Here is a 129063-nt window from a genome sequence, read left to right on the forward strand (position 1 = left end):
GTCAAGCTCTCGAATTTTTCTTTCATCGATCCAGCAATCAAAAGTTAACTTCGCTATGATTTGCAGAAGTTACACATGTGCTATGATTCGAGCTACAAATGATTTAATCACGTCGTAGGTATATCATAGGTAACCTGTTACTTCTCCAATATTTTCAAAACAAGTACCTACAACTCTTATTTTCCACATTCATCTGAGTACCGACACTGAATGTTTCACTTTGTACCTAGTATTGAAACTTTTCGTGAAGTATTCTTTTGTGTCCCCCATTGAGAAAACGTGTCCGTTACCTTCCTGTTAGTATAAAACTACTGTCTGTCTGTATTTTGTCACCCGCGTTCTTTGAGACTATGAAAAGCTTTGCCGTGTAAACACTTTTACTGTCTACAACATCTTCTAAGTTAGTTTTGGATGCAGCATCGTTATTATCATTTCACATTTACCTTGAAAGTACCTACTGCTGAAAATATATGTTGTTCAGGAAATAACAGTCAACAGATAATTTAGTGGTTAAGCGATGGGAATGAATCCCGAAACGCGACATGTCAAAATGGCGACAAGCGATTGTCGCAAAGTGAACTAAATTCAATACAGTAACACAAGCGAGATCGGGAGCATTATCATAATACCTCGCGCTCCTGCACTCCATACCGTACAGCACTCGCAGCAAATATTGAAATTGTACGTAATGGGAATATTTGCCACAAATAGTGCCAACCCGTTCAGAGATGTATAACTTTTACATTTAAAAGTTTCGCTCCAACTGGTATCGCTCGACCAGAGGATTGTCATGTATCTCCATTCAAGGGACAATACGGGAAGTGCAGGGGCGCGGTACTATTATCCAAGTATTATCCAGACATTAACCGACGCGTATCGTCATCATTAAATAATTAATAATTAAAGAAGCTTTCCTACTTTGTTATTTACGTCTAAATCTAAAACCTCCGACGTTGTACGTACGAAAACATAATGAAGCCTTACATTTATTAACACGAATCAACAAACTTGGCTTCTTTATTATGGACTTAATTAACATCTTCTCTCAAGGCAAGCCAGTCTTTATTCCAAGATTTTGTCTACAGCGTCCTTCCGATGCCGCAGTAAGCCCGTGGACAAACACACGGTCCCGAGGGTGGCACCGCCCGCGCGCTCACCCCCTGGCCGCTCCTCTTTATTGGCAAAGTTTGGGAATATTACCATACTTGCCACGACATTGACACACATGCCAACGATATTGAGCGCTGCTAAAAACTGAATTAACTGAACGTATCGAGCGGGAAAATGTTCAGGCAATATGTCGAGATTGATGAACAAACTTTGCTTTACGTTAAGGGCGACACTTGTCTATTCATCGCTAGACGGGGAGGGTATCGTAGGGGCAGCTCGCACTTGCGTACGCGGTAAACGCTTCACTCGAAAAGGATTTGTGTTTTACGAGTGCATGCGAACGAGTTCACTCGGGATGTACAGTGTAGAGCAGCACGAGGCACACTCACACACACGCACGGCTACACGTGAACATAGCACTGCTACAGGAGTTACTCGCGACCACACTGCACGTACATAATATTTTAGTTAGATTATGCTTTCTTATGTACTTTCATCAATTTTCATAAGAAACAAATCCATTTATAAATGTCGAAGATTAGTTGAGCTAGATTACTTGCAACAGCTCAGAACAGTTCAACAGTAACATCGAACGCTGCTATATTCAACTATATTATGCATATTATTAAGAGTAAGATGTAGAAGCTGATGCGGCCGGGTTGACTGCCGCGCGACTGTACACTACGGTGACGTCACGAGCGCTGGCACACACACGCGTGTAATCGGTCGACAACCCCGCGACCCTTCAGGGGACACACTTTCACTGGGGTTTGTTTCAACTTTCAAAGTTATTTGAATTCTGAGTTGCATTTTTATTAGTCTCAAGTTAGACTTTTAAGTTGTTTCATTAAATGTTGTGTTATCAGTGTTATTAGCTATATCTATCTCGCTAATGTACGTTTTCCTTAAATCTGTGAGTTCACAATGTGTGGCTATACCACAAATAGGTGCAGTCCACGCTCGCCGCCGCACGCGCGCCTGTAAACATACACTAAATCAACCGCTATTTATTTTACATTACACTGAATTTAGCTTAGATTGTTATTGTAAGGGTTAGCACACATTACATCGTATCAATATCTGCCTGTAAGCGGGCTGTACTACGACGAGGCAACAGACAGTAATTTCTCGGCAAAAGTGTGGAAGAAATAAATGAAAATGAAGTTGGATTGTGTAGGGCTTGTTAAGTATGTTACACTTTTATTCTTTTCAGTTTCTTTTTCAGGTAAATATAAGTACATAGAAACTTTGTTGATTGAAATTCAAAAGAAGAATCCCATGACACGTCAGAGTAGGAGCGACACAAATACAGAGCACATAATGAATGGTAAAATATTCTCTTTGCGCAAGGTTTCACTATAAGTACCGCCACATTGTCGAGGATTCTTTCAACTTTGTACTTTCTTTCACTTCACACACATACTCTTAGAGCGGCGTTTTTCTCGTTTGTACTTTTACTTAAACTGTATGACAGAAGTTGGTGAGCACTTCTTGCTTAGGATAAACCCTGCGTAAGTTTTTTTTTCTGTAATGCACACCGTAAGTTGTCGTCCGTCGTGATTATTTCTTATATTAGCCCTGGTCATCAAGCATCATAAAATGCACTGAATGTATCGTACTATCTCTGTAATTTTTGTATTCCTGTAATTACACCGCAGTGCACTGCAGCCTTTAAAATAAATGGACCTACATGAACACTAACGCACATCTGGCTACGTATATGTACGTGTGCTGGAGTGCATGTGTGTGTGTTTGCATGACTCTAACATTGGAACAATGTTTTTATAGTCAATAGTTTTGTCAAACAAACAAGTGAACGCATTTGCACAACATAACGCGATCACATTCCAGCGCAAGCATTGGCGCCCAATGAACCCCATGAGCACACTAGTCAACTAGTGCTTATGAAGCGAGCAGTAAGTAGTGCACCCGCGCATGTCAGGTGTGCGGTGTGACGCGGCGCCCGCGTCGAGGAGCCGCGTGCCGGCGGATGTTGTGTCTGCAGCGCCACTATTTGTGTGACGGATGTGGCCGCAGCTTGCTTACCTAGGCTCTCGCACTACTACTAAATTAGTCATAATTACACGGCAAGAATAATTTCACGTTATGCTATCCGGCGAATATTTTTACTAGTTATTTTCACAATTTTTCCTTTGCTGTAAAACAGAAACATAAGCAAAAGATGTGGCGCGCCTACTCTGTTTAGTACCATCATGTTCATTGCGTATGTTGTCACATTTACTACAAGCTTATTCTTTATTATAGACGCCAGTCATCGACAGAACGATGTTAAAACAATCATTTTTATCTCTCCACTGGAGAAATTACCTACTACAGTTTGATATCGTTTCATTTGTTGTGACTGTCGCTGTAACGGGCTAGAGTGAATCGATCCAAGTTTTATTTGAGAAGCGTTTGTTCGGCATATGTTCAGGACGTGACGGCGGGTAAGCATGCTTATTGTCCCAACTCCCAGACTTTCGCCCCACTAATTTATAATGAGGCCGGACTTGCGCACTTCCGCCTAAATTCCCAAAACTATCACTATCTTTATTTTGAATTTGGACCGAAAAAGTATTTTAATTTAACTCCAGAGTAGATTGCTTTTTTCTAGCTATTTTTGATTTAGTCTCGTTTTCTAGTAAATACAAAGCCAGACGCTCTATTTGATTGTAGATCACCTGTCGTGTGCTGCAAGAACATCAATAGCTCATCAATCAGTCTGCGCCGTTATAAGCTGAGATTTATCCGTAAGTAGTTTCAGAAGATGCTATCATAAAGCAATGTTTCACGTCAGACAGAGACGAGCAGCGCTCGTAACGAGAGCACTCCGCCCGCCCGCCGGGCCGCGCCGACACCCGCGCGTGTCCTCCGCCGCCGGCTCACTAATAACACACAACCCGCCGGATTACCGACACAAAACTTTTAAGCGTTCCACAAAACAGATTAAAACTTATATTCTGTTGTCATAAAATTTAAATAAGGTTTGTTTTTACCGGGCTCGGAATTAGTCTAGAAACTTAGCCCGTCTGTCTCCATAAATTGTAGGACCCACTGCGCTCTATATTTAGCCAATATTAATAAAGTTTAGCGAATGCTCGATTTGAGGCGTCGTTTCAGTGCACGCGACGCAGAGGAGACACGCGACTTATAACATCGCGACGTCAGAACTTTGCTCGTAGCACTACCTGCTGACTGGGGTCACTTTCTATATGTCACGGTATACGTGTGTCTATAGCAATAGGTACTGGTGTAAGTCCTGCCGCGAGCAGGTTGCATGCGGCGCCGCTGTCGCACGCGAACTGCTGCTTACAGCTAATATTCTTTTAATGTGCCCCTTCAGAGCCACACCGCGCACCCACGCTGCGGCACCACAGGACGTTTTATCCATACATTTGACCACAGGGAATTTTATTTAGTGTTATCCTTGCTGGAAGATTTACAGTATTATACCTACAACTGATTTCTTTGATGCCTGACAAAATAACTAACTTGTTTCAACAAGATGACTACGCTGTTGGGCCTGTAGGTTGTCGCTTGCAACTCGTACTGAGTGACGTGTCAATGTGTCATTACGGGCGCCTCGAGCTCGTCATTAACATTAGAATGTCCAGTGGTTATGTTTGTTTTTTTTATAATTCGTTTGATTTCCTCTGGAGACACATTTATCCACAGTTCAATGTGACAATTTGAACAGTGGTTTTTGTGATAATATACATTTCGTGTGAGTAGTACTCGTGCCGGCTCTCGAGTGAGGCGTGAGCGCGGGCGGCTCGTGGCGCTCCACACGCAATATTTATTGTTTCCTATAATTATCCTGACCGATTTAGTTCGTTCTCGGAAGGCGGAGCTACAAATCAACTCGTAGGAAATAACTAGCATTAAGTGACCTGCACTACGTTATGTGTTGACAATTCATTCCTTAACCGTTTCGTTAGCAAGAGTAGCTCAGTATAAAGTGGGGATAGGTACATTTTCTTTAACGAGGTCATTGTAATAGGGGTACCTATAGCTCAACAAGATCAGCTGCTCATCAAATATAATGGAGTTTGAAACAGTATATAATTTTAATGACGAGGCTGTTGGGACAATGTCACCGCGTGATTGTAGCGACGGCAGCAGCTGTGCGGCGCGTGCGCTCGTCCGTCGCGATCAAAGCTCAGTGACGTCATAAAGCGCGTTGTTTACGAGCGCTGTCATTCATAACTGCTGCAGCTCACAGCCGCCGTGGAATTAGACCGCCCGGCAGACGGACGGGTCGTCGCCCCGCGGCATCTCCCCACGTGCCTCTCACAATATTGACACATGCGTGCACAGCCCATAGCGTTCCACTGCCTTGGACAACTAAAGTAACGATTAGTCCAACTAGCGCACACACCATTTAGCAGCAGACTAGGAAAGGCAAAGAGAAATCGAAGGGATGCGGATGTGTTTAGTTACGAAGATGTTAGAATCACTTCTTGCTACATTGACCTACTTTATCTTTCATTTGAGCTAGTATTTTGGGCAATAACTCGCTGCTTCGGGAAGTGCGTGTGCTGTTCAAGTCACGCGTTTGTCTAAAAGATCACACGTTCCGCATGTCTAGAGACTAACGATGTGTCTACTCAGACAAGCCGCAGCTGGTTTTAATGACTGCTCATTTCAGGAAGTATGTATATCTCTAGGTACAATGAAAATTATGTAATTTTTGTTGAGCCATTTCACGTTCTGCTAGTGCTTCAATTTTTTGAAATTATGAAAACTCACGAATTTCGTAAGAACATCCCATAGTGTTTGTATGAAACCCATTTTTGGATATGATCTTTTTGATATACAGATCTGAGATATACAGATTGCCTAGGGATGAGATGTGGCAAACTGGCAATGTTAGTGCATTACTTGAGTAGCACGTGAGTAAGAATGTGTTTCAGCATCAGTTCAGTTTATGCTTGGTGTGTGATCGCTCGGAAGGTGTGATGGAGTGGCATAGTATGTGCGTCGGTGTCGGCGGCTGCAGTGCGCGCGGCGCACGCTGTTGTGTGGTGAGCCCATGTCTCGTGCGATAGCGGACTGTCATATTACTGTTCATTGTTGCGTACGTGGCAAGGTGGCGCCATTACTAAAATGATTAAATAAACATAGACGACACACCCTGTCGCCGTAAGCATACAATTTTGGCTCATCTTTTTATTTGCTTGTACATAGTTGCTATGATTATCCAGTAACTTTATTGCTCGATAACTACCCATATTGACATTACCTAAATAAGGAACTTCAACCGAGAGTCAATTATTTTATATGTTATCGCAAGGAAGTTCAAACACGATGTGTCCGATAGCGGTGTTTGCGCGAGCGCTAATCTATCGACGGAGCTCACCGGCGCGTATCAATGACCTAAACTACTTCTTAATTCTGTTTAATTTCTCCACACTTGTGTAATGCAAACAGACAATATTTGCTCCCTGATAAAGCACTGGCTGTGTGCATTAAAGTGGTACACTACATGGCTTATCTAACTGCCATACTTTATTATTAAACATAGTTCCGGAGAATTATCTACTGGTGAGCACGTAGGCACAGTACCTATGTAGATAGTGCATGCTTAATAGTTATGCATAATATACTTAGTCGTTTATGTGTTATTGTTTGTTAACTGTAGAACAAGGCGAGTTGTTTCCAATGACTCATACCTACGGTAAAGTAAGAGAAGTGGTTGCAAGTCAGCCGAGGCTATTGCCTCGCAGCCGCCGGCCACTGCCAGATCGTCACCACGATACAAAGTTTCCACATCTCGCCTCGCTAGACCTCATAATAAAGGTTTAAATAAAAATAAATAAGCCTGTAGACACCCGATTAATCTATTGAGAACTATTGTGTCTTATGAACTTGCTTTTTAACAGCGGTCGACCAGTAGACCTTAAAAAAGCTTGTGGGCAGTGTGTGTGCAAATGGAAGTAACAGAATTTATATGAAATTTCTTACGTAAGTGCATAGGTGTAGGTATTTAGGGCAAGCATAGCACCTAGGAGTGATGACTTGCGCACGGCTGGCAGTAGCTGGATGCGAGCAGCCGAAAATCGATCTCAATGGCGTGCACTTGGAGAGGCCTATGTACAGCAGTGGACTGCTATAGGCTGATGATGATGATAGCACCTATAATAATGTTCACATAAGACACATACACATAAGAGATTTGATAAGAGAGAATAAGTATAGGACAATAGTTAAGGAAGTAAGTAGGAAGGGTACATGTGAGTTGTACTGTTGTACATATATGAGGGACTGATAAGGGAAGTAGGTACATAAGGTACAAACGTACATTAGGTACATAAGGAAATGAGGAGTGTGACCATGCCACCAGCGCCCACAGCAGTAGCTTCACCACTGCAGCTGCTACTAGACGCCTGCTTAGTTTTGTTTTCTCATCATACCCATTAACCAGTGGTGTTTACACAAGACTGATTAAAATAGCCATATTTCGAACTAAATCCGAATCAGGATGAAACAAACAAGTTGGTCGGTGGCTCCCCCCGAATCTGTCTTATTTCAATCCCGTATCAATATTAATAAAGTACATTGTATTACCGGCCGCCATCAGCCGCGTCCCCCTCTCCTATCGGATATCGTGAATCATTCAATACACTCACTTACATACATCGTCACATTACAATTTACAGTTCATACGAAACTGAAAGTAGTATAAATACTGAGCTCGTGATTCATTCATATTGTTGGTATGCAAATAAAGGCTGGTGAGGGCGTCGACCACTTTATTCTGGAGCGAACTATCGTTTGGTTGAATCAATCATACTGTAATTGCCGGCTTGGAATATGATCGCTTTTAGACGACAGAAGCCATTAACTAGCGTCGCGTGGAAAGCGTGCTGGTTGACTCGCCGTGGCCTCCATCAGGCTTGTCTCCTGGCGGCGCGGTGAACACGACTGCGTGACATAGTTAACACTATCGATATAGAGAAATCCGAAATAAAATATTTGAATTTGAATTTGAATATGAAGTCGTGTCGTACCTCGCGCACATACACATCGCCGACTCTAACACACTACACCTACACACACTGGCGTAGTGTAAACAGATCGTTCACGTGACTAACTTTTAAGTCATTGGAATCACATAATAGCTACAAACAGTTATTTTCTTTAAGTATTGTAATGGTGCTGGTACAACGATATCCAAACAGGGACTACACAATTGCTCACATGAATGTTATGAACATTCAGTGGAATAGCACAAGTACGCGCAATCATAGGCTGTAATAACTATTCTATGTTACTACAACATTTGTAAAATAAAGCTTAGCATTGAAGTAAACACGTTGTAGCTCCTAAACTAAAAGATAAGATAAAGTATAAGAGAGCGGAGTTATAAGTTATCAGATAACAGCGTAAGTTTCCGTAGTGTTTCCAAGTGAAATGATGACGCATGTGTATCGCCGGCGTTTGTTCAGCCCGCTCTCTGGTAACAAGTTCTTTACTGATAAGCATCTTACAATTTATCTTCATAATGTCTTCATATCCGGTGGCAAGCTTTTGCCAACTAGAACCTCACTCCAATTCCCATTAGCTAAGCCAAGAATACCCGCACACAACAAACTTTTAATCGGCCGATACTTTGTTTGGGCGCATAAAAAGTATCAGACTAACTGAAACTGTATTATTGGAATCAAGATTTTCTTATAAAAAAAACCTTACCGTCAGGTCAACTGTCAGCCAAATGTTTAGTCTGCAGTGTGCGGGTAGTCCTCGTCTTCAATCGTGATGGTATGAATTATTGTAACATTCAGGTTTTGGGTATCGAAGAAGCTGCACATGTACGACCGATGTTATTGAGCTAAAAATGTAAGTTTTTTTTTTTAACTATACAAACCTTGTGATTGTTCTTCTCATCGAGCGTCGGGGCGGCCGGATCGACGGCTGATTGAGTAGCTCGCGAGCTGGCTGTTACCCGCGGCCGCGACTGTGCGCGCGCTTCCATTGTCCGTTAACATCAGCTTGAAACAAAAGCCCTGATTGTGCCCTCTCGCCTGCTCGAACTCATGCGAGAAATACATCGCTTCATGGTCTTCGATGAGTTAGATGAGTTCGATGATTTCGATTTCGACTGGTATCAATTCTATTATTTTCTTTTACATCAATAGCACATTTTCTAAAACCGTCCGGTTCGTTGATTGATGTAATAACAAAACATGCAACGGTTGCTGGTCTGACTTCACACAAGGCGCCTGCCTTTACAACGCTTTCCCGAGTAATACAAACACAATTAGTAAACATCGAGTGTGTCAGTACCCCCGCACCCGCAAGTACACATCGACGGACAAGCGCCGTGTGATGTTCCTGCAGTACAGCACTTACCACGCCATGTGTACTGCACATAATGACGTCATGAAGGCACGATATAAATGAACACTCTGATATTTTGTTTGACTTCCAGTTTAATGAACATACGTTTCATTAAACTCGGAGGAACATAAACACACTACACTGAAGTTAATTATTTCATAGCTGTATAATACGTATTTTATTATGGTAGGTTACTGTTACACACAGGTTCAGTCTGTCAGGTTTATTTAGCCTATATTTACTAAGTGAAAGATAAATGTATGTAGATGTTAAAGGAAACTGTTGTATTTTTTAAAATATCGATTACCTACTGTTGAGTGTACTGACAAATATAGGTATCAATGGATGTTTTCAAGGTGGTTAATGTGGTATGCCAGAAGTAGGTACATTTCAGTCCGTTGCCTGAAATAAACTCGATTTAGTAGTTTCGGAGCCTACAAACAGATCTCTTTTACTTTATTACCTACTAGCCGTTTTCCCGCGGTTTCACCCGCGTCCCGTGGTAACTACTGCCCGTATCGGGATAAATATAGCCTATGTTACTCGTGGATAATGCAGCTTTCGAATGATGAAAGAATTTTTAAAAACTGTCCAGTAGTTTTTGAGCCTATTCATTACAACCAAACCAACAAACAAACAAACAAAGTTTTCCTCTTTATAATATTAGTATAGATACATATTCGTGTACTGTACTTACAATAGATTAAATACAAAGTAATGCGTACAGCAAATAGGCTGAAATCTGATTTCTAATAATGTGTTCATAGATAAGGAAATCGGATAAGTAGATCTAGTCATAAGTAATAAAATATGTATGTAGACTGATATGGAGGAGAAGACATCGTTACTGAGCGACACAAAGTGGCGACACGGCGCCCGCTCCCGCCCAGTGTGCGAGCGATGCCTCTCCACGCAGGTAGCGTCACCCGCCCCTATGACCACGTGTGTAAGGGCCAGTTTCCGGAAACTGCTGTCTATTGTCATGTTGTTTGAAAGCTATTTAACACATTAGTGCGTTGTCGGTAATTCTAAATGAGTGAACGTATGGCGTATTGTTGCTGTTGGCGTAACGTCTGATACGATTCTAATGTGACCCGCGACGTGAGGGATAACTGCGCCCAACATCACCCGCCACATGTTTACCACTTAAACTAAGGTTTAATGACTGAATACTACACTAACTGCGGCGAACATAAACCGGGACAGCATTCATGTTGTTACAAATGACGCGAACTTTGACCTTCTAATACTCGAAGGTATCATTATATTAGTACCAGGAGTCCCTGTATTCGTGTTCCGTGTTTTCGTTCCTGATGATGTAGATAGTAAGTAACCCAGCTGTGACTATCATCGTGGAGGTACCAGTATGCGATGGCAGGCGCATTGCTCGGCTAAGCCTCACAGATCGATGGATATGACCTACCTACATTACGGTGAATACATAAATATGAAAAGGACAATCCGCACTGAGACTTACCCCAGATCTGTGCTTATTGTAGCTAAGCCATCGAATCGAACTGAAAGGCTCCATTGTAACGAGATCTCTAACAAAGGCTCTCAAAGACATCTCTCTTGGAGTTGATCATTACTTTCCGTTCAATATGAGTGTGCGGCTAAGCCGGAAAGCCACAGATTACTATAATAGTGACTTGCGTAAAGCCTTGTGAGGCTACACGGCGCTATGCGAGCACGCATCACGCGCTCACTCACCGCGCACGCTGCACCTACTGCTCAACTGACCAAGTCAAAAGTCACTTATATTCTAGAGCAAACAAAGTGTTTAACCTTTTGTTTAAACTGTGTTACTTAAGTCTGACATAGGAAACGGAAAGCAATCTAAGCTAAATGCTAATTTATTTATTCGTCTGAAATATCTTGTTTTAAGGAACAGGAGACCAAATCATGATTAAGATGTGGCTACTTAACACCCATTTTCAGCAGCCAGCAATTCCTAATTTTGAACGAATTTACTTTAAAGGAATTTTGTGTGTATCGCGTGACACTTTAGGTTGATAGTCTGATCATTAATCAGTGAGTGTAGAGCAGCCCTCTCCGCGAGTACTCCGACAGAGCTCACCCTGTCGCCGCCGCGGCCCTATGATCAAATAGTTATATGTAGGTACGACAAGTGCTGGCCGCCATTCCACACTAGGCTGGTCTCGCCTCCTACCATCATCAGTTCCTATATATTGAAATTATTTGCACATTAATGCGACGCCTATTCAATATTAATTTAAGTTACAGCACCGTAGACAAGCCACAACACTAACAATGCTTCCGAATATATGTATAAAGCATATATGTATACATGCATACAGCAATTAACATGACACATTCTACTGGTATGTAGTCAAGTTCCAATTTAATAGCTACCACGTACAACGCGTTGTTTCTTAGCATAATCGCGTTAACGGTGAGGCGAGGCGAGCTTTGACATGTAAATCGCGCCGCGCCGCATCGCACTGGTGCCGAGCCGCATGGAGCCGCTCGGGGTCGCTCGGGGTCGCTCGGGAGCCGCTCGGGAGCCGCTCGGTGTCGCTCGGGAGCCGCTAATACTCACATTATTGCATTATGCATTGAGCGCGCGTGACCGCCACGATCGCCATACTTCGTTCAATATCACACGTAATGGCCGAGATCGCTCAACGTGCCACTGTGACACCGCTCTCCTGTACCAAACGCCGCTCGGTATGCCTTACCATCTATCTAATTGTTATTACTTACCTTACCTTCTTTTGCATAAGGAGAACAACACGCTGAATATTTTGTCATAACTAAATTAAAACAATAATCAAAGCAATCCACACAGAAGCTCATTTGACGTAGCCTGTGACGTGACGAGTCAGAGTGTAATACACGTCACGAGCGGGGCGGAGGTAACCGCACGCGGATCTGATTCGTTTGTTATTGTGCGCTGTTCAACAAAGTATTTCATTAAACTTTGACAAAGTTTGGAAGCACGGCTATGTGGGTCTGAGCAAGCGGTCCCATTGTGTGTGCGCGCGATGAGCCGCCCGCGCCCGGCCCGCAGCCTGACGCACGCAGCTGCCGCTTCTCACTCAAAACTAATTAAATCGGGAAACGTGTCAGTCTATTTAGTCACTTAGTTGCTGTTTTCGCGGTTCTGAAGAAATGCATAATTTAAAACAACACATCTACCTAAAATACAGTAGTGTCCTCGGCATCTGTAGGTGCACCCGAGGGTCTTGGTGTGAAGAGACACGAATTTGTTACACGTCAATAGGAATTCAAAATTTCAAAAGTTGACCAGTCTGACAGAAAATGTTCAAGCAATTTCACACCGAGTAAGTTTCCAAAGGTCTCTCCCAGATGAGGCAAAGCGATAATGTTAATCTTTGTGCTTGTAAATCACTTTGACGGATTTCGTTATAGATAACTATGAAAAAGCTAAGTATCGCTGCATTTGCTTAGCAAAGCTTCAGAGTAACGTGAATTTATATAGGTACGGGAAATCAGAGCTTTACTGAAATAATAAATTATTATTAATGTGCTATTATGGTTCAACATAACTGACAACATACGTTAGTGAGACGAATATAAGTGATTTCAACTAATTTATGACTACTGGCTGAGTTATCGCCAAATCTATTCCCGTACCTACTACACAAGTTGTAATATACAGCCGCGGGCGCGTAGGTGAAGCACAACTTTACCCAAACATCGGGGAACTTGGACGAAATCCGCGCACTCAAACATCGGGCACTCGGTGCATTCGCTCAGCGACTGTAAGCCGTGACTTCATAGCAAAAGGTTCACTATCCTGTAGCAAGCTGTTCTAAGGCTTCATATTTCTAGCGCAGTAATAACAGTTGTAATTACTGATACCGTGATTACACTTATGTATGCAGATAGGGCCGAGCCGCTAAACGTTCCTCTACATAGTAGACGCAGCGCGGCTCGCCTCCTAACTACAAACCTGTTTGCTTTTACTCGCCGGTGTCACACGGCGGCCATTTTGTCTTAATTATGTCCCTTCAGAGCGATGGCTTCCGCACACTCGCTCTCCACATTAGCTTCATATTATTGAACATTGCCCGACATAAGAATAAATTACCTACAAGCGTTAACAAAACTTTCTTGATTCGCTATTAAGAAAGCCTTCTTCTTAAATGGCACTCAAAGTTTTCCAGTTCGTAAAATACGCCAGATTGTGGGAAATGATTGAATGAATGCAGTTTTCTAAATAAAGAACCATTTACCATTACCTTTTAAATCATTGTTTGTTGTTATGCCCTAAAATAAACTTTTAAAAAGTGTTACATTTAATAGATATCAGTCGTAGTAGTGATGCATTCATTTTGCAGGTCTAGTGGCAAAGCTGAGGATGTCATTCTACAGCAGAGTAGTCCTGAATATCAGGTAAAATGTTGTCCTCTGTTTTTCATAACGTCCATGTAAAACGAGGGATGAAAGACTTTTGGTACTTTAATTTCATATAGGTCAAGTTTTTAATTTTGTTACTTTTATGTTTGTGGTATCCAGGCCCGCCGTAAGCGGGCGTGCAGCGCGTGCACAGCACGCGGGCGGCACCTTCTAGGGGGCGGCAAATCTAGCGAGTTATCACGTAATATTTAAAAATACAATATCTTTTTACTAATGATTTGATTTTAATATATCCAAACACAGCAATAGCGCTAAGAATATTACTTACACTGCCGGTTTCAGTTAGGTACATCTGTTGAAAGGACATTTTCAAAATTAAAGATTCTTAAAAACGATTGATCAACCAGTGGCGTAGCGTGGGGCAAATGCTATTTAGGGGGCGGCAAAATTAAACCAATAAAATTTCGGAAAAAGCCGCCCTAGCTTTGGTCGTCTCCCATTTTTGACTGTTTCACCCTTCGCATCCCCAAAAAAATTTCGCGCTCGCTGCGCTCGCGGCTCCATGTCAGGTATCGCATTTTATCTTTGTTTAATTGTTGAGGCATTCAAATCCGAAAAAACATTTTTCGCGCACGTCCGTTATGGCTTTTTATGATATGTTTACTTCATGAAAACTCTAAGGAAAAAATCGCGCTCGCTTCGCTCGCGGCTTTTGCACTTCACATCTGTGCATATCTTACTTTTTGACTTTGCTTTGTTAATTTACGGTGGTTTTTATTTGTTTTGTGTCCTTAGACTAAAAAATTTTCGCGCTCGCTCCGCTCGCGCTCCCTTACATATGCAGTGTGTCTTATAAGTCGACTTTTCAACGGGAAACCCACTAACATATTTTACTGACTTTAAACATTGTTATAGATATTTAAGTGCGTTAAGTAGTTTAAGTTAATCACAATCTTTCAATACATAGGGGCCACTTGGGTAATGATTGCACTGCATTGATGCTCTAAGCCCTAAGCAATTGCTTAGTTTGCTTATGTCCTAACCCAGGACTGCTTAGGTTACTCTGAACATTTCAAGTAAATAAAAAGTTGTGTAATGTATGTTATGTATTGCAATAGTTATTTATCCAAAAGTAGGTGGGTTTTCTGCAATCAGAGCGGTGCATGTACATATTTTTTTTCTGTTGGACAAGTAAGATGGATATGAATTTCTGGACCCCCTGGATCCCCCCCCCTTATATATTTTTTGACAAAACGTATGTAGTCGTAGGGCGGCATTATCAGTTTTGCACGCGGGCGAACAAACAACTAGCGGCGGGGCGTATTTACAGTATATACATGGCTAGTACGCAAGCGTGTGAAACTAGTCGCGAATAGATTGGAATTCACTTTTTATACAAAGTCTTCCGATGTATACAGCAGCAGTACGCAAATACTCGCATATATTTTGTAGTGGCCAAAGTAACTTGCTTTGTTCCATACTATACAGTGCTAGTCCGCATGCAAACTAATCGTGTATACACTGGAATAGGCGCGAAAAACTTTACGATTCCAATCTATTCGCGAGCAGTTGCATGCTGCCATTTTGATTAAAACACGACCTAGCATTTAATGTTAATTTAAATATTAATAATGCTCGTAAATTCAATTTCTTTTTGTATATTTTTTAAACAAGTTGATTTTTTATGGGAAATATAAGTGCAGCCACAAAATTATTTATTGAACACATGATTAAGCTTCTAATTTTACAACATTATTTATACATTGTCATCTAATTTACTAACTTTGCCATTTATAACCTTCAATTAAAAAACATTGTATTAAAAATTGAAGTTAGTGACGAAAACGAATCGCTGCAAAACCGACTCCACGTAGTCTTGTCTGCCCTACCCCTAGAGTGCAATTCAAAACAGCGTAGGCGCGGAGGGGCGAGGCGGCCTGCGAGCTGAGCCGCAGGTAGTTTTAACGCTCGCCGCCGCGGCTGAGGCTGGCCGGCTGAGCCGGCCAGCAAGCCGAAGCTGCGGTGGTGAGCGTGAAAACCATCTGCGACGATAAGCTCGCATGGGACCGCCGGAGCCCCGCAGCACCGGAGCCGTGACAGAAGCGATGCTTGCTGCATGTTGCTTGCTTACATTTTAAACGTACTGAGTTAAAAAATTAGAAGCTAATTAAATATATTTTATGGTGTCATTTAATAGTATTTTAGAAGTTTACTGTTAGAATGCATGCTACAAATTTAGAAAATATGCTAAAAAAAAATACAGCCGAATTGAGAACCTCCTCCTTTTTTTGAAGTCGGTTGAAAATAACCATCATGCTGAGTTGTATTTAGAGTGGTTTACTTAGAAGATACTAGTGGCTAAGATAGTATTATTTAGATGCTCGTTAATTGTGGCTGACTTAGTAATTTAGAAGGCAACATACATTTTTGGGGGCGAATAATGATATTAAAAAGAAGCCTGTTTAATTAGCACCCTAATAAACAAACCCAGATTTAAAAGTCTTTTTTATTTAATGCTTTACCTAATATAAATTTTGTATAGTTAAATTTGACCGTGTATAAATTGGAATGATGCATGTGCACGTCTAAGCTACGAATTATACTCGAGCAGTACGCAAAATTCGTGTATACTTTGAAATCACAAATTAAAAAACAGCATTACAAAATATCAGCGAGCAGTTTCCTATGGATGCGTTTTGGCTATGTACACTCTGTAAATACGCAGCGGCGGGCCTGGTGGTATCTGTATCTAGTGTATGTTATGGGTGACCTGAAAATAAAGAATATTTAATTTAATTCATAGACAAATAGCCTGATGAGAACACTGCTTCATCATTATCTTGGTAGATAAATAATAAATAAATAATAAATCTTTATTGAATCATAAAAAATATTTGTTTACAATATCATATGACACTGGATCTCACACTAGGATTCCCTGTGTCGCAAGATCCAGTCTCTTCCGACAAGCAGGTTATCACAATACAAAAATAAAAATACAAATACAAGAAAAGTTAAGGAACAGAACAATTTTAGCCATTGCATGTAAGTGTATGTGTATGTACTTGAATGTGTGTAACGAGTGTGTATGCGTGTGTGTAAGTGTGTGTGTGTGTGTGTGTAGGTGTAGGTGTATGAGGATGTTTGTGTGTGCAAGTGAGTAATTTGCATAAACATGTGCTGCCAAGTTGCAGAGTGAGTTTTATTGAAGTCCTATTAGTGTAGAGACCCACGCAAAAGGTCTTCGGTTTGTGCATAGTCAAGAGTAACCAGCCATTCGCATACACATTTTTTACAGCGGGATCTAGTCAAATCTACAATTTTAGTTTCTTGTTGATCTTTTAGTACAGGTGTGTGTGGCCCTTGATTCATGAAAGCTTTATTCCCAAATTTAAGTTTACTGGTGCTACGATTCCATATCCGATGTCTGCGTGTGCGGTGATCTGTCCTCTCAGTGGCTTTCGCCGTTTTATGACATTTGGCGGCTGCACCCCAACATAATATGCAGTAGCAGAGTATCGAGTTTTAGAGTCAGCGATTGTTCGTAGTTTTTTAAATATATAGTTTCCTAACTCGGTTATTTACTGATGCTACCTGATTGCACCATGTCAAGTGTTGATCGATGATTACTCCAAGGTACTTTATATGATCAACCTGCTTAAAGACAGCGCATTGGCAGCTGCCTCTTATGTTATCTTTGCAAGTGTGTAATTTTACTGCGTACTGTGTAGGTGCAGTCGTCTTTTTAGTAACAGAGAAATTTACCGTTTTCGTTTTGGTGACATTCAAGGTGAGTAGATTTTGTTGCAACCAATTAAAAACTTCAGCCATTCCAACGTCAGCCGCATCGTAAGCCTCTTTCCAGGACTTACCATGGAAGATGGTACAGGTGTCATCAGCGTACGCAAATATTTGCGCATTTTCTAGTTGGAGGGAGCAGAGATCATTAACATACATAATGAATAACGTGAGTCCCAACACACTGCCTTGGGGTACGCCATAAGATACGCAAGCTGGATCACTTTCATACTCCCCCAAGCAGACCTTTTGATAACGTTCAGAGAGATAGGATATAAACCATTCCAAGGCAATGCCCCTTATACCCAGACGTTCCATTTTCTTCAGAAGTATTGGCCTTGAAACGGTATCGAAATCGAAGAAGGCTTTGGCAAGGTCAAGAAAGACGCCAACACACCTTTTCCCGTTATCTAGCTCGCTGATAATGTGGTCCACAACGTTTGAGACAGCATCCTCCGTAGATCTGCCATTACGAAACCCATACTGATTCGTAGACAGTAATTGATGTTTCTCCAGGTATGATAGTAACCTCTTGTTGACCAATTTTTCTAATATTTTAGATAGTGACGAAAGCAGGGATATCGGTCTATAATTAGATGGCATCGTCGCATCACCAGCCTTGTAAATTGGGCAAATATTTGCACTCTTTAATTGCGCTGAAACTATCCCTGATGACAGACTTAAATTGCACAAATGTGTGATGGGACCAGTTAAACATTGTACAGAAAGTTTCAGAACCCGGTTTGTAATTCCGTCCCACCGTTTATAATGTAGTTCATCTCTTTTACGTACACATTTGAGTAGATTTTCAGTCATCCAGGGTTTTCTGATAGTTTTTGAATTACGCAACAGGTCTTTTTTACAGTGCTGATTAATGATGTCTTGTGTTTTACGGCAGTAATAACATCACAAGAATTAAATATTGGTCCCCAATCTGTATTTTCAATATCTTTATGTATGCTGTCGTAATCCAGTCTTATTTTATATTTGTGTTGTACTGAAATAGGTACAGGACTAATGTTTTTATTAATACCAACCAGAAGGTTATCATGGTCAGTCAATGCTGACTGACAGATGACAATTTTAGTAGCTTTTTTGGTCCTTATTAGCGCGTGGTCAAGGCAAGATTGCTCACGTGTCGGGAGTTGGTGACCAGGGTAAAAGCCATGGTACCCTATGGAGATTGGTGCAGCTGCTTCACAGTGCAAGCATACAGCAACGTGACACACCTGTGCGGTGACACTTGCTGCGGGAACATTCTTACTAAATTGCACTGAGCATGTTAAGTTTTAACATCGTAGGTCCCCGCGACAGGTAGTGTTACTCGCAATCAGGTAATGTACCTTGTAGTAAGTATGTAGCAGCACCAGCGAATAATACAGTAAAGTGTTATGTAGGAGCGCACTATATTTACAGACGTGACACCCCCTGTAGCTAGTAGGTCCTCTCAAGCGCCACATTATAGTTTCATCGTCCAGTCTGCGCGGACGGAGGCGCCGCTCGCCCCGGCTGGATGCAGCACGACAGCTAAGATGTAGCACGTACAAACACAACTGCAAATGATGTCATCATAACGCACAATGAGTCCGCATGACTGGACATTGACCTGTAGCAATTTGTACGAACGACACGTTTTGCTTTTCTGCATGCTCGATACCTATCTCCTACAAATATGACAAATGAACATAATGAACTACTTGGCAGTTATTATCACATACTAATACATCATTTCAAATAACCAACTCAACTTTGTGTAAAAAAAGAAAAGCTGAGTAACTAGCCATTAGTAATCTGTGCTAGTAGAGCTAGTTGACTTGTTTGTCGTGACAGTGTGTTTGAGATTTTCATTACGCTCAGGTATATGTCAAGCTAGCATTAATAAATAATTAGCTTATAATACATAGTATCAGCTACGAATGTAAGTAAGCAGTAATGTGACGCGAGCGAGTGTACAGCTTGCGTCGCTTTACCTGACGCCGCACATTCTCTAGCGACGTGCTTGTGACGGTCATGTGACGGAAGTCGTGGTGGCCTAGTGGCCAAAGAACCAACCTCTCGAGTATAAGGGCGTAGGTTTGATTCCAGGTCAGGCAAGCACAAATGCAACTTTTCTAAGTGTTTGTATGTACTTTCTAAGTATATCTTAGACACCAATGACTGAGTTTCAGATGACACGTTAAACTGTAGGTCCCGGCATTCATTGAACATCCTTGGCAGTCATTACGGGTAGTTAGAAGCCAGTAAGTCTGCCACCAGTCTAACCAAGGGGTACTGGGTTGCCCGGGTAACTGGGTTGAGGGGGTCAGACAGAGCCGTCGCTCCTTGTAAAGCACTGGTACTCAGCTACACCCGGTGAGATTGGAAGCCGACCCCAACATAGTTGGGAAAAAGTCTTGGAGGATGATCTGCTTGTGATGGTTATGTGGCGCGCATATATCAACCACTCCCTTCTGTAGCAGGTGTGACGTCACGCGACACTCGCGACTCCAGCACGCCTCGTCTGCTTCGAGCTGTTGAGTGACAAACTGTTACTACTTCCGTGGATACGACACTACCCTTACGCAGACAGTGAGCTGAGGACTTCAGCATCATGTAAATCCTCTCTACAGTAAGTAGCTACCGGTAACAGCTACATAGCGGATAAGTATTCATTTAGGCTAATGTGCTCGGTTGAAATCCACACATTTGCTAAAAGCCTCGAGTCGGAAGTGCGAGTGAAACGCGCGGCTGACTGATTGTGGCGAACAATTTGTTGTGAGGAGTGACGGCGGCCTTGAACCCGCGACCCACACGTAATGGCGCCACGCTCCACTTCACGCACGTGTCAATGAGATCACAGCCCTGAACGAACTCGCTGTTTTACTTTTTTGATACATTTCATTATCGGGCTATATATACATAAGTAAGACTAATACCGTTTCACTCAAATATAAATCTGCGTAGGTACGTACTGGTGTACTGGAATCAGGTGTCGGTGGTGAGACAAGGCCGTGGCACCGGCACTACGTGTCGCAGGATGTATCAGTCGCGACGTGTCAACACATGACGCGCATTAGCTCCGACCTCGACCCCACCCCTCCCCTCGTCCCCCCCCCCTCGCCCCGCTCGCTGGGAACATCCAGGAGCTCAGGGTATGCTCTCATGTCAAACTACTCACGTAATAATCGCACTAATTCGTAGTGTCATTAGAAAGTATACTATGATTAGCAGACTAGGATGTCAAGTGACACGCTTGCTGGCGGCTGTACACTGCCCGTGTTGAACTCTTGTACAACACAATGTTGCTTAGTTTGAATAAGAAAGCGCGCAGACGCAGTGCAGTACCCTTGTATTGTAAGTGATGTGCAACGTTTACTAAGTCCGACTTCAGCTCGTCTTCCAAGGTGACTCGACTTTAGCAGTTAACTCGCAAGAACAATTAGATTAATTTTACAAATTGGTGTACTTAAGTGCATTGCTGTGTTCTTTAAATTCGTCACGTTTATGCAGGCAATGTACTCATGCTACTCAGGGGACTGTAAGTTAAGTACTTTAATTACAAGAAAAAATACAAAAGTTCCTACACTAAGTGGTTTTATCGAGTTGTGTTTCAATTTAAGTTGTGTTATCGACTTGTTCACTACAAGTCTTCGAGAACTGTTATGACTCGCATCGGGCTTGGCAGCTGGTGAGCATCATGGCGTCATTATCCAGTCCGGCCGGGTTAAGTACACATCGGGCGGAGAGCGCACCGCCTGACAAATATAAATAGTCCTCGTGTCCTACTTGACCTTGTGCTCAACCCGAGAGATACTGAGCCTGTTGCCGCTGCACCGATACGCGACGATGATGTCACTCTACACTTCGCACTTCTTTACATGAGGTAAAGGACTCTCGTTAAAAAAATATATTTCTTGGGTGACATTCCAATCGCGTCCTTCATCTCAAGCTCATAGTGTGAATAAGGTTCGGTCCCGGGTCCGAACCTTACACACACACGCTGACGAAATGTTTGAGGAAGAATACCCCTTGGCGTCAGACTTAGACTTCTGACTACCAGTAACGACTGCCAAGGGTGCTCAATAACAGCCGGGACCTACAGTTTAACGTGCCATCCGAAACAGTCATTGGTATCCAAGATGTACTTAGAAAGTACTTATTTACCAATCGACATTTTTAACTTAACATACTAAGTCATGTGTTGTACGAGATACTTAATGGTTATTAACGAACAGACTCTAATATTTTCTCTAAACAGCTAATAAGTTTGAAAATAATTTATGAATCTCAGTCATTATTCGACAAAGGGACAAAAACAAGGATTTTCATTTCCGGGAAATTAACATAGTAAGTTGTCGATACAGTGAGAACAGTGACGACATGGTTCGGCGAGTGCTGCGGGATTTATTATCTCCGTGCACATGGAACCACCGCCAGGAAATTGATCAATTATTGTGCACTATTATCCCACCCAAAACAAAAATGTGAAAGACTGCCAAGTTCGATGAAATGGGAATACTTCGCCTATAAAAGAAGTGAGATCTGAATAAGTACCTAGTTCCATACACATACCTTAGTTAAAATAGTTACTTTTTAATGATGTTACTTGGCAAGTTTTCACACACCTTGTTATAAACCTACTAAACGCAATGAATCAAGTATTGAATTTTCTATTAAAACTTGCCAAGTAACATCATTAAAAAGTAACTATTTTAACTAAGGTATGTGTATGGAACTTGGTACTTATTCAGATCTCACTTCTTTTATAGGCGAAGTATTCTCATTTCATCGAACTTGGCAGTCTTTCACATTTTTGTTTTGGGTGGGATTTCATTTATTTTTGTAAGGTTGTTTATTTTATTGTTTTTACCCGACTGCCAAAGAAGGAGGGTAATGTTTTTCGAGTGTATGTAAGTATGTAAGTATGTATGTATGTCTGCTCCTTTGTGACCTCCTGTAGCCTAAACGGCTTGATGGATTTTGAAGTATGAGGTATCGTTAGATTTGTCTTGATTACGGGAGTGTCATAGGATACATTTTATCCTAAAAGTCCCACGGGATATTTTTTCTAAATTTCCCTTTAAAAAAATATGTATGCGGTATCATTAGATTCATTTCAATCACGGGAGTAATTAATATAGGATACGTTTTTTCTCAAAATTCCCACGGGAACATGTTAATTCTGCGTCAACGCAAAGCAACTCATGCGTTAGCAAGCAAAAAGCGATTCTTTTGGCGATACAATCACGTCGTCTTGATCAAATGCATGAACGTCGTCTTGATCGTCTTGAACGTCGCATTGGCGGTAAATTTATGTTGCGGAGTAACATCACTCGTAATCTAAAGCCAAATGTCGTCGAAATAATTTAAAATGGTACTTACATATACATAGTCTTCTACATCTACAACATTTTCGTTAAATAAAACAGCTAAAAGTTATAAATAAAAAATTATTATTAAAAACAAAATACCCGACTGCACACTAAAAAAAGTAAAACAAGCCCCACAATAATATTGATCAATACAACTTTACTGAATATAATTTATAAATATTGATGGAAAGCATCGCAGGCGGGGACCACCTTGACCGCCACCAACGAAAATTCTGCTAAATGGTGCACAACCCAAATGACTATAAATGAGCCTCTGTTGGTCCCCGCCTGCGATGCTTTCCATCAATATTTATAAATTATATTCAGTAAAGTTGTATTGATCAATATTATTGTGGGGCTTGTTTTACTCTTTTTTTTTTAGTGTGCAGTCGGGTATTTTGTTTTTTTAATAATAATTCTTCTTATTATTAAGTCTTGAATATGCACTATGCTTCTTACAAAGAAATAAACTAGATTAACTAAATGGCCTAGATTTACCAACTGACTGACATGACATGTTATCATATATTATGTTCGTGGATCAAAGTTACACATTCGTTATTTTCGAAAGTGACTCACACTTGGCCGTTTTCAGATTTTTACTTTACTTTGACTAAATACAAACCTTTGTAACGAATTTCAGATCGGTACGACCATTCGAAGATATATTATATAAATATAGATAAATTTAGTTCGTTTTAGTTCCTTAGGGGTATAAATACCTTCATTATTTTGAAACCGACTCACACTTGGCCATTTTCAGAATTTTTCCTGTACCTTGACATAAAGACCTACCTCCATGCCAAATTTCAAGTCAATACGACCATTGGAAGTGGTCTAGGTTTTTGATGAGTGAGTCAGTCAGTGAGTGTATAGTAAAAATAGCGATTTTCTGACGTCAATATCTCAAGACCTATATTAGGTATATTAATGAAATTTTGTATTTTAGGTAAGTGAGGGGGTCTCAACAGATACTAGAAATTTGATATGCGTAAATAAAATAGATTTTGAGTTATAGGGGGGTCGAATTTGGCCCGAAATGGTTCGTGTAATATAACCCACGGCCGGTGTGTCGCTTTTTTTGCTCGAACTTGGCGGACACACTGCCGTGTGTCTAGATAAGCTTATAGGAATTTCTTTTACAGAGTAGTAAAACATATACATTAAAGACTCGGCTAAATCCAGTCGCCTCATCTCAATCGGTTAAGCAACCATGAAAGCGTACTGAACATTTTTAATACTCAGTGTATCATCTTGTTTGTTGCATAACGGGATAAGGTTGTTATGGTCTCTGTAGTAGTGTTATAGTGTACTTGACGGATATAAAACATAGAACTGTTGAATAAAAAGAAAACAATGTGAGCCCATGTCAGCGGCTTGTCTCCGCAACTCATCTGTTGTTGAAACTGTGCCAGAACCGTGTGAGCTCTGTCAGCGAGCTCCATTACCGTCGCATATCGTACACGTGAAATGTGCCAGGATACTGTTACATAATGTTCCACTTATCTGCATGGAAAGTTGTTGGGTGATAGTCGTCATTTGTTTATAGTACGACATAGGTCGAGCAGTGAATCGGCACAGTAGCACCGGCGCGAAGCAATACGATGTGATGACGTCGTCGAATAAACAACAGTTAACGACACAATTGTGCGCGAGTGTGACACCAGTATTGACGAGGCGACGCGCCGCCGGCAATGACAATCACTTACACTACGTAATTGGTTGTGTGAGAGCAACCCGCAGCGGCGCGCTACGCCACCACCGCGTAGCGCGCCGCTACGCCACCACCCCGTAGCGCGCCGCTACGCCGCTACAGCAGCCAGTCAACAACCAGCAAGCCGTCAACTGCTACGGCAAGCTCTTCAGCACGCGTCTACAAATACTACGCCGCTCGCCGTGTAGTATAACTACTCATAGCACTGACAGGCTCCATTATAATGTATACAATGATAACGTATTTTTGAGAAAACCAATTACTTTTTAGGATATTTTAGTGTTCAAAAAATAGTTTATTAAGAACATCTTGACATGAATTCACCTGAACTAAAACCAGCCAAGCGCGTGCCGGGCCACGCTCAGTGTAGGGTTCCATAGTTACCCGATGACAGCTCAAAGCAATCCCGACCCTTTATGTTCAAAAAAATCTCAACAGCGTGAACTGGCCTAAAGTACAGCAAAATTACAGTACTTTACAGTATTTTGGGTTTACGGTGGTAATCCATGGTGGTAATTTTCGATTACTTGAACCGATTTTAATAATTGATTTTTATTTGAAAGAAGAAACCTCTACTACACTCAGGATTATAAAATATGGGTTCTTAGTTGACTACGGAATCCTTAAAAAGGTTGAACAAAGTCATATTATGGCGTGAATTACCTTACAAGTATTGAGTATGTATGAGTATGTACCGTCATACATCTAGAGCAATTATTAATCAGAGTATTTCCACGAGGCGTCAGGCGACAAGCACGCGTCCTACAGTTGACCTCTGTATTGGTCTATTTGTTTGAGTTAATGAACACATTTCATCAATTCAGCGGTATTTATATCGACCATATAACAATGTATGTAGGTAGGTGCACTTCGAGATAAATCATTAATTATATTGTGTCCATATCTGTGTAATGAGAGCATTGTTCTTGTTTACTTGTTGCGGCTCTACAATGATATAGTGACAATGCTATAGGCACTCCATGATGAATGGCTGATTGACGCCCGGCGTCGATAACACCTACGAGTCGATATGTTGTTATATCGATATTCGCAAACATAATACTGCCTAATTTAAACTGTCGAGTGCCGACTCTGTGCGTAACTGAGCAAGCCCACGCTGGTGAACTGTAAGTGTAGCTGTACAAAGCCAGTAATCATCAAACTATTGACGGAAATCAGCATATCAAAGTGTTAACATTACATATTAATTGCCTTGTTTGTTACTAACCGTTGTTCCGCGGTTTCAAAGAAAGCTATCTTCGTATCTTTAAACAGTGTCCGTAGCGTTTCTTGCTGGCTCCTCCAACTCCTCGAAACGTGCTCCTCCTGGACACACGCATGTAAAACTCAGCAATGCCATTGGAGTGTAAATTCGTTGAAGGACATTGCCAGCTGGCAGAACGTTTACGACTGACAATTAGTTAGAATTGTAGCAATTAATTGATCAATTCGTTGGAGACATCAGTTGCCGTGGCGCCATGCACTCCGGTACTGCGCGAGCGCACGCTTTAGGTACACATTGACTTACAAGATCTACGGGTATATATATATGTATAGATAGGTATTTAATTCAAAATTCACATTCGTATTTGCAACTAGCTGTTGCCCGCGACTTCGTCTGCGTGGGCAATTTGAAATTGTCAAAATACTACTTATGCCGTAGCGTAGGTGTATTCTTTTACATAACAATATAATTAGGATTACCACTTAGCAGCAGCACGGGTTGATCAATCAAGGTGGTGTCGACGATGTGTGACTATTTATCTAAACAAAAGAAGTAAAGTTTGTGACGTTGAGGAAATCTCTGGATCTAGTCAACCGAAATTATTACGTAATTCTCACATAAAACAAAGGTCTGACAAAGTTGTCATTTGTACATTTTCTGCACCAGCAGCGAAAAATCAGGAGCCAGAAAGTCTGTCAAACAGTTTTCACTGGGTTGAAGAGATCAGATAGGCACTCCAAGTAAACATTGGTACTCAAAAAGATTCGGTTTGACTGGAAGCCAACACCCACATAATTGAGGAATAGCTGGGTGGATGATGACTGAGTCATCAGGCAAGCGCATAGGTTCACTACTTGTATTTCGGGGATTTTCTGTGCACTCACTCACTATGTTATGTTGGAATTCCACCGAAATGTTTGCATTAGTTCACGATGACGCAAAGTGTACGTCCGAGAGTGTGAGTTCTTGTGTTGGCACTTGAAGCCTGCAGTTCTTCCAAGATTTTCAAAATGTACGCTCGCAATTTGTCATTTCTTGGTGGAGCCAGCAGATCAGAAGAAACATAAGTGCTGTGTATACTGTGCGTCACTACTGCACAACGGTAAAATTTCGTCTTTATAAATAGCGCAAACGTTCGCTCTCTTGCGGAGGACGTCTAAATACCATATTATGTGTCACACGTAGGTAAACAGGACAACAGTATATTATCATCGAACCGCTTTTAAAGATCTGATGAGCGAACAGACCAGAACTGACTTGATCGCCTCGAGAAAATCAGAGCTCTATGAAGCGATCATTCGCTTTGGTTCCTACTGTTATTGTGGTTTCTGAAAATGTATTCAATTAACCAACGATGAATATCATTCTTAGCCGGCCGACTCTTTTGACTTCTCGAAAATCATAACGTTGGTTTTTGTGCAATGCACAAACGGAAATTCGATATATTACACATTCGATATTCACACTTCTACAGAATTGATATTAAAAGGTTTGACAACGGGCTATAGTAGCGTAGTTAAACTAACTGAAACAATTTTAGTGATCCTTCAATAAAGTTAGAGAAGCGGGTGTGCATGATGAACATTAAGAGTTGGTAAATACGTGATGAAGATGACCTAATTCATTACTATTCTAATTTGTTCATGTACCACAAAACTCAAGTTAAGGTGGAGAAAAGGATTACGAAGCTCCCAAAGGCCTGGGCATTTGCAACACGTTGCATGGCATCCTGGAAAGTTACGTAATTCTCAGCCATCAGTTTGAGCAGCGTGAGGGAGTGTCAGGCTTTGGCCCTAATGGGCCTCACAGGGGTTTGCTGGATCTCCTTGAGGGGCGCGTGAAATAACGGGTCTCCCAGAAGCCGGAAGGTCGATGACCCACTTAAAAATAATCGCTCACGCCTACGGTGGCCGGGAGTCGTCTCTCGACATCCGGCTTTCGTGGTGTCTTACCGCAGTGGCTGGGATGAGAGTTGGGAATTTTCAGTCGCTCCGCCGCCGCCTCATTCTTTGTCATCCCATTTCTTCTTGCTCCAGATCATGGTTTAAACCGGGGCCGGGTGCGATAGGTCGCACAGTCCGCACAGTGGTGACCGGGCGCCACCTCCATGAGATCAGAGTTGGGAATGTATGTTTGCAAAAACTTATAGAACATTTAGCGAAAACACGTTTGATAGTAATTCTGTCTTTGTATCTTAGACTCAGTCCGTGGGTCTGACTGTGACTGTTCGTAATTGTAAACGGTGTATTTGTGATATAATTCTTAGCTCGATGATTTGTGATCAGAAGTTGAAAGCAAGTATGTCTCTAGCCTGCGACGCGTAATTTGTACGTTTTCAGAACGAACGAACTCTTGTCTTCTGTTGACATCTTGTTGACGTATTGTGACAGGTAGTTATTCCCATTGATGTTAATTTTAGAAGTGACACAATGTTTTCGGTCGTATTTTGCCTACATTCTTCATTACTCAAAAAGTATATTAATGTAGTAATACATTCTATTTATATGTAAGTGAATTCAAAATAATGTAATATATTAAAACCAGGAACTTATTTTTAAGGATGTTTGAATATTAATTACAATTTTTTTTTATAATAATAAAATCTTAGACTCGCAATGCACTTTCAGTGTGATGCATGTTTGTTATTGCATGAAATGAATGGATATTCATGTTTATGAGAGGTATAGCTTATATTATGTCAGAACAACATATGTAGAGTTTTTAAGAATGTGGGGAAGTTCATAATTTCTTCGGGACGTAGGTGCCGTTTCCCATGGGAACTACTGCCCGCACCAGGATAAAATATACCCTATGTTACTCGCAGATAATGTAGCTTTCTAATGGTGAAAGAATTATAAAAATGTCCCTGATGATGCGCTGATATTTCTTGTAGTGTTTTTATAGTAGCGAAATACTCACGTTGTCACATAATTTTTTCTTGAAAGTAAGAACATACCATGACAAAGTGAAGTCTGTTTTTATTGATATTTTACCTACTACCAGTTTTATGGCACATCTGTTTCTGCATGATTTTCTTCATCTATAATTTTAGGATATCATTTCTTTAAATTCAGTTTTTTGCTCAAGTTACTTATAAAAGCGTTATTTTCTATGTAAAGATTGATAATAGGCCGATAAACTTACAAAGTTCAACATTCAAATATGTGTCATTATTGCACCCGCTATTGCAGAAACGTTAACAGAAATTATCGTTCATTGCTCATCCCCCGTAGGTGATAGCGTGATAATATATATCCTATATGTTGAACCGGCCCCCAGGTAATATTCATGCAAAATTTGATTTAAATCTATGCAGTACTTTTCGAGTTCAGTGAGACCAAACATACAGACAAACAGACATACATACAAAAATTCTAAAAACTATATATTTGGGTTCAGAATCGATAATAGATCACCCCCCAAGTATTCTTTTAAAAAAATATTCAATGTACAGTTTTGACTTTCCTATCATTTTATTATATGTATAGATAAAGCTGTAGATACGAAATAAACATTTACAAATCTAGACTTGTGACGGCTGTGAAACTAATTAGTACAAAACTTGAGAAAGTTATACAAATATGTAAGCAGTGAGGAGAGCAGCGCTCAGATCTGAACTCAAGCGTTGTCGGTGAACTTGGCGCGAACTGCAGATACCTACTGCTCCTTTACAGTCATATAACTTCGCTCTAAACGACTTTTTTCACAAGAAAAATTGAGATTAGTAGTGTGTTTTGTAGCTTTGTTTCAAACACAATCATCAATTTCCATTTGAATAATTTCGTGTATTTCCCGTAAGAGCTTGTTTGATGTCGCTAGCTGCTCAGTGCGCCAGCAGAGCGCAGCCGTCTCACCTGCGACAAACCTCCTTTGTAAACTTTAGATTAACCTTGTTCCGAACCCTTTCTAACTTACTAAATTAGCAGTAATCTCTTACATACGCCAAAGACTAAATAATTCAAAGCCTACTCCCCTCTCCCCCCACTCCAGCCGCTATCTTTGAACTTTTTGCGGAAGAGAGCGAGCGCCGGCCGCTTGCGGGCCAATTTAAATTCAATTTCACTGTAACTAGCTGAGTTTCACAAGTTTTTATTAAAGATTTACAGGTAATTCAACGACTTTTGAGTTGCGCGCGATAGCAGTCCCCCCCCCCTCGCCCCGTGCCTCCGCTCCGCCCCGCACGCGGCTCACCTTCGCGCCACGCGCGTTCTCATTTCTTTCCCGCTTTGTTGTTCGGATTAGAATAGGCTAGTTTCCTAAAAAATAATAATTAGTTCCGTCTTGTAGATTGTCCAAAATTAAGCGATACGTATTTTTTCTTTTTTAAATTGGATCAGAACTTGTTAAGATATAGCGTGTTAAAGTTGAGTGTGACGTCACAAGTTGCTACAATTTTCAGGACACTGTGACGTAAAAGGCCCCCACTCCTAATTTTTGAAGTGTATTATCTTTGTCATTTTATGTTTAATTAAAAAAAGAAAAAATACGTATCCAATATTTTTTGATTATCTAAAAAGCGGACTAAATATTATTTCATTATTTCGACCCTGGACACTACCCTATTATTAATTTCGCATCCTCACAAACTTTGACTTTTTATGCGATATTCAGCCTGCAAGAATAAAATATGTTTGGGATAACACGTGAAAGGCTGTACTATTTCTTAATTAGGTATGTATTGCAATGATTGTACAGTAAAATCAATCGAAAGTTGTACCAACATCTGGTCCGCCCGCGACTTCACCGCGCCCCGACATACTTGCTCCCGTGGCCGGATGTTCACAAAAACATCCTTCTTCCAGGTCTAAGCTACCCCCCTCAAATTTTCAGTTTAATCGGTCCAGCTGTTCACACGTGATGGCCAACCAAGGGATACAGAGATTAATTTTTATATATAGAGAACATATGATGAAATAATCAGTGGAAACTTGTAATTGGCCTTATTTCTACTAATATCTATATTTAAAATTTGTACTAGCTGTAAGTTTTCCTAATAAATAAAAATAAAAATAAAATAAATAAATAAAATAACACATAACATCGCGCCACACCACTTCCCTGTACTTAAGAGGTGCTTAATGGTGGCACACACAGACTACACATTGTACCGCTACAATACGACTACGACAGATTCCCTTATCAAGTCTGTTTTCTGATATTCAATGCAGCTGTGACTGTGTTTCACGATCTTTGCATTATTTGAAAACATTCCGCTTTCGTACACATTACATATACTCCGTTTATTTAGATACTTAATTCCGTTTATTTAGGTTTACTATTCGGCGACATGCGAGCCGCCAAGCATGCGCGGCGGCAGTCTCCGCGCCTGCCGTGTGTCGCACGCGCACAGTCTGAGCAGCTGCGAGCTGCTGCGACAACGTCACGGACGACGATCAAACACACATCATCGAAAACTTGCATCTGAACAAGAGGTGTCGAAGTAAGCGTGCATCTTAGAAGCTCGAACACTTGCACGGAGCGAGCCGTCATGTGCTCGTCCCTAACGCCGAGCGACAACTTCGGACCAACTTAGTCAAACGATCATTGTAATGCAGCAGACGAGAGCTGTAGAATTCACTTTTTTATTTGTCGAGGAGTTGGTCCGGTGAGTTCGGGACCGATGTAAGGCGGATAGAAAGTTATACGCGAGTACGTGCGCTAACTACGTCGTGGGGAAGAACTTGGCTCTAGTGGTTTAATAATGGTGCAGCGAGCACGAGGCCAGAAGCCGGCGCTAAGCCTTACGTATGCAGTCATGCAGTATGTTATGCATCATCACCATCATACGGCAATACAGCCACTCTGGAGCTTTGAGAGTGAAAACTCTAGTGCTGGGTCTACTGCCAAATTACTATTGTTTACCTATGGACGCAAAAAAGTGAGACTCTCCTAAGAACGTCACGTGTTGCTCGGTCATTTCCACACAACTACCGCTGTATTTTTATTCTCTCTTATGTATGTCATTATTTTCTCCCTCGTGTTCTCAACTAGTGTACAGTCTAAAGTTGATATACTTAATACTTCAATGAGTGTTTTTGTATCTAAGAGTCACGCCACCTGGGATCCTAGTGTTGGCTGTAAGAAAGACACTTCGGACAATATAAATAGCTACTGCCAGTAATGACTCTTGGCCCTCGCTTTAAGTGGTCTGCTGGGCGTGTTGTAAGCAAGATGACACTATCGGAGCGCCGCCGCGCCGTGAGCAGTCGGCCGCGGTGGTAGTGGGTGGTGCACCTATGTGAGCTCGCGTGCTGCTGGCGACTGAGAGCCGGTTCCACGGCGATTGGTTACGCAAACCGGTCACGATACCTTTCATACAATCGTGCAATATTGTCGTTTTCAATGAATTTCGGTTTACATGCGCATAATTATTATTATATATTATAGACTTTTGTTATAGCTCTGTTATACAGCAAAATTGCACTCAGGACATTTTAATGATCTTGTGAATGTGTAGTGTGTTGTACGACGCGACGATCATAATCATTATCTAATCTATCATTTTCAAAAATGACTCTAATAAAAACCTTACTGACCTGTTGATATGCTCGACAAGTCAACTTCAGTTATAGGACACAGAAAACTCAAACTGGCAAATAATCAGTATGAAGTGGATCAAATTGTTCGATCGAATCAATAATGTAAATGACACAGCGCTTGCGACCGGAGACGGCCTTGCAGTGATTGCTGAGTGTGGCAACTTCATACTGCCAATGTTGATACTCACTTACCTACTATAAAACAGATTAGTGTATCTGCACTGGATCTGGAATTCGCTTTAACACTACTAAGTACCGATACCGATTCTTCATCCATTTGTGTACCTACCACCTGTATCAAGTATTTGTCAAGTTAGGTGGGTAAATTATAAATTCCTTTTCCGTGTAGCTGCTTGCATGCGTGTGATGCTCTCAGCATCGCTGCCACTGTGGTGGAGTAGTCGGTAGCCGCGAAACACTGCGGCTTGTGCAATCAAACAAGCCAAAGCATCCTGCTGACACTTCAAGTCACCCAAGGGCTGTTTTTGTTTTGATCAAAAGTTAAGCAATACCATGCTACGTGGCAATGCCAACCTCTTGGATACACTCCCGGTAAATGGCGATGAGGAGGAATTTTATGATGCGATGCGATATTAATATTTTTAGATACAGGTACCTACATATGTTCCTGTAAATATATTTATTTGATTAAAGTATGTAAATAAATAAGCATATTTTGGGTGCGTATTGTCGAACAGGAGCAGTGCTAGGGCCGGGGCAGCTCGTAGTGTTCCGAGCGGCTCGAGGGGCGCGCACCCTCCGCCGGGGTCAAGGTCACGCGCCCCTATTTTTGGACGATCTCGCTGTACTGCAGGGGCGAGACACGAGTCGCGTCGACAACTCAATGTACGATAAGGGCCGACGAATTCTTCGTTGTAAATAGTACTTATGATGAAGCGGAGTGTGCTATTTTCTATATTTTAATACCAATTCATAAAACAATATTTCGTGTACCTACCTAATAGGTGCACGAGATATAAAAGCGAGAGTCAAGTCAGTTTCCAATAGATACAGTGATTAGTGACGTATGTTTAAGTGTGTGTGTAAAACAAACTTGCAACTAACCCTTCTTTGCAGTTACGTTAGAAGGTAGCTTTTCTGTCCTATTAAGCTTCATGCAGGTAGATATGTGAGAATTATTATGGAGTGTCGTGACCCAGTGGCGCAATGTGGTCCTCGCCTACATGCGGACAAGTGCACCCCTCGCCTGCAGCAACTCTATCCCGATCCCGACACATGCAGCCATCTGTGCGGACTGCGCGCATTGTCCGTCTGACCTTGTGCCACGAGGCCGGGAGTCGAGGGGAAGCCCGCGCCGCTCCTCAGAAACACTTTCCATATCGCGCACAAGAGGCAATGACAGCTCGGGCAACCCCGCGCTCATATTACAAACGACAAGCACGCTTAATTTATCTCTTTTGCTAAATATTTAAACAGGCAGTTGGGCTGTCGTGAGAAAGTGAATTTTTCTCATTCAACTACTGTTAAAAAAGAATTGATTGTTTTTTTTTTATTTGTAGCGGCATGCGGCACCTATTACGAGACACAAAATGGCAACAAGTACACTCTCTCACATGTCGACATCATCAGTAGACACTCCCGTCGGCCGTCACCCGTACATCCTGCATCGGGGCCATCCCTCCATAGCGACAACATTTAAAGTAGAAAAAATTATAAATATTTACTAAGTGATCTAGAGTCTGTCGCTCGGCAACAGATCAATTTAAATATGCATAACTCTGTGAAGTGACGCCGAACATAGGAATGTTCGGTAATTCATTTAAATTCATGAAGATGGCATAAAAGCAATTAGAGTCGGGGTGAGTGCGCGGCCGGCCATGATACACCACCACTTGTAGTACTTTTGTTATGTATTACTTATTATTAGGTAGGTAGGTATTTATTACTTATATTAGGTGTTTAAAAATAAAACTAGTATTGAAGAATGAGGTGAAAACAAACACTGCGCAGCCCCGGCCGGCTTGGGTGATCAGGGCAAATGTAAGGCTTCACTTGGTGCGCGCGGCGGCGGCCTCAACCTCGTGTGCACACTCCTGTGCGAGGACACGTACACACAACTTGTTGTTGTGCTGTTTTATCCATATTTTAAAGTTGCTACTTAGGTAATTCAAAGTACAAAGTAGAACATTCTGTCTCATGTCTGTAATGTACTAAGCAGCGTCTTTGTTTCATGTTCAAACAGCGGCATCGGTAACTTTACTCAGTCATGCGTTTACGATATTTAGGGCATTAAAATTGCCTACCGAACTAAAGGAGCTTATAACAGAACTCATCATTTGAGACCGTCTTCTCTTGTAGACATGGAAGAATATCTATCATCCGTACTTTATTAGGTGACGTTATTTTTAATTTAATGGATTTCTGCCTATTGTGATCGGTGTAATAAGAATACCTGTAAAAAAATACTAAGGACAGACTTGTCAGGTTTCATAGCACGTGTGTTACTACAGCAAGAGAGACTTATGCCTAGAAGAGTTAGCGCAGAGACATAAAGAGTTGTTTTGTGCGCTGCATAAGAATCCTGTCACTTATCAAGTCCTGAAATTGCAATAAGCCCATGTTGTGCGGATAGCTTGTGCTAGGCTGGTGCACGCTATTCACGCGTCGCCATTTTTTCAGCTTTGTTTCAATTAGCTTTTGTGCTCATTTAATTGAACGAATTCTAATAGCGAGTATACATACTTCTACTTCTTGCGTCAGATTTATTTGTAGCGCGGTCGGGTACCGGGATCCTTGGGAATTTACAAAAAAATAATCTTTTTGGACTTAAACTTGTGTTTTTATTGGGCTCATTGGCAATTGATAATCTCATGTAAAAAACCTAATCTTTCTTATCTTCTAAGAATATCATTTAAATTTAGATAAAGTTTTAAACTTTCTTCCAGAGATCAGAGATCAAACTCACGAATATTTAAATTTAATGTCAAATACCTGCATGGGAACATCACTGTTATTATGTTACCACTGCTAGATCAATCTATAGCCGCACTAGTCGTGCAAGAGATCTTCTTACCGCCGAGCTGTTGATCAAACTGAACTCAATGTAATGCAGTTGTAGGCATTACAAGAGAGATACTCCAGTTTGTTGTTACTCTGGTCTGAGTCTGGAGATAAGGTACGGTACCAACGGCGCAGCGTAGTCGTAACGTAACGTTGGCATCCTATTTATCGATAAATGTTAATTGAATTTGATGACACATTACGTTTGGCGAATTTTTGAAGAATAGCAAATTGGCCATGAGCATTGCGCGCCGGCGCCAGCGCTTAATGAACTTGCGGTATAAGAGAGCACATTCCGCGCCACAGTGCACACAAGTAACGCGAACAGTCCTCTTTTGAAACCTGTCACGTAAGGAAATGTCACTTTCCCTTTGACGTGCTGCCGTGCTGCCGTGGTAGCCTATTGCGTAAAAAAACAACCTCTCAAATATGAGTAAACATTAGATCCCACGTCAGACAAGTACCAATGCAACTTTTCTAAGTATATCTTGGACACCAATGACGGTGTTTCGGATGGCACGTTAAACTGTAGGTCCCGGCTGTCATTGAATATCATTGGTAACAGATAGTCAAGAAGCCAGTAAGTCTGACAACCAGTCTTAACGAGGGGTACTGAGTTGTCCGGGTAACTGAGTTGAGGAGTTCAAAGTTGTAAAGGTCCTCGTAAAGCACTCGTACTCAGCTGTATCCGGTTAGACTGGAAGCCGACTCCAACATACTTAGGAGAGGTTCGGGAGATGATGACATGTGCGCGGTCGGTCGCAGACAAAGCGAATAAGTAGATTGGTCAACGGACGAGGTTGGCCATCTGTAACGCGAATAACATTATCCAAATGTATTGTTAAGATGTCGCCGTTTGGCACCGACCGAATCCATACATCCGAAGCGAATACACACAGTGCAGCGCGTTGAGAAGGGCAACACACTACATGCAGTGTAATACATACATAGGTATATGACCATATATTACGCAAATTTTCATTATAATATGCTTCAGCCATATATACGCTTCAAGATTCAGAACTCTGCAATTTAATAAACTATTCTAAAATTCAGTAAAATCCCCCGCTACGGTCTAGGTACTACGGTAAGAAAAAGACTCCTTGATGACCTCAAAAACTGCTGAACGGGATTTTCTTGGATAGCGTATTTCTCAGAAGTTCATGCAGGGGTTTGTGCCGTAGCGTAGCTGGGTCATCGCTAGTGTGTAATATTATAATGGGCGAAATGTTTGTGGAGCTTGTGTGTGTGGCGGTGCCGAGCTGTGCTTCTGCAGTGGCGGCAGCGTGGCGCGGCCGCAGCCCCGCGCGCTGCGTGCCAAATGAACCGGCATTAACTTCAATACACCATCCCCCCTCCCCTGCCCTCTCCACCATCCCTAGCGAACGAGTGTTATATGCTAACTATTATGCCTAACACTGCATCATAAACGCTTCATCTAAATTAGCCAGCGAGAAATTGCATGATTCCCGATAGAATACCTAGTCAGGCTCGCTGGAATATCTATTAATAATTATCGAAGTCAGTGGCTGCACTACATTATATGGTATAAAATTCTTGACACTTATATATATATATGTTTCATTTGCCTTCTTAAAAGGGCCTTTCGTGCTTCAATTACTTTGAAAAACAACCTTCCGAAGGTCGATGATCGTAGCCGGTATAGTGAATACGTGATATAGTTGTTAGCGTTCGAGAAGATTAAAGTTATACTCGTACGTAAAATTACTGTCCAGTGCAGTCTGCGGTGCCAAATGGGCGCGGGGAGCCGCCACGCGCTCCGTCCCACAAAACCATTCAGCCTCGTAGCAGTAACACAGTTGACCACAGCTGAATATCGAATCAAGTTACCTTAGTAGAACATACTTACCCAAATTGACACACCATTTACCTTAGCAGTCGCACAGGATTTTGAACATTTCAAAGTTGTAAGAGCTGTGTACCTGCGATCTCAGGCACACCTCGGAGTAAACCTTCTGCCGTTGGCCTGTGTGCCATTCTCTAGTTTAATTGCAAAATTGAATCGTAATCTGTTGTCGTCGGAGAGGCGTGTGATGGACGTAGCTGCGGCCGCGTCACACGCCGCCACTGCAACTTTAACCTTGAGCTCTTGCAATAAGTGCGACTCGCGACAGCAATTATCTGTGCCAAACGAGCGGGCAATAAGTAGCTTTTGTACGCGTTGACGAAGCACGAGAGCTCACGTCACCCACCATGATCAACCATCAACTTAATCATAACTACCCCAAATGTGATAACATACATAGTTATAATAGGTACTTATGTACCAAAGTAAAAAGTCGGAGTATCCTAGCGGGCAAAGAACCAACCTCTCAAATATGAGTGTACGTTCGATTCCAGGTTAGACAAGTACCTATGCGTCTTTTAAAGTTAGTTAGTACTTTCTAAGTACATCTGTATATCTGTATATCATGAACGTGTTTCGAAGGGCACAATAAACTGTTACATCTCTATCAGTCGTTGCGGGTAATTAGAAGCCAGTAAGTCTGACAACCAGTCTTACCAAGGGGTGTTGGGTTGCCTGGGTAACTGAGTTGAGGAGGTCAGATAAGCAGACGCTCCTAGTAAAACATTGGTACTCAGCTCCATCCGGTTTTACTGGAAACTGACCCCAACATAGTTGGGAAAATGTTGGTCAAATGATGATGTATGAGAGTCTCTTGCCATTATTGTTTTAATCATTTCATGTATCATTATCATCTAGACACACGGCAGTGTGTCCGCCAAGTTCGAGCAAAAAAGGCGACACACCGGCCGTGGGTTATATTACACGAACCATTTCGGGCCAAATTCGACCCCCCTGTAACTCAAAATCTATTTTATTTACGCATATCAAATTTCTAGTATCTGTTGAGACCCCCTCACTTATCTAAAATACAACATTTCATTAATATACCTATTGTAGGTCTTGAGATATTGACGTCAGAAAATCGCTATTTTTACTATACACTTATTCACTTATTCACTGATTCACTGATTCACTGATTCACTGATTCACTGACTCACTCATCAAAAACCTAGACCACTTCCAATGGTCGTATTGACTTGAAATTCGGCATGGAGGTAGGTCTTTATGTCAAGGTAAAGGGAAAAATCTGAAAATGGCCAAGTGTGAGTCGGTTTCAAAATAATGAAGGTGTTTTATACCCGGTGTAAATTTATACCCCTAAGGAACTAAAACGAACTAAATTTATCTATATTTATATAATATATCTTAGAATGGTACAAAGGTTTGTATTTAGTCAAAGTAAAGTAAAAATCTGAAAACAGCCAAGTGTGAATCACTTTCGAAAATAACGAATGTGTAACTTTGATCCACGAACATAATATATGATAACATGTCATGTCAGTCAGTTGGTAAATCTAGTCATAGTTAATCTAGTTAATTTCTTTGTAAGAAACATAGTGCATATTAAAAAATCTAAAAGATAGTATAAATGAGACATTTCTTTAACTAACTTCATCATAAGAAAAAAAATAAAATAAACAACCTTACAAAAATAAATGAAATCCCACCCAAAACAAAAATGTGAAAGACTGCCAAGTTCGATAATATGGGAATGCTTCGCCTATAAAAGAAGTGAGATCTGAATAAGTACCAAGTTCCATACACATACCTCAGTTAAAATAGTTACTTTTTAATGATGATTACTTGGCAAGTTTTAATAGCAAATTAAATACTTGATTCATTGCGTTTAGTAGGTTTATAACAAGGTGTATGAAAACTTGCCAAGTAACGTCATTAAAAAGTAACTATTTTTAACTGAGGTATGTGTATGGAACTTGGTACTTATTCAGATCTCACTTCTTTTATAGGCGAAGCATTCCCATATTATCGAACTTGGCAGTCTTTCACATTTTTGTTTTGGGTGGGTTAAGTATTACGTTTTCACATTCTGTTTACAATGATCTCGTGACCACGTGACGGTATAGAGTGGCGTGGTACGGGACAGCGGCGGCGGCGGGGGGAGGGGGCGCCCCCGAGGAAATCACCGCGACGACAATCTGCCGCTTCCGCACCATCCGCGTGCTGCGACTCACTGCCGCTCACTGAACCAAGGCTGGTGACATGAAATAAGGCCGGAACCAGAACCATTTTTGATAGGTAACTTTGATGCTTACCTATAATTATGTTGGTAAGTATATTCAACTAACATAAAGGAACGTATTCTGTTAATTAATCATAAGGTTAAGCAACGCTCGGTCCGGCATGGGTGATAGGACGAGATCTTCCACGTTTCGAGAGAACATATTTAAAGTCCATACCGGCAGAAGCTAGAAAGTCTGACAACCAGTCTTACAAAGGGGTTTCGGGTTGCCCACGTAAATTAACCCCGGGTTACAGATTTGCTGTTGCGGAGGCAGTCGCTCCATGTAAAAACCCCGGTACTCAAATACCAGCTAAGGTGAAAATAGTTGGGAAAAGGCTAATAGAGTCAATTTCAAATAAGTAAGTCATATACAGTATACTTAGTATACTTCCAAACAGATGTAAGTTTGTGCTGGTAATAAGGAGTTTTTACCGACGGACGATGAAGCTCGAATAACGCGGTCTCTGAATTTAATCAAATTGTTTTTACGAAGGTTCCCATTTACGAGCTTGAAAACCCTTAAAATGTCTGAAGTTAGTTTATAAGTTTGGCAATTTGGCAGAGCTGGGGGGACATGAAAGACTTTGAGAAGCCTTATAAGGATCTGCCTAGGTTAGTAAATTGCTTGATAAAATACTTCACAAAAATATCACAAACCTTGGGCTAGTTCTAGTATAATTATGTTCAATGTATTTGGGCTATTTCTAAATAGAATTTGTTCAGCTACTCAGCTAGTGCAGTTTACGCAACCAAATGTAGAGTCGCTTGCGTACAGCCAACTACTTATTCCGAGTTTGACGTTATGTATTTTGTGCATTTTAGAGTAAATAAAATGATCCCGTTTGACTTCCCCATTAGTTCAAAAATAATTCAAAATTGTATATTTGAAAGACAAGCAAAGATACGAAGCAGATCAAATAAATGCAACGTGCCGCATCGACAGTCATCGCAGCACGTGCGTTGTACCGATGCTTGCGGGAAGTCTGCTTCTACTTGATTTATTCAAATCCTAATGATATTAGGTATTGTCACTGACACGAAGATATGCGACGGGAATCGCAATTTGAAGGTTTTCGTTCAAACATTCATTTGTGGGCCATTTGCGGCCTCCATTTCGTCAGCAGCCAGCAAGCACCGCACCAGTGCGCCGACGCAGCACAAACAGCTAAGAGACGAATATGTAGGTATGTTATGAAACTGGACTGGAGTAACATTATCATATGATGATGTGCTTAATTGTATGTGGAAATGTATTCGAGTTAGACGAGTCACTACTATGTATCACATGATCACATAAGTAGTTTCAGAAGACTTTGACTACAATCGAATGCTATGTAGTTGATAGCTGACTCGACACTATGCATTATTTCGTGTAATTTATACATACATAGTTTACAATAAAATGTAACTACACAATGTAGGTACATATTAGGCAGACATGTAGATGTATGCAGTAGTAAGAGCACAGGTGCGCGGCGCACGGGTGCAGTGAGCGCGGCCGGCGCGCGGCGCGGCACTCGTGCGGCTCCCAGTGGCCGCGGCTCGCGAGCCAACCTCTACATACTCGTGCCTACCAATTACGTTCTTTACTGGCTAGTACTTCTCATGCAGTGCTAACCAATACATAATCATTATTCGCTTTACAGGGCTTTCGCTCTCGCGAGTTTTCCGCTTGAAAAGCCGAGCAGAAAATGTGCCAGAGAACAACCCCAACAGATAGACATTATCAAGAAAAAATAAATAAGTAGGGCAAGGCAAATATGTTTATCGATTTAGCAATAATACCGAAAAATAACCTATAAATGTACGGCTGTTCAGTTGGTACGGTGATGTGCGTTAGGCAGCTCGGACGCATCTCCGGCGCGACGCGGCCCGCACCGCGCCAATATCGCGCGTACAACTTCTCAAATCGGTTCAATGGTCTCGGAGCTTCTAGGTAGGTACAAAAAAAAATATTCCTTTTCTGTCTTCCCGCGGTTTCACTCGGGGCCCATGGGAACTACCGACCGTATCCGAACAAAATATGGCTTATTATGCTACTCTGGGAATGGTATGGCGACCCAACAGTAAAATAATTTATACCAAAGCCTTGGTATTACACATTTATTCTACATATTAACTAAGTTACAATAATAACAGTAGTCTACAAAACTGAATACATAATTATAAAAGGTAAAGGACGCCCTAAAACGTTACCGGCTTGACAAGAAACGGCTCGAGCAAGTCAACGCTCGCAGCGGCGCTATATATAGCGGCCGCAGGTCCCGCCAGCTCCCGGAACGTCAACAAGGATATCGGTCACGTGGGACACTCGAGTGCAGTCACACCCTCGCGATAAGTCACACATACTTAATAACAATCATATTGGTATTCAACAAACATCTTACAAATCGAGAATCTCCTCCGTTTTTTGGAAGACGGTTAATTTATTAAAGTTAATATTGTTTCAGATTACCTACTTAGTAGGTCCTACTACCTGCTCACCTGCCTAGTGCATCTAAATAGCGATTAAAAATGCCAAGCATGCTATGCATCACTTGGTAGGTAGGTAATGGTAACGCTTGTCTGTTAATGCTGAACAGAGATCAATCAACGCAGCTCGTTATGTTAAGGTAAGCACTTATATTCACAGAAACCATCATTCGACTGCTTACTTGGTGCCGATAGCTCTATGAATAAAAACTTACCTGTTCCTATTTTCTTTCATATTTAAGTAACAAAATATGTCAAAGAAGAGATAAGGTAACGATTACATTTGCGTAATCAGTCGTTGTTTACTTGTGAAAGTAGGTATGATATCAGTGTTTCGTTGGTTTAGAATGATATGGAATAGTTAGCAGTGACACCGGGCCGCGCTATCGGCGATCTCATGCGATACAATATCAATCGTACGCCGAGTGACTGCGACACCTCGCCGCGACGCGACGAGCCTGCTCAAACGACAATATTCTAATAACGTGTCAGTCGCAACACGTTATTTACAAACACGTTATTTGTGCTAATGGATGGAGTTAAGGCACAGTAACAGCTCAGCTCCTTCTATCTACAACATGTTGTGGCCGATGAGTCTGGCTGAAGTTTGTCTAAGTACTAACGTACTCCTCGAAAATTGTGTTAGTATTTGTATATCAGATAAATCTAATAGTTTCAGTTAGTCAAAGTCCAGTCTAAAACAGGTACTTAGGTAGGTACACATATTTATAGGTACATAAATAGTGTCACGTCTTTGTGTACACGTATTGATCCGCGTACTAAGTCAGACCGTACGTGTTAGTCTGTACGCAAATTGAAATTACTTGCTAACCCTTGAAAACAATTCCTACATAGGAAGATGTTTCGTACCCAGTAAGTTAAATCTATCTAATCAATGAATATGTGGCAGTAACGGCCACTTCGACAAACTTCTTAATTGATGCTAGAGATACCGTTCACGTCTGACAATACGAGGGCAGCTCCAACTCTGAAAAGTGGTTGCCTTTTGTAAATTATTTGCAGTGTTTACTGTCATGTCTTTGTTGAACCCTCGTCTCGGCTGCGGGTTGTTGTTACACCATTTCCGTCCGTAATGACAGTTCCCCGAACGTCGCGTTCCACTACGCCGGGTGAACGGGGCCGGACCGACGAGCCCATTGTCATGCGCTGTGACATGATTTCGACACGTTTCGGGTGAAAGTTAAGATGTAAGCGCTTGTCGCCGACCCTGGACTCAAGCGCAGCACCGCTGATGAACCTGATTATGATTATCGCCACACAAAGCAGACACACTCCCTTCATGTGCAATGCGCATTTGATAGTCAGCAATGCCGGTTTAAGGAAACGATGGGCCTGTAGCGAAATTATCGCGGCCCTCTTATACAGTCTTAACCTCTTACTATTATAATATATATTGGCTATATTTTATCACGGTACGTGTAGTAGTTCACACCGGACGAGGGTAAAATAAAAATATAAGTAAATAGTGCATGTATTCGATTGGTGCTGGCACGGTCAATCATCGTTGTCGTGACCGGCGTCGACGTCGAGTCATCTTTTTACTCTGTCGGATGATTCCAACCAAAGACTGTCCTCTACGCTTCCTTGCCAGAACATCGGGTTACACCTGATCACAACACTCGAAGAGTTTATTGCTTTCGTTGAAGAAAGTTAAACAAATGTCGGTAAGTAGATATCTACTAGTAAGCATTCCCTAAATTTTTGTTGGGGATTACAAAAAAATACATGTTTCTTCTTTCTGTTGCAGGTTGATTCTAAGAGGCCGTCTCGTGTCGCGTCGCCGGCTTGCGTAGCAGTGTGCCATAAAACGTTTACACCGGAAACGTTATCAACAAGCTTGAGTAATTGTAATCGTCTGAGTCTATAACTAACTACTTTAAGTTATAGAGTTCCTTGTTATAATATTCCTTTACACGGGTGCAAAATAGGTATAGGTTAGCCATACGTAGGTGTTTCTGCTAAACGACGCGACGTGACTTTTGTGACGTAAGAGATGAAAATCTAAGTCCTTCTAAGTCCTAATTTGAGAAGTCCAGCAAACTGATATTTTGGCGCCGCATGCCGCAGCTGCAATACAGCATTCATTTGCTGTTAGAGCACGGGAAGTGGCCGGTGCAGGCCGCTCGGAGTAGACTCACCGTGAGCGCTGCACTTGGCGCCGAGTCCCGTGACGTCACACAGAAGCGCACGCAGTCTCGCGCGACACTTTATTTCTGATCACAGATTGTATGTACTTCCTAAATATATCCTCCCCCTCCACGCCGCTGGTTGCCCCTTGCTTCCACATCGTACGCGGCGCACGTGTCACCAGCTATATCAAAAGTGCGTCTCTTGCCGCATACGTCTTGCGTACCTACTTAAACAATTCAATGCTTTCAATATCACTGTAGATTGTGTTAGGAACACATAATTACAGAATTAGTAGGTAATAGAGGTGTAACATACATACCTACCTTTTCTTCATACGAAAAGTTCTGGGGCTGGCGAACGGCTAGCAAACAACCTAAATTAACTTGAGTGCTGTATCTAATAGGAACTCTGTCTGACAGCCGCGAGTGGATTTTAAATAAATAGATTAAGTCGCTTCCTGGAAGGCAGAGCGCGCGGCGCACAACACTCGATACTGTGTGGTGTGCGGGAGTGACGTCACCACGTCACACACATACTCACTACTTAGTTTATATACCTCTGTTCATAAGTGTTCACCACTGTTCTACACTTCTTCTACATGCTCAGATAAGGGTAGACTTTGTTCTTCTTCGAGTTGACATTTCAATTTATGTTTCAATTTTGATCCATAGTCACATAGCTAGCTACTTAGCTATGAATATTACTACTATTACTACTACTCAACATTGATGTAGGTAGTAGGTACATAACACAACCTTTAAAGGTGACCAATGACTGCAATAGTCTCAGCAATGCCTTACTGGCCCACACAGAACTTCTTCAATTTTCACGAGCTGCCTAACGTGGTGTTGGGTGAGTCAAAAAGATTAGCACTAAATTGATAAAGCGAACATGACACATGTCTCCGGCATCGGCAGTAGGTACCCCCCGTGCGACGGCTCGGTAACGCTGCTACAACGCGCTGCCAACTCATCTTCTAATCTGCACTGCATTTAGCCGCGCAATGCTGTCGCAGTAAAGCAATACATTACGTGTAGCGAATTAGCAGAAAGTGGTGACGCATCTCCGTCCACACTCGCTGGAGTCGGTTCCTCGCGGTGGCGGCAGCGCGCTCTCGGACCGTTGTCCAATTAAAGTAAAGCTTGATGCTCCACTCGAGTCGTGACTCACTTGTCGCTCACGGGCATTCCAACTTTATTGAATTTGCTTCAATATTCACTGCTTTCGTAATCAATATAAGTACTTAGCTGTACAGCCATACTTCGAGACAAAACTACTGGACAGATTTTAAAAATTGTTCCACTGTTGAAAAGCTACATTTTTCGCGAGTAAGGTAACCTATATTTTATCCCGCTAAGGGCAGCACTTCCTACGGGACGCGGGCGAAACCTCGGGATAATGGCTAGTGCTTCATATTATTGCACTATAGAATATTATGTCTGCTGACCGATATCTTTTGAGAACAGCCGCCGTTAGCGAAAGAAAACATGCAACCTCTTTTGTCCCCCTACTTATGGTTTATAGTGCAGAAGCAGACCGTAGATCTTTACAGTTTTGAAAGGAGACACTAACTGAGGCGACACTAATGAGTCAAGTGTTGCGGCATGAAGGCTGTCTGTGACGCCCCCGCGCCTCCGCGCTTGTGCAACCTGCACCCACACAACCACTTTATTGTATTTATGCATCCAATATTCATTTATCCATTTAATATGCCTACATAACTAAGGCTTATTTAACTGCCTCGTTGGTCTAGATGTTGCAGCGCGGCTGCTGAGCACCAAGTCTCGGGATTGATCCCGGGTCGGGCCGAAATCTGGAAGTTGGTGATTGCTACACCCGTGCATCGGAGAGCACGTTGGTGTCAGTCCTGTGCCTGATCTCTTTTCGGTCGAGTCGGATTGCCGTCCCATCGGGCTATGAGAACGAAGGAATAGAAAGTACACCTGTAAAGCTAAATTCTACAATTTGATTCCACTAACGCAGCGTCGTTCTCTTTTTAAGATTGTAACCTTTTTGAGATTAGTAGAAAATGTAAATAGGTTTATAACTGACTAGCTTCTGCCAGCGGTTTCACCCGCATCCCGTGGGAACTACTTCCCGTACCGGGATAAAAAGTAGCCTTCCTCGATAAATGGGCTATCTAACACTGAAAGAAATTTTCAAATCGGACCAGTAGTTCCTGAGATTAGCGCGTTCAAACAAACAAACAATCAAACAAACAAACTCTTCAGCTTTATAATATTAGTATAGATGATCTTAAATCAATGGATTCTTAAATTAATAGGTAGTCCTGCTACGTAGGTAAAGTTATAAACCTATTTAGGTACTTATTATATTATCCGGTCCTTACTTGCTTAGAACTTATTTCGAAAGGCCTGGGTTATTTAGGTATTCCCATAACCTGTAAGTACATGGTACTACCTTCCTTCTTTCACAGCATGGTACACGTGCCTGCTTCGTTGGTCTAGCGGTCGCAAGCGGCGGCCGTTGTACCCGAGGTCTCGGGTTCGATTCCCGGGTCGGACCGAAATCGCTTTGTGGGTTTTCTAATGAACTTTCACAAAGCAGCCCGTAGTCTTTATTATGGGGCCCCGGTATAGGCACGTTCAGTACGGCCGCGGGCCGTACACTACCTTAACGTGCCCCAAAGGGTGATAGTCATTAGGCTAATCCGGGTGTACCGCACGATCTCCCGCGAAGTAGCTGGCCTACTAGCCGGACTGCCACCGTGGGAGGCGAGAGTCTTCTTGCGCCTGTACGACTGGCGCGAGGAGGCTCAGCGCCGGGGGCAAACCCCGTTGCCGCGGCAAGTTGTCGCGCAGCGGGCAGAGCTCCGGCGCGATCTCATGGTGGCCTGGAGGGAGCGACTATCGCAACCCAGTGCACCATAGTGGCGGTAAGTCCCCTCTTTGAGGAGTGGCTCGGGAGGAGTCACGGCGCCCTCACGTACCGCATGACGCAGGTCCTCACCTGACACGGTTGTTTCGGGAGGTACCTGCATCGGATCGGTCGTGAGGAGGCGCCCGGGTATCACCACTGTGCGGACAGGCCTGAGGACACGGTGGACCACACAGTCTAGGAGTGCCATGCGTGGGAAGGGCACCGCCGGGTCCTCGTCGAGGCTTAAGGCGGCGGCGACCTCTAGCGTCCGGCCCTGGTTCAGGCCATGGTCCGGGGCGCCGGAGGCGGGGATGCCGTCGCCTCCTTTTGCGAAGCAGTCATGCTTGAGAAGGAGGCGGTGAAACGTCAGAAAGTACGCACCTTCGCCGGGTGTCGCGAGACGACTCCCAACAACAGTTTTTAGTCACACACACGACGGTTTTTAGTCAGTAAGAGTCTGACACTCCCTTGCCGCTGCTAACCCACAGTCCTGCGCCTGATCTCTCTCCCGTCGTGTCGGATTGCCGTCCCATCGTGCCATGAGAGCGAAGGAATAGTGAGTGCACATGTGTCTGCGCAAATGCTTGTGCACTATAATATGTTATTGCATGCACTATAATATTTGATGATAAAAATAGCCTAAACTTGATTTACTAAAGTGTGTCATTAAAGGGGCAATGAGCTTCGAAGAGGTTGACAGTCGGTGCAGCGAGCGCTGCTGCGCGCCCGCCTACAGCTTCACGGACAGAGGGAATACTACAACCTGGAAGGTAAATTCATCTGTAACTAAGTAGATACTATTTTTTTTTAGCGACGTTAAAAATCATCAAATGACCCCTCCCGCTTTGGGTTAGCAGCGGTGAGGGAGTGTCAGACTCTTACTGACTAAAAACCGTCGTGTTCCGTCGTAGGCCTTTTATGTACCAGGGCCGCGGTATCTCTTTCGAACAACCCGCAAACTAAGTAGGTACTTATGTAAGTATTATACCTATCCTACATAAAGTAGGTACCTATCTCATGCACTACACTGGTAGTGAGGTTAATAAGTATTTTTTTAAGAACCTATTTGTTTAAAAATAGGGCATGGATAACGACTACTCTTACCGTGGTGATGTTGAGTATTGTAAATAGAGCTAGTTCGGCAAGCCAATCGACATGATTCGTAGGCGGGCTATAGTAGTATGGCCCGCCATGCAGTGGCGGATTTACAAATTTGCCGCTAGTAGGCCATTCAATTTTTGCCGCCCCTAATGATTGTGAACTTAATGATATTTCTGTCAGTTACTAGATTATTTTTGCAACCCGCTATGTAACGAAGAGTTTAATGTTGACCTAACAAGTTTATCTGACAGCGACTTTAAACGTAAAACCTCTGTAACTTTTAAACGGCTCTAAACTAAATTGAAATCGGTTCATTCGTTCGGGTACTATGATGAGTGGCGTACGATGCGGCCATCGGGTGGCACCCGGGACGGACTACCTATTGAGCACCCCCCAAAAGAAAACGACACAATATAATCACGGACTAAAATTGTAATTGAGGTACTTAAAAATCGTGTAGAAATCATTCATGGTGCTTTTTGCTAGGTTTAACATAAAGAAACCGGAGTCATACCACTTCAAAGTTATAAAGCGCTAGCTAGTTTTATAAAAACCAGTGTCAAGAAAAAAAGCCGCGAGCGCAGCGAGCGCAAAATTTTTAAGTTTTAGAACAGTAAAGTACCAAAACGAGTTTATAAAACCGGCCTAAAGTGAAAAAGTCACGAGCGTAGCGAGCGCGAAATTTTTTAGTTTTGGGACACAAACATACCCAATAGAATAGAATAGAATATTTTTATTTTGCAAATATGGGTATACAAAAGTTCTTTTAATTATAAAGTTCAGCCATATTTTACCATTCGGCATGCAAACATTATTATCTACTATTATAAACATTATTACCTACTATTAATCTATTATCTATAATCACAATATTATATGAGATCAATTAACTTATTACTAATTTTACAATTAAACATTTATACATACAAATTATAATTTTTCTGCTAAGAAATCTGATATAGTATAATAAATTTTATCATTTAAAAATTGGCGTAACTTTCTCTTAAACATTGGTGTGCTTAAGTCTTTCCAGGCATTTGGTAACTTATTATATATTATTGGGGCCATGCAATAGATACTGTTGCGCTTCAGACTCGTTTGACACGACACACTGCATAATTTGCTATTGTCTCGTCTATTCCTCGGACATACATCAGCTAGACGTTGGAAACGAGACGGATTTTGTTTAACAAACATAGCTACTTCGAAAATATAGATACATGGAAGTGTCAGGATTTTGTATTGCTTAAAATAGGGCACACAACTGTCTGTACTTTTGAGCTTAAACATGGATCTAAGGCACCTTTTCTGAGCCTTAAAAGCTATGTCTCGATCAGTCGAGTTCCCCCAGAAAATGACTCCGTACCGTAAATGGGACTCAACTATTCCATAGTAAGCCGTAAGTAGCGCTTTATCATTCACTATGGAGGACAATCTATACAAAACAAAGGCGGAAGAGCTCAGTTTTTTACACAACATATCTATATGTGCCTTCCAATTCAAACTAAAATCTATTTGCAGTCCTAAAAATTTTGTATCACCCGCTTCCTCAATATTATTGTTTTTGTAATGTATGTGTAAAGTACTTCCTCCAGGAGTTCGCTGTCTAAAGTGCATTACCTTTGTCTTACTTAAATTTATATTTAAATTATTTTTGTCTAACCATCTAATTATTGAGTCAAGTGTGTTGTTAATATCATTTTCGTATGTGCTTATGCTTTTACAAGGGATCGTTACTGTGCTATCATCTGCAAACATTGTTATAGGTTGTTCAAGGGCAACGGCATGTCATTCACATATAGTATGAACAAAAATGGTCCCATAACGCTTCCCTGTGGTACGTCGAATGAAATTTTACGTTCACTTGATCTGAGTATCTCTTCATGCTTATTGACGACATTAATGCGGCTAACTTCAGTAATTTGTGTTCTGTTTTCTAAATATGACTTAATAAGTTTGAGCACATTACCTCTAATACCATAATTTTCTAATTTATTGAGTAGCGTATTATAATGGACATAATCGAAAGCCTGAGTCATGTCGCAGAATAAAGCACAAATAGGGTTTCGTCGTTACTAATAATATTATTCAAAAAGTCAAAGATTGCCATGTTAATGGTTCGGTGATGTCTGAATCCTTTTTGTTCAAATCAATCAAATCAATCCAAACAAGTGTGAAAAAAAAACCACTGCAAAGAGAAGAAGCCGCGAGCGTAGCGAGCGCGAAATTTGTGATTTTTGGGATGCAATGATATCTAAAGAAATTAGAAAAAAGTAACTGTCAAGTGAAAGGCGAAATTTTTGAGTCTTGGAACACAAAAATACTCAAACAAGTTTGAAAAAAAACCAACGTAAAGTGAAAAAGTTGCGAGCGCAGCGAGCGCGAAATTTTTTGAGTTTTGGGACACAAAAGCGAAATTATTTGGCACACAAAAGTCCTCCATCTCCTGAACAGCTTAGCAATCGTCAGCGTAGAGCGTCAGTTGTGTTTGCTACTTCAGGGCTATAACTTTTTGTTAGATTTGACTCAAAGAGCGCAGAAATGATGAAGGAACCGCGAGCGAAGCGAGCGGATCTTTCAATTTATTTTTATTGAAACGCTATTGGAATATTTTAAAATTCATGATCACATAAACCTAAGCATATATTACAGCGCGTTTATTAATCGTTTATTTATATGGATTGTGTACTCGTATAATTATAAAAAAAAAACTGTAAAAAAAATTAGCAAAATTTGCCGCCCCTCTAAATCTGCCGCCATAGGCACTGGCCTACTTGGCCTATTGGTAAATCCGCCACTGCCGCCATGCCGTAGTCTACAGATAGGTATTATAAGTGTAGGTATCGAAATGCAACCTCGGCGATGCAAATAATTTGCCTTTCACAAAAGTGCACGAGAAGCCAGTCAGCCAGCCTACTCACGATATGAGAGCAGGCAGAAAGCAAGTTTATAGGGCAAGCTGCGTGCGGAGAGAGCGCCTGTCGCCCCCGCGCCCCGCGCCGCGCCGCCCCCCGCGCCCTACGCGCCCGGCCGCCAACCGGTCTTTCCGACAGCTCGCGATGCAGGCCGGCCAGTCAGCCGACGACGGCGCCGCACTGAGCACGTGTCGCCCGCTCCGCGCCCCTCCCCCGCACACCTCTACGTACAGTCGCGTGACTCGCCCCGACCATTTACTTGTGAAACTTGAAACAAATCATCAGTGGCTGAGTGTTGGTGAAGAGCATGTGTGCGATCTGAGTGTTACCAGTGTGCAGTGCATAGTGCAGGAGCCGGTTCACCTCGTGTGCGGGCCAGTGTGAGTGCCGACAGTGTCTGTGAGGCTTAGTGCTTTCTAAACGAGTCCCGACACACCGACACGGTGTGCATTCCGTGCGATACACGGATTTCACATAAAACTACTTAAAAGGTGAGCAGTGACTAGTGAATATAGTGGGACTCCACCACAGAATACGAATAATAAATGTGTGAAACATCTAATCGATGACGAATATACTAACGTGCAAAGCCCATTAACATTGCTTCTAGTTAGCCTTCTCGCGACTAGGCAATAGGCAACATTTGCGTTTAGTGTTCGGTTGGTCGTAGATCAGCCGCCACTAAACATTAACATCGTCTGTGTCGTGTGTTTCACTGACCACTCAATAACAAACCGTTACACTGTTACAATTCAGCAGCTCCTGTTCACCGGGATTACTGTGTTGCCCTTGACTTATACACATATTATACTGTGAAATCCTACCTAAATTTCAACCTTCGTAAGTCCTAACTTTGTAGAATTGAATTCAGATCGAAAAAGTTGTTATCTGAAGATGTGAACGCAATTGAATGTCAAGTGGACACATTGGTCCAGTCCAACCACAAGTGGCTCCCACACACATCCGACCGTCGGACTACAACAAGACGCCACCAAAACGCAAACGTAAAGGTGGAATGTGCTTCTCAGTACCTCCACAAATGTAAACATCAATCAAAGAGTTATTGAAAAGATGAATTTCATTACAAGAAAGTATACAGCCAAGATTAAACAATATAAAACTTAGGTTATACCAAATTGCTTAGTAATCCCAAGATCAAGAAATTGTTGTGCTTAAATAGAGCTCCACTCGTATTTAGTGGTACATACGTACCGATGTACCTCCATCCTCCGATAACTTCGATAGAAAACTGAGGAGCCACCTATTCACATGATGACGTGATTAACCTCTCGAGTACGAGTGTGCGGGTTTTATTTTAGGTCAGACAAGTACAAAAAAATAACTTTTTAAGTTATGTGTATAAGTTTATCTTGGACACCAATGAAGGAAAAGGCGAAAGAAAACATCTTGAGTCTGCAATTGAGCTCTGAGCTATTATGCTGATTACTACTCAATGTATGCGAACAGGCTTGTACCCTGAACTGGAAAGATAATGTGCCTAAAAGTGAACATGACGACTAGAAAAAGTATACAGTGCCATGTGTTTATTACATTTCGTTCGTGGCTAAATATCGCCCTATGTGTTGATCATAACGTTAAGCAACTTAACGTTCCATGGTTGGGCGACTCTTTAATACACAACGACTTCCTCCGAATTTCGAAAGGGCTTCATTCGTAGATTCGTGTGTGGCAGTCGTTACGGGTAGTCAGAAGCAGTGGACGTCCTATGGCTGACATGATGATGATGATGATTATTTAGTGTTTTAGTCTGGTCACATTAATTACTGGCCTCGAATACGATAGGTATTTTATTACAAACCTGTTTGCACCACGTCTTTTTCAAACTCTGAAACTGAGCACACTAATAATTATACATATTTGAGTATAGTTACATTTAGTCGCCAGTGCTCATTAACTACTAGAACATAAGCCATCATCATCATCTCCTGAGCCTTTTCCCAACTATGTTGGGGTGGGCTTCCAATCTAACCTGATGCGGCTGAGTACCAGTGTTTTTACAAGGAGCGCCTGCCTATCTGACCTCAACCTAGTTACCCCGACAACCCGGTACCCCCGAGTTAGACTGGTGTCAGACTTACTGGCTTCTGACTGCCCGTAACCAGGATATTCAATGACAGCCGGGACCTACAGTTTATCGTGCCATCCGAAACACAGTCATTGGTGTCCAAGATATACTTAGAAAGTACATACAAACTTAGAAAACTCTCACCCACACACTACTCAAAATAATCCTAATAATAACTGAGTTCTAAGAAGCAGTCAAACTAATAACAATTCTTCATCATCATCGTGACGAGATGCCGAGCCGTCGAGGGTCTACCTTGACTCAAAAGTCAAGTCAACGATAGTCAATTAAATGAAGTTTCGATTATGACTAGAATTTTTGGACCTTCAAAAGATGTACAGATAATGAGAGATCAAACAATTTGTTTACTGTCGCAATATCGCAAGGAGGTATCGTTTGCTAAATTGCAATAACTCAGTAAATGATGCTATTCGTGGGCGGAGTAGACCTCCAAGTATGTTAGAGACAGTGGTGATCTCATCAAAGTTATCGTATTTAATTTCTTTATCAGTCTGATGCCCTGTCGTTCATTTGTTTTCCTTGGATCGCTCTTGGCGGAGCAGGTGATCCTTCCGATGAGAGTAATTTTTCAGAGCGAAAAAATAAATTTACAGTAAGAAAACATTATCGAAATACACAAATGGCCCAGTAATGTTAATTGTGAAGAATTAGAATGACAAACAAACATGCACCTGTGTTCAGGATAAGTGTCTTGTCGTGTACGTGCTTAGTGCTTGATGAGTCTTCGAGGAATGCTACATAATAGATGGCAATTTGATCCTTACAAGAATTAAACTTCTTATACAAATATGTTCTTATTTCACACCCGTTGCCCCTTTCAGTCCTTAATCAGCGGTGAGGTATATCTTTACCAGTGGTAAATTTTTACGCATTTTACATCGTAGTGGGGACACGATTCAGAAAATTTTGATTGTTGACAGTTTGTAGAAGCACATGTATGCACTTCAAGAGACGTCTGCAAATTATTACGAGTATTAAGTACCAATATCTCATAATATATATGTTTATTCTGATGTCGCGTTTTTGAAAATGTCACAAAATTTTAATAAACATGTCGTCCACGTAGACCATGCTAACCAAATATACCGGTCAGATCTTGATCAAACAATGGATAGGAACCCAATGAATGAAAGTGTTTTGAAAGTTAAAAGCATGTATATTTTAATTTCATCACTGACATTTCTTAATAATCTGATAATGGTTAACTTGAACATTAAAAGCACGCGTACACTACCTATAAACTTTTACTTGATTTACTTGGACGATAGTTGGTTAAGGCTCATAAATCGGTATGGATGAATGGAAGTGTACATGCAACCACAGTCCGGTATGGAAGTGACTAAAAATCATCATCCTCCTGCCCTTATCCCAATTTTATTTGGGGTCGCCGCAGCATGTTTTCTCCTTCCATACTCTTCTATCTGTCATCATCTCACAAGTAACATTCTTGCTTACCATATCTACTTTCACACAATTCATCTTCCACTATATCCGTCCACAATCAAACTCATCGTCTTCCTCACAACATGATTCCTCCGCATCACATGCTCATACCATGACAGCCGGTTTCCACGCAGTTTTTCTGATACCGGCGCCACTTTCAAACTTGCTCTTAATCGTTCCTTACTCTATCCATTCGCGTAACGCCACAAATATCTCTTAACATGGTAGTGACTAAAACTTTTATTAAATTAACGATTTTGTATTAACAATAATTTTTTTCCAACCACTGGGCCAACAGTCGCTTAGTCTGCAGGCTCGTAGACTTAATTTGAAAGTTAAGTACTGCCTCAGATAATTAATTAAATAACTACTTTATTTTTATTTTTGTTTCTGCTTCGATGGTTACCTATTTTAGCCCTCAAGGCCCTGTAGAAACTTGGAACATACAGTCAGCAAAGAACATTCCATAGACATTCACAGTTACGGCATTCGAGCAATGAGTCTTATGAAGACAGTGATTAGAGAAAAATCGAATACGCCATGTATTCAATGTTCAATTAGAAGGCCATAGAGGTAGAATAGGGTCGGAAGCCCAAAGGACATGAAGGTATCGGCTAGTGGGCGGCGGAGACAGCAGAGCGGCGCCGCGCGCGCGGAGCGTCGCGTCGCCGCGCGCCGACTGCCGGAGCGCCCCCTGACAACCACTTGACCTCTCACCTAATTCTACTAAATGTCGTCCATCATTACTGAATGCGTTCTTTACATAATCGAAGAGTATTACACGATGTACGTCCAGTCTAAGCTTCTACTGTGTGAATGTTTTTTTTTCTTAATAATCATATCTGTGAACATGCATGATATTCTCCGTAATGAAACACACTAACTGCCTGACTTGTTGCCAGATTTACATCACGACAAAATTTACTTGTGTATAGGAATTCAGTTTTTTACCACTTCTGACTCCTGCTGCTGTGGGACCAGCGTACATTTACAGACTAGAACTAAAACTTCAAACAATAACTCTTTGAAACACTTCCGCAGCCTTCGAGATTTTCTTAACCTGCATTTTGTGGATGAGTAGGTGGTCATTCTGAATAGGGATGATTACATTCAGTAACCAATTTTCTATTTAAAACTAATTTTGATATTACCTATGTAGACCGTTTAAAATTCGAATTTGAGTTTTAAGTTACAACTGAAAAGGAATGAAATGAATCCCCAGTGGTTGTCCGGGGATGGCTCATGTCATGCACATTTAAACTGATGTCGCAGCGCAGGTGATCACAGGCTCGCACACAAAGCAAGCAATGCACGCGCCTTGCTTGTTACTTTGTTAGCCACGCTTGTATCTAAGATTTTAGACTTTCATATTATTAGCTCTTCCTTTAGTAGTAACTAGCTGCTTTCCGACGGTTTCACTGTGGGAACTTTTGCTCGTACCCGTATAAAAATAGCCTATGTTACTCGGGAATATTGTAGGTTTCCAACAGTGAGACTTTTTCAAAACGGTTTAGTAGTTTAGCGTACAAACAAATATGTTTTCCCTTTAAAACGTCTGAACGTCTGCATTCATTCATATCTAGGAGATTGTTATAAGACGAAGATGCCGCCGCTAACTTCTGCTACCATGTTTTTAAGTTTACCTATGTGATCTGACTTAACACTTTTAGCACTTGATTTTAGAAATAAGCGGAAAAAATACAAATATTAAGTCATTTATTGCATCTATTTATTCCTCTGGCTAGTAGTTAATCGCCGCGCCATTTCCGATTGCGGTGGCTTTGGTACCCTGTCCAACTCTGTGTTGATTATAGTACCATTGATGATGATGTCCTCCCAGACGTGTCCGTCGACGGCGACACACTGTCAATTCCCGACAGTCTGTCTTCGCTCATGGGCCCGGTAGTGACTTGCGAACCCGAATTTGTTTTTAAAAACTCGGTCACATGATGCTATGTGCATCATAGTACCATTGCATAGGTCTTGGCAAGGCAAAAAAAGGTACTATGACGACTAGTCCCAAATCCTTGTCCATTTCGCTTGATAACGACCAATAGAATGTGGAATGTTCATAAATCATCAACGTAGATGTAGTTCTTAAATCCAACTGTGTCAACAAAAACTGGTAGAGAAACTTGTCGTGTGTTGTATTATTAACATCCACCATTTTAGCATCCAGCATCAGTGTTATCATTGAGGTTGATAAGTCAGGAGACAAAACGACCTTGGAACAGAATGGGTAACTGAAGATTCGCAAAAAAATTAAATTATAAATTTAAAAAAACCCCCGACCCAAAAAAGTACGCAATAATTATGACAAAAGGTTAAAAACGCTAAACCCTATAAAAAGCAAAGAATAACTTTTAACACTACGTAAACTAAATTTTTTCGTGTCGGGGGACCGCTCTAATTCATTACTTTAGATACGTGTTTTTTTTTTAACAAATGTTGTAATTAGGTAGGTATCATTTGATTTATGTAAGTATTTATGAAGGTAAAAAGCGGTCCCCCGACACGTCAAAATTTAGTTTACGTAGTGTTAAAAGTTATTCTTTGCTTTTTATAGGGTTTAGCGTTTTTAACCTTTTGTCATAATTATTGCGTACTTTTTTGGGTCGGGGGTTTTTTTAAATTTATAATTTAATTTTATTTCATGCTTTTTAAAGGAGCTCCTTAATTTTTCCTTCTTTCATTTAATTTATTTTATCTTAAGATGGGGTCGCTATATGCGATCTCGGCCAAAGGAAGCTGTTTAACAATCCTCATGACAAACTGGCTCTGGGAGAATTGCACAGATTGAGAAACATTTGGACATTCTAGATTTTCAGCAAAAATATAAATCGGTTTATCCATTTCATTCCGGCATTTCAGGGTTTCATCCGCCACATCCCATTTCCAGCATCAGGTTCTCGTCAATCAGAAACATGAAGAGAACTTGTCAAGACAAATTCACCGAGCCCAAACTCGATGGGTTTACTAAAAGGCAGTTCAGGGTTACGTCTCCTACCTTCGTGCCCTAACAGCAGACCAGCTCAGTGGTTCCAAAAGACATTAATGTTTCAAATTCCAGATCCCACATATACTTGCAAGTAAACTGAGCGTGTAACATTCCTCTATCACATCTAGCAAACGAGCTGATGACCTTGAAGACCTGAACCGATTTCCACCAAACATAGCTAAGAACACTCCCGACTGACATACCTTTTAAACAAAAAAAACCGCATTACAATCGGATCATCCGTTTGGGAGCTACGATGCCACATACACACACACACACACACACACACACACACACACAGACACGTCAAACTTATAACACCCCGTCGTTTTTGCGTCGGGGGTTAATGATTGTTAACATAGTACATTTATTACGACTCGAACACCTCTCCTGAAGAGGTGCTGAGAGATGTTGAAGAATTTCTCTTTAAAAAAGACGAATAAAAAGTTTTTTCAAATCAAATCATATGATGGTTGTATTGCCTTAGTATGACTCCATAGAATAGACTATTATAACCTTTGCTAATTGAGGCAAGCCCCAAGCTCCATCGTTTTTATTATTCTACACGTAAATACCTTTCTAATGATATATCGTACTTTACTGTTGGAGTGGGTACCAAACAAATCCCATACAACTTGCCAGTTTCCCTATAATTTTAATGCTCCTAGGAAGTCTAGAAGGTTTAATCCACCTTTGCGTGTGCCATTATCTTCAACAAATTATAGACAGAAGTCATACATTGTGCGTGCAACAGAAATTTTAACAGATTGTGTAAACAGCATGGTATAGATCCATTTCTTACTACAGTGTCCTCGGTCAGAATGCCGAAACGTTTTCATTTAGCTTTCAACTTATATGGTTGATTATTTAGCAAGTATTCCTTTCTCTGTACTTAAGTGTCCATAGAATTTAGTATTGTCCTGTACCCCATCAGTGAGGACTTGTTATTCGCTCTCAGATTAACTTACTATACCCTGTCTGTGTTTTTTAGTTGTTAGTCCTCCATATTATTTAAATAATCTCAATCGAATGTTATCGTAGACCCCACCAGACCTGAGCTCGGTTTCCATCCGAGCATTTTCTGTTGACTTGGTATAGACGGGTGGTCTCTGTGTGGGACACAAGAATATATCCGTGTGCCACGCGCAGTGTCCAGCTTTCGAAGCAGACAAGTGATACGGAGTCGGTTGCGTAAGATGCAGCTTATCGCATCGCGCGGCTGTGTGTGTGCGTGTACGCGGAGGAGACGATTTATGTTAAGTTCATCGGCCGCCTGTTAATAAACAAACGCGGACAGCGGCCGAGCGCCCCGCCCCCGGCCCCCGCCGTCTGCTGCCCCGGCCCCTCACCGCACTCCACGGTGCCACACTGCGAACTTTGTATTAAGATGTAGTGCCGGCATAGAGGTTAAACTTTAACTGCTACATTAGCTATCATGCCACAATCAGTAGCGTAGGAACAGCAAGCATAAGTAAGCAAGGCTACTAAGCCAACCAGTTGCATCCATCTATATTTAGTCACTGAATTTGAATGAGACATTCTGTTCTCCAAACCAGGATTCCAAGAGATTGTCCTGCACTACATTGCAATCGTATAGGCTTGTAGAGTGGCCATTCAAAACTTTGTTTTGTGGAAATATTACTCGTTAAGAATTTGAAGTGCGACGCATAGAGGCAGGTTTGTGGCACGATAAGGCGTGGTGGCGGGGCCCGCACGCACACACGTGCTCGCGTGTTAGTAAACACGCGGTGTGCGTGCGCGCAGCTGCCGGCGCCGTCCCCCGTCCCCGCGCCCCGCCCCGCCCGCCGTGCCCGCTCGTATTGTTCGCCACTGCCTGCGGGATGTTGCCGTACCTGAGTTGGCTCGGAACCAAATTCGCCCTTCCGAAGCTGCTTGCTCACGGTTGCTTGCTTTACCTGGTCGAGACGTTTCTTCAAAAATGTAGCTACCTGGCGGCCTTTGTACCTTCTTTGTTAAGGTAGAAATATTAGTTCAAGTTTCAACTTGAACTAATTTTTTTAGAGGAATTATATATTATTAAGTAGATAAGTTGGTATTGCACTTAAACTTAACTGCAGTTTAATCTAGTTGTTCATATTAACTGGATTTTCAACTTATTTTTTCTCGATGCACCATAATTTTATCACACTAACAATCTTTCGTCTTTAGAGGCGAAAGTTTGCGGCTGTGTACGTAAAGCTACTTCTTTACGATTAAACAGCTAAACGGATTTTGATCAAACTAGGCATACACCTAGTAACATATTCCATTCATTAAACCCTTTTAAAATAGACACACAAAGTCCAGAACACCAAGATTCTCATAGGTATCCGTTTATTTGTAAAAAAAAAATATTTGTTTTGGATAGTTTCTTATCTACACACTGTAAGTTATTTTTAAATCAATTAAAATCCCATTATGAATCCATCAAGCGGCATGATGATGATCTTGAAAGGAAACCAGATTACATACTTAGGTAAGCAAAGGTAAGCAGAAAACAGTAGGACATTTATTTCTATTCATGACAGATTATAGACACTGTTGAGGTTAGGCCAATGACCTGAAATTACTTACCTCTGACATCATCACAGCTTCCAACATTTTGTTCATATATCCCACGTCCAAATCTATACTAATATTATAAAGCTGAAGAGTTTGTTTGTTTGTTTGAACGCGCTAATCTCACAAACTACTGGTCCGATTTGAAAATTTCTTTCAGTGTTAGATAGCCCATTTCTCGAGGAAGGCTATAGGTTACTTTTTATCCCGGTACGGGAAGTAGTTCCCACGGGATGCGGATGAAACCGCTGGCAGAAGCTAGTAATTAATATATATAATACGTCCGATTAGGAGACACCACATCGGTCAATGGGTCGTCTTAGGGGCGGCATTTAATAAACAACGAGATAAGTAGAACAAAAAGTTAGTTATAATTATAACTGTAATGATAGAAGTATGTTTTGGATTTAGTTTGAATGTGTTAGCAGCCGCGTAACGTGCACAAAGGAAGGCCCTGGCAGCTGAGCGCCGGCGGCGCCAGGCGGCGTGACTCAGCGCTGACGTGACACACGGCGACCGTGACGCCGCACCCGACCCGCGACACTCGCCGATGCCACTTTATTCTGATTACGACTTGCCACCTCCGATTACTTCAGTGTTGCGCGCACTACACTAGAAATATCTAACTTGTTAGTGCAGTCGGTTCTATTGCGAAACTACTGGCCATGCAGTGCAGAGAATAACGCACACGTACAGGTGATGCTAGCTCAGTACCTAAGTACTTGTCGCAGTTGTCGCATTGGGAATATCCAAAAGGAATAGATCGATGTAAACAGCCGGCACTTATTGCTATCTATCGGGCGACGCAAGAAGTAGGGCAGCACGCGCGTGCGCTCACACGCCGACAATAGCGTTGTCGGTAATGCAAGATTAGAGTAACGCATTACAAAACCGAGGGTTACGTGATTGTAGACCAGGGAGGCGTAAGCTTCCGTCGGTTATTTAACGAATACCTTGTACCGACGGGTTGTTTAAAAATTACCTGGATTGAGTACCTACTTCCTGCAAATTGACCAGGTGTGAAAATGTCTAAAATCCCATTAATATATATCTAGGTCAGAGATTTTAATGACTAGGAATTAATTTAAGTAATATCAGAAATCCAAAGTGACTACGTTGTAAAAAGTCCCAACAGCTTTGACTTTCGTTGGTGCTGTAAAGTTCATATTGTTTGACAAAGCAAGTGATATCTTATTAAGTCTATTGATTATACTTTACCCGAAACACTTGATTTAAGAACTTAAGCTGACCGATTTTATACTTCATTCGGATCCATTTCATCAAAGTATGGTGTTAAGATTGAGAAATTGTGGTAAGTGAACATTAGGTAAGCCTGAAAGCCTCGAAAGGGCAGTTTTAAACTACCACTTTTGCATGGGTTTTACCCCCGCGTACCCCAGGGGAGTTTCACGTTGCCGGACAAAACATTATGTTACTCGGGGATAGTCTAGCTGCCACCCAATACTGAAAGTTTTTTTAAACCGGTTCAGTAGTTTTGGAACCTTACTATACATTCAGTCGTAGATAGATCAACACAAGTTAAAACTGCTGAATTACACCTCTATCCCTGAGTGACTATGCCCTAGATCCCTAGAAGAAGATCTTTGGTAATGTCTAAGCACACGGAAACAACTCGCTAACGAAGCAGAAGTACTTTTAGGGGATGGTGCACATATTCCGATAAAATCGTCCACACAAAATAATGTCTGCCATGCCATGCACACGGAACTACATAGGAGTCCCGGACTAGTGGAAGACGAACGTGCGTACGTAGCCAACAGCCAACACGCTGAACACTCTTTTGAGACCACTTCAATTAAAGTATGTGATGATAAATTTATTATTTGGGAGGGGTCTCCTAAATAAATGGTTCGGAACCCTTTGTGCGACTCCGACTAGCATTTGCCCGTTTTTTTTCATTCGCCGAATAGATTTAAGTAGATACATTTTACTGTGACGTTATAAATAGTATTTTGTTTTCACGATTTACGATAAGCAGTAGGTACCTACCTAAGTTTTTTTTATCACAGCAGGCTATGAGCTAAACAGTTGCTTTATCTTAACACAAGGCGCATTGGCGGCGCCGGGTCACTGCCTACCTATAATATAATTAATCAGTACGATTAGATCAAACTAAATGTAGGTACCTACCTACTAATTGTTAAAACTATAACGTCGCTCGCTAAAATCGTCGGTTTCAAAATCTGGCGATGTGAATATAATTAATCTATTGAGTTATTGGATAAACCAGAGTTGCTGTCTGTAGGAACCTGCACAAAACATTCGGTACCCCTTTAAGTGAATTTATGACTCAAAGAGGACAGGTAAAGTTATCGGCACGGATATCGAGCCATGACCTTCACCTGCGCAGAAGCGATTTATTGGTTTATTGCCTTATGTGTACAGTGCGCAAAGCGATCCCCACTCTTCCGCCGAGAGCTCAATATCCGTGCCGGTAACTATACCTATACAGAGTTAGAGTGTGGAACTTATCACCCAGAAGATCTAGTGCACGTAGAAAAGCCCAAAATGAGAACCAATTTAAAACTCAACAAATACCTACTTCTTAAAATCGACATATTACAAAAAACTGAAAAAATTATTAGTAAAAACTAGACTGGTTATGTATGAATTTCGGTGGTAATTTTGGTTTGTACGAACTTATTTCAATACTTAATCCTTTTTTTATTTGAAAGAAGACACGAGGATTTCGGCCCGACCCGGGAATCGAACCCGAGACCTCGTGCTCAGCAGCCGCGCTTGCGACAGCTAGACCAACGAGGCAGTTATAATTCTAACTAGGTACCTAATATACCTATTATAAATGCGAAAGTAACTCTGTCTGTCTGTCTCTTCTCCACGCCTAACCTACTGAACCGATTTGTAGGAAATTTTGGTACAGACATGGTTTGGAACTTGAGAAAAGACATGTAATAATTTTTATTACAAAAAAAATAAAATTTATTCCGGACATATAGCGCCATCTATTGGTCAAACCAAGAATCTGCTGGAAGTCACTATTCCACGCGAACAAAGTCGCGGGTAAAGTTTTCAATTGAAATTATGTACCATAACCACGTACTGCTAAATGTTTCTGGTGTATTGATTTCACCGTACTGATTTTAATAAAATTTGGTACATAGATGGAGTTGACCTTGAGAAAGAACATAGGATAGTGTTTATCCCGGATTTTAGAAGAATTCTCTTGGAAACGCGATATAACCGAACTCTACGCGGGCGAAGACTTACCATACGGGACTTACCATAGACACTCATATTAACTGGAAGACGCACATACAAAATATTAAATCCAAGATCTCCAAATTTGTTTACGCTTTCCGCGAAGTAAAGGTAACCACGGACCTACCAACTGCTCTAAGCACTTACTACGCGTATGCGCACTCCTGGTTCAGCTACGGCATCATCATGTGGGGAAACAGCACCGACGCACCATCACTCTTCACTCTACAAAAGAAACTAATCCGCATACTAACAAACATAGAACAAACAGACAGCTGCAAACCTTATTTCCAAAAACACAAAATACTCACATTACCATGCATCTACATATTAGAAATATGGAAATTCGTTAGGAGATACTCAATAGTTATGATGATGACCGAGCAAGCGAAGGATTCTAAAATTGAAACACGAGCGCAGCGAGTGTTTCAATAATTAGAATCCTGAGCGATAGCGAGGGAATCAAAAGAGCACAAGGTGAAAAATCTTTGCACTCGAGTGCAACACGTAACTTTTCATCCCACCTCATCGAGGAAATTTAAAAACAAAATGGCGCGCACATATGAGTATCAAATTAAAAAGTAGTACCTATTAAAGCTCATTTATTTGAAAACTCAGTTTTAAATTATATAAATTAAACGAGGTCAAAAATCTACGTAAAAACAATAATAAAAATTACTTAATTAATTGAATAATTATTTTAAGCAGTATTTTATTTGTTGAATATATATTTGTTTGAAAAGTCTTATCAAGATTGTCACAAATGGAGTACTTATTGCACACGATGTTCTAAATTCAAATCACTTTGCCGCTCTAGAGGATAAAAACGGCTTTTGCGCTCAGATATCAAAGGGTAAAACTACTCTTTCCGAGATGGTGGGATGAAAAGTTCTTTACCAAACGCGGAGACAAACACACCAATAGATCACTGAGACACAAAAATATGCTGATGCTACCTACCTCCAACATGACACTACACTCCAACAGCCCCTACGTGATGTGCATCAAAATGAGTTATTCCCAATTTGTCATTAGTACCGATTGGTCACCAACTATTTTTTCCATACACCAAGTCCCAATTGGTCATTCGAGCAAAATAAATAATTTAATATTTAAATTTTGAGTTCCGATTCGTCACCCGCATAAAATTTCACGTATCAGAGTACCGTCAGAAATAAAAGTGTTAGAAGAAATTTTAAATGAAAAACTTCGATGTAGGTAAAGGTATAGCTCTCATATAAATATAACATTAAAACACAGGTGAAGACAACTTGGGCATTTTATAAACCCGAAAAATAATGTGACTCGATACTTTTTGTGCCGGTAACAAAAGTACCAGGGGCCCATAACTAGCAAAGAGATTGTATACATAAAAATGATGAATGATGGTGTAAATTGGTATGTTTATCTACAATTAGGAAAATAACGTAAAATCCTGACACTCTTGACTGCTATACTACTGTAAGTTATGCGGTCCTAGTACACGGTGGGCAGTTCCATGGACACTCGTTGATTGGTATATTACTCATCTGATTTATGCGATCCTGGTATTTTGGTTTTGGCCGTGCGGTGTGTGACGCCGTTGAAATTGCGATTTTATTAATAGTCTTGCCATATTCGGAAAAAACATAACCAAAATAAATAAATAAAAACATACTACAATATTGTAAAGCTTATCTTGTTGACAGTACTTTTTACAAAATAAAGTACGGATGACCAATTGGGACTAAGCAAAATAAAATATTTTATTGAATGACCAACTGGGACACGTTTTTTATGGATGCCAAATCACTAAAATGACGAATCGGGCATAACTCATCAAAATATATGTATGTATAATAAATTGCCCAACAAAATTAAGGACGAAACAAGTGACACAAAGTTCCTGAATATCCTAAAACTTTTAATAAAAAAAGCAAACTATACAATCAACGAGTATATTACCGATAAAGAAATAACTTAAAATTAATAAAAGCAACATATAAAGAAAAATAACTATAAAACGAAGCTATGCTATACAAAGATATACCTACGCAATATTATAATATAAATAAATACTTAAATAATATACTACATACTACCTACTATATCACATTAAACGCCTTCCTCTCTTATAACTATTTGCTGTGCCCATCAGGGTCCATAATTGTGACTACCACTATTATTTTATATTTTTCACCAAATGTACATTATGGAATGCAATAAATGATATGATTATGATATGAAGCCGCGGGCGGAAGCTAGTAATTATAGAAGGCTCTTATTTTACTACGGCATCAGTCGCATCAATGTCAGCGATAGGAATCTAGAGAAAATCAAGTTTAAACATCAAATATTTCAATGGTGAATTTTAACGACCAAATGGGACAGATTTGACCTACTTTCGACTCGGCAAATTTTACTGTTTAGGCCATATTAGTTTATCCTAAGTTTATATCAGGATCAACTAGTTTGGTCTATCCTAATCTGGTTAATCCTATCGCGTATAGGAAGAACTAGTTTAGCCTAGGCAAAACAAGTTTGTTCTGAAATCTGGTTTGGCCGGTAACGATATATGTTTTGGAGATAAATATAATGACCACCATAAAATGCTTTGATACCCTTAGTTTTGTAACCAAAAATATCTAATTAACACCAGAAAAATAAAGTCTAAAAATATAATAGTACCAGCTATTTTAGTCACGACTCCATTTTAAATGGTACTCGACCACCAAATAAATGATCACCAAATCTTGACGACCAAATTAATCTATTATTTTTGCCTAAATAAATCACTGTGATTGCCATTAAATGTAGGCATATCTATACCTACTAATATTATAAAGAGGAAAATGTTTGTTTGTTTGGTTGTAATGAATAGGTGTAACATAGTGTACATAACATGTACACTATTGCTTTGTTAACTTAATAAGAAATAAAAAAAAATAAAAGAACAAATCAACGGACAAACGCATTATTTTATATATACGGAGTAACCGGTACCTCGGCGCGCGGCCCGAAGGCGCGAGCGCCGCGGCGACCATGCGACAGTCCGCAGCCAAACTTCTCAAGGAACGGACGCTGTCGCTTTGGCAGGTTTTGATATCTTGCTACCGCCAATTGCTATTTTTAATTGACCAAATAAAACATTTGAATATTTTCTCGAAGACTGGATTGCTTCTTCTTAAATTAAAAGTTGTTCTAATAAGTAATAAGTGTCTGTGATTCCCAAACTTGGGAATTACGTCACGGTTTAACTGACTGAACCGTGTATTGGATCTGTCGTCTACAACGCCTGTGTGGAGTGGCCGAGCTGACCGGGACTACGCCTGGAGGACGGGAACTCGCCAGGGAAGTGTGGAAGGCTAGACAAGTGCGCAACGACCTAGGCCGAACCTTGAATTAGTTTTTTTAATATATCTGCATTTATTTTTTTAACCCCCGACGCAAAAACGACGGGGTGTTATAAGTTTGACGTGTCTGTGTGTGTGTGTGTGTGTGTGTGTGTGTGTGTGTGTGTGTGTGTGTATGTGGCATCGTAGCATCCAAACGGATGATCCGATTTTAATGCGGTTTTTTTTGTTTAAAAGGTATGTCAGTCGGGAGTGTTCTTAGCTATGTTTGGTGGAAATCGGTTCAGGTCTTCAAGGTCATCAGCTCGTTTGCTAGATGTGATAGGAATGTTACACGCTCAGTTTACTTGCAAGTATATGTGGGATCTGAAATTTGAAACACTAATGCCTTTTGGAACCAGTGAGCTGGTCTGCTGTTAGGGCACGAAGGTAGGAGACGTAACCCTGAACTGCCTTTTAGTAAACCCATCGAGTTTGGGCTCGTTGAATTTGTCTTGACGAGTTCTCTTCATGTTTCTGATTGACGAAAACCTGATGCTGGAAATGGGATGTGGCGGATGAAACCCTGAAATGCCGGAATGAAACGGATAAACCGATTTATATTTTTGCTGAAAATCTAGAATGTCCAGAGGTTAATCTTTATTGTTTCTCAATCTGTGCAATTCTCCCAGAGCCAGTTTGTCATGAGGATTGTTAAACAGCTTCCTTTGGCCGAGATCGCATATAGCGATCCCATCTTAAGATAAAATAAATTAAATGAAAGAAGGAAAACTTAAGGAGCTATTTTAAAAAGCATGAAATAAAATTAAATTATAAATTTAAAAAAACCCCCGACCCAAAAAAGTACGCAATAATTATGACAAAAGGTTAAAAACGCTAAACCCTATAAAAAGCAAAAAATAACTTTTAACACTACGTAAACTAAATTTTGACGTGTCGGGGGACCGCTCTTTACCTTCATAAATACTTACATAAATCAAATGATACCTACCTAATTACAACATTCGTTTAAAAAAAACACGTATCTAAAGTAATGAATTAGAGCGGTCCCCCGACACGACAAAATTTAGTTTACGTAGTGTTAAAAGTTATTTTTTGCTTTTTATAGGGTTTAGCGTTTTTAACCTTTTGTCATAATTATTGCGTACTTTTTAAATTCTAAACCTAGTTTTATTTCTTTTCTTGTACACGTTCTATACCCGTGACATAGGCTCAAAAACTACTGGACCGTTTTTAAAAAGTCTTTCACCATTCGAAAGCTACATTATCCACGAGTAACATAGGCTATATTTTATCCCGGTACGGGCAGTAGTTACCACGGGACGCGGGTGAAACCGCGGGAAAACGGCTAGTTATTAAATAAAGTAGGTATTATGATTCCATATTAAGTTGTGTATATAGACTCCACGTAGGTAGTCTTGTTTGCACTGCCCCTAGAGTACAATTAAAAACCGCGTAGGCGTGGAGGGGCGAGACGGCCTGCGAGCTGAGGCACAGGTAGTTTTGAGCGTTAAAACCATCTGCGACGATAAGCTCGCATGGGACCGCCGGAGCCCCGCAGCGCCGGAGCCGTGACAGAAGCCATGCTTGCTGCATGTTGCATGTTTGCTTCCATGCTGCATGCCTGCTAACATATATATCAGGTTTGGGATAACAATGATTTATTTGGACTCATTTTGCTTAAATAGGATAGCAGAATTTGAAAACTTTGGTTATAATGTTGGTTTAATTTTAGTGATCATTTACTATTTTTGGCTTAGGTACTCATGATTTACTTGGAGTAATTTTACTTAAGAGGCATTCTGCTGTGGGGACGAGCTGCTGACATTGAATGCATATTTATCTTACAAAAGCGAGCGGTCAGAGCTATGTACAACTTACGTGGTCGTGAATCTCTTAGGGAACTGTTTAAAAAAATTAATATCATGACCGTACCTTGCCAATTTATTTATGAAAATATCATGTATGTTAGGAAAAACTTACATTTGTTTGATAAAATATGTGATAGACATAATTATAACACTAGAAATAAAAATAAGTTAGCTATCCCGCAGTTTAGATTATCTAAAGTACATACATCTTTCATGGGATATTGTGTCAAATGTTATAATAAAATACCAGACAACATTCTGGAATTGAATGACTTGCGGTTTAAAACTCATATAAAAGCCACACTTTGTAAGCAAGCATATTATAAATTAGAAGATTACATTCAAGATAAAAATGCTTGGAAACATGCTGGTCCTGCTCCATAGGACATACTGACAATATCTAATTAATTAACAAATTAAAACTACACCAGCAAATAAAATTGTATTCATCTTTTGATTATTTGTTTGTAACTTTGTACCAAAATATAAACCAATTTGTAAATGTGAACACCATGTAGCATTTTAATTGTCACTTTATCCTCATTTGTCTTTGCGATTCTACATGATCTTCGCATACTGTATGTATCAATACATACAAACTGTAATACTATATTATTTTTAAAAAGAGTAACCATGGAGTTTCTTGCCCGTTCTTCTCCATAGGAAGCTACTTTTGGAATGGGCAACTAGAATCAAACTTAGTTATAATTTTGACGTTCATAAGTGCTTGTAAAGGCCTAAATGAAATAAATGATTTGACTTTGACTTTGACTTTGAGGACGAATTGGAATTTTTGGCGCCAAGGATGTCAATTTTTCTCAGTAAATACAAAACGGATCAAAATACAACTTGGCTACCTGAAAGTTCATAATATAACCCTTATTTTGTTAGTCGTAGAAACATGATTAGGTAACTTTTATAACAGAGAAAAATATATCAAACATACCTCTTTTTAAAAAGAGATTCACATATTATGGGCAAACGGGACCGATTTAAGCCTCTTAACTTTTTTAGTAGTTGAGTATATACATACTCTTTAAAATGATAGAAGGAATTTTTATCAAATTATCATTTCTAAATAATAAAATTACAAAACCATTTTGTCGCTTACGACTTTTAGTTATAAGCTAGCGCGCGTATTGTTATCCTCGCCCCGCTCAGACGCTCCGACCCCTTTTGGCGCCTTAGATGCGCGTGCCGGTTATGGAATTATTGTTGACCAATTCCTCGCCTTAAATAGGATAACAAAGTGTTAAACTTTGGTTATAATTTTACATTAAAATGCGATTTTCATTTTGGTGATCATTTACTATTTTTGTCTGCTATTTGTTACTATATCTGGTGGTCAGTTAAACATAAGCCATATGTTTTATTTATTTATTTAATCTTTTATAATCAGGCAACAATGGCCCATAGATACATACCTTAAAACGAACATACATACATTATACTTATACAAAACTTGTTAGTAAATAAAACTTAAATCTATGTTAGTAGCACTTCACTTATTATACACAATGTCTTTGCGTCCATGTGGAACTTGTCCGCGGAAGCGACGGAACACCACGTCCTGTGGCCAGAAGTTCTCGTCCAACACGAGGTGCAGGAAACACGTCGGTACTCGCACCACGAACGCCTTGAGCCGTACCGCAGCGATTCTTATTTGTCCTCTGGCGGCGCTTCCTCCTTTGCACCGCCACAAACCCATCATCTTCAGCCCCTTTCGGTCCTTTAACGGGCTCGGGCTTCTTTGTAGCACCATGGTGCTTCCAGGGACGCTGGCATAATCTCGACGAACACCTTGGTGTTTCGACGGGGCTGCAGCAACTAGCAGCTGGTCAAGCGGTCGATCGGCGGCTTGGGGTGGACTCGCAGGGACGGGAGCGGGACAGCGGGGCGCTCAAGGCGCGCACTGTGCCGACTCAGCATTCGGCGGTGACAGCGGCGATGGCGACAAAACTGCTGACGCGAAACTTGCACCCGATACATAGAGGCACGCTCCGCGCCACATGTTTACGTCCGATGCACCCACAGGTGACCCAGTTACTGTCACCGATTTACGCAACTCATTGAGTTCGCTGCGCAATTCAGCGATAGTATTTTGGGATGCATCTAACTTCCTCTGTACATCCGCAAGACTTGCCTTAAGAAAGACAATATCTTTCAACAGGCTTGTTACGTCGACGTGGTCGAAAGTGACGCGAGTGGCGGTAGCTTGTTGAGATCCTTCGCCACAAACGTCGGCACGTCGTCTGGATCGGTCTCCTTTAGCAGCGTGATGATGTCCTGAATACTCTTCTTTGTCCCGTCACGCCGGCGGGACACCATCTGGTCGCTCTTGTTGAGCAACCGGTACAGCAGCTGCTTTGCAGCAGCGACGTCATCCTCGCTGAAATTCGTCGCGCAGATCTGGATAGCGGACACCTCGTCCATCACGTCCAGCTTCTGCTGCAGAAACGTCAGCAGCTCATTCGCCACAAGCTGTTCACCCATGGCGATTAAAATAACTAGCAACGGCTTACGCCGCGCTAAAACGATTAGTGACAAAAGAACGCGTCAGCAACGACTGCATCGAATCGCAGCTAGTACGAGACTGACAGACTGTTTTACTCCTCTGTTACAAATAGATAATAGCAATTATTCTATCGATGCATTTTCAATTATTATATATTTTTAATTAGCCTGGCCTAAATGTTACAGGTGCGCAGGGATGCGCGTGACGTCACCACCGATTGCGTGACCAGTGCTGCGCGCGCGCCGCGCAATTCCTCACGCACACACACATACTTTATGAGGTAAGTAAGAAAAGTTCGAATCAAACTACACACAATAATTTGTGTGAGTACCTGTGATGAAGTAACTGTGATATCTGTTTGTCAGTTGGTCAGCGCGGTGTGTAGCGCGATGCGTGGCGTGCGCGCGTGGCTGGCGCTGGCGGCGCTGTGGGGGCTCGTGTGGCGCGCGAGCGGCGGCCCCGGCCCGCCCCCCGCGCCCGCCGCGCCCCCCGCGCTCAGCTTCACCCGCGCGCTCTACAACCTGAGCATCCCCGAGAACAGCCCGGCGCGCACGTACGCGCTGCAGCCGCCCGCCGCCGAGCCGCTGGGCGTGCGCCTGCCCGCGCCCGACGCGCGCGTTCGCTTCCGCATTCGCCACGGCGACAAAGACAAGTTCTTCAAAGCGGAGGAGCGCACCGTCGGCGACTTCTGCTTCCTCTCCATCCGCACGCGCGCCGGCCACGCCGACGTGCTCAACCGCGAGCGCCGCGACGCCTACCGCCTCGACGTGCGCGCCACCGCGCAGCTACCCGGCGGCCGCCAGCTCGAAGCCGACGCCGTGCTGGCCGTTTCGGTGGCCGACGAGAACGACCTCAGCCCGTTGTTCTACCCGACCGAGTACGAGGCGCTGGTGCCGGAAGATGCGCCGCTCCACTCCAGCATCGCGAGGGTCACGGCCGAAGACGCCGACCTCGGCATCAACGGCGAGATCTACTACAGCTTAGCGGAGTCCACCGACCGCTTTGCCATCCATCCGACCACTGGCGTCATTACAATCACGCGCTTGCTGTCGGCAGCAGAAAGTACACATCACAAGTTTACAGTTTTAGCTCGTGATCGCGCCTCCCTGCTCGCGCGGGGTGAGGAAGCCCCGGCTGCGCGAGCCTCAGTCACAGTGCGAGTCAAACGAGTCAACTTACACGCCCCCGAGCTTCATGTCCGACGTATGCCAGAAGTAGTAGAAAATTCCACTGCGGAAATCTATGCCATCGTAGAAGTGAGCGACGAAGACCCCGGAGAACACGGGCGCATCGCCAGTCTCGAGATCGTGGACGGCGATCCCGACGGGCACTTCCGAGTGCGCGCGTCGGCGCAGGCGGGCGAGTTCGACGTGCTGGTGCACGCGCTGCTGGACCGCGAGGCGGCGCCGGCCGGCTACAACCTGACGCTGCGGGCGCGGGACGCGGGCCGGCCGCCGCGCGCCGCCTACCTCACGCTGCCCGTGGCGCTGGTCGACGCCAACGACAACGCGCCCGTCTTCAGCCGCGAGGTGTACGAGGCCAGCGTGCCGGAGACCGTGCCGCCCAACACGCCCGTCATCAGGCTCAAAGTGAGCGATCGTGACGAGGGACGAAATGCACGTGTTTACATCGAAGTTGTCGGTGGCAATGAAGGTGAAGAATTCTATGTTAACCCGGACACAGGAGTTTTATACACCGCGATAACGCTCGATGCAGAAGAAAAAGCACTTTATACTCTTACGGTTTCTGCTATAGATCAAGGAAATGCCGGCACACGGAAGCAATCTTCTGCTAAAGTTAAAATCACCATTTTGGATTCCAATGACAACGACCCTGTCTTTGAACGAGAAGTGACAGAGGTGACGGTCCAAGAAAATGGGCCCAGCGGCGCCGTAGTTGCGCGCGTCGTTGCCAGAGATGCTGATTCGGGGGATAACGCATATATTTCGTATAGTATCGCCAACCTACAGCCAGTGCCGTTCGACGTGGACCACTTCTCCGGAGCCGTGCGCACGACGCGGCTGCTGGACTACGAGAGCATGCGGCGCGAGTACACGCTGCGCATCCGCGCCAGCGACTGGGGCGTGCCCTACCGGCGCCAGGCCGAGATGCGGCTCGTGGTGCGTCTGCGAGACGTCAACGACAACCGGCCGCAGTTCGAGCGCGTCGACTGCGTCGGCTACCTGCCGCGCCGGCTCGCCATCGGCTCCGAGATAGTCACGCTCTCTGCGATCGACTTCGATGCGGGAGACGTCGTGTCTTACCGCATCATCGGCGGTAACGAGGATAACTGTTTCGCTCTGGACGCGGGCACCGGCGTCATGAGTCTGTCGTGCGACTTGGGCGACGTGCGCGCCGACTCGCGGCTTCTGAACGTGACTGCGACGGACGGCACCCACTTCGCGGACGCGACGTCGCTGACGCTGCACCTGGTGAGCGGCGGCGGCGCCGAGCCGGGCGCGCTGGAGTGCCGCGACACGGCCGTGGCGCGTCGCCTCACGGACCTGCTGGCGGCCGCCGAGCGCAGCAATGCGCCGCTCGACCTCGCCGATGAGTTTTCTCTAGCTCCTTCCCGATATGGCGAAAATCTTCACGCTCCTGAATTTCTCGATTTTCCGGTTGAGGTTAAGGTTAACGAGTCTGTCGCCCTTGGCACATCTCTCGTGAAGCTAAGAGCGCGCGACCGTGATCTCGGCTACAACGGTCTGCTCGTCTACGGCATATCCGGTGGTGACGCCGATTCAGCGTTTCGCATAGATCCCGATACCGGTGAGCTTCAAGTAATCGGTTACTTAGACCGTGAGCGAGAGAGCGAATATTATCTTAACATCACAGTTTACGATCTCGGTACCCCGCAACACTCCGTGTCTCGCCTTTTGCCCGTCACAGTTTTGGACGTTAACGACAATAAACCACGTTTTGAAAAAACTTTGGCGAGTTTCCGAGTGACTGAAAATGCATTAAACGGTACCGCCATATTCCGAGCCAACGCAACGGATCGCGACGCGGGTGAGTTCGCCCGCGTGACCTACAGCGTGAGCGGCGCGGACGGCGACTTCTGCGTGGAGCGCGACAGCGGCGTGCTGACGGTGTGCGCGGCGCTGGACCGCGAGCGTCGCGCGCTCTACGAGCTCACGCTGCGCGCCACGGACGGCGGCGGGCTCAGCGCCGACGCGCTCGTGCGCGTCAGCGTCGACGACGTCAACGACAACGCGCCGCGCTTCGCGCTCAGCACGTACGCGGCGCGCGCGCGCGAGGACGTGCCGGCCGGCACGCTGGTGGCCGTGGTGGACGCCTTCGACCCCGACCTGGGCGCGGGCGGCGCCGTCACCTACTCGCTGCCCGACCAATCGCCTGACGACGTGGTCTTCACCGTCGACGCCACGTCCGGTACCCTGCGCACGGCTAAGCTCTTAGACTTCGAGGAGAGGCAGGTCGGTCCGCAGAACATTTGAACTCAGTAAGTCACACTAAAAGAAAACCTATTTAACATTATATACTGTATAGGTGTATGGCGTAACAGTGCGAGCCACGGACGGCGGTCAGCCAGCACTGTGGTCTGAAGCGACTGTCATCGTTGAGGTAGGTAAACATAATATGACAGTGCGTACATAAGTGTAATGGTAGAAGTATATAGTGACGGAGTGTCGTCGCGCAGGTGGTGGACGTGGACGAGAACATGCACGCGCCGGCGTTCAGCGACCACGCCGTGCTGACGGGCAGCGTGCGCGAGGACAGCGAGCGCGGCACCGTGGTGCTGACGGCCGCCGCGCTCGACGCCGACCCGCCGGGCCGGGACTCGCGCCTCGCCTACTACATCATCGCCGGCTCCGGCATGGCGCACTTCTCCGTCGACGACGCAGGTATGCTGCACACATATAGCATCATTTTTGAACGTGACAACGTCTAATAACTCGATAGTATGAACTGCATGCACGAAAAAGTTGTCCCGTTCCGCAAGCGAGGCGCGGCACGAACGATAGAGAGGCATGATCGGATCGAGTGGTCGGCTCATAAAATAAATATATATTGATCCTGGCCGATTTCGGCCACAGCGACTTGGATCTGCGCTTAATTTTGAGAGCTTCGCTGGTGTGCTCTCCAGTGACTGACAAAGCCAATTTTTGCAGTGAATGTCCGTCCACATTCACTGCAAGTCAGCACTCCTCCGATATAGGTGTATTGGATGGCCGCGGGTGGTCGGGCCTTCAGCTCATCTCGCCTACCGTCGAGCTGTTCTCTCCGCCGGCTCTCAAACTCGCACACCTTGTCCTTAATAGTCCGCCTCCATTTGGTCCTATCTGCCGCCATCGCCTCCCAGTGTGACGGATCTAAGTCACATCTCTTCATGTGGCGTTTCAGCACATCTTTGTACCGCAGACGTTGACCACCCTGCTTACGCTTGCCAGTCTCCAGTTCTGAGTAGAAGACGCGCTTTGCTACTCTGGCATCTGACATCCGGGAGACATGACTATTGCTGAACTATTGCCATGTACACAGCTACTTTTGTAGAGAGCTTTATGTCATGTGAGCGGAACACCTTGGCACGAAGTCTACCAAAAGCTGCAGCAGCTGCTCCTATTCGGCTGTTGACTTCGTTATCAAGGAGACATCTGGATGTTATGGTGCTGCCAAGATATTTGAATTGGTTTACTTGCTCAAGTGAGACATCTCCGAGTCTAATGCCAACTGGGGCACTGTTCACAGTTTCAGGTGCCATGACTTCGGTTTTCTTGACATTTATCTTCAGGCCAAATCAAATATATAATAAATACTCATGACGTTATCACGTCAAACTCCCGCCCGTAAAGCGACTTTACAGACAACCATTTTTTTTTTCCAAATTTACATATATGACCACTCATGTAATGTTTTTTTTCTGTCCCACATAAGGTGTAATCCGGACTTTAACTCCGCTAGACCGCGAGTCGATTCCGCACTATTGGCTGACGCTGTGCGCGCAGGACCACGGGCTGGTGCCGCGGCACTCGTGCGTGCAGGTAGGTGCGGCGGCGACGAGACGCGGCGCCGCGTCGGCCGCTGCCTCACGTGTACTTGTGTGCAGGTGTTCATCGAGGTGGAGGACGTGAACGACATGGTGCCGTGGCCGGAGCGCGCGGCGTACGCGGCCGCCGTGCCCGAGCACTGCGCCGCCGGCACGCGCGTCACCCGCGTCCAAGCCTTCGACGCCGACGCCTCGCCCGCGCCCGCCAACATCACCTACTCCATCGTTGCTGGCAACCCGGACGGGCTCTTCTCAATAGACGAATTCACCGGTAAAATTTAAGATGTTTGATGTTGTCCTCGTCCTCGTTTTGATGTGAAATAGGTGTTTGAACTGATAGTGTTCGGTGGGCAGGCGAGATAGTGACGACGGGGCGCGCGCTGGACCGCGAGGCGGCCGCCAGCCACGCGCTGGAGGTGCAGGCGTCGGACGGCACGCTGGCCAGCACGGCGCGCGTGGCCGTGCGGCTGCTGGACGTGAACGACCACGCGCCCGTGTTCGCGCAGCGCTTCTACGAGATCCGCGTGCCCGCGCCGCCCGCGCCCTCCCTGCCCGACGCCCTGCCACAGGTATGTGCGCGCTCCCCTGCACCCCACTGACACGTCCTTACTATAAACGTACACGAACGTGTGTGAGTGTTGTGTGTGTGTGTGTGTGTGTGTACATCATTACGAGTACCACCAAGGTGCCACGAGAGTTACGTGTAATATAAAGCATTTATATGTATCTTTGATGTAGGTAGACGATGATGCTAAATCGGGCCATACACCTAATGGTATGAAAGTCCGTTCGTTTTCCATAAAACAACTGTTATCTATGCGTATTGTTTTATGTAGGGAGGTCAATCGATCAATCTTGAAGTGAAGCAACGCTTGGAGCGGTCGGACTGCGGATGGATGGGGGATCTTGTCATAACGAGTCCTTCCGTGTTTCAGAAAGCACGATAACCTGAAGGTTTCGACTATCAGTTTGACATCTTTGGCAGTCATAGCGGGTAGTCAGAAGGCAGAAAGTCAGGCTAAGAACTCACGGAGCGATTTTGAACCGTGCCCGCCGCGGTGGCGGAACTGCGGTTTTATTTCCAAACTCACGAGACCGGTTATTTGTGCGGTTACACAGCCGTTACGTTTGAGATTATCGCCCGCAAACGTGGCGGGCGATGATCGCAAGACGCAAGACGGGCAGCCTCTGCGCCACTGCGATCGCCGGCTAATCGACCGCGAAGCGCGCGGGCGCAACCCGCCGAGGCTGCGGGTGACCGCTGCCCGCGCGATTCTACTAGTTGCCCGCCGGTGCAGCGGGACCCGCAGACAAACGCGCAGACTGCGGGCGTAAAACGCGTCGTGAAATGTGCTTTAATTTTTTACATGTATATCTGCATTCTACAGAAGCTACGGGCCCGCAGCCGCGGCGGTCGCGGGTGGAAATCGCTTCGTGAGTTCTTAGCCTCAGTCTTCTTGATAAGACTAGACTTGCCCGTGTAACTAGGTTGAGGAGGTCAGATAGGCAGCCGCTCTTTGTAGAACACTGTTTCTCAGCTGTATCTGGTCAGACTGGAAGCTGATCCTAACATTGTTGGGAAATGACTAGGCAGACGATAAAGTAAATTCATAGATTTAAAAAAATCATAAATATTTTTTTTTACATTAAACCCGTACCCACAATACTCGTGACACTTGTCTGGAGCCGGCTTTAACTGCTTCTGAATTTCAAAGAAAAGTAAAAATTGGATACAGGTGATACCCGAATTTGGTTACTTGTCTTGCGAAGCTTCAAAAGGCCAACATTTTGTATTCGATCAGCAAAGTTGATGACACGAACTGTATCGTGCATGTGTTTTACGTTTTGATGTGTGGAGTGAATTCCTTAATTCGTACGCGATCAGAAACTGCAGCATTGCCTCGAGAAGGAACGAGCTCGGGCGAGTCAACAATATTGTGTGTGGAGTGGTAGTGTGTAGCGGCTCGGGCACATTGCAGGGCGACGCGGCCGCCGACGGCGAGGCGCCGCGCGCCGACGACAGCAGCGCCGAGTGGGACGCCGACGACGACGACGAGGGCTCGGGCGCCCGCGCGCCCTGGGACCTGTACGACGAGCCCGCACCGCTCGGCCTCTACGTCGCCACGGTGAGCCGCATGCCGCCCGCCGAGCCGCCCGCGAGCTGCCGCGCCGAGCCCGCCTGACCCGAGTGCTCCGCAGGTGGTGGCCTTCGACCCGGACGAGGGCGCCAACGGCACCGTGCGCTACTGGGCGCGGGCGCGCGGCGCGGCGCGAGGCCTGCTGCGCGTGCACGCCAGCAGCGGGCGCGTGTTCGCGGCGCCGCGGCTGGCGCTGGCGCCGGGCGCCGCGTACGACGTGACGCTGCGCGCGTGCGACGCGGCGCCGCGGCCGCGCTGCAGCGTGGCGCGCGGCGGTGGCGCGCGGCGGGCGCGGGCGGCCCGCCCGTGCTGCCCGCGCCGCCGCCGCTGCAGGTGGCCGAGCTCGACGCGCCCGGCTTCCTGCTGGCCGTGCTGCAGGCCACCGACCCCGACGCTGACACTCTCTACTATACCATAGCGGGTACCACTGTCTTTCATATTGGAAAATTTCACGTCAATATAATGACCATGAAATCATTCGATACTTACCCTTAATTTTGTAATCAAAAAATATTCCTTTACACCAGGAAATAGCAATAGTAGTCAAGAAGTTTCAAATTCGGTCCACTACATTTACATTACCTCGAAAAATCTAAGGAATTATAAAATATTAAATGGTGATAAATTGCTAAAATGCGATCTTTTCTTGTAGTTATTGAACGTGTCATTTATAATTTTTAACTTACCAAAACTGCTATTTATAACTGCCTCTTTGAATCAGTGCCTATAAATTACGACTATAATAAATAGGTATCTACAAATTATTCAAAATATTGTAGATGTCTTATTAAATACTAGCTTCCACTCGCGGCGTCGCTCGCGTGGTGTGTTAACTAAATTAATTCAACTAATTCGTTCCAGCTGTTTTTGCGTGAAAGAATTACAAACATACATTCTCACAAACTTTCACATTTATAGCATAGCGGGAGTAGCATTTATAATATTAGTAGGAAGTAGGATTATTAGGATATTAGTAGGATTAATTAACGTTATTAACTTATTTGTTTGTTGATTATAGTACTTAGGGCTGATTTTTCAATCGCCAGATAACTTTTATCTGAGGAATATTTTTAACGTTTTGACAGCTTTTGTATGGAAAATATGTCAAACCGCCATATTTATTCCTCAGATAGAGGTTAACTGATGATTGAAAAATCGGCCCTTAGTATAATTTTATTTTTATAAAATCCCCCCTTTTTCTACTATGTTTCGTACAGTATATTTTTTAATGTATTAACCATTTTGGAAGGTTTCGGCCCTGGTGTATGTTTTTATATATTGTTCATATCTGGTGGGAAGTTAAACGTATGTAAATGATGTTGCATTGGTATAACAACGTGGTCTCCGGCAGACGGCGACCCGCGGCAGGAGTTCTACATCGGGCGGGAGGACGGCAGCCTCGTGCTGGCTCGCCGCCTGCTCTGGGAGCGCCAGTCACAATACTGTCTCAACATTTCCGTCACCGATGGTCTTCACGTGGTTTACGCGCCAGTAAGGAACTCAGAGTTTTTATTGAAACCAAAGTACCTCCGGTTGCCCCTTACACGGTCACTACGTCCCACATTATTTAGTGTAATGATGTAGTGTCGCGTTTTGCAGGTAAATATAACCGTCATCAACGATGCTAACGAGGGCGGAGTGTCGTTCTCACAAGAGGAGTACGCGGTGGAGACGTCGGAGGCGACGCGCGTGGGCGAGGCGCTGGTGGCGCTGCGCGCGGGCGGCGGCGCGGGCCGGCTGCTGTACGGCGTGCACGCCGCGCGGGCGCCCGCGTCCGCGCGGCTGTTCCGCCTGCACGAGCTCAGCGGCGTGCTGGAGCTGGCGCACCCGCTCGACAGGTACCCGCGTTATCCAGACTATCTAAAAAAGATCTACAAATTATAAATAGGATAGTAATAATTAAATATATTATTAAATAATAATAGGTTTAATACTGTTTAATCCTTAGAGACCATTAGTTCGTAATTTGCAACTAGATGGCGTTTTACATTTTTGCTTGAATCCTGGATCGCGCTATGGTTTCGTTACCATCAATTGTATAGCTTATGAACGAAGATAAAATTAAATGTCTTGTCTTGGGATCATGGAGTTTTATTCATGGTCCTTCGAGCCGGATATAATGTGACCAATGTACCTAAAAAGTAATACGCGAAAGTGGCGCCCTATCGTGAAGTCGGACTAAGTGAACAACAGTGAGTGTATATGTGTGAGTGCGGTAACCTGGACCAACTGTGAGTACTGTAATAGTAGTTGTGAATCAAGATTGACTATAGTGAAGTATTGACTTAGAAGAATTAGCTCGAATTTAGACTTGTAAAATTTCAAACTGTGATCAGACGGGGAATCCATGCCCAAATTCGGCTAAGTCCTATTTTTCCAAACACTTAGAAAAATTCTCAACATTTTGGACTTAGAAAATTTTGATCGCAAGCTGATTACAGAGTACAAAAGAGAGGAATATGAGAAATCTGCATATCATTTGAGTGACATATGTAACCAAACGGAAGATCTATACACGGAATACAAAACAATATTAAAGGAAAGTTTAAGAAAGGTCACTTCAAATAAAAATGCAGTTACTGATGATTGTGACGAGTATGGAAAACAGAGTCAGAGTGGCGTAAAACTACCTAGAATAGCCATACCTTCCTTCTCCGGGCACTATTCTCAGTGGACAACATTTAGAGATCTCTTTCAGTCACTCATACACAACAACCACTCATTAGATAACGTACAGAAGCTACACTACCTTAAAAGCTATCTTACCGGCGAAGCAGAACAACTGTTACGGCATTTACCTGTTACCAACGATAACTACGTGACTTGTTGGAATATTTTAGTACATAGATTTAATAACAAAAAGTTTATTACAGATTCTATCTTAAAGAGATTTTTCGCCCAGAAACAAATTACTACTGAATCATCTAATTGTCTAAAGGAGCTCTACGATACAACCAACGAATGTATGAATGCTTTAACAAATGAAGGAATTAATATCGAGCATTGGGATCTCATTGTTATTTACATTTTGAGTTCGAAACTAGACCAAGAGTCCCGCAAACAATGGGAAGCTAAAGTTTGTAGTTTGGATAATGAACTGCCCACATTAAAACAATTTTTAGAGTTCGTAGAGCATAGGTTTAGGTCTCTTGAGTTTCTATGTACAAATAAAAATATCAAAATTACTTCACCAAGGTCACACCATGTTGTAAATAATGTTAAAGAGAGTAAAGCTTCGTCATGTTCATATTGTTCAAGCAATGATCATAAGATCGGTAACTGTAATAAGTTTGCTTCTTTAGAATTGACAGCTCGACGTAATTTTGTCCAGACTTCGGGATTATGTTTTAACTGTTTGGACCCACATCACTCCGTTTCATCGTGTCGCTTACCAACAAGATGCAAAATTTGTACAAAGAAACACCATTCGTTGCTGCATTCGGGAACTAATTATCATTCAACTAAGAACGTAACCGACCAGGCAGTTGATAGCGGCAATGAAGTGGTAACGGCGGCGACACCCCAAGACCAGTCCGAGGCAAGCAATGTAACAAGTTGCTTTGCTAACACTAACAACGAGGCCATTTTACCAACAGCTTTAGCTAAGGCGGTAACAACTACAGGAAGTATCATAACGCTGAGATGTCTGGTAGACCAGGGATCGCAGGCATCGTTCATCACTGAGGCAGCAGTTCGACAGCTGGGCCTGAAACGATTTAATTGCAACAGTGTTATACAAGGAGTGGGAGGTGAGAACAACATAGCACTTAAATCTAAACATTTGGTTTATGTGAAATTACAATCTCTTCAAGATCCTAGTTTTACCGTTAATGTCAAAGCATATGTACTGAGCAAATTAACCTCAGTTTTACCTGAAAGGAAGATAATTAACAAAGCATGGCCTAATTTACCAATTATGAAATTAGCAGACCCACACTTCAACGTACCAAATACAATTGACGTATTACTAGGCGCAATTGTATACAGTAAGATTATCTGTGAGGGTTTAATCAAAGGTCCCCCGGGGACGCCAATAGCGCAAGAAACAAAGCTTGGATGGATTATATCTGGCGAGGTGGGGGGTGATAGTGGAACCAATTTTGCTCAAAAGAGCAATGCTATCATAACGATGCATACTAACATTTGCACTAACGATGTCGATATGGAACAAATTTGTGAACGTGAATCTGAAAACTATCAACTAGATAAAAAACAATTATCTACAGAAGTAACAACACTGCTAAGCAAGGAAAACTTGGAATCACAAAAGTGGTCAAGCGATAACAAGCAACAACGTAAGAAAACAAGCAATAACAAGAAAGCAGCAATTAACAATATAGAACTAAAGCAAAATGAAATAATCAAAATATCTGAACTTACCTGCAATCGACGAACCGATGATGTTGAGAACTCTGTGCAGCTATTATCAATTAGTGAACCTATGCTGAAAAGAAATATTATCTACGATATAGTGAGATCATATGAACCAATGAGATGCCTGTTTAAAACTTATATACCAGCAAAAGTTATCATGCAAAAGCATACTCTGAATGAAAAACTACCACCTATTTTATTAAAGAAATGGAGTACTTACCTTGATGAATTAGCAGGACTTACCAAATTTAAATTTCCACGCGGTAATAACGGCAGGATGAACCCTATCGTAGAGTTCTATGGACACAGTAACGCGCCCACTGCACCATACGCTGCCGCTGTCTATCTGCGGCTTGTACATAATTTGAGAAACGTTTGGGTTCATCTGTTAACATTTAAAACCAACGTCATACCAATCAAGCAAGTATTTACGCCTGCAAATTGTGCTTCACGGGGAATTAGTACTTTAAAACTAACAAGTATCCAGCTGCGGCAAATAGAGCCCTCTTGGTTGAAAGATGCTGGTATTAACTGTGAGATGAAGCAAATACTTACAGAACTAGAAGAAGAGACACAAACAGTTACCATGTTAACGAGAAGCTGCTACGTTGAGTTGTGGGTCAAGTTCTCTTCTCTTCGTGAGTTGTTTAGAAACGTGGCTTACTGTAAAAGATTTATAAATAAAGTAAAATACAAACATAATTTACCTATTTGGTTTATTAGCGCAGAGTTGAATGAATCAATATTATGTCTAAACCAGTGTCAAGAAATAAACTATCTGTAAGAAATACAGAATATTAGAACGAAGAACACTAAACAGAAACGAAATAAAACAGATGACACTTCGAAAATGATATTATACACCTGATGTAATTTACAAATACACAATAATGTAATTTTACCTACTAGTGATCATTTAATGATTGAATAACTGATGCAACTTACCTTAAAACGTTACACGGTGGACCACAGCTTAAATTACCTTAGGAGCTATTCAGATGTGCTATCAACTCCTGAAATAACTACCTCCAGCAAGAGTGAACCTAATTAGAACATTTATCGAAGCGATGATGATTGAAGATGACCAATTCAAATAAGCAAAGACCCATACAGTTCAATACCATTAATATCAACTGTACACGTTTACAAATGGCGATTCTTTATTCTTATAACAAAATTTTGAAAACAGTCGTTATAGCGAAACATCCGGGTTTGGACAACATTACGCGAGTAGTCACTCTTAAATGTAAAAATGTATGTATCAGTAACTAAAATCTGTTTTACCTTTTGTTAAGTGAAATAATATAACATTGTTTTTGTTTCCTATTTTTTGTTAGAGTTAAGCAATTATTGCTATTTTGTTGATGTATCGTAACGTTTTATTCATGTCAGTCATGAATTTTTAACTAATTAACAAATGTTTTATGTACCTAATTATTTTTGTAACCTGATTGAACTAAACTTAACTGTAAATACGAAACCATTTTGTTGCCGATTGTTATCATTACCAATGTGATTGTTCTTCTTCACCATGATTTAACATAACATCATTACCATTAGTTAATACAGTCCACTAATTTATCGAATAGGTTTGGGTCATGGTGGGCGGGAGCAATGGACATTCTGTCCATGGTGGGCGGTATGTTTAATCCTTAGAGGCCATTAGTTCGTAATTTGCAACTAGATGGCGTTTTACATTTTTGCTTGAATCCTGCATCGCGCTATGGTTTCGTTACCATCAATTGTATAGCTTATGAACGAAGATAAAATTAAATGTCTTGTCTTGGGATCATGGAGTTTTATTCAAATACATTAAACTCAAAGTGTGATTTTGAGAATCTTAAAGCTCTAAAGCTCTGCTGTCCCTACCGTCGTGTTTTTATTGTTTCTTAAAGTAATTCTCTTACTAAATACCACGAGGATATTACACCATGATATTTAGTTCTTTTTGGGGTTCCGTACCCAAAGGGTAAAACGAGCAAAGGGTACTACCGAGACTTCCATCCGCAGAGAGAGTGCGGCCGTGCACGAGCTGACGGTGTGGGCGCGCGACCAGGCGCCGCGCGCGTCGCGGGCCTTCGCGCGCGTCACCGTGCGCGTGCACGACGCCGACGAGCACGCGCCCGCCTGGGGCCGGCGTCTGGCCGAGGCGCGGGTGCCGCGCGGGGCCCCGGCCGGCGCGCTGGTGGCCGCGCTGCGCCGCCGACCCGACGCGGCGGGCGGCGTGGTGTACGCGCTGGCGGGCGGCGACGCGGCCGGGCAGTTCGCCGTGGACGCGGCGCTGGGCGACGCGGCTGGCGCGCGCGCTGCCGGCGGCGGGCCCGCGCGAGTACGCGCTGTCGGTGCGCGCGGCGGGCGCGGCGCCGGGGGCCCGCGCGGCGCTGCTGCCGCTGCACGTGACGGTGGTGGAGCCGGACGGCGCGCCGCCGCGCTTCGCGGCGCCGGAGCTGGCGTGCGAGGTGTTCGAGAACGAGCCGGCGGGCACGGTGCTGCTGGCGCTGGAGGTGCGCAGTGCCAGCGCGCCGTGGTTCTCGCTGGAGGGCGGCGCGGGCCTGTTCCGCCTCAACCCCGCCGCCGGCCTGCTCGCCACGGCCGCGCCGCTAGACTACGAGACGCAGAATTTCTACAATTTGACCGTTACTGCCATCAATATGGTATAATCATCATTGTTCTTATAATATATATTTTTTTTATTTTATCTTATTTAGGAAACAAACAGTCACATACAAAAAACTTACATAAGAAAACAATAGGTTCAAAAAGACTTCGAGTTGTGTATAAAATCTCAGGGTGAATGATTGAGATTTTTTTGATTTTGTCATATATTTGACTTATTCATATCTTTTGACAAAGGGCCAAATTTTGCGTAACTAGCTTATTGTCTGCGATTGTGCGTAGTTTTTTAAAAACAAACATTAATTTCCGTACTCTAGACACCAAGCTCTCGATGTGTTGTTTGAAGGAAAGAGTATCGTCAATTATAACACCCAGATATTTAATATTATTTGTTTTAAGGACTATAGGACAATGACATGAGTTGATTAACGGATCACTACATTGATGTGCATATAGATGCGTGTTAGTATTTTTATTTTACTTCTGCGCATAGAAAAGTGCATAAATTTAGTTTTATCAACATTTAGGGTTAGTAGATTGTTTTTAAGCCAGTTAGTGACAATATTAAAACCTTTTTGTGCGCTTTTGTAGAGTTCCTCAGTAGTTTTCGCAGTAAATAATAGCGCTGTGTCGTCGGCATAAGATATTATTTTTCCGTTTTCTATATCCAGATTACATAGGTCATTTATGTAAATAAGGAATAGGGTAGGGGCCAAAATGCTGCCTTGCGGAACACCGAAAGCATGGTTTTTTAGGTTATCACTTATGGTCGTATCGATTCGAACGCATTGACAACGATTATTTAAGTAATCTGCTATTAGTTTTAGCTGTGTGCCTCGAATTCCTACCGCCTCTAGTATGTATAAAAGCAGGGGAATTGATACAGTATCAAAAGCTTTTGCTAGGTCAATGAAGATTGCTAAGCTTTGGTTCCCCTTGCCAAGTTCTTCTGTGACGTAGTCGGTCAGGGTTTGTACCGCATTTGCTGTGGATAATTTAGATCTAAAGCCGAATTGCATAGGTGATAGTAAACCGTGTTTTTCCAAGTAGTTGACTAGTCTAATGTTAATAATTTTTTGACTAGTACTTTGGATATCGAAGGAAGTATTGATATTGGTCTATAATTACTTATTTGATCTTTGTTTCCTGATTTGAACATAGGGATTACTACTGCTTTTTTTAGAAATTCAGGAAATACACCATCTGAGAGGCATAGACGAAATATATACGTTAAGGGGGGCACCAGAATATGCTTGAACCTTTTTAATATTTTATTGCTTATATTATCCCAGCCAACTGCAGTATCATCTTTCAGTCCTGAAATAATTCGCGTGATTTCGTGTGTATCAGGGTCAAGCATACCAAAAGATTTATCACTCGTGGTTAAGTGTTGAATGCGCGATGCTTGTATGACCGTTGAATGTGGGATCTGCTCAGCAAGGATTTTCCCCACGTTTACAAAATAGTTATTTACATTGTTAGCTGACAAAAGCGGTGAAGTATCATGAAACAGTAAACTTGAGATTGATTCACGCTGTAAGTGACGTTTTTTATGTGTTGCCATAATGATTTGGTATTGTTACCTGCTTTCTGCAATTCATTTTTATCGTAGTTAGTTTTTAGTCGTTTTAAGAGGTTGTTGCAAAAATTTCGATACCTCTTATGTGTTATTTGGAGTATTAAATTATCAGGTGATCGCTATATATGTATGGCTTCTGCACCACTTGAGCACTCACGGAGCCATATTTACAATTTACGATGTGACAACTTACAAACAGTTACCATGGTTGCCGATACTCTAGGTGCCACCTAGAATAAGCCCCGCCTACCGCGGCACACTTTTTGTGGTGCCTCTTTTTTGATGTAGGTATTACACATTCTGTAGGATATATTTTTCGTAGATTGTATGTGAGCACAACTGTAACATAATAATCATATATGAACGTGGGCATGCAGGGCGGCGGCACGAGCAGCGCGCGCGTGCACGTGCACGTGCTGGACCGCAACGAGTTCGCGCCCGCGCTGCGGCGCCGCGCCTACCGCGGCCGCGTGGCCGAGTCCGCCCCGCCCGGCGCCCTGGTGCCCGACGCCGCCGCGCCCGACGCCGCGCCGCTCGTGCTGCTCACCGACGACGCCGACTCGCCCGCGCACCGCCAGCGCGCCTACGAGATCCTGCAGCCCGCCGCCGCCGCGCTGTTCCGCGTGGACGCCACCACCGGCGCGCTGCACCTGCTGGCCGCGCTCGACTACGAGCGCCAGCGCCTGCACACCTTCACCGTGCGGGTACGCCGCTCCGCCCCGCGCCCTTCTGCTGTCACTCACTACTGCTATACTCGCTCACTTCCGACCGCTTCGCAGGTGATAGACATGGGCACGCCGCGGCTGCCGTCCGACAGCGCGGCCACGGTCACCGTGGAGGTGACGGACGTGAACGACTGCCCGCCCGCGTTCTCGCAGGCGGCGTACGAGGCCACGCTGCTGCTGCCCACGGCGCCGGGCGTGACGGTGCTGACGCTGGCGGCCAGCGACCCCGACCTGCCGGCCGGCGCCGCGCTCAAGTACGACATTATCGACGGCGACGAGGGCGGCGCCTTCGCGCTGTCTGCGGGCGGCGCGGTGTCGGTGGCGCGGGCGGCGGCGCTGCAGGCGGCGTACCGGCTGCGCGTGCGGGTGTCGGACGGGCTGTACTCGGCCACGGCGCGCGTGGACGTGCTGGTGCGCGAGGCCGACAACTCGGGCCTGGCCTTCCAGAAGCCCGACTACTACGGCTCCGTGGTAGAGAACTCCACCAAGCCCACGACCATCGCGGTCCTCAACGTGCTCGGGGCGGCGCTCAATGAACATATCGAATTCCAAATACTTAATCCTGTGGATGGGTTCGAGGTAAGAATATTATATTTGTTATCTGAATTATAAACTGGGGAGTTTGTCACCATTTCTTCTTCTCAGCAAAAACATAGCATAGGAAGTGGTGAAGGGCGGATGTTTTGGGGATTGTCTTTTATAAATTTGCCCTTTAAAAGGTGCTGATTTTCAACCTACTTTGAATAATGACTTTTAATGTACAGTTCTCACCGTACGTCTTTTGCTGATTGATAGATGATAGTGATATTTGAATCAAACTAGATTTGGAGTTTTAACTGATAACGTGTATTGAGTTCACTTTTAGGATTAATGATTTGATAGACTAATGAGTTATGATATGACGCGTGTACCGATACCGAGGTGAGCGTGAACTGAACTTATGAACAATTATGTGTGAACATTAATACAATTCAATATTGCTGATAGTGCGAAAATGGCAATGTGCGGTTGCACCGTACATTTAATTTTATCTTAAAACAACATTCGCGTTAGAAACATAAAGTCGAATAAATTAAAAAAAATATATGAGAAGCCGGACAAAGGGCCTTTGGACCTTTCCTTAAGAAGAATTTCTGTGTGAAGAACAGAAATTCTTTTGAAAAACTTGAAAACGCAATGTTTATACTAACCTGCACCCTCGTTTTACCGTGACCGTCAAAATCGCTGTCTCTCCTCACCGATCAATTAGAAATAAATATAGAGCGTTGCTACCTAATTGCTTCCAATATTAAATAAAAAAAACTCATTGCTTTCGTGCCGTTTCTTCACACTGAAGAAAGTGGCAACCATATCTTCAAAACGACGAGGGTAGCAGTTGGTAGTAACTGATAGTAGTCAGGTTAGATATAGGCCGATGGTAGGCTGGTTTATTGCACGGTGACCATCAGTTACTACCAACTGCTACCCTCGTCCTACTATCCAGGTAGCAATTAGGTAGCAACTCCATGTATTTCGAGGGGATTGGTGAGGAGTGACATCAATTCTGACACGGTACCGTTTAACCTCCTTAGGCAATGATTATCAAAAAATATATTCTAGATGTCTTCCATGAACTTGTATGATAATCCTTCATGCTGAATTTGATTAACGTGTGAATGTGGCGTGGTGCAGGTGGGCGCCACGTCGGGCGCCGTGCGCAGCACCGGGCTCGCGCTGGACCGCGAGCGGCGCGACAACTACACGCTGCTGCTGCAGGCCCGCTCCGCCGCGCCCGCGCCGCGCGTGGCCCGCGCCCGTCTGCACGTGGCCGTCACCGACGTCAACGACAACTGCCCCGTGTTCGTGGAGCGGCCCTACGTGGCGGCCGTGCTGGCGGGCGCCGAGCCGGGCGCCGCCGTGCTGCGCGTGCGCGCCGTGGACGCCGACGCCAACGACAACGGCGAGGTGCGCTACGAGATGAAGCGCGGCCACGGCGAGCTGTTCCGCGTGGACCGGCGCACGGGGCAGATCTCGCTGAAGCAGACGGTGGACGCGCACAACCAGCTGTACTCGCTGGTGATCGCGGCCTTCGACGGCGGCGTGCCGGCGTGCGGCGCGGAGGCGGACGTGACGGTGCGCGTGTGGGCGGGCGGCGCGGCGCCGGCCTGGCCGCGCGCGCACGTGGCGCTGGCGGTGCGCGAGGACGCGCCGGTCGGTGGTGCGCTGGCGCCGCCGCTGCTGGCCACCTCGCCGCTCAACCGCCAGCTCATCTACACGCTGCTGGAGGACGACGCCGGCCTCTTCGAGATCAACTTCGACACGGGTGAGTGCGGGCCCGCCTCGCTGCACGCACACTCTTGGCCGCTGGTTTATTGCACGAATACTAACTACTAAATTAATCTGTGTAAATGTTCGCATGAAGGGAATACTCAGAAGTATACGTATCGTTGAAGTATTAAGGAGACCGATTTCTAAGTATATCTTGGATACCAATGACTGTTTCGGATGGCACTTCAACTATATATGTTAAACTATAGGTCCCGGCTGCGTGCTTGGCAATCGTTACGGGTAGTCAGAAGCCAGTAACACATTTTATATTTGAATTTCTCACCACCAGTCTAAGCATCATCATCGCCTCCCCAGCCAATATAATTGGAAAAGGCTGGGGAGATAATGATGATGCTTAGACTGGTGGTGAGAAATTCAAATATAACCGCGGGCTCAATTTTGATGACCGAGCAAGCGAAGGATTCAATAATTAGAATCCTGAGCGATTGCGAGGGATTCCGGTTTGTTGAATCGTAACTTTTTATCTATAATAGACGAATTTAATAATCATTCAAAGTTTTATATTTACAATTTACGTACCTATACACACGGCTGCACGATGTGCTACAAACTGCCAGGGATATCTGACCACGCAACGCCATGCGTAATCATCAAGAATTAGCCCATTATTTCAGGATGACTTATTGTAAAAAAACAATACTTGATTTTATTAACGCTAAGTTTCGGTCGGAGCGAATACGGCACCATAGACCACATCCACACAGTGCGGCAGATTATACAGAAGACCGAAGAGTATAATCAGCCCCTGTGTCTAGCATTTGTGGACTATGAGAAGGCCTTTGACTCGGTTGAAATCTGGTCTGTTTTGGAGTCCCTGCAGCGTTGTCAAGTAGATTAGCGATACATCCAAGTGATAAGATGTCTCTACGAAGCCGCTGCAATGTCCGTCCAAGTACAGAATCAGCAAACAAGGCCCATACCGTTGCATCGAGGAGTGAGACAAGGGGATGTTATTTCCCCGAAACTGTTCACTAATGCAATGGAGGATATGTTCAAGACGCTGAACTGGAAAGGACGCTGCATCAACATCAATGGCGAACACATCTTTCACTTGAGATTTGCTGACGATATCGTCACCATGGCGGAAACGCTGCAGGACCTACAACAGATGCTGTCCAGTGGTGGACATTTGGAAGTTTAATAATGAAAACCTCAGTTTCTTCGCAATACAGGTTTAATAATCTGAATTCTTGATATTTTACAAAATGAAATTATAGATTTTCTGGCGACGCAACCGTGTACAATATAGAAGTGAGTAATATAAAAAGTTTGCGGGTGAACGTAAAACAAAAAAATAATTATTTGATAGTATCACATCAAAGTGTAACTTGTTGCTATTAAAAATCACTAGGCGTAGGTATGGCGCAGACATCTTCCCCCCCGTTGAAAGACTCCTTTCAACTACATCAGTCTTCATCCGGTAAAGATGTAGGCAAGGGACAGATCCGAGTGAGAGGTCTCCTGAAGCAACCTCTGGTAGTTTGCACATCTGCGACTCGCGTGACTCCGTCGGTCCCCGGGAACAGGCGGCTGACTCGTCCCGTTCGCCAACTGAGTGGTGGGACATTATCCTCATGGAGAAGAACTAAGTCGCCGACCTTTAGGGATGCTGATTTAGTACGCCATTTTGAGCGCTGCTGTAGCTCTGCTATTCCCCTTGCCAGCGCTGCCAAAAATGTTGATGTATTTGTTCAAGCTTCATGTAGCGTTGAAGGTTGTTCTGGTTCTCGTGCTCGAGCGATGGACCAGGCAATGCATTTAAGGCACGCCCTATCAGAAAGTGACCGGGAGTTAGGAAATGGTAATCGTTAGGGGAAGGGGAGAGTGGGCATAAAGGTCTACTGTTGAGTACAGCTTCCACTTGTGTGAAAAGGGTACATATCTCCTCAAATGTTAAATGATTGTTTCCCATAACGCGTTTTAAGTGGTATTTCGCGGATTTAACGCCAGCCTCCCAGATGCCGCCGAAATGTGGAGCATACGTGGGAGAGAACACAAACTTCACACCTTCATTGGTAGCAAAATCAACTACAGGCTCATGATTGGTTTTAAGAAAATTGCCTATTTCCTTAGCAGCTGCAACAAAGTTGCGGCCGTTATCGCAAAATATCTCCGCTGGCTTGCCCCGTCGCGATATAAATCTGCGTAATGTCATAATAAAAGCGTCTTTGGACAAATCACTGACGGCTTCCAGGTGCACACATTTATAGCGAAAACATACAAACAAACATAAATAGGTTTTAGTTAATCGTGCACCTCGACCCTTTCTATTTAGCGTGAGGAACGGACCAGCGAAGTCAACGCCAACAGTACGAAATGGAAAATCAGGTGTGATGCGCTGTGCAGGTAAGTTTCCCATCATGGGAGTTAATGTTTTACCTTGAATACGTCTACATCTGACACAGGCATGTACTGTGCGGCGGGCCAAGTGCCTACCGTTTATAGGCCACACAGTTTCTCTTACACAGGCCAGCAACAGTTGAGGCCCGGCATGCATGTTCCGTAAGTGTTCATGTTTGAAATATAATTTGGTGACTGGATGAGAGGCGTGTAAAAGTATGGGATGTTTTTTAGTATAATTATAATTTGATAATTCTATTCTACCACCGACTCTCATCACCTTGTCATCATCCAAAAAGGGTGAAAGTGACAAGAGAGATGATTTGCTACTTAAATTTTTATTTTTTAACAAAATATTGTACTCTACAGCAAATGAAGTTTGCTGAGCAATTTTACATAGGCTAGTAAAGGATGATTCTAATTCAGTAACACTAAATTTACCAAATAATTTATCTTTAGGATTTTATGTCTAATATTATGTATAAATCTATTTACATACGCAAATATGCGTCTTAATTTTAAAACGATGAAAATTTATCTATTTTTAGAATTTCTGTTACAGGTTCCTGGACAACAGCGGAAGTGGATTTCATCTCAGGTAAGTCTGTTTCATTTATTAATTTATTTAAATAGGGCCAATCAGATTCAGGCTGTATTAGAAATTTTGGACCTGACCACCACAAATTAAGATTGGTAATTTGATCTGGACTTACGCCTCTTGAGATCAGGTCAGCTGGATTCTGATCAGTCGGCACATAACGCCACGACGAACTATCGGTAAGTTCATTAATCTCGGCAACCCTATTTGCTACAAATGTTTTTAGCTTTGCAGAATTACCATTCAACCAGCTGAGGACAACGCTAGAATCGCACCAATAAATGATACGATCAACCTCACATCGTAGAGAACTGGTAACTGTCTTGCACAATTTTGCAGCCAACAGAGCAGCACAAAGCTCCAGACGCGGTATTGTCGTCGGCTTCAACGGCGCCACCTTAGACTTAGCACACAGTAAGTTAACCTTTACATCACCAGCTAAGTTGTGTGACCGCAGGTACACACATGCACCGTAAGCGACTTGGGAAGCATCACTAAAGGTATGTATTTCTATATAACTAGGAGCTTCGCATAGCGTTAATCGCGGGATCTGTAGATCTGATAAAAAACTTAAATTGTTAATAAACTTGTTCCAGGATTCCAAAATATCAGAGCTAACCGGTTCATCCCAGCCCTTTTTATTGAGCCATAAGGACTGAAGTAACATTTTAGGTATAATCACGCATGGACTGAGAATACCGAGAGGATCAAAATCTTGAATGATGTAGACAGTATAGATCGCTTGGTAACTACATCACCTTTGTTGGGAATTACAATTGATATTTGAAGAGTATCGGTTTTAGGATTCCAATTTAATCCTAAAGTATTAGTGGATCCGCTTAAACTAACCTTGTCATTTTGATCAATGACCGATGATGACAAAATACTTGGTAAATTCGACCTGAATTTACGTAGTTTAAACCCTGCAGATTTTAGAGTGTCCGACACCTTGCGCTGAATGTATAACAGCTCGGACTCACAGTTGGATCCAGTGACCAAATCATCGACATAATGATCGTGTTTAATAATATTACCTATAAATTGATCATCGCAATCCTCTGCCAATACTGACAAACACTTGGTGCTTAAATATGTAGCACTTGCGAGACCATAAGTGACGGTTTTTAGACGTAAAGTTTTGATAGGATTTGACTCATCACTTCTCCAAAGTATTAATTGTAAATTACGATCCTTTTCATCTAGTTCAACCATCCTAAAGAATTTTTCAATATCGGCTGTCAAAATGTATTTGTACTGACGAGCTCGAATCAAAATAGAGAAGATTGAGTCTTGAACATTGGGACCGACCATCTGTAGGTCGTTCAGAGAGAAACCTGAGGAAGTTCGTGCCGATCCATCAAAGACAACACGTGTCTTTGTCGTTTCACTGTTTTGTTTAAACACTGCATGATGGCAAAGATAATAGGATGGAACGGGATTTATAATCGGACATTCCTCTAAATGGCCTAGCTCTAAATATTCTTGAATGAAATTTGAATATTGTAACTTTAATTCTGGATTCTTACGGAAACGTTTTTCTAAATACAATAATCGTTTCTTGGCCATTGCGTAAGAATCTCCTAAACAATCTGGACTATCAATTAGAGGCAGCCTAACACAAAATCTGCCAGATTCTAAACGGTAAGTATTACGATAAAAGTGGTCTTCACAAGCCTGCTCAATTTTACTAAAATATTGCTTATCTGGAACTTGCTCCAGCTCCCAAAACTTTGTTAATTGAGAATTAATATCGGAATTATTGCATTCGTCACTATCACTGATTGAAACATGACACGGAATACTCTTTGGTAACGAACGATTCCTTAAACTTGGAAAAATAGGGCCGGCGACTAGCCAACCTAGCTTTGAGCTACGTAGCTTGGGCATGTTATGACCTAATGCTAGCTGATCACATCCTAATAGGTCCCAAAATAGGTCCGCACCTATCAAGATGTCTATTGCCGAAGGCTGATTAAAATTGGGATCAGCTAACTGTATGTCTCGTGGGATATTAAGTTGACTAATATCTATAGATTGTTTAGGAATAGCACCTGTTAACTGGTTCAACACATAAAATGATTGTACAACACTGTAGTCGTTGCTAAATGAATTTAATCGGGCAATGCAACTTTTATTTACATGTTCCGCTAAGTTGTTGCCTATACCAATAACGTTTATAGTATTTATAGTACATACCTGTAATGATAACTTGTTCATGAGTGACTGGCTAATAAATGAGGACTGACTTCCACAGTCTAATAAAGCACGCACTCGAAATTGCTTGTTTGTTTGAGGATTGATAACGTTTACCATGGCTGTTGACAAAAGAATATGATTTTCTACGAAATTATCACTAATCGAATTATTAACTGATATTTCACTTGAACCGCGATCTGTGTTAGTGCTATTGCTGCTGACTGTACTAGTATTACCTGTGCTAGCATTGTTAGAATTAGGTAAATGCAAGAGTGAGTTGTGTCTACGCTTGCACTCACGACAGGGACCCAACTTGCAATCACGTGCACGATGCCCAGTTCGTAAACAATTGGAGCATAAGTGCAACTTAAATGCTTCGTCTCGTCGTTCTTGAACACTCTTCGCTAGGAATGTAGGGCAGTCGTAAATCCAGTGGTCACCTTTACAGACAACGCACTGCTTAGTGACAGAGCCGGTGTTCTGAACTGTAGATGAAAACGACTTAGTGCTACGAGAATTATTATTATTATTTTGGCGTGATTGTGTAGCCTTGGGTGTGTCAGACTTGTTTTGGAACATAGTTGCTAACACATCAGCGCGATCAGTTAGGAACTTATTGAAGTCCTTTAGAGTGGGAGATCGGACAAACTATTACGGTGTTCTTCCCACTTCATAGCAGTACGATTATCTAACTTAGGTATAAGAATTTTGATAATTATCATATCAAGCAGCTCATCTTGTTTAGCTAAGCTTGATAATGCTCGCAAGTTTTTTGTTACGTGGTCAACTAGAAACCTCAGTGATTTGTCTGATTCACGTTTGTGTTGTTGCTGTGTCGATTCAAAATATAACAATGAATTGAGGTGTTGATTTATAAGCTGGCGCTTGTTATCGTAACGATCGCACAAAAGCTGCCATGCAGTTTCATAATTAGTTTCGCAAATCTCTAAATTAGAAATAATTCGCGCAGCTTCATTTTCGAGATACGATACCAAATAATGGAACTTATGAATAGGCTTGATACGCTCATTGTTATGAATAAGCGACAAATAGGTATCTCGGAACTCAAGCCAGCGGAAATAAGCGCCATCGAACTTTGCAATTTGTATTTGTGGTAATTTAAAATCAACATGATGACAATGAGTTGACTGATCGTGATGACATTGTGATGAATTGTGCGAATCAGAATAGTGAGAAGTAGTCTTATACTTGTCAAGTTGCTCTTCAGCAATTGCCAGATGTGAGGTGAAGATCTGCTCAATTCCATCACGTTCATCAATCTCAGAGTCCATATTATCGCAATTAATAACCTCAATCTGAGCCTGTAGTTCATCGAATTTGCTAGACATAGCTCGTATTTTATCAATATTAATTTCTAACTCTTTAATTTGGGTTTTTGATAATTTTAAAGAGCATACTACATCTAAATACTTTTTAAATTTCGTTAAACGACCTTTGACCGAGCTGCGTTTAGCAAATAGCTCCTTCAATTGTTTTGCATTACTGTCTTTATCTTCGCTTAAAGACATTTTGTTTATTAATTAATAGTATGTAACAACAACAAACGACAAACTAGTACTTAAGAAAGTATTATAGGTGATTGAGTAATCTAAACAGTAACACACTAATGCAAAATGAAGGAATAAAGTTATATGTTCAACTCTTATCTGATACTCCCTCGGCGACACCTGGGGCCCGAACGCAGCCACGCGGCAGCAGCGCGGTAACAGCGCGGCAGCAGCGCGGCGGCGGCTCGGCGCGGCGCGTGGCGAAGCGCAGACGCTTCGTCACCCGAACGCGGCTAGCGGTAGTCAACGTCGGGCGGCGCCGAATCCCTGGAATAGTCGGCCAAAATATTTGAAATAATGTGAACTAGAATAATGACACGCACTATTGGGAGGGTGGCTAAGTTTAGGCCTTCAGATTACCTAGCAGAATGAAAATATCGGGAATGTAATTACTAATAGGTGTTTAGATACTCAAGTATTATTTATTTATGAACTTATTTTCATGAAATTACTGTTATTTTAATGAATTTATGATTTTACAAATGATTACGTAGGTAGTTGACAATAAATTATGGATTTTAATTGTACTATTTTAGGAGATTTACTGATTGTTTACTTGAAATAAGCCTTAAAATTGCTAGATATTTTGTTAAACTAATGAAATACACAAGTGGAGTGTACCAAACAGCGACCTTTTCGATAGGAAAAATGGGTTCAGGTATTAGGGTAAATCGTAGGAATGGCACTTAACTGATAGGCGAGACGGCTGCTTCTGGCTGCACTGGTCCTCGCTGGTGGCTGTGGTACTGATAGGTACACGAGCTGCTCGCAGATGTTGACGAAATTCTCGGACTGACGTGGCAGGCTGACGGTGAACCTCGACGGAGTAGAAGCTAAGGCTGGGCGCGGCGAGTTCTTCTGACCGACCTGGCTGGCTTAGTTGTCTTCTATTATAGTGTTCTTGCGTCTGTAGTCCTCCACGATGAATCTTTGGTAGATTTCCTTTTAGTGAGAATTCCTTTGTCTTCGTAGTCGATCCGAATTTTTGCAAATCCGTCCTGTCACGGTCGCCAATTTATGTCCAGTGGTGGACATTTGGAAGTTTAATAATGAAAACCTCAGTTTCTTCGCAATACAGGTTTAATAATCTGAATTCTTGATATTTTACAAAATGAAATTATAGATTTTCTGGCGACGCAACCGTGTACAATATAGAAGTGAGTAATATAAAAAGTTTGCGGGTGAACGTAAAACAAAAAAATAATTATTTGATAGTATCACATCAAAGTGTAACTTGTTGCTATTAAAAATCACTAGGCGTAGGTATGGCGCAGACAGATGCTGAACGACCTGGCTGAATCTTCTCTACGCATCGGCCTACGGATGAACTTGGACAAAACCAAGGTCATGTTCAATGAACATGTTCTACCGGAACCGATTGCGATACACGGCGCCGTTCTCGAAGTTATTCGGAAATATGTATACCTCGGGCAGACATTGCAGTTAGGTAGAAACAACTTTGAGGACGAGGTGAATAGGAGAATTCAGTTGGGTTGGGCTGCATTTGGGAAGCTACGTCGAGTCCTTACATCGTCGATCCCACAGTGCCTAAAGACAAAAGTCTTCAATCAGTGCGTCTTACCTGTCATGACTTACGGAGCCGAAACGTGGACACTGACGGTACGGCTGGTCCACAAGTTTAAAGTCGCTCAGCGGGCTATGGAAAGAGCTATGCTTGGCATTTCTCTGAGGGATCGCATCAGAAATGAGGTAATCCGTCAGAGAACCAAAGTCATCGACATAGCCCACCGAATCAGCAAGCTGAAGTGGCAGTGGGCTGGCCATATTAGCCGAAGAACCGATAACCGTTGGGGTAAACGAGTTCTAGAGTGGAGACCACGACTCGGCAAACGTAGTGTAGGACGTCCTCAGGCACGGTGGAGTGATGACTTGCGCAAGGCGGCTGGCAGGAGCTGGATGCGAGCAGCCGAAAATCGATCTCAGTGGCGTGCACTTGGAGAGGCCTATGTCCAGCAGTGGACTGCTATAGGCTGATGATGATGATTCGGTCGTACCACATCACTATTTAAGAATTTGCAATAAACTGACAACACTCGTAATATATTGATTTCTGACACTTACGCGAATATTAGACATTTAAATAAAACTACTTTTACGGATTTTATCGCGGTTATATTATATTATTTAATCCCGACGTTTCGGATCCTTTACAGCATCCATGGTCACGGGCAGACTAAGGTGTTGGTCGTCTTGATATATCAGTTACAAACAGCTACCCTACATTTTGTTAATTATTATTGACAATCCGATTCACGCAAAACGAGCTGACTGTATCCTTAGGTCGAGCAGTTGTAGGCTTGGATTTTGATTTAATAGTTTCTATGATGGGATTCCAAGCAGGTGGTATGACCCAGCCATCTTCTCTATTGAAATTTGGATGTTTTTTAATTTCAATAGCCTCGCGAATCATCCTAGGTAGGAATCGGTTTTCTTTTGCAAGGACTTGTGGTTTATCAAATCTGATGTAATGCTGGGCCTTGTCTAGTGTGTGTTCACAAACTGCTGACTGTCTGGAACGGCGGTGTTTGACATCGGCGATGTGTTCTTTTACGCGGGTCCCTATGCTTCTTTTAGTTTGGCCTATGTAAGAGAGACCACAATCACATTCAAGCTTGTATACACCCGCATCTTGTAGAGGTATGTGACACCCGTGACCATGGATGCTGTAAAGGATCCGAAACGTCGGGATTAAATAATATAATATAACCACGATAAAATCCGTAAAAGTAGTTTTATTTAAACACTCGTAATGTCAGTTTAGTCTACGAGATTAAAAAACTGACTATAGTTCAGTACATGTAAATAAACTGGGAACACATGGCTCTGAAGGGCATTTCAATAAAACCTGCTGGAGGACTCTGGCAGAGCTGTATTCTGCCTCGTGGTGGCGGAACTGGCTCTCTAGGGACACTGCGCTCCTCGTATTATGGACAGATATTCTTTACGCAATAGGCATACATATTGTATAATATTGTTTATTTATTTACACAAAGAATTAAAACACAGAAATCTTAAATGTAGGATAAAGTAATCTGAAGTGTATTCCTTTAATTAATTGTTGTTTTTAAAGCATCACCGTTTCATGACGGGTTTTCATGAGACAACCCCGCCCCGGCACCCCTCCCGCACCGCGCCTGCTATACCTAATGTATCTTGGCCACGAGCTATTTACACGTAAATAATTCATAATTGATACAAAACATTTTTTAAGTCTGCAAAATAACAATAAAATTCCCCCTTAGTTCTGCTATTGTCTTTTTTTAACGATATTTATAAGTGACACAAAAAAATATTGCGCTATTTTTGCCAAGGTTTCAATATCTAAATCAATCGATGAAGCATCCATGTATGTACTTCTATAATGTATAATGATGTGTGCTGAGAGGACAGAATTTAGCTTCAGTTCAGATAAACATGATAAATATAGAAACATCGTGGAAGCGAGAGTTGACAGGTGTGCGGCACTGTCACTAGGTACAGCGCTACTCGCTGGCAAAGCTTTTTGTTGGGGTAAAGGAAAGGGCGAAATGTAGATACTTTAAGAACTGCTCGCTGGGCTCTCTCGGTGGTTAGTAACAATGATGATGCTGGAGCTATGAACATCAGATTTTCTCGAAAGTTAACATATTCTCTGGTGTTCCCGATTATTCGAAGATTCGAATATTCTCTGCCTTATAGGTTTGATAAATATTTGTAGATGTTAAGGCATTACAAATTATTGTGTTCAGATTGAATTTGTTTTAATAAGCGTCGCAAGTAGCAGGGATGAGTGTGATGTCGCGGCAGGTGGTGGAGTACTGGTGGGTTACTAACATGTTCATTTTATCCGCAGCACCCGACAGAGGCAATAGTCCATGTGAGTATCAGCGGCATGCCCCCCCCCACCCTCCCGCCTCGCCCGCTCACCCCTCCACGCGACCTGCGCGCACCGCTCGCATGCGTCCACGCTTCTTGATTTATTTTTACGTCAAATCCCATTCATATTCGGTCATCAAAACTCACATGAACCTACCTGCCCTATGTCACGCGTTCACGAATAAAATAAATATCAGAAAAAACGTACAACTAAGTATAACGTTGCAAAAATTAATTTTGTTTTCATGTACATATTATTTGCATTTTTCATCATAATGGACATCCCAGATACCCAGTCGTTTCGAAGGTTTAGCAACAAATGTTCAGAGCTTGTCGATGGACCGCGAAAGTTTGGTGCTTTTGTCATCTTGGAGCATGAAAAAATATTGTTAACTGTTGTCTGGCTTGCTTTTTTTGGTATATAACGCTATCGCTTCACCGGCGTTATATATAGTGATTGTCGAAGTATACGCTGTAACACGAAACATGCGAGTGTAGCGGAGGGCTGCGTGTGCAGGTGTGCTGGTGGCGCGCGCGGCGCTGGACTACGAGGCCGCGCGCGAGCACCGCCTCGTGCTGCGCGCCACGGACGGCGTGACGGGCGCCTACGCCGACGCCGCGCTCACCGTCACCGTGCTCGACGCCAACGACTGCGCGCCCGCCTTCCCGCAGGACCTGTACCGCGCCGCCGTGTCCGAGGCCGCGCCGCCCGGCACGCTCGTGCTCGCGCTCAGCGCCGCCGACAACGACACCGGTATGTCCGCCACCCCTCCGAGCGCCGCCGCCACCCGAATTTTACCTCCTGTCATATCGAACCGATTTTTTTGTTTTTTTTAGGTGACAACGGCCGAGTTTCGTATTCGCTTTCCGAAATGGGTTCGGCCGCCGAGGGCGCCTTCGCCATCGACCCCGACACGGGCGCGGTGCGGGTGGCCGCTCCGCTCGACCGAGAGACTCGCGCGCAGTATCACCTGCTGGTGACGGCCACGGACGGCGGGCGGCCGGCGCTGCTGACCACGGCGCACCTGTTCGTGACGGGTGAGTGCGGCGCCGCGCGCTGGCCTGCGCCGCCGGACGCCGCGTGACGCGCGTTGTGTTGCAGTGGAGGACGTGAACGACAGCCCGCCGCGCATGGAGCGCGGCGTGGTGCCGGCGCTGGTGTCGGGCGAGGCGGCGCGCGGCACGCTGCTGGCGCGCGCGGCGGCGTGGGACCCCGACGCGCGCGACGCGGAGCGCCTGCACTTCGCGCTGGAGGGCGCGGCGCAGCGCGCGTTCGGCGTGCAGGCGCGCACGGGCGTGCTGTGGCTGGCCAGCCCGCGCGCCTGGGCGGCGGCGGCGGCGGCGGGGCTGCGCTCGCTCAACGTGTCGGTGTCGGACGGCGCGCACGCGGCCTTCGCGCGCGTCAAGCTGTCGCTGGCGCCCGCCAACCGCGCCGCGCCGCGCTTCCCGCACGTCGTGCACGAGGCGCGCGCGCTCGAGAACCAGCCGCCGCCGCTGCTGCTCACCACGGTACTCATCTCTTTACATATTGCTTTCGCAACTTTTGGATATAAGTGGGGAATTATCTATAAAAGAGATCTTTTAATGTTTATCTTTCAATTCCGATACTTAATAAAAAATATTGTCAATTACTTAACCGTTTTCTTGCCATTTCACAAGAGTCCCGTGGTAACGACTGTCCATACTGGGAGAAAAGTCAGGAGAAAGGATCAGACATACCATTAGTGTTACCCTTTCTCCCCAATGTAAATATTAATTTAAAAAAAAATGTGCTACAACTGCTACAAGTATGTCACGGTCGAGCATTTATTGCAGGTGAAGGCGTACGACGACGACGCGGGCGAGTACGGCACGGTGACGTACTCCATCCCGTCGGCGCGGCTGCGCGAGACGTTCGCCATCGACGCCAGCAGCGGCGCGCTCACGAGCCGCGTGCCGCTGGACCGCGAGCAACGCGCCGAGTGGGAGGTGCCCGTCACCGCCAGCGACGGCGGCGGCCTGCTGCGCCACACCGTGGTGCGCGTGCGCGTGGCCGACCTCAACGACAACGCGCCCGCCTTCCCGCTGCGCGAGTACCGCGCCGCCGCCCGCGCCGACCGCGCGCCCGGCCTGCCCTTCCTCACGCTGGCGGCCGCCGACGCCGACGCGGGCGACAACGCGCGCCTGCGCTACTCCGTGTACGAGGGCGAGCGCGGCGCCGCGGCCGGCCTGTTCGCCGTGGACCCGCACTCGGGCGCGCTTTCCTTCGCGCGCGACGCGGCGCCGTTCGCGTCGCGCAGCCTGCAGGTGTGGGTGCGCGCGCGTGACGCGGGCGGTCTGGCGGCCGAGGCGCCCGTCACCGTGTTCGTGCTGGGCGCCGGCGACGAGGCGCCGCGCGTGGCGCCGCCGCCCGCCGACCTGTTCCTGCGCGAGGACGCGGCGCCCGGCACGCTCATCGCCGAGCTGCGCGCGGAGGCGGGCGGCGCGGCGCCGCGCTGGCGGCTGGCGCCCGCGCTGTGGCCGCGCGACCTGTTCGCCATCGACGACGCCGGCCGACTCGTGCTCGCTGGACAGCTAGACCGGGAGTCTGCATCTGAACATATCATTGGTAATTTTTTTGTGTATCTCATATGTATATCTCGATCATCAGGTAAACCCGTATACCCGTGCATCGGTAAGCACGTTAATATCACTGCGCCGACCTCTCCAGTCGTGTCGGATCATCGTGCTATGAGAGTGAAGAATAATGAGTGCACTTGTGTCTGCGCAAATGCTTGTGCATAATATGTCCTGCGCAGTTGGCTGATCTCTTTATATGAGAACAGCCGCCGTGGCCGAAATCGGCCTTTCACGTATTATTATAGATATACTTCTATACTAATATAATAAACGGGAAATATGTTTTGTGGCCACAGTCGTGGTTTTGAAGGTTTATTTTATCTGTACTATAACTTTGTTTGTTTGAATCGAATTGGGTCCGGAATTATTGAACCGTTTTTAAATTTTTTTGGAAGTCAGGAAGCTACAGTACCTACTTGTGCTGAACATGGGCTACGTTTTATCCGGGTGCGGGATGATGTTTCCCCGGGTTGCAGGTGAAACCTTACCCATCGCTCACCTTTTCTTCGGCCGTGGCACTGACGTACTTACCTGAAAACAAGAACACAGTTTTGTTTAACTAACTGGTGAAAAATTATGTACGAAGACGTTTAATCGAAGAGTGTGGTCTTTATAGGCATTATAGCAGAAGGAGAGGGTAGCCCGGCGCCGGCGACCATGGTGACCACGTGCCTGCACGTGCTCGACGTCAACGAGCACGCGCCCTCCTTCCACTCGCAGCCCTACGTCGTGCACGTGGCCGAGAACACGCCGCCGCACTCCAGCCTCGTGCAGCGTGAGTACCGCCGCCTGCATCCCCCTCCCCCCCCCCCGGGGGTGCGGGGTGTGCCGCACCCGCGCTCACCCTCCGCACTTGCAGTGATGGCGGACGACCCGGACGCCGGCAGCAACGGCGAGGTGCGCTACTCGCTGGCGCCGGACGGCGAGGGCGCGGAGGCGGCCAGCGCGCTGTTCGCCGTGGACCCGTACACGGGCTGGGTGAGCACGCTGGCGCCGCTGGACCGCGAGGCGCGCGCCGAGCACCGCGTGGCGCTGCTGGCCAGCGACGCGGGCAGCCCGCGGCGCGTGGCGCGCGGCACGCTGGTGCTGCGCCTGCTGGACTACAACGACTGCCCGCCCGAGCTGCGCGCGCCCGCGCCGGCCGCCGTGCGCGAGGACGCGGCGCCGGGCACGGTGGTGGCGCGGCTGGAGGTGCGCGACGCGGACGCGCAGGCGGCGCCGCTCAGCTTCTTCGTGGCGGCCGGCGACCCGCGCGCGCGCTTCCAGCTGCGCGCGTCGGGCGAGCTGCTGGTGGCGCGCCCGCTCGACCGCGAGCTGACGCCCGCCTACGACCTCGTGCTGGCCGCCAGCGACGGCAAGTTCACCGCGCAGACCGACCTGCACATCGACGTGCTCGACGTCAACGGTGAGTGGCTCGCGCCCGCTGCTACATCGCATCGCTCCTTACCTATCTATCGACAAAATAAAGCATTTATTAATCGTTCTTTTGCATTTTTGCATGAGAATAAAAAAATGTCTATTTGTCTTAAAACGGTCAGAACAATTTTATACATGAGACATCATTGCATTAAATACATTTTCGCCTCCTTATTCGTCATAGCACTTCCTGTTTGTGCTCACAATTCCTACATCCGTCTTCTCTATTGTACCTCACAGGTTTTCCTCGATCATTAAACGGCATTTGATATGTACTATTTAACTTATGTTGCTGATTAATTTGTAAGTGATAAATATGTAAGTTGATTAATTTACGGCATCTTGCCGTTAAATGATCCGACAAAGGCGAGGTGTACCTACGTTGATTGGTCAAAAGACTCACGTGCTTTCACTTGCCAAATGCTTGTAATGAATGCTGTCGACCAATCAGAGAAAAGTATAATAAGTGACGAATAATAGTGTACCTACCGTCAAATTACACTGGGTAACGATTGGCCCATTCGTGGATGATTTTACTTGTCCTACCTAGAAAATTGATCAACTTACGAGTCTTGTTATTTTCCGGTGACATATACAATACCCAAATTGACTAGACAATGTGATAAATTATTCACTTTAGTTGTATAGGGGAAAGTGGTATAAAATGGGGTCGTGGGGTAATCATAAGATCTAAATTTTTGAGTTATTTTTGATTAGAATATAAGAGAACTAAGACTGATTGTTTCTTAATTAAAGTTTCTAAAGTCAAAGTCAAAGTCAAAGTCAAAATCATTTATTAAAATAGGCTAATACGATTAGCACTTTTTAACGTCAAAATTTTACATGAATGACAGCACCCCCAAAAGGCCCCCTTTCACCACTTCCTAGTGTTATGGCTGGAAAGAAGAAGCGGTGAAGAACAAACTTCCCAGCAACACAGCTGTCTATTACAATTTAATTATTATTAATTTATTTTACAATTATACAATTCAATTTTGATTTTTAGAAGAATTTCTTTGATTTTGTTTTTAAAAGAACTGTCCGTTAATTCCAACAGATGAACCGGAATTCTGTTATAAATGCGTACACAAAGCCCCACAAATGAACCGTGAACCTTATGTAGACGATAATTAGGTGCGGTCAACTTATGTTTATTTCTAGTATTAAAATGATGTACGTCGCTGTTTTTACTATATGAATCTAGGTTTTGCCTTACGTATATTATATTGGCATAAATGTATTGAGACGCCACAGTCAGAATACCAATATCCTTAAACCTTTCCCTAAGGGAGACTCTAGCACCAAGTTTGTATATAGCACGGACAGCGCGCTTCTGTAGTACGAAAACATTCTCGATATCGGCAGCATTGCCCCACATAAGAATTCCGTAGGACATGATGCAGTGAAAATAGCTAAAGTACACTAAACGCGCCGTGGCTACATCGGTGAGAGCTCTTACTTTCCTGACAGCGTACGCAGCAGAGCTTAATTTACCCGTGATGCCAGTTATATGCTCACCCCATTGAATTTTGGAGTCTACTGTTATCCCTAGAAAAGTCGTAGCATGTACCGTTTCAAGTTCCTCATTGTTCAAAATTACACCGGGACCGAGATTTTTTACATTGGGCAAAGCAAATTTAATACATTTTGTTTTCTTCGTATTCAAAACTAAATTATTGGCCGTAAACCATTGCGTTACTAGTGAAAGACAAGAATTCACGTCATCAAAATCTACTCTATTCCTATCAACTTTAAAAATTAGAGACGTGTCATCAGCAAACAATACCACATCACACAATGATTTTAAATAATATGGCAAGTTATTAATACACCGTGACATTTTAGTCGTCTTACAACGGCAGCCCACTTCATGTATCCAATGACTAGAACACGTTCATTAAAAAAATATATATATTTATGACATTTGAATAATTCAAAAATAAAAATAAATTCATTATTATGACGCATGACATAGATTATAAAAACACCCTGTAGTGAGCGCGGCCCGAGTCTTGTATCAATGGAGCGGCGCGGCGCGGCGCGGCGCGGCGTCTTTATCAAAGTTCATTCACCCTAGCGCAAAATAAGTTTCTTACTATTGCAATCTTAGGGTCAATTCCCACTGAAAGAGCAGCGGTCGGCAGCGGCCGTAAGAGCACGGAAAATGTAAGAGCGCGCCGCTCTCGCGCTCAATCCCTTGCAATTACGGCTGCTGCCGGCCGCTGCTCTTTCAGTGGGAATTGACCCTTAATGTTCTCATTATGTAGCAGTTTGTAAACTTGCACTCTTACTTAACTTGTAACACTTAATTCCAATTCTTTCTTCATACTTTTACGGGCTTAGGACCGTCAGAAACATTTTTCGTAATAAAACCAAAACAAAGTGATGTAAGTTGACAATGACGTACCTATTATCAGGCCTCTGTCAATCTCTGTACTTGCGCGCGATAAATGCCTACCGCTCGCTGGGTTACCGGTAGCCCCACGCGGCTCAGGGCGCACAACAGTCACACGCGCCGCGCGCAACACAATATTATTATTTTTATTTCGTGCAGGTTGATCACTCCTCGGTTCCGTAACATTATTAGATTGTTAGGCGCAGCGTACAATCTTCTTGCTTCCCTTAAATTGTCACCAGCTATTGCGTACACGCGTACCATTTGTAGGTACTCGATATTCGAGTAGCGACGGTTCCTATCACTCATCATGCAAGACGTATACCCTATTCACTCGTAGCGATCGCGAACAACACTTGATTACCGGTAGTGCGCGCACACTTCCACTTGCGGTGTTCGGACGGCAACTGAGCCACAGAATGACCTTTAAAACCTATTTTTAAGTAAAAGGCGGCATTTATCAAAGTCCACATGGACTCTTTGAAAAGTGCCGTCGTCGTCTTTGGCGGTGCCGTCGTGCCGCTCGTGGAATGAATCTCATTGGATGACAGTCCACGTGGACTGTGCTAGATTGGCTTACGATATTTTGTCTCGTAAAAAATGGAGATGGAACGATCACTCGACTCGAGCGCTGGGAAGGTACCTACTTTCTACCGTTTGATACGTAAACATTATTAACAGGATGTTTCTTATTTCTAATGTATTATTTATTTTTCTTTGCACCTATTATCTTAATTAATGCTATAAAATTAATAATCATGTCTAGTGGTATTTTATGTCGGATACATTCAGTGGACCACCTTTGTAAGACGACTAAAAAGTCGCGGTGTATATACAAGAAACAAAAATGGACCTAAAATCGACCCTTGCGGTACGCCCAAACGAACGGGTAGATTGGAAGATTTGACACCGTTAACGTCAACACATTGCATTCTACCGCTTAAATATGAGCTAATAACACTAAGTGCGCTGTCTCTAATACCATAGTACTTTAGCTTCTGGGTAAGCGTTTCATGTTGGACGCAGTCGAACGCCTTGGAAAGATCACAGAACACCCCGATAGCATTCTGTGACTTCTCCCACGCACTGAATATATGTTTCAGTAGAGCAACTCCGGCATCCGTTGTGGAGCGACCCTTTATAAAACCGTATTGTTCCGCATGTAAAATATTGTATGAATTAAAATGCCGGAGGAGTTGATTTAAAATTAGCTTTTCAAAAATTTTGCTCAACGCGGGTAGAATTGAGATGGGTCTAAAGTTACCTAGATCGTTCTTGCTCCCGGATTTAAAGAGAGGAATAACTTTACTGTATTTCATAAGTTCAGGAAAGGTACCTGAGTCAATGCACTCATTAAATATACGAGCTAAATAGGGCGCAATATCGTCAATAATACAGTTTAAGACTTTAACAGAGATACCCCATAAATCACCTGTCTTTTTTGAATTTAATGACTTGAAGGTTCTTACTATGTCATAAGGTGAAATATAACTAAAGGTAAATGTGGCTTCACATTGACTAACACTACTACGTAAAAGTTTTTCGGCGTTGGTGGCAGAGGAGTCTAAGCCGCTAGTGGTCTTGATTGGAATATTAGAGAAGAATGTGTTAAATTCGCGAGCTACATCAGAATCTTTCTCATAATCTTTCTCAAAATCTTTCTATTTCGTATAATATTTTTTGTATATATTCCACCACTTATATATTCCACTTCCCTACATATTTTATTCATAATAGCTGGTCCAAGTTAGTCCAAGTAATACATATGGTATAACCAACTTACTACTTACTAATTCGCACAAAGTACTAGAATAAAAATGTGCGATTTAATTAATTATTTATATCATTTTATTGAGATAAAACGTAAGCGAGTGGAGTGTGGACTGCGCAGACAACCCGCCGTACTGCGTGCGGCACCGCTACTGGGCGCGGCTGCCGGAGGACGCGGCCAACGGCACGCTGGTGATGCGCCTGGAGACGGGCGACGCCGACGCGCCGGGCGCCGCCGGCCTGCGCTACTACCTGTCGGGCGACGCCGCGCACCACTTCAGCATCGCGCGCGACTCGGGCGAGGTGCGCGTGGCGGCGCCGCTGGACCGCGAGCGTCGCGCCGAGTACCGCCTGCGAGCGCACGCGCAGGACCGCGAGCGCGCCGACTGGGAGTGCAGCTCCGAGCTGCGCGTGGCGCTCAGCGACGTCAACGACAACGCGCCCGCCTTCTCCGCGCCGCTCTACAGCGTCACGCTGCCCGAGGACGCCGACCTCGGCACGCTCGTCGCCAAGGTACCGCGACTAGCGAATCGCTAACTTACCGAACTTCACATCACCATTCCTTATGAACTCGATAGCGTTCACTTCTTAATTATTTTATTGATTAAATAAAACATCTCTCTACTTTATGGTCATTAATTTTGGAGTCAGATAAAAAGTGAAAAAAAAAATGTTTTATTAGGGCAAGGGTAGGTTCAAAAAAATCACGCCCTTTACGTGTAAGGGCGTGATTTTTTTTCAATCCAACCCTGTCGTTGAGTATAGGTATATAAAAATGAATAGACTGAATAGACTAGAATGGTTTACTAAGTTTTTGATGATATTAATATTTTCGGAAATAACCGTTTACTTTATGTTCCAAATGTCCGCCCCCCACCCCCCTCTAAATTTCGAACCATAAGTTTTAAAAATATAACTTGCAGAGCTTTATATAAACTTTCTAGGAAAATTATTTTGAACTCGATTGATTTAACAGTTTTAGAAAAATTCTGCAAAATAATTTCTGAACTCAGTTTGTTGTTCAACCGTATTTGCAATTTTTTTTACTTTCTTTACATATTTATAATCTTTAACGTATCTTCTTTCAAATACATTCGGCTGTTGATGCGAATAGACGTTCAGAGTGTTCGACCTTATTGACAATATTGATTTGATGACTTTAAGTCTTTAAATATTATTTTTATATTTTTTGTCGTTATTTTATAAAATATGTAAGTATTAGTTATTTTGGTATTGTTCAAATATTCGCTCAAATTATCAATTATTAATAGTTTACATTTTATTTATTTCTAGGTGAATTAGTCGTAGGTATGCATGGATTTAGATAATTTGATGGGCTGGTGTTTATTATTTCTTCCTCTCTTTCTACAAAGTCCGAATCTAATGCGGACGAAGTCGCTGGCAGAAGCTAGTATATAGTTAATAATATGGGCGGGATAAATATGGGCCATTCTCTGGAAAGTGCGGAATCCTGCAGTGAGCGTGGCCCGACGTGCTCTTGGCCAAGTCGGTGTTAGAAGCTATGTCGTGTTTATAGAGTCTGGGATAGGTTTGCTCATGTCGATACTCGCTCCGGCAGGTACACGCGACAGACCCCGACCTCGGCGAGAACCGGCTCGTGCGGTACTCGTTCGTGGAGGAGCCGAGCGGCGCCTTCGAGCTGGCGGCCGACAGCGGCATCGTCACCCTGCGCGCGCCGCTGGACCGCGAGACGCAGGCCGAGCACCGCCTGCTGCTCCGCGCCACCGACGCCGGCACCCCGCCGCGCTCCGCCACCGCCACGCTGCGCCTCACCGTCGCCGACGTCAACGACAACCCGCCCGAGTTCGAGTTCCACCAGTACCGCGCCGCCGTGCCCGAGCTGGACGCGCCCGGCACGCAGGTGCTGCGCGTGCGCGCCACCTCGCGCGACGCCGGCGTCAACGCCGACGTGTACTACTCGCTGGTGGGCGGCGACGACCGCGACGACTTCGCCGTGGACCGCGCCTCGGGCGTCGTGAGCGTGGCGCGGCCGCTGGACTACGAGCGCCGCCAGCAGTACCTGCTGACCGTGCAGGCCGTGGACGGGGGCACGCCGCCGCTCAGCGACCTGGCCACGCTCAACATCACCGTGGGCGACGGCAACGACAACGCGCCGCAGTTCGCGCAGGCCGCCTACTCGGCGCGCGTGCGCGAGGACGCGGCGCCCGGCACGCGCGTGCTGCAGCTGGTGGCCGACGACGCCGACTCGGGCGCCAACGGCCGCGTCACGTACTCGGTGGCGCGCGGCGACCGCGACGGCCGCTTCGCGCTGGACGCCGACACGGGCTACCTGTCGGTGGCGGCGCCGCTGGACCGCGAGGCGGCGCCGGCGCACGTGCTGACGGTCCGCGCGCGCGACCACGGCCTGCCCGCGCTCGAGGCCAGCGTCAGCGTCAACATCGAAGTGCTGGACGCCAACGACAACCCGCCGCTGTTCGCGCAGTCCAACTACACCGCGGTCGTGCAAGAGGATCGCCCGCTCGGACATACTATCTTGAAGTTTGTCGTAGAAGACGCCGACGCTCCGCCGAATGGGGCGCCTTACACGTTTGACTTCCAATCTGGCAACGAAATGGGCGCTTTTCGCTTGGAACAGGACGGTTACCTGCGATCGGCGACTCGGTTCAATCATCGCATCAAGGACCGATACGTGTTGCAAATACGCGTATTCGACAATGGCACGCCGCCGTTATACTCAGACGCGTGGGTCTATATAAGAGTGATAGAAGAATCCCAGTACCCACCGGTCGTGACGCCATTAGAAGTGGTCGTTAACTCTTATTTAGACGAATTCCCAGGAGGCATCATCGGCCGAGTGTTCGCTTCCGATCGCGACGCCTACGACACGCTTTCATACTCGATCGTACCAATCGACGGCGCGCCTTATCCTCCCACAGACCTGTTTGAGATCGATCCGGCCGACGGCACACTGAAAGCTGCTCCGCGCCTGGATGTGGGCGAATACCGGTTGAACGTCACCGTCGACGACGGCAAGTTCCTTGGCTTTGCAATAATCAAGGTCTCAGTTATACTCATCTCTGACGAGATGCTAGCGCAAACGATCGTCGTAAGGTTTCGAGAGGTCACCGATCGCGATTTCATCCTGAGCCATCGCAAGGGCTTCATTCGAGCAATCGGCGAAGCCACAGACTGCGAGCCCGGCGACGTGGTCATAGTGAGCGTGCAGCCGGCCGGCGAGTCGACCGAGTCGGACGAGCTCGGGCCGGGCCGGCCGCGGCGCCAGGTGGCGCAGGACCTGGACGTGGCCGTGGCCGTGCGCGCCGGCGCCGCCTTCCTGCCGGCCGACGCGCTGCGCCGCCGCCTGCACGCGCACCTCGAGCGCCTGGAGGAGCGCGCCCGCCTCGTGGTGGAGGAGCTGCGCCGCGCGCCCTGCGCCGCCTGCGAGCACGGCGCCTGCGCCGAGCGCGTGGCGCTGCTGGCCGCGCCGCGCGCCGCCGCCTGCGAGGTGTTCGCTCTGGCGCCGCCGCACCGCCTGCGCGCGCACTGCGCCTGCGCGCCCGGCTACGGCGGCCCGCGCTGCGCCGCGCCCGCCTGCGCCGACTGCCGCGCGCCGCCCGTGGCGCAGCTGGCGGGCGACGGCTACCTGCTGCTGCGCCTGGAGCGCGGCGCCGTGCAGGGCGCGCGCCTGCTGGACGACGAGCTGGCGCTGTCGCTGCGCTTCCGCACGCGGCGCGAGCGCGGCACGCTGCTGCAGGCGCAGGGCCGCGTCGACTACGCCGCGCTCGAGGTGGCCGAGGGCTACCTGCAGTTCCGCATGGAGCTGGGCTCGGGCCCGGCGCAGGTGCGCGCCGCCGTGCCCGTGGCCGACGGGCTGTGGCACGAGGCGCGGCTGGAGCGGCGCGGCGCCAGCATGCGCCTCACCGTGGACCGGCGCAGCGCGCAGGCGCAGACGCCGCCGCCGGCCGCCGTGCTGGACGTGCGCGCCGACCGCCTCGTGGTGGGCGCGGCACTACAGCGGCACGCTCACGCCTTCGCCGCCGAGCAGGTCAGCACCGACTCCGACTGCGGCGGACGCGGGGCGCGAGTGGGTCGTGACGCTGGTTCTCGTTGGCAGGTGACGTACGGCTTCCACGGCTGCATATCGGAGCTGAAGCTGGGCGGCGCGGCGCTGCCGCTGGAGGAGGGCGGCACGTCGAGCGACGGGCGCGCGCAGCTGCTGCGGCGCGTGCGCGTGCGCGTGGGCAGCGCGTGCGAGGCGCTGCCGCCGCCCACGCCCTGCGCCTCCTACCCCTGCCTCAACGGCGGCTCGTGCCGCGACGTGGCCGAGCTGCTGGAGGGCGAGGCGGGCGGCGACGAGGGCTACGCGTGCACGTGCCACGCGCGCTTCTCGGGGCGGCGCTGCGAGCTGGACGGCGACCCGTGCGCGTCGCAGCCGTGCCTGCACGGCGGCTCGTGCGCGGCGGACGCGCGCGGCTGGCGCTGCGCGTGCGCGGCGGGGCTGGCGGGCGAGCGCTGCGAGCGCGGGCGCTGGTGCGGGGAGGGGGTGTGTGCGCACGGCGGCGCGTGCGAGGAGGGCGAGTGGGGCCCGTCGTGTCGCTGCCGCGGCTACTACGGCCCGCGCTGCCAGTACGACGTGGACGAGTGCGCGGGCGAGCCCTGCCTGAACGGCGCCACGTGCGTCAACGAGCCCGGCTCCTTCCGCTGTCTCTGCCCGCCGGACAAGACTGGTAATGACGGGGGTCGTTACCTTACTTAAATATTTACTTTTGCACAATTTGAGGTTTCGGCTACTCCATTATGTCATGTTTTATAGGCTTTTGTATCCCATGCGGGTTAACTTGCATAGTAGGTGCGATAATTTGAAAAGTATTTACGTCGTGTGCGTATGAGTACCTGCTATAAAGACATCATCAGAATTGACTGATATTTAAGCGAAATGAGGCGCGAGAGTAATGGGGTGGGTCTCGTGCAGGTATGAACTGCGGCAACCCGCTGTACTCGGACGCGGTGGTGGCGGGCGGCGCGGGCGCGGGCCCGGCGGCGGCGCTGCGGGCCGCGCGCTGGCGCGAGGCGCGCTGGCCGCTGGGCGCGGCGGCGGCGGCGCTGCTGCTGCTGCTGCTGGCGGCCGCGCTACCGCTGGCGCTGCGGCGCCGCGCCCGCCGCAAGCCGCGCGACGAGCCGCTCAACAGCTGCGTGGACAAGCTGGCGCCGCGCGCCTCCAAGCTCTCCAACCTGGAGGCCGTGCGGCGCGAGCGGCCCGCCTCCTGCGCCGACCCGCCGCCGCTCAACAACGTCGACACGCTGCGCAGCTACGGCTCGGCCGGCGACGAGCTCGAGGGCATCCCGCCCGACTACCGCCGCAACCTCAACATCGACGTCGTCGACCGCAAGCCCTGGTCCGAGCAGATGCATCTGCATACTTTTGTCGATAACAAAATATATAATGGTAAATTTATTTTCAAAAATAAATTAATAATAAATATTTTCACATAAACCTAAATACTTTATACTATTTTTCAGATTTGAAAGGATGTAAGAGTCGTATCAGGGCACGATCGCCGGGCTGCGCTCGACGAGCGATGGGCCCCATGGGGCCGGTGGAGCCGCACCTGGTGGGCGGCTACCACTGGGACTGCTCCGACTGGTGCGGCGGCGGCGGCGCGCTGCCCGGCATCAGCGAGGTGGCGGGCTCCGAGCGCCCCGACTCCTCCTCGCCCGCCTCGCCCGCCTCGCCCGCCGCCTCGCCCGCGCCGCGCCGCCGCGCCGCCCGTGCCCGCCGCCCCGCCTCCGCCGACAGCGAGCCGCCCGCGCCCGACGCGCGCCTGCTGCCCGACGCGCGCCTCAGCGACGACGAGCCGCTGCGCGCCCGCACGCTGCGCGAGCCCGACGCCGCCAGCCTCATCACCATGCTGGGTGAGAGTCGCGCCGCCGCGTGCCCGCCGACCGCCGACTCGCCCTGACGCCGTTTGTCGTTCACAGAGGAGCGGAACTCGCTGCTGGGCGACGAGGACGACGGCTCCGGCAGCGAGCTGTCGGCCAACCTGTGCGAGATCGAGGAGTCGGACGCGGAGAGCGAGCCGGCGCGCGCCGTGCCGCGCCACACCGACGTGTGACGCCGGCGCGCGGCCGCCGCGCCGCCCCGCCTGCGCCCCAGCCCGCACCCCCGCCCGCACACCCGCACGCGCGGCCTCTAACACCGGACTGCGAGCCCTCCGTTATATTTGGACTTAGAACGAATTTATTGTTAAAACCTTTGCGTCACCGTAAACTAACCGACATTGTGTTTGGTAGTATTAATACTGGCATGTTGGATTCTCATGTTCCTTCGGAATATGTCGACTCCTATGGATCGAGCAACAAATTAATAGCCCTCGACCGGTATGTCTGTGTTCATAGTATGATGTGTTGTATATGCGCTACATGAAGTATTATGTGTTCAAATTCGAATAATATTGAGTTTATAATTTGATGGTCGGTCCAAGAAGTAACTAAAGAGACGTTTGGATGAATAGTTAAAACACTCGAGACTAATACGTTCGTACATAATTTGTATCATAATAAGCATTCAAAGTGTATCTGTAACGTATTGTGAAACACTCATTGTTCTCAGTGGTACGAGCAGAGGTTACGCAGAGGTATTAAAAGACTTGTACTATGTACATAGAATAAAATAATGTTAATTAAGTATTAGATAGATCATGTTGTAAATATCTGTATGAAAGTGATATCGTTACTTTTTGTTATTCTCCTTTTCCTCGATGATGTGACGAGCTACGCCGGGAACAAGCAAATTATGAAAATATATTTATGACGAGCTGATATCGGAGAGGCGCGTCCCGGCGAGTGCTGTAGATAGGATATTGGAATGCGACACGCGCGGACGCGTTCATCAAATGGTGCTCCAATTGTAGTTTCATATCATACTTTAAACTGTGCATTTAAAAAGTCGAGTAGCCGATGCGTTCTCCTCCTAGATTAGTTTAAAGTAAGTGATCTATTTTTATATGTACAAAGAGAGTGGCGGGTGCTCGCCGCCGGCCGCGGCCGCGCGACTGCGGCGGCCGCGCGGATGTTCCGCGCGGCCTGCTGGCGCTCGCGCGGCTGTCGACGGATTATCTGTATCTTTTTTTATAAAGAAAGGTTTATAAAATAAAAGTAAATTATTGAATCGTTGTGTAAATTTTGACACGACCAATAAAGACTAACTAAAACAACTTTGACATTTTCATTAAATAATACTCACGTTGTAGGTCACCCAGGTAAGGGCGGATGCACACATTCGGCTTCCGGATTAGGTTTCCTGATCAGGAATTTAGATTCGGAAACCGAAATGCTCTTTTTTCGGACAAGTTGCGCACACTTTCTTACTTTTTCCGAACGGCATCCGTTTCAAAATTTTCTCCGTGCATTTGGTTAGTCAGAACGGAACGCAGCGCTCGCGAACAATATGGTTCAGCCGCCACACACGAATGGAAAGAAGATGGATCAAAATTACCCCACGTCCTATAACAAAGTGAAGTATCTCAGAAAAACATAGGCAAGGAAGAACATTAGGGGAGTATACAGGGTTATAGGTAACACACTAACAACCTCTCAGGACCATATCACTAATATCATAAACTAAAACTTTTGTTCTGCGACTTTTAATAATTCTCAGATTTTAGTTCATCAAAATTTTCACACAAAAATTAAAATATTTCAAGTGTACGTTCTAAAATTTACGAAGTCTATGGGAAGCAAAAGAAAGCAAAAACAGTAGTACAAAAGACAGCGGAGGGGAGCGGGGCTCGGGCGACGGCGGGGGAGCGTATGAACTTGACCTATTTACGAGCGGCCGTCAGTCGTTTTTATGCGCCCGCGTCGCGTCATACGTGTCCATTACTGTCCATGTAGCGAAATTCGGTTGTGGGAACGTAATTATCTTTACAGTATGGCGTATCGATATTCAAATGTCGAGTACACGGAAATGGTGCGAATGCTTGTTAGGTGTGATGACAATGTTTCGGAAGCCTGTCCCAAACATCCCAACACCTCGCTGAGTAACAATGCTAGCCGCCACACAGCGGTTACGAGATTACGGGCAATTCCGGCATGTCATCAGGGATAGTGGTCGTCCACCGAGGCACACAGTACGTGAAGAAGACGAACCTTTTTTTTATTTGACTTGTTACCAATTCAAAAGTATGACTAGGTACGAGAATAGTGCGCGGGAGGCGTGGGTAGGTAAAGATCTTGCATTCATTCTAAAAGTGCAAACCCTCTACACCAAACGAATTCATTGTAATGTGTGATAATCTCGACTCGTCCACACACTCTAAGGTCGACTAATCGCTCGACTGGTCTCGATCGGGCCATTAGTTGGTGAAGAAATGGTGGGGGCGTGCAAATTTTATCACTATAGCAAAATAGAGTTGAAATGTGTTGATAGAACAATGAAATCTTGTAGGTTTGTTTTTGGCTAATGTATTATGTTTTATAAAAAGTCATAGAACAAAAGTTGTAGTTTATGATGTTAGTTATACAGTCCTGAGAGATTGTTAGTGTGTTACCTATAACCCTGTATAAGGAAGAAGATAAGGATAGTACAAAAGGAAACACATAGGGGGAGCATATCGCTGTCCCCAACGAATAATATCGTAACCAAAAACTTAAAATTTTACAGGAAAAATAAAAAACCGTTTTTTGCTTATAACTTCTTAACAGATTTACATAGCATCATCGTTGGTATATCAAAAATTGGCTTTTTTTTCTTAAATATTTATTTGTCATATAAATAAATATTGGATTTATTCTCATTAAGTTTTAGCTAAAAATGTATATTACCCGAAATGTAACAAAATTTTGAACCATAATGCACAATACGATTTTATTCATGTAAATTGTTGACAATGACCTACACACGGCAATAGTCCATTGCGATTGTCTTGACTGTAAAGTAAAGATGTTCATTATAATGGTAACTTATTATTGCCATAGTATTCACTGCTCAAAACAATCTATTGTGGTAACAGTAAACGCGAATAATATGGTAACATACTTTACCGAAATCAGTTTTATTTTTTCTACTTGAATAAGTTTGTAATAACGGTTTACTGAAATATCTAGAGTAAATATTTAGAGTAGAATACTATGGGTAAATTCATTACAAAATGTCTAACTCAAAAAGTAATAGCACGAATCACGTGAAAAAAATTCACAGGGTGTAATCGCACCTCTAGAACAATAATAATAAAATAAAATATTTTTTTTTTCTCTTACACTATTACTTACTGTAAACACCTTGTTGCAAGAAATAAAAGGCTTTTTATTTTTTATCTAGAACAATAATTCCCCATAAAAGCACTTCTATCGTAACAATCGACTACGATATTATTCGGTGGGGACAGCGATATAATAAAGTATATAAGGAAGTACATAAGGGGAGAATATAAGGAATCTTCTAGATAAGAAAGGATAAGGGATTACATTATAGGAGTAATATTAAGGAAGTTCATAAGGGGAATACATAAGGAAGTACACACGGCAAAACGGAAAGCTATGCAGGCAAGTGGTTCCACCCGGCGCGGCGTGGTGATATTGGGAGAAACATACATAATAGTGTGCGTAAAACAAAACGTGTTTTACTTCGCCTACTCATCGTGTTGCAACGCGGTGTCAACGGCGGTGCTTCACAATAACACGGTGTCCACTCAAACATTTGCAATATCTTATGCCTCTAATGATGCAGGGAATATGAAGCAGGTCTCCCCAGGCGCAGGAAGTCCTTGAAGATTTCCACTCCCCAAAAAAAGAAAAAAAAAGGTTTGATTTTTTTGTTTTTTACAGGAGACGGGCGAAAGTTCCTAAAAGTTGGGCCTGATGTTACAGTAACAATTATTGCATTATTTTATTTATATCCTAATTCCATTTAAAAAGAGGCGTTAATTATTTACGACTGCTATATGAGAGAAAGACAATATAGGATGACATTGGTTTGCATGAAAACCACTTCTAAACTGACGTTGTACACTGAGCTCTCAAATAATACTTCAAAAAAATTACTATTTGACTATTGTTGATTTTTTGACGTTTCTTAAAAGATTTTGCAACGTAAGTGGTGTCAAAAGAAGCAATCAATTATAGGTGGGTATATCGGGTGTGTCGTTCATAATCACATTAAGGGCTGATTTTTCAATCATCAGTTAACTTCTATCTGAGGAATAAATATGGCGGTTTGACATATTTTTCATACAAAAGCTGTCAAAACGTCAAAAATATTCCTGAGATAAAAGTTATCTGGCGATTGAAAAATCAGCACTAAATTAAATGCGTTAATATACTGGTTAATATATGTCGATTAACACAAATATAAAAAAGAAATACGTAAAAATAAAAAATGTTTTTTTCAAACAAAGTAAATGGAATAAGAATGTGCAAAAATTAGAACACCATATAAAAGTCAGTCATTACAAACAACTGAAATTCTCCCTTGAAAACTGACAGCTGTCAACTGATCAAAACATACGATACTCCTAACTTTCTCTGCTTTACCTACACATGACGTTGTAAATTATAAAAACTAAAAATGACTGACGCACAAAGTTAGGTTGCTCAAAATTTGGTTGTACAAAATTAGGTTAGGTTAGGTTAGGTCAGGTTAGGTTGGGGTTAACATGGGGGGCCCGAGCGCCGCCTGTAGGCGGTTGTACGTGGGAATCGTGCGGTCCATGGCCCTATATGGGGCCCCTGTGTGGGCGATGGACCTGGCGGCCAGCACTCTAGCCATTCTGCGCAGACCGCAGAGGGCGATGGCCGTCAGAGTCGTCCGCGGGTATCGCACGATTTCCTACGAGGCGGCTTGCGTCCTGGCCGGATCCCCGCCCCAGGAGGCTAAAGTACTCGCGTCGCTGTATCGGTGGCGCGAGGAAGAGCGGGCACGGGACTCGAGGCCGGTGCAGCGGCAGATAGCGCAGCGCCGAGCAGAGCTCCGTCAGGTCTTGGTGGCGGAATGGCGGCAGAGGCTTCTGCGCCCTACCGCCGGCCTCGCCACCGTCGAGGCGATCCGGCCAGTGCTCGACGACTGGCTCGGGAGAAGGCACGGCTCCCTGTCGTTCAGGGTGACGCAGGTGCTGTCGGGGCACGGCTGCTTCGGCAAGTACCTGTGTCGCATAGGCAGGAGCCGGACGCTCGGTGCCACCACTGCGTCCATGGCGGGAGGACACGGCGCAACACACGTTCGTTCAGTGTGTTGCTTGGGAGGAGCAGCGCCGTGTCCTCACAAATGAAGTAGGAGGCGATCTGTCGCTGCCGGCCGTGGTACGGAAGATGGTCGGCAGCGCAGAGTCGTGGGACGCAGTGGTGTCCTTCTGCGAGGACGTGATGTCGCAGAAGGAAGCTGCGGAACGGGAGGGAGATTTCAACTGCCGATCCCGCCCGCAGCAGCAGGCGCCCGGGCGCCGGAGGAGGGCAGACAACGCCTCTTCCGCTCCCCCATGAACGGGTCCAGGGCGAAGGACTTGGGGAAGTCCCCGCCCCTATTCAACGGACCCGAGGCGGAGGCGCGCGCGGGTGTCGCGCGCGCCTCTGAGGCGTTGCACGGGGAGTTTAACACCTCACCCCCGTGCCTGAGGCGAGCCCGCAAGGCGGGCCAGCACCAGTGCGGGGCTGCGGAAGAATTTGGATTCCCGCGGCCCCGCGCCCACGTGTAAGGAGGACACAGGGGGGTTTTAGCCGGTAAGAGTCCGGCACACCCCTCCGCCTCTCCCCAGGCGGAGGAAGTGAGGATTTCCCCGAGAAAAAAAAAAAAAAAGGTTAGGTTGGGGTGCCTGTCAGAAAACCTCCCTGTGTGCTCGGCAACTGCTGGTCCCTGTGGACACGTCCTAAGGGAAGAGCACCGGGCCGGTGCACCCTGGGCACGGACAATAATCTCTTCGCGGGGGGTGGGATAGAGGAGATTGTTGTCCGTGGCTAATTTCGACAGGAGCGGAGGAGTCGCTCCCGAGGGCTCCTATCTGCACCTGCAGCAGCAGAGTGCACGACTAGGAGCGAGGTGGGCAGATCGCGGGCCGTTGTACAGTCCGCGGTCTACGGGTCTCCGCGGCGTGCTCGTCGTGGTGACCGAGGGAAGGCCGCAGGTTGCTCCTCAACCTGCGGTATTGGGGCATCCGTGGCGAGGTGCTGAGCCACGGTGCCGCAGGAAGTTATTAAGTTAGCCGTAAGTTAAAAACCAAAGAGAAAATTACAAAATAACAAAAAAATAAAAAATATATTAGGTTTAGTCTTAGGTTAGTGTCCCAGTTGTAGATACCGAGCAGCGCGGTGTATCCTGCACCGGAGGCATCCGCTGGCCTCGACTAAATTCTCCCAAAGAGTGGCCGCATCGCTTTGGGGATGGGGTGTACCACCCATATCGTAAATGGAAATGTCAGATATAGAGTGTGTCTTGTCTTGCGATCCGGCTGACGCCCGGCGCTCGCAGGTATCCGGGCCTGCGAGTGTTAAATTGGTTACCGAAGGACGCGCAGGGGTAGGCGACCAGGCCCCTGTAGCGGATGTGGCTACTGGAAGCACCGATTCTATGTCATGTGACCCGGCTGACAACCGGCGCTCACAGGTATCCGGGCCTGTGAGTGTGAAATTGGCGACCGACGGACGCGCAGGGGTAGGCGACCAGGCCCCTGCTGCTGATAGTGCTACTGGAAGCACCAATCTTGGCACGGTCTTGAGCCAGGGGGGCTGCAGACCGTGCAGTGTGGTCCTGTCCGACGGGGAGTCGCGCGGAACTGCCTCCAGATTTTGGAGGAAGCGTCCGCGCGATGAAGTCTCGGACCGAGATGGGTCGATAGGCCTATCCTCAAGCGAGGAGGACCTATCGGCCCCAAAAGTGCCGACAGCTCGGCGGGGCCGAAAACCGGCACCAACAGGAGGGGGGGCCTCTTTGCGGCCGCCGAGGGATTCGCGGGGGCGGTTTCTGCGCTCCGCTACTCCGGCGGCCAGCGAAGAGAGTGATGTTGGGGTCAGGAGCGAGGACCCTGGCGGCGTGAGCTGTGTTTCCCTAGGAAGCACGAAAGCAGAGCTCAACGCCGCCAAAAGAGAGCAGCGGAGGGCGGTCGCGGTCGATGAGGTGACAGAGATGGCCCGACGCGCCCGCGAGCGACGTGCCGCTTTGGCGGCTTCAGGGGAGATGTCGGCGGTGGCGTTAAGCCAACAAGTGTTGGGCGGCGTGGATGTCGTCCTGAAGGTTGCCACGCAGTCCGGCAACCTGAAGGGCACATTCACCCGCGCCCTCAAGGAGGCAGCCGCCGACATCAAGGGAGGCGGTTGGAGACCTCCTCAACCGAACGGCCTCAGACGAGGTCACTAAGTTGGAGGAGAACAGCCTCCGAAGAGATCTGGAGGATCTCCGGCGGCAAGTGGCTGCGCTGAGCGAGCAGCAGCAGCCACAATCTGCCGCCGTCGCCACTCCGCCCATGGCGACTCCCACTCCCGCACCGGGACCGACAAGCGCGCACACCGACGATGAGGTCGAGCGCATTGTTCGGCTCTGCATGCTCCAGTGCGGGAGCATGATGAACGCTCGCATCGAGGCCATCTCTCGGCGCCTTCCGCAGGAGCCAATCCTCCGGCCGACATTAGCGGCGGACAAACGGAGGACGGAGGAGCCGCCGAGACCTGCGCCTCAAAAGGGAAGCCCGCGGAGGGTGTTGAAAAGCCCGTGGAGGGAACCCCGTCGAGTGTTCAGCCCACGACTGCCGGGTCCAAGGGTGAGACCTGGGCGAAAGTCGTGGGCCGCAAGAAGGCCCGCAAAGCCGCCAAAAAGGCCGCGGCACCAGCAGCAGCGCGCGCCGCAGTTGCGCAGCCTGCGCGACGGACTGCCAAAAAGACCGGCGGTCGCAATGCGCCGGCGATACGTGCGCCTCGTTCTGAGGCTGTTACGCTAACGCTCCAGCCCGGAGCTGCGGAGCGCGGCGTTACGTACCAGTCGGTGATTGCCGAGGCCAAGGCCAAGATAAAATTGGCAGATCTTGGCTCCAGTCCGTCACCCTCAGGCAGGCTGCCACGGGTGCGCGGCTGTTTGAGGTGGCTGGTGCTGCGAGCGACAGCGTCGAGAAGGCGGACGCTCTGGCCGCCAAAATGAAGGAGGTCCTCAACCCAGAGGACGTCCGGGTCTCCAGGCCAATGAAACCGCAGAAGTGCGGATTGCTGGCCTGGACGACTCCGTGACCTCTGAGGAGGTGGCGGCGGCCGTTGCTCGTGGCGGAGAGTGTCCGCCGGACAAGGTGCGGGCCGGCGACATACGCGTTGACGCTACCGGACTCGGCGTAGTCTGGGTTCGGTGCCCTGTAGCGTCGGCGAAAAAGATCGCCGATAGTGGCAGATTGCTGGTTGGCTGGGTTGCAGCGAGGGTGAAACTCCTGCAGCCCCGGGCTTTGCGGTGCTTCCGGTGCCTGGAGAAGGGGCACGTCCGGGCAAAATGCACCGCCGAGATTGACCGCAGCGACCTCTGTTATCGTTGCGGTCAGCCCGGCCACAAGGCGGCCCAGTGTTCCGCGGCGCCAAACTGCTGCTTGTGTTCGGCTGTGGGGAAGCCAGCGGGACACAAAGTGGGCGGAGGGCCTGTGGCGCGCCTGCCAGCAAGGCCAAGAAAAGAAGAGGAGCCTAAGCCTGCCGGGGAAACCTCGCCACCCCGCAGGCCAGTAGCTCCGCGGCCGACTCCCGGCCCAGGACCGTTGCCGTGGGAATGGAGTGTCAATAATAGGGCACCTCCATTTCCTCCAGGGCAACATCAACCACTGTGCCAGAGCTCAGGATCTTCTCCTCCAGAGCATGGCAGAGTGGTCGATTGACGTGGCTGTGGTCGCCGAGCCGTACTTCATCCCCGCCCGTGACAACTGGCTGGGGTGCGCTGACGGTTTGGTGGCCATTGGCGGGACTCTGACCGACCCGTCTCGGGGCCGTGGCTGGGTTGTTGCGGTCTCGGGCGGCATCGTCATTGTGGGGCGTATTTCTCCCCAACAAGAGTCTCGCCGACTTCGAGGGTTTCCTTGTCGAGTTGGCGCCGTCGTAGGCGCCATCACCCTCGCCCCGTTCTGGTGCTCGGGATCAACGCCAAGTCATCGGCGTGGGGATCTCCGGTCACTGACCCTCGGGGCGAGGTGCTGGAAGAGTGGGCGGTGACGACCGGTCTGGTCGTCCTGAATCGGGGCTCGGAATACACGTGCGTGCGGCAGCGGGCGGGTCGATAGTGGACGTCTCGTTCGCTAGCCCCTCTGTCGCCAGCCGAGTCCGCGACTGGCGTGTCGCCGTGGAGGTGGAGACGCTGTCGGACCACAGGTATATCCGGTTCGACGTCTCTGCCCAGACCGCGAGCGGCCGCCATCCAACAGCCCCGATCAACGACGGCCCGCGCTGGGCGCTTAAGTGCATCGACAAGGAACTGCTCGAGGAAGCTGCCTTAGTCCAGTCCTGGATTTGGGAGTCGGCGACGGACGGCCCCGTCGACGTCGAAGCGGTGGCGCTGCGGTTTCGCGGGCGATGACGCAGATCTGCGACGCGTCCATGCCCCGCGTCCGCCAACAGTCCGCAAGGCGCCAGGTGTACTGGTGGACCGCCGAGATTGTTGCGCATCGCGTGCGTTGCGGCTCGCCGCCAGTACACACGATACCGGAGACGACGTCGACGGGTTTCCGCCGAGGAGGACGCGCTGTAGGTGTACAGCGCGTCCAAGGAGACTCTGTGGCTGGCCATCGGCGATTCTAAGTCGCGTGCCAGGGAGGAGCTGCTGGGGTCCCTGGATCGGGATCCGTGGGGCCGCCCCTACCGTTGGGTACGGGGCAAGCTGCGTGCATGGGCGCCTCCACTGGTGCAGAGCATGCAGCCCCAGCTGCTGGGCGGTCGTATTGGCGCTCTTCCCGAGCGAGCGGGACACGTTCCCCGACGATGGCTTCACCCTCGGCCACAGACTCTCCCGAAGAGGAGAGCACCGATGTCCCCGAGGTGACGCAAGCAGAGACGAGAGCGGCCGTGTCGCGGCTCCGGCTAAGAACACGGCGCCCGGACCCGACGGAGTTCCTGGCCTCTCGTCCTGGCTCTGAAGGAGCTAGAGCCCCAGCTGAGAGGGCTCTTCACGGCATGTCTCGAGCAGGGTCAGTTTCCCAGTGTGTGGAAGGAGGGGAGGCTGGTCCTGCTCAGGAAGGAGGGGCGCCCCGCGGACTCGCCGTCCGCGTACCGGCCCATAGTGCTGCTCGACGAGGCGGGCAAACTCTTTGAGCGTGTCATCGCAGATCGCCTCGTCAGCCACTTGTGCAGAGAGGGGCCGGACCTGGACGACAACCAGTTTGGTTTCGTCGCGGGCGCTCCACCGTAGACGCCATAATGCGCGTGAGAGCCCTGGCGGAGGAGACGGTGTCCCGGGTGGGGTGGTGTTGGCGGTGTCTTTAGACATCTCCAACGCGTTCAACACCCTGCCCTGGAGCTGTATTCGGGAGGCACTGAGATATCACCGCGCGCCCCCTACCTCCGTCGCACAGTAGGGCCTACCTAGAAGGTAGATGCGTCACATATCGGGGACATGACGGTGCCGGTCGGCACCTCATGACGTGCGGTGTTCCACAGGGATCGGTGCTGGGGCCGCTCCTGTGGAACATCGGTTACGATTGTGCTGAGAGGCGAACCCGTCGGGCGCCGACTTGACGTGTTATGCGGACGACACGCTTGTCACTGCCCGGGGAGCTCGCACAGGAAGCAGCGTTGATAGCCACGGCTGCGGTGTCACAGGTGGTGAACCGCATCCGGCGCCTGGGCCTGGAGGTGGCCCTCAACAAGTCGGAGGCCATGGTGTTTCATGGCCCCGACGCGCGCCGCCGTCGGGATCACACATCGTGGTCGGTGGAGCCCGGATAGCTGTCGAGTCCACCATGAAGTATCTGGGATTGGTGCTCGACAGCCGATGGGAATTCGGCCCCACTTCCGGCGGCTGGTGCCCAAGCTGATGGTGCAGCGGGCGCGCTGTCAACGTTGCTTCCTAACATGGGGCCCGAGCGCCGCCTGTAGGCGGTTGTACGTGGGAATCGTGCGGTCCATGGCCCCATATGGGGCCCCTGTGTGGGCGATGGACCTGGCGGCCAGCACTCTAGCCATTCTGCGCAGACCGCAGAGGGCGATGGCCGTCAGAGTCGTCCGCGGGTATCGCACGATTTCCTACGAGGCGGCTTGCGTCCTGGCCGGATCCCCGCCCTGGGACCTAGAGGCTACTCGCGTCGCTGTATCGGTGGCGCGAGGAAGAGCGGGCACGGGACTCGAGGCCGGTGCAGCGGCAGATAGCGCAGCGCCGAGCAGAGCCCGTCAGGTCTTGGTGGCGGAATGGCGGCAGAGGCTTCTGCGCCCTACCGCCGGCCTCGCCACCGTCGAGGCGATCCGGCCAGTGCTCGACGACTGGCTCGGGAGAAGGCACGGCCCCTGTCGTTCAGGGTGACGCAGGTGCTGTCGGGGCACGGCTGCTTCGGCAAGTACCTGTGTCGCATAGGCAGGAGCCGGACGCTCGGTGCCACCACTGCGTCCATGGCGGAGGACACGGCGCAACACACGTTCGTTCAGTGTGTTGCTGGGGAGCAGCGCCGTGTCCTCACAAATGAAGTAGGCGATCTGTCGCTGCCGGCCGTGGTACGGAAGATGGTCGGCAGCGCAGAGTCGTGGACGCAGTGGTGTCCTTCTGCGAGGACGTGATGTCGCAGAAGGAAGCTGCGGAACGGGAGAGGGAGATTTCAACTGCCGATCCCGCCCGCAGCAGGCGCCCGGGCGCCGGAGGAGGGCAGACAACGCCCTCTTCCGCCCCCATGAACGGGTCCAGGGGCGAAGGACTTGGGAAGTCCCCGCCCCTATTCAACGGACCCGAGGCGGAGGCGCGCGCGGGTGTCGACGCGCGCCTCTGAGGCGTTGCACGGGGAGTTTAACACCTCACCCCCGTGCCTGAGGCGAGGCCCGCAAGGCGGCCAGCACCAGTGGGCTGCGGAAGTTTGATTCCCGCGGCCCCGCGCCCACGTGTAAGGAGGACACAGGGGGTTTTAGCCGGTAAGAGTCCGGCACACCTGCCTCTCCCCAGGCGGAGGGAAGTCCATGAGGATTTCCCGAGAAAAAGGTTAGGTTAGGTTAGGTTAGGTTAGGTTAGGTTAGGTTAGGTTAGGTTAGGTTAGGTTAGGTTAGGTTAGGTTAGGCCAGGTTAGGTTAGGTTAGGTTAGGTTAGGCCAGGCCAGGTTAGGCCAGGCCAGGCCAGGTTAGGTTAGGTTAGGCCAGGCCAGGTTAGGCCAGGCCAGGCCAGGCCAGGCCAGCCAGGCCAGGCCAGGCCAGGCCAGGCCAGGCCAGGCCAGGCCAGGCCAGGCCAGGCCAGGCCAGGCCAGGCCAGGCCAGGGGCCAGGCCAGGCCAGGCCAGGCCAGGCCAGGCCAGGCCAGGCCAGGCCAGGCCAGGCCAGGCCAGGCCAGCCAGGCCAGGCCAGGCCAGGCCAGGCCAGGCCAGGCCAGGCCAGGCCAGGCCAGGCCAGGCCAGGCCAGGCCAGGCCAGGCCAGGCCAGGCCAGGCCAGGCCAGGCCAGGCCAGGCCAGGCCAGGCCAGGCCAGGCCAGGCCAGGCCAGGCCAGGCCAGGCCAGGCCAGGCCAGGCCCAGGCCAGGCCAGGCCAGGCAGGCCAGGCCAGGCCAGGCCAGGCCAGGCCAGGCCAGGCCAGGCCAGGCCAGGCCAGGCCAGGCCAGGCCAGCCAGGCCAGGCCAGGCCAGGCCAGGCCAGGCCAGGCCAGGCCAGGCTGTGCCAGGCCAGGCCAGGCCAGGCCAGGCCAGGCCAGGCCAGGCCAGGCCAGGCCAGGCCAGGCCAGGCCAGGCCAGGCCAGGCCAGGCCAGGCCAGGCCAGGCCAGGCCAGGCCAGGCCAGGCCAGGCCAGGCCAGGCCAGGCCAGGCCAGGCCAGGCCAGGCCAGGCCAGGCCAGGCCAGGCCAGGCCAGGCCAGGCCAGGCCAGGCCAGGCCAGGCCAGGCCAGGCCAGGCCAGGCCAGGCCAGGCCAGGCCAGGCCAGGCCAGGCCAGGCCAGGCCAGGCCAGGCCAGGCCAGGCCAGGCCAGGCCAGGCCAGGCCAGGCCAGGCCAGGCCAGGCCAGGCCAGGCCAGGCCAGGCCAGGCCAGGCCAGGCCAGGCCAGGCCAGGCCAGGCCAGGCCAGGCCAGGCCAGGCCAGGCCAGGCCAGGCCAGGCCAGGCCAGGCCAGGCCAGGCCAGGCCAGGCCAGGCCAGGCCAGGCCAGGCCAGGCCAGGCCAGGCCAGGCCAGGGCCAGGCCAGGCCAGGCCAGGCCAGGCCAGGCCAGGCCAGGCCAGGCCAGGCCAGGCCAGGCCAGGCCAGGCCAGGCCAGGCCAGGCCAGGCCAGGGCCAGGCCAGGCCAGCCAGGCCAGGCCAGGCCAGGCCAGGCCAGGCCAGGCCAGGCCAGGCCAGGCCAGGCCAGGCCAGGCCAGGCCAGGCCAGGCCAGGCCAGGCCAGGCCAGGCCAGGCCAGGCCAGGCCAGGCCAGGCCAGGCCAGGCCAGGCCAGGCCAGGCCAGGCCAGGCCAGGCCAGGCCAGCCAGGCCAGGCCAGGCCAGGCCAGGCCAGGCCAGGCCAGGCCAGGCCAGGCCAGGCCACAGGCCAGGCCAGGCCAGGCTCAGGCCAGGCCAGGCCAGGCCAGGCCTGGCCAGGCCAGGCCAGGCCAGGCCAGGCCAGGCCAGGCCAGGCCAGCCAGGCCAGGCTGGCCAGGCCAGGCCAGGCCAGGCCAGGCCAGGCTTCTCAGGCCAGGCCAGGCCAGGCCAGGCCAGGCCAGGCCAGGCCAGGCCAGGCCAGGCCAGGCCAGGCCAGGCCAGGCCAGGCCAGGCCTCAGGCCAGGCCAGGCCAGGCCAGGCCAGGCCAGGCCAGGCCAGGCCAGGCCAGGCCAGGCCAGGCCAGGCCAGGCCAGGCCAGGCCAGGCCAGGCCAGGCCAGGCCAGGCCAGGCCAGGCCAGGCCAGGCCAGCCAGCCAGGCCAGGCCAGGCCAGGCCAGGGGCCAGGCCAGGCCAGGCTGGGCCAGGCCAGGCCAGGCCAGGCCAGGCCAGGCCAGGCCAGGCCAGGCCAGGCCAGGCCAGGCCAGGCCAGGCCAGGCCAGGCCAGGCTGTACCAGGCCAGGCCAGGCCAGGCCAGGCCAGGCCAGGCCAGGCTGAGGCCAGGCCAGGCCAGGCCAGGCCAGGCCAGGCAGGCCAGGCCAGGGCCAGGCCAGGCTTGCCAGGCCAGGCCAGGCCAGGGCCAGGCCAGGCCAGGGGCCAGGCCAGGCCAGGCCAGGCCAGGCCAGGCCAGGTTGAAGAAGGCCAGGCCAGGCTCAGGCCAGGCCAGGCCAGGCCAGGGCCAGGCCAGGCCAGGCCAGGCCAGGCCAGGCCAGGCCAGGCCAGGCCAGGCCAGGCTCAGGCCAGGCTT

At 46.1% G+C, this 129063-nt stretch overlaps 1 protein-coding gene across 1 annotated transcript; it reads left to right on the top strand.

Moving 5' to 3' along the window:
- Positions 1 to 51200: 51200 nt before the first annotated feature.
- Positions 51201 to 115856, top strand: Kug (kugelei). Its single transcript, XM_049840802.2, is given in 31 exon segments — positions 51201 to 51564; positions 71324 to 71418; positions 71504 to 74572; positions 74646 to 74720; positions 74797 to 75001; positions 76032 to 76138; positions 76204 to 76414; positions 76498 to 76712; positions 78123 to 78269; positions 78343 to 78550; positions 78553 to 78702; positions 79633 to 79772; positions 79881 to 80119; positions 84666 to 84947; positions 84949 to 85309; positions 87228 to 87554; positions 87630 to 88154; positions 89247 to 89877; positions 100459 to 100482; positions 100999 to 101235; positions 101319 to 101519; positions 101584 to 101990; positions 102297 to 103068; positions 103696 to 103854; positions 103939 to 104484; positions 108782 to 109173; positions 110240 to 112687; positions 112757 to 113369; positions 113615 to 114088; positions 114163 to 114555; positions 114622 to 115856. Coding segments are annotated over 29 exon segments (13668 nt in total). The 5' UTR covers positions 51201 to 51564; positions 71324 to 71418; positions 71504 to 71527; the 3' UTR covers positions 114756 to 115856.
- The last annotated feature ends 13207 nt before the right edge of the window (positions 115857 to 129063 follow it).

Source organism: Helicoverpa armigera, chromosome 10, assembly GCF_030705265.1.
Source record: "Helicoverpa armigera isolate CAAS_96S chromosome 10, ASM3070526v1, whole genome shotgun sequence".
Classification (NCBI taxonomy): Eukaryota; Metazoa; Arthropoda; class Insecta; order Lepidoptera; family Noctuidae; genus Helicoverpa; species Helicoverpa armigera.